The sequence below is a fragment of the Callospermophilus lateralis genome, chromosome 3 (genome assembly GCF_048772815.1).
Source record: "Callospermophilus lateralis isolate mCalLat2 chromosome 3, mCalLat2.hap1, whole genome shotgun sequence".
NCBI lineage: Eukaryota > Metazoa > Chordata > Mammalia > Rodentia > Sciuridae > Callospermophilus > Callospermophilus lateralis.
In genome coordinates, this window is record NC_135307.1 from 115,525,264 (window position 1) to 115,669,442 (window position 144,179).

Here is a 144,179-nt window from a genome sequence, read left to right on the forward strand (position 1 = left end):
TTATTTACATATTTTGTTAACTTATTTTAAATTAAAAATACATGGATGCTAGCAAGTTAAATTTTATAGAATTGTAAATAATGAAAAGCACTCTCTTTCCATCCTAGGTCCCTTAGTTCCTTTACTCCCTCCACAAAGACAGATGTCTTACAGTTTCCTATTATTTATTCTCAGAATTGTATTTGTAAAATGTGTAAATATCTCTCCCCTTTATTTCCTTTAACCAAAATGGAAGCATATTTTCTTCACCTTCTCTGTATAACTATTTTGCCATCTTAAGGACTTTTACAAGCTACGTAATATGTCTTAGTATGGATGTATCTTGTTTTATTTAAACAATTATTGGTAGTGGATATTTGGATGTTTCTAGTATTTCTTTTCTCACAAACAAAATGGTAAATATGTCTTTGCTCATATTCACCATTGGCCATTGTTGAGTATATCATTAGGAACGACATATTTAAAATACTTTGTGAAGGCATACAAATAATATGAATATTTTGTTTTATTTCAAAGTGTTTTTTCCCAAAGTGATGGCTGGGGTCTCAGAAGTTTGTGGTATGAGTTTTGGGAACACTAGACGCTTCAAATGAGGCGTGAGGTGCTAGATACTACCCAGCAGGTTGCATGGAAAAAAATGCTGGCTGTGGACTCTGAGAAAAGTAAAAATGACATTTAAATATTAAAAATGGAGAAATTCATCTGCAGCTCCTTCTTTAACCTTAAATTGCACCTGGGCACCTGTAATTCCAGTGACTTGGGAGGATTCAAAGTTCAAGGCCAGCCTCAGTATCTTAGCAAGACCCTGTCTCAAAAAATAAATAAATAAATAAAAAGAACTGGAGATGTAGCTCAGTTTTATAGCACCCCTGGGTTCAATCTCCGATACCAAAAGTAAATAAAAGATAATCATATTGGAGGTACTACAAATTACTTATGCCTGATTCTTCTGCCTTCTCATTTCCCACTAAAAATTAGATTAATGTCTTGTTTGGAATGCTTTGCACAGCTATATGATTAGAATGATTTTAATAAATAGGGTCACATTTAAGGAGGTTTTCTAAGGGAAATGAAGACTCGTGTGATACACAAACATGCTTTATGTGATATTTAGGATTTTCCTGTAAAGATATTGTGTGTTTTTTTAAAAGAGAGAGAGAGGAGAGAGAGTTTTTTAATATTTAGTTTTTAATTTTCGGTGGACACAACATCTTTGTTTGTATGTGGTGCTGAGGATCGAACCTGGGCCGCACGCATGTCAGGTGAGCGTGCTACCGCTTGAGCCACATCCCCAGCCTGTTGATTTTTTGAGAAGAGTTTTTAAGTTATATAATTGAAGCACATTAAGTTTGGTGATGCAATTTGAGAAATTAATGTACTTTCTTATGAAAAAGGAACCTAGCTAGAAAGTACTCTATTTCTCCTAAGATCTGGAGTCAAAGGAGAGATTTTGAAACATAACAACAAATGGCTTCTATTTATTGAAAGGAATTCTTTTATTTCTTACAGGATCCCTTCCAGGGAGATTTTATATTTTGAGATACAGGCTTTTGACTTTTCTACAAATGTTTTCTCTAGGGCTCCCCTGCTAGTTTTTAGCTGTAGCATTCTTCTAGTAGTACAGTTGTTTTAAGAGTTAGAAACCTGGCAGTATTCCTTTAACATTATCTCCTTGTTGTGCATCCTTCCACATCCCATTCTGTACCTCAGGAGGTTTGTTCCATCCTCTAAGTTTCTTAAGAATTCATTATTTTTCCCCCATTTCTTTTACCCTCTTTCTGGTTCAGGTGAACTGGTTTCATCTCATTTGCAGTCTTTTATTTCCCCTGGATTCTCCCAATTCATTCTCTGCTCATTAGCTAACATGAATTATTTAAATATTCTTTCTGATCATGCTGTTCTTTGCTCAAAACTCTCTAGTGCCTTCCCAATGTCCTTACAATAAAATCCCTCATATGGCCTTTGTGGATCTACACCACTAGACTCCAACTTTTTCACCTATTGAAACAAACCCTTTCCCCCTTTTCTTTTTCCAGCCACACTTCTCTTTCTGTGCTATAAACTGGCCAAGCTTCTTCCATCCTCAGGGCCTTTGCACAAATTCTTCCTTTGCCTTAGAAATTTTCCCTGACCTGCACATCCCTTTTCCAAGCTAATGCCTTATCCTTTAGGTCTCATTTAAAATATCCAGGGAAATCTTCCCTATTCAAACAAGTTAGAGACTGGTCTGTCCTCTGTTATTTATTCTTATTTGCTATTTTGTTTCTTTTTCTTAGCATTTACTACAATTCTAATGGTACAGTTGTGTTTCTTTTTTATTTTTTTCTATTATTGGCATAGGTAATACATATATATAAAGTGAAATTCAAATTGTACAAAAGGTAGAGTGAAAATTCTCCTGTTCCCTGTACCTTTGGTGCCCAGTTCTCCTCCCTAAAAGTAACATTTAGTATTTTGACTCTCCTTCCAGAAATATTTTCCGAGTATACAAGCAATTATGTAGATAATATTTCTTTTTTTTAAAATTACAGATAGTATATGCATTTTTCTGCACTTTGTCTTTGTTAATTATGTATCCAGGCAATTCTTCTATATCAATATGTAAATAGTTGCCTCTTTATTTTTCATGTGCCATATAGTATGGAATTATAATTTATTTAACTTCTATTGTTGCACATTTAGGTTGCTTTCAAGCTTTGGTTTATTGTAAACAATGCTGCATCAAATATCTTTGTATGTAATTTCCCTCATCTATACCTATAGAATAAATTCCTATAATTGAAATAATTGAGTTTAAGGTTATGTGCATTTTTAATTTTGGTTATTGTCAAACCGCTCTAAATGGAAGTTTTATCAATTCACATTCCTGCTAGTGGATGAAGAATGCACGTTTCCTCATATCTATGTCAGTGAAAATTTTTGTTCTTTGCCAACGTAAAAGATGAAAAGTATCACTTGGAAATATTTATTTGCATGTATTTCTTCCTTGCAAAGTCTTTTTTTCACATGTTTAAGAGTCATTTGTATTTACTTGGCGAACTGTTTCTTCATAAATTTTGCTTACTTATTGTCTTGACTCGCTACACCCTGAAGGTCGTTCCTCCGGTGCAGAGATCCCGTATCTTGTTTATTCTAGTTAGTTCCAGGAACTAGAATGAGGCTGTAATAAATGACTGGCTCAGGTCATGCAGTATTTATTTTTGCCTACAAAGCCCACCCGTTTCCTCAGATGACACAAGTATTTAATTCACTCAGGTGAGTAAGGTAAAACACCTGAAGTACGCTGGGATGTTAAGACCGTGGACAAAGTCAACGAAATGTTTTAACTACAGTCGCAGCCGCTATTTACTTTCATGCAGCAGTGCAGGCTCACTGTTGGCTCTTTATCCCGAAGTTAGATTTCTTGTGAAATCTCCTGATTTTCAAGTATTTCCAAATCAAAACAAGAGAGACTCAAATGCCTCCCACCAACAGCGGATTTGCAAACAACCGTAAACAAAAGTGGGAGGTTGATGAGCCGAGTACTTCAGGAAGACAACGAAAGCCAAGAAATGGGCAGTTTTGTTTGGAAAGCAAAAAAGCAATTCTCTGCCTGAGACTTTCAACCAAGACTCCTTCCTGGAAGCAGGATCGAATTAAAGACAGATTGGATCCAGAGCAAGCCGGAAAACAATGCTACCATATCGGAGTGTGCTGTCCAACTAGAACGACAGCAGCGTGCAGCCTCTACACTGCGAGCGAGGTCTCCCACCCAGTCCTTTAGAGCCACGGGGTCTGAAGTGCCAACACCAACACTCCCCTCCGACCCGGAAGTCCTGGGCTCGGAGCCTCAGCTTTCCACTGGGCAATCTACTTCCTTCTCGGCTAAGGCTTCCCGCCTTCCCCAGTTCTTCGACTTCCGTTTGCCTGGTCGTCTGGGAAACGGCTGACTTCCGGCAGCGCAGTAGTGGGCGGAGCCAAGATGGCTGAGGAGACGCTTGAGTCGGTGAGCGCTGAGATTCTTTTTAGTGTCCCAGTAGCGGGGCAGGGCAGCACCCGTCTGTCCCCGAGGCAGGCTGGTGGACTGCCTCTGTCAGGCGCAGCCACTTCTGGGAGAGGCGGAGCCGAGTCCCGAGCGGCGGAACGACAAGTGCGGCCTCGGTTCACCCCGGGAGATGGTTGCCTAGGGCAAGTCTGAGTCCTTTGTGGCCCAGACTCTGTAGTAGTACTGGTCTTTCTTGGGGTCCGCTGTATAGAAAAGAGATTTTCACCGGAAACGGCTCTGTTCCTAGTCCCCCTTTTCTTTCTCTTGACGGTATGGAAAGGAGGCATTATTACCACTTGCGTAAAGACAGTTTGTGTTAATCCTGTGAATTAAGAATATATTGAGATACAGCCTGCAAAGCTTTCACGCCACTGCCTTTTGTTAGTGAAGCAGGACCATGTTTTCTCTGTTGTGATTAAGTTTTGGAAAGTACCGTTTGGTAATTCAGCTGGTCTGAATGTAGCGTCAACTCCACAGAACTGTTAGATGTAAGATTAGTCCAAATGAAATCAGGATGACCCAGTGGTAGTTATTTAAAAATCTTTAATTGACACATAACTGTACATATTAAGGGTTGCAGTGTGATAATTCACTACATGTATACAATGTATAAGGACCAAATCAGGATAATTAGCATTTTCTTAAGTATTTATCATTTCTTGTCATTGAGAACCTTCGAACTCTTCTAGTTTTGTTTTGTTTTTCCTGTTTTTTGGTACTGGGGTTTGAACTCAGGAGCACTTAATCAGTGAGCCACAACCTGAGACCTTTTTATTTGTTTTTTAAATTTTGAGATAGGATCTCGCTAAATTGCTGAGGCTGGCTTTGAACTTGTGATCCTCCTGCTGCAGCCTCCCGAATCAGTGGGGATTACAGTCCTGTGCCACTACGCCTGGTTTCTTCTAGTGCTTTATAAAATACATAATAAATAGTTGTGAACTATAGTGACCCTACTTTGCTGTAGAACGTTAGAATTTATCTCTGTTTTGATACCTGTTATCCAGCCTCCTTTTAATCCCCCTCTTCCCTACTCTTTCCTAATCTCTAGTTCTACTCTTTTCTTTTTTAGAGAGAGAATTTTTCAATATTTATTTTTTTTTTTTTTAGTTTTCAGCGGACACAACATCTTTGTTTGTATGTGGTGCTGAGGATCGAACCAGGGCAGCACGCATGTCAGGCGAGCGCGCTACCGCTTGAGCCACATCCCCAGCCCCTGTTCTACTTTTTACTTCCAATAAATCAATTGTTTTTAGCGTACACTTTTTTTTTTTTAAAGAATTAACTTTAAAAAAAAAAAAAAGAATTAACTTTTTTTTTTTTTTTTTTTTTAATGTGGTGCTGAGGCTCAAGCCCTGTCCCTTCTCAGTCTAGGCAAGCATTCTACCACTGAGCTACAACTCCAGCCCTACTGTCCACTTATGAGCAAGAACACAAGTTGTCTTTCTGTGCCTGCCTTATTTCATTCAGTGTAATGTCCTCCAGTTCCGGTTGTGTTGCTGCAAATGGGAGGATTTTATTCTTTTTATGATTGAATTATTTTACACTGTGTATATGTACCACATTTTCTTTATCCATCTGTTGTTTATTCGTTGTTGGACATCTCCTTTGATTCTATGTCTTGGTAGCATGGATAGTGCTGCAATAAACATGGGAACAGAAGCATGTCTGTAATACTTCATATATTCCTTTTGGTGTATACCCAGTAATTTGATAGCTAGGATCATATTTTATTTCTTTTTTTTTTTAAAGAGAGAATTTCAATATTTATTTTTCAGTTTTTGGCGCACATAACATCTTTGTTTGTATGTGGTGCTGAGGATCCAACCCGGGCAGAACGCACGCCAGGCGAGCGCGCTACCGCTTGAGCCACATCCCCAGCCCCCATATTTTATTTCTGTTTTTACTTTTTTGATAGTAGTTGTAAGGTCAAGCACCAGTAGCCAAAAGGAGGCAGATTAAAAGCTGCTGAGCAAGGCTGATTGAGATTCCCTCCCAGGCGAGACCCTCCAGTCAAACAGCAGGTCTGGGGAAGTCGCACCCAGGCTTGGGTTGGAATTTTATTTGGCTTAGGTCAGGAAGGGAGGTTTTAGGGTCCCTTGTCCTCCTAGGGTTGGTTGGGAGGTCTTGCTGAGATCCCTGTCCTTCCAGGATTAGTCAGGAGACCCTGCTGATTGATAGATGATTATCACTGTCTGTCAGTGCCTGATTGGTTGTTTTTTTGGTGCTTGGTTCCCTTAGCCATCTCAAACCAACCTAATAGTAGTAGTGCATAATTGGGTCTAATTTCTGTAAAGTTCCAAATGTGAAACTTTATCTACCTTGCTTTAGTATTAAGTTTCTGTTGCTTGTTCTGTACTATATTAGAATGATTTTAGTTTTTCAGAATTTATTGTCACATGGGTCAGGCAAGTGCTCTACCACCGAACCACAACCCCAGCCCCATCTCCAACCTTTTTTATGTCTTTTTTTTGAGAGGGAGAGAGAGAGAAATTTTTTAATATTTATTTTTTATTTTTCGGTGGACACAACATCATTTTTTTAAGAGAGAGAGAATTTTAATATTTATTTTTTAGTGTTTCGGCGGACACAACATCTTTATTTATTTTTTTGGAAGAGAGAGAATGTTCAATATTTATTTTTCAGTTTTTGGCGGACATAACATCTTTGTTTGTATGTGGTGCTGAGAATCGAACCCAGTGCTCCACGCATGCCAGGCGAGCACATTACTGCTTGAACCACATCCCCAGCCCTTTATGTCTTATTTTAAGACAGTGTCTCGCCAAGTTGTTTGGGACCTTGCTAAATGGCTGAGGCTGGCTTTGAACTTGCCTCAGCCTTCTGAGTCGCTGAGATTACTGGCATGGGCCACTGCCCCCAGCCAGAAGTTTTTAATTTTAATATAGTTGAATATGGATGAATTTACTTGTTTGTATATATTGTTTTATATAGTAAATAATCCTTCCATACCCTGTTTTTTAAAAGCTTTAAAATTTTTGCCTTTTCTGTTTTAGTCTTTGATCTGTTTGAACCAGTTTCTTTCTCCTGATAAATTTTTTTCCTGAAAGTTTGTTTTGTCTAAGGTTAATATTGGTACTGTGGTTTTCTTTTTGTTTCTGTTTTCTTGATGTATCTTTTCCCATCTTTTACTTTGTCTTTATGTTTTAGATGTGTCTTTATAATAACATGCATCTGGATATTTTAACAAACCCATTCTGGGGCTGGGGTTGTGGCTCAGCGGGGTAGAGCGCTCGCCTAGCACGGGCGGGACCTGGGTTTGACCCTCAGCATCACATAAAAATAAAGGCATTGTGTTGTGTTCATCTACACCTAAAAAATAAATATTTAAAAAAAATGCATTCTGATAGACTCTATCCTGGAGAATTTTATCCCCCTTTTCTTTCTTCCTTCCTTTTTTTTCCCCTTCCCCTCCATTTGTTTATTTATGTTTTTGTGGTGGGGATCCAACCTAAGTTCTCATACATGCCAGGCAAGGGGCTAGAACCCTTATCAGTCCCTCACCTTTTTTTTTTGTTTGTTTTTAGGTGTAGATGGACACAACATAATGCCTTTATTTTTATGTGGTGCTGAGGATCAACCCAGGTCCCGCCCGTGCTAGGCGAGTTCTCTACCGCTGAGCCATAATCCAAGCCGAATTATTTCTCTTTCTGAATTATTTCTCTTTCTGCACCTCTCATTCCATTTGTTGTAAATTGTTTATGTTGCCTTCCTCTAGTGAGTACCAAAAAAATTTTAAATAGGTGTTTAATTTGAAGTTCACACTTAAATCTGAATAATACAGGGGCCATCAAATGCTTTACTACTTATTGTCATCTGACAATTTAAGCCATTTGTTGTTTAGTTAATTGTAGTTCTTGATGTTTTTTTAAATTCAGCACCACAAATTATACTTTGTTTAACAAGATGCTGAAAATAGGGCTGTGGTTGTGGCTCAGTTGTAGTGCACTCATCTGGCATGTGTGGGGCACTGGGTTTGATCCTCAGCATCAAATAATAAATAAACAAATAAATAGAATAGAATAGAAGTGTTGTGTCCATCTACAACTAAAAAAATATTAAAAAACAGATGCTGAAAATACTTATATATTTTAGCAGTTCCTTTGTTTATTCCCTTCTTCATTCTGGAATTATTTTCTTGTTTTCTGGTGTTTATCCCTTACAGTTTAGTGAGAGTCTAAAAACTTCAACATTCTGAAAGCCTTTGATCTTGAAAGTTAGTTTTGATGGGTATAAAACTCTAGATCAGGGATTGGCAAACTTTTTCTGGGTAAAGGGCCAGAAACTTTTTCTGAGCTTTGTGGACTATACAATCTGTTATAAACACTGAAGTATATTGTTGTAGTATAAAATAAACCCTACTCAATATATAAACATAGAAGTATAGCTGTGTTCTGATAAAGTTTCATTTGTAAGCATTGAAATTCGACATATGGAATTTCCAAATATACTTTTTTCAACCATTTAAAATATAAAAACCACTCTTAGCTTGTGGGTCATATAAAAACACACTGGATTTGACTTGAGGGCATGGTTTGCTAATGAATGTGTGATCTAGATTAATAGTCATTTTACTTAGTATCTGACATTTGGAGTAATTATTCTTATGATTTATTAGTGTGGTTTCAATTTCCAGTTTTGATTGTAGAGTAGACAGCTGCCAATCTACTTGTCCTTTCTTTGTAGGTTATCTGGTGATATATTTATTCTTGGGCTGCTTTCAAGGTTTTTTGTTTGTTTGTTTTGTTTTTTTGAGATGCTAGATATTGAACCCAGGGCCCATGCTAGGCAACATCCCCAACCTTAAGAATTTCTTATTGTCTCTTGTGCAGTTTCTTGTAATATACCTAAGTGTGGATTTCTTTTTCATTTTACTTGGTCAGGATTTGTTGCATATCTAGAACTTAAGAATTAAAGTCTCTTATTATATATAGGAAAATTTCTTTCTTTCTTTTTTTTTTTTTGCTTATAACATGGCATTTCATGAATAAAACAAATTGGTATAAGAAAAATCCATTTGAAGATTTTCTACAAAGTTATGGTGTAAATATTATATCTCCCTCTGAGAATTGAGTTCTAGGCAATTTCTGTGCAGATGACCTTATATGCTTCCTTTTATCAAATAGAGATTACCTTTCTGGTTTGATTACTGAGAAGTATATCAGAAGGAGAATATTAATATGAAGTTTTTTAGAACTTAATACATTAAAAATATTGATGCATATATTATATACCATATTTTTGTATATTATAAATATACATTATAAATATATTTTATAAATAGGCATTATTCATTATAGTTTGGATAGAAAAGGTATAACTTGATATTTAATGAATTATTTTTATGATTGATGAGCTTCTGATTATTCTTGTTATTTGAATATATCCTAAGTGCTTTAACATAGATAACTTCTTTCATTTCAGAAAATTCAGTATTCTGCATCTGCTGAATCTCAAAAACCCAGGCAGAAAAAAGGTCTGTATTAAATTTCATTGTATGTGTATATTTGCACAGATTACTCTGTCTTATTGGTTCTTTTTAAAATTTTTTTTTAAGTTGTTGATAGACCTTTATTTTATTTATTTATTTATATGTGGTGCTGAGAATTGATCCCAGTGCCTCACACATGCCAGGCAAGTGTGCTACTACTGAGCTACAGCCCTAGCCCTCTTTTTTATATTCTATTTGCATTAGAACCTTTTAAAATATTAGTGTTAGGAAACGTCAGTAATAGTGCAAATGTTCTGCCATATGTACCTTTTTATTTTATGAGTTCACTAGGTATTGTTCATCTGTGAATGTATTTAAATGGAGTTTGATATTATGTAAGAGTGTGCTCATTTTCTACTTGTGGAAAAAATACTCTGTTAAGTTGTATAGTAATAGTAAAGTAGAGGAAAAAGACAAGGAGGAGGGAGGTAGAGAGGAAAAGGGGAAATACTAGGGAATGATACTGACCAAATCATATTATTATATCATGTACATGAATATGCAACAACAAATCCCACAATTATGAATAATTACAATGCACCAATAAAAATATGGAAAAGAAAGATTATAGCAAAAAACTAAATTAATTGGCTAATTAAAAAACAAATCTGGCTTCAAATAATCTTATGCATATGTTAAGTAAGTGTGGGATTTTATAAAAATTGGATCTGGACCAAATTATGGTATATGTAGGTACATATATTTAAAAAATGAATCCTATTATAATTCACCAATAAAGATGTTTTAAAACATTCTAAAAATGTGGAAAGAGAAAAAAATTTCTAAAAATTGCATCTGTACTGAAAAAAAATTAAGTCTGGAAAACCTAACTAGATGAAGGCCTACATTGAAAAGAGCTACATTTAATAATCTGAGAGAGAGATGATATATATTTTATTGGAGGAATAGAATTACTTCATTTGTTAAGTTTTAACGTTTTAGGAGAGTTTACATCAGGTGTTAGTTGACATTGATGTTTGTTTACCCATGTCTGATAGACTGGTTGCCCTGCTATTTATCAGGCATTAGAGAAACACCTGAACTTGTCTATGGAAAAGGCGCTCATTCGTTCATCTATGTATAGTTAATTAGTTCTAAGTGAGAAAACCAAGGCAGAGTGGAAGGGGTATGACTTGCTTAGGTCTCGTCTGTAGTTCTTATCTGAATACATAAATTATAGCTGCCAGACTATCTATCCTTTTGTAGCATGTGCTAACAGTATAAAAGTTAATTTTGTCAATAAACTGTTTAGTTTATTTGGGTCATTTCTATCATTGTTTCATTTATTTATTTGTTTCTTTTCAATTGGCTTATTAAGGCAGAGGACAGGAGGGGTCTGTGGCAGGCACTAGCGTACCAGAGCCATTTCTGTCACTCTTTGGAATTATAATGGAAGTTGTTGGAAAATATGATTGCCTTTCAGAAATGTATTTTGAGAGAGTTTTTCAGGAATATCACTTTCATTGGAAGAGTTATATATCTGTAATTTAGATTATTTGTGAAATTCAGATGTAGTTCTGCCAAGACTGAATGTAATTGCTAATATTCTTTTTTTATTCCAGTGCCAGGGATAGGCTAATATTCTTTATACCATTTCTGGATATGAGAATCATCTTGTTGTGATATGTGTCACTTCATTTAGTCACCAGGGTAATTTGGCCAGTTACGTGGGGTTAGCATTTATTGTCATTGACTTTTCAGTATTCATTTTTCCTCTGAAGTCAAATCCTATGGTTTGATTGACTCCAGACACAGAAGATACTTGTATACCAGCCAAGAGTTGCCTAGGCTTAATTCAGGTTAATGAGATACTAAGTTTTTTTGCTGCGGGAGGTGGGGGAAAGGGACACATTTGGTATGTAATGCTAAAACCTTTAATAATGCTATGGGGCTCAGTTTTTTTTTTTTAATCAGTTTTTCCTTCCTTCTCCATTGCAGAATAACCATTTTCTGATTTCTGTTATTAAAGTTTAGTTTATTTCTCCTTGAGCCCCTCATACATTTGAGGACTTACAATGTTTTAGGTATTGGGAATACAAAGTTAAAAACAGGGCATGGAATCTTCCCTTAGGAAATTGACAGTCTTCAGGACATATAGAACATAAATAATTATAGTGCAGTATATGTTCCCAATGTCTTTTTTCTAAAGATTAAATATTTCTAGTTGTAACAACTTTTTTAAAAAAAATATGAGATGTTTATAGTTTCTTTGACTTATGGCCTTCATTCTCTGGCAAAATTTGGTGTCCTTGGAAGTATAGAGTTCAGGACAAAATAGAATATTCCAGGTATAGTGTGAATTGGGCCAAGTGGAATAGCTGGAAGATAATATATTTTTACTTGGATTTTTTATTTCTGTTAATCCAGCTCAAAGTTGCATTGCCTTTTGGTCAGTTATTTCACAAATTTGCAATTTTATTTTATTGCATAGTGCCAGTTTGTCATTCATGTAGAATAATAACAATATATAAATGATACCTTTGGAGTTGTACAGGTGATATAACACAAGCACCAAAAATGTCTAGGACGTAACTTCCTTTAATTTCTACCATCTGGAACCCATAATTTTATCTATTGATATGGGTAATTATACTGGTTGAATTTCTGAATATTATACCAATCAACCTTTTATTTACTAAGGTAAACCCCCACAAGGTCATAATGTATTAACCTTTTTAAATATTGATGGATTCAGTTCACTAATATTCTTTTCTTTCTTTCTTTCTTTTTCTTTTCTTTCTTTCTTTTTCTTTTTTTTTTTTTTTTTGAGAAAAAGGAAAAAGAAGGTTTATTGCTTTGCTAGCAGTGGAGAAACACAGGGGGCTCCTGTCCCAGAGCCTGTAATTCTGACCATCATGGGGAACAGGGGTTCTTCAAAGAGGTGATTCAGAGAAATGAGATTAGGAATGAGAGGTCAGGAAGGAGATGATCAGGGAAAAGATTGGGGAGGAGAAGGGTAGGAAAAACAGGATCCGGGAAAAGAAGATCAGGGAGGAGAAATTTAGGGAAAAGGAGGTTGGGAAAAAGAAAAAAAAAGTTTTAAAGCAACAAGGGATATAGTCAAAGCATCAAGTGAACCCCTGTTATATTTCTCCACTGTCAATTTCTAGCTTCCATTTCTATGGAGAGTGGGCAATAACATCTCCAGGCTATTTCCTGCTGAAAAGACGAAATGATAGGGGTCTTTAGAATGAAAGCTTTTTACTTGTTGTTGACATTCTTTCTTTGGGGTTTTAGTTGCATAGTTGAAAAGGGTGGAACAGCAACAGAGCAGTAAATGGAAAGACACATATACAAGGGCAATGATAAGCAGGGTAGTCAGGATTAGGTAGAGAAGACCTAGTAAAATAGACTTAATATCTCTTGGTATCCAAGAGAAGAGGCTAGAGAACCAGTCAGTTAGGTCTATCCCTATCCCATCCAAAACGTATCTGGTGGTCAAGGGTCTGTGTTGTAGCCAAGTTGCTCATTGCCTGATCTTTTCAATCCTTGTCTCCACCTGTGAGGAGGTATTACTATAAATGCAGCAGGCTGTATTTGCTATAGCACAAACTCCTCCTTGCTCGGCTAACAGATAGTAAAATACCATGCTGTTATCTGGAACTATCTTGGCCAAGAAGTCCAGAGAAGTATGTAAATTTGAGATGGACAAGGCTGACACATTGGCTAAGATGACCAAAGTTGTTGACAGATTTCAGAGGACCCAATGGTGTGCCCCAATTCTCCAACAGGGTAATAAGGTATAACTAAAAAAGTATTCATCACCATCAGGACTTCCACCAGAGATGTGCTGGGCCAGTGGAGTAAAAAACTTTAAGGAGCTTGCCCACTGAGCTGATTCCTTTAATGAATTAATTGAAAATGGTATCATTAAATTCCCATAGAAAATATTGGGTGGGAGTTGTGAAGTTTCTGAGTCATTCAATAGCCCAAGGATAGTTATTAATTTTACAGATGAAAACATTTCCTGCACAGGCACAGAAAACCATTGTTTCTTTAAAGAAATCCAGTAGGTCCCCAATGAGGAAATAATCCCCAACTTTAAAGCCTGTGCGTTCCATCAAAGAATGGTCAGGGAAGGATTAATCAGTTACTGCTGTAATCTTCTCTGGGAAATTGAACAATATTTTGTACCATACAAATGTAGTTGTTCCAGAGGAGGTCTCATTTTGAAATTATTCTGGGATTCATATTCCTCTATGGACCAGGAAAGTGGTGTTAGATGCAATAAGAGGAAAGTGAGGTAAGGAAAATTGAAGATGGCATTAGAGCAGATTATGATAAGTAAAGTTAGCCAATCCCAAAAAAACAAATGCCAAATGTCTTCTCTGATATAAGGGGGGTGACTCAAAATTGGGTAGGGAGGAAGAGCATGGGAAGAAGAGTACCTCTAGATAGGGAAGAGGGGTGGGAGGGAAAGGGAGGAAGAAGGGGAATTGCATGAATAGAGACCCTCATTATTATACAAAATACATGTATGAAGATGTGAATTTGGTGTCAACATATCTTGTATACAGAGATATGATAAGTTGTGGTATAAAGGTGTATTAAGAATTGTATGGTAATAATAAAAATAATAATAATAATAGAGCCCATGTAAAAAGACCATCTCAGCTGGGTAATGAATATTTTGAACACTATACATAATAGTGTGGGGTCTGAGGTCCCATGTTGGTGTGCAGTCTCCATCTGAGTAAAGTTTGTAACAATATGTACAAAGGTATCAACATGGTCCTTAGAAGATTGGGCTTTTGGAAGGCAGATCTAGTAATCAACTGCCTGAGTTGAGGTAGCTAGGGTCTGCGCTATTCTAACCAAACTGTTGTTCTCTCAGCCTAGAAAGGGAATGGAGATAAGCAACAACGTTAGTAAAGCAGTAAATCTTTCATTATGTTTTCTTAAACAAGTATTTTAGATCTCCTAAGTGTTCTGATGTCCATGCAGGGGGCAGAGCTTCCTGCAAGTCTCTTGGATACTTTTTCATAATTCACTAATATTCTGTTAAGGATTTTTATATCTGTATGCATGAAGGATGTTGGTCTGAAGTGTTTTTTTCTTTCTTTTTTTTTTGCAATGCCTTTATTAATATTTGATATTGAGATTATTCAGGCTTCATAAAATGAATTGGGAACTTATTGTCTCCTCTGTATCATTGAAGATTTTTTTTATAGAACTGGTGTCGGTTCGCTCTTAAATGTTTTGTAGAATGTTACTGTGAAATAGTCCTAGCCTGGATTTTTCTTTGTTTAAGAATTTGTAAGTACAAATTCAACTTATTTTATTTAAAGATTTTATTTTTAGTTGTAGATAGACAAAATACCTTTATTTTTTTAATGTGATGCTGAGGATAAAACCCAATGCCTCACAAATGCTAGGCAAGCGTTGTACCACTGAGCCATAACCTCAGCCCCAAATTCGGTTTATTTTGTAGATGTAGAACTACATCTTTAATGTCCTTCATGGATGCATGGATAAAAAAATGTGGCGTTTATACACAATGGAATATTACCCAGCCCTAAAAAAGAATAAGATCATGGCATTTTCAGGGAAATGGATGCCATTAGAGAAGATTATGCTAAGTGAAGTTAGCCAATCCCCAAAAAACAAATGCCGAATACTCTGATGTAAGGGGAGGTGACTTAAAATGGGGTAGGGAGGGAGAGCATGGGAGGAAGATTACCTCTAGATAGAGAATAGGGGTGGGAGGGAAAGGGAGGGAGAAGGGGAATAGCATGGATGGTGGAAGGAGACCCTCATCATTATACAAAATACATGTATGAAGATGTGAATTTGGTGTCAAGATACCTTATATACAAACAGAGATATGATAAATTGTGGTATAAAGGTGTATTAAGAATTGTAATGCAAAAAATAATAGGAGAGCTCATGTACAATGGCATAATTTGGCATGAACATACTTTATACACAGAGTTACGAAAAATTGTTCTGTGAATGGATAATTATGATTGTAATACATTCCACTATTGTCATGAATATAAGAAATAAAAATAAATAAATAATAAAAAACCCCAAAATATATCAGAGAGAGTTTTGGTAATGTTTTTCATCTCAGTTATCAAATTTATTGCCATAAATATGAATGTTTATTATACTCATATTTTACTTACTTTATTTTTAGGATCTGTAGTGATGTCATTACAGTTTATGATTTTGGTAATTTATTTCTTCTCTTTTTTTCTCATTTAGTTTCTAGGTTAGGGATTTTTACATTTTATTGATCTTTTCAAAGAACCAACTTTTGATTTTACTGATTTTTCCCAAACATTCCTGTTTCTGTTTCAATTTTATTGATTACTATTCTTCAATATATTCTTGTGTTTAATTTTCTTTTCCTTTTTGTAGCTGCTATTCTTCTTCCTCCTTTGATTTCTTCTCATTCTTCAATCTGAAGCATCCTTTAATGTTCATTAAGGTACTTTGTTCAGGGATAGGTTATAGGTAAGTGGTAGAATTCAGACCTAATGTGTTTGAGGCCCAAAGTACGATCATCAGTACTGACCCCCCCCCCCAAAAAAAAAGAAAAAGAAAGAAAACAAAGGAAGGCACCTATGTTTCCAGAATTCCAGAATTCTAAATTAGATGATGAAATAAATATAATTGTGATTTTTTTTTACTTAACTTTGCTTTAATAAAAACTTTTTTTTTTTTTTAGAGAGAGAGAATTTTTTAAAAATATTTATTTATTTTTTTTTTAGTTTTTGGCGGACACAACATCTTTGTTTGTATGTGGTGCAGAGGATCGAACCTGGGCCACACGCATGCCAGGCGAGTGTGCTACCACTTGAGGCACATCTCCAGCCCCTGTTGTTGTTGTTTTTAAAGCTGAGTATAATGGCACATGCCTATAATCCCAGATACTCAAGATACTCAGGAGATTAAGACAAATTTGAGGCCAGCCTGGGAAACTTAGTGAGACCCTATCTTAAAAAGGGTTGGGGAGGTAGCTCAGTGGTAGAGCTCTTGCCTAGCATGTGCAAAACTGTAGGTTCAATCTCCAGTACTGGGGGAAAAAACTTAAGTAAAATTTTTAAAAATTCAACACAAAATCAGGTATAGATATTTATGGGTATAGTGTGACATTTCAATATATGTGTGTATGTGTAGTGATCAAATCAGAGAAATTATCTTTTTAATTTCATTATCATTTCTTTTTAATTTTTGTACTAGGGATTGAACTGAAGGGTACTTAACCCCTGAGCCATATCTCCAGTCTTTTTTATTTTTTATTTTGAGATGGGGGTCTCACTGAGTTGCCAAGTCCGGCCTAGAACTTGTGATCCTCCTGTCTTAGCCTCCTGAGTTGCTGGGATTACAGGCATGTACCACCAGGTCCAGCTAATTATCATTTCTTTATGTTTGGAGCCTTTGGACTCCTTTCTTATAGTTCTTTGTTAAATGTATAATACATTAGTATAAATAATTGTTACTGTGTGATAGAACAGTAGAACTTATTCCTCCTGATTTTGTTTTTATTTATTTATTTTTGGTACTGGGGGTTAAACCTGGGGTGCTTTACCACTGAGCCAACATCCCCAGCCCTTTATATTTTTATTTTGAGGCAGGGTCTAACTAAGTTGCTTAGGGCCTACCAAAGTTGCTAAGGCTGGCCTTGAACTTTCAATCCTCCTGCCTCAGCCTCCCACATTGCTAGGATTACAGGCATGTGCCACCATGCCCAACCCTAATTTGTTTTTTGGTACTGAGGATTGAACTCAGGGGCACTCAACCACTGAGCCACATCCCCAGCCCTGTTTTATATTTTATTTAGAGACAGGGTCTCACTGAGTTGCTTAGTGCCTTGTTTCCCTGAAGCTGGCTTTGAACTCTCGATCCTCCTGCCTCAGCCACCTGAGCTGCTGGGATTATGGTTGTGTGCCTCCATGCCCAGCCCCAACCCTAACTTTTATTTTGATGTTCGGTTTTGCAATTTCTTATGGCAGAAACTTTGAGATCTTCTTTTCTAAGCAGTTAGTGCTATATATTTCTAAGCATTGCTTAACTGCTTCATGCACATTTCATATGTTGTTTTTAAACTGTTATACAGGTCTGAATATTTAAAATTTTTTCTTTGTGACTTTTCCTTTGGCACATGCACTACTAGCATGTGTGAGGCACTGGGTTCGATCCTCAGCACCACATAAAAAAATAAAATAAAGATATTGTGTCCACCTACAACTAAAATATATATATATATATATATATATATATATATATATATATATTTTTTTTTTTTTTTTAAAAGAGAGCTAGGTGCTGTGGTTTACACCTGTAATCCCATTGGCTTTGGAGGCTGATGCAGGAGGATCTTGAGTTCAAAGCCAGCCTCAGCAACTTAGCAAGGCCCTAAGCAACTCAGCAAGACCCTGTCTTTAAAGGAAATATACAAAAGGGCTGGGGATGTGGCTCACTGGTAAAGTACCCTTCTATCCCTTGTACCAAAAAAAAAAAAAGAAAGAAAGAAAGGTATTATTTAATTTCCTTTTATTTGTAGATTTTCCAGATATGCTTTTATTATTAGCTTATGGTTTAATTCTGTTGTGGGTAGAGAAGATTCTTTTTATGGCTTATAGTATGGCCCACAATATAGCCAGAGTTGACTAAAGTTCACATGACTTTATTTATTTATTTATTTATTTATTTATTTATTTATTTATTATAAGGATAGGATCAGTCTTTTTTTTTTTTTTTTTTGAGAGAGGTAGAGAGAGAGAGAGAGAATTTTAATATTTTTTAGTTATCGGCAGGCACAACATCTTTGTTTGTATGTGGTGCTAAGGATCGAACCCGGGCCGCACGCATGCCAGGCGAGTGCGCTACCACTTGAGCCACATCCCCAGCCCTCCACATGACTTTAAAAGAATGTTTATTTTTGCTGGGTGTGGTGGTGAACGCCTGTAATCTCAGCAGCTCCGGGAGCTGACCCAGGAGGATCGCGAGTTCAAAGCTAGCTTCAGCAATGGCAAGGTGCTTAGTAACTCAGTGAGACCCATCACTTAGCAACTCAGTGAGACCCATCACTAAATAAAATGGGAATGTGTCTCAGAGGCCAAGTGCCCCTGAGTTTAGTCCCCAGTGTCTCCCCCCCCCCCCGAAAAAAGAATGTTTAATGTTTATTTTGCTTCTATTGGATGAAGTATTTTATGTCAGTTGGGTCAAATTGGTTGGTTGTGTTTTATATACTTATAGTTATTAATGTTTTTATATAGATACTACCTTTCACAGATGTAATTATAGATTTGTCTTTTTCTACTTTCAGTCTTATCAGTGTTTGCTTTGTGTATGGTAAATCATTAAAATACATTCAGGACTGTTGGACTTCTTGGTGCATTGACCCTCTTATTATTTAATATCCCTCTCTAATCCCTCTCAATTCTAGCTTGTCTGATAATAAAGCTATGCCACTTTTGTTTTTACTACTGTTTGCACGATGATCAGTGTGTATAGTTTACAAACAATAAAATTCACTTTTTTTTTTTTCCCCTTTTGGGACTTTGGATCAAACCCAGGAAGGGACTCATATTCTAGACAAGCACTCTACCACTGGTCTACATCCTCTGACCCAATTTACCTTTTTTAGTACAAGGTTCTGGAAGTTTGGACAAATGAAAATAGTCATGTAACCATCACACCACCACCACCACAAACAAGATATAAAAGTTTAGCCTGGAACTGTTGCGCATACTTGTAATCCCAGCTATTTGAGAGGTTGAAGCAGGATGATTGGAAGTTTGAGGCCAGCCTAAACAATTTAGTGATGTCCTAAGCATCAAAATAAAAGATTAGAAAAGCCAAGGTATGGCTCAGTGGTAAGTACCTCTGGGTTAAATCACCCCATGCCCTCCAAAAAAGATAAAAGTTTAATCACGTGCCCCAATCCCTGAAATTCACCTTGACTTTGTAGTAAACTATTTCCACTCCCAGTTGCCAGCAATCATTGATCTAATTTTTACTTCCAATGGTTCTGCCTTTTCCAGAATGCCTGATAAACAGAATCATATATAACCTTTTGCATATCTTTTAAAACCTGATATGATGTTTTTGAGATTTATTCATTGGTTGTATGTTTGAGTTTCTTTTTATTAATGAGTAGTATTCACCTGTAAGCATATTTCACAGTTTATTCAGTTGAAATTTGTGGGTACTACAAATAAAGCTCCTATGGGCTGGGGTTGAGACTTAGGGGTAGAGTGCTCGCCTCACATGTGTGAAGCACTGGGTTGCTGCAGTCTGGCTGGGCACAATTCAGGAGCCACTTATCAAAAGAAACAAACTTTATTTTTAGAACCACACACGCCAAACAAAACAGCTCCTCAGGAAAAACCTTCAGAGCCCAACTGCCACCACCGGCTTCCCACAAGCCTCTCAACCTCCCCCACTCCTCCTGCTCTTGAGGCTGATGGGCTGGGTCGCGTGGGCAGAGCCAAAAAAAGTCCCCCAATGAGGAGCTCCCTGGTCTGAAAGGGAGGGGAAACAGCCCAATGAGCATCACCGCAGAGGAGCCAATCAGTTGGCAGCTAGAAGTTTGCTGGGACTGCTGTGAGCCAATCATCAGCTGGCAGCTGGAAGTTTGCTGGGGCCCCTTTCAGCTGTGGCTGTCAACATCTCCCCCTCTCTGTTTAAACAACAAGCATGTGGCTTAGGGACCGGACCATGCCTGCCTTAGGTTGTCCAATAGTATATATGGTCCTTACCCGTTATCGGATGAGCTGACCTCAAGGTGTCAACCTCCTGTCTTAGGTTTGGTACCATTAAAATTGGATCTTACCCATCACTGACTACGGTCCAGTATACAGCCACACCTGTGGATAGGTCTTTGTACCAGCGGAGGGGTGAGGTTCTTTGCCTCACCTCTGTTGGCCCCCAAATTTTAGCTGAACGACCATCACAAGCAGAAGGGAGGAAGATACACCAAGCCAATTTTTTGACGGCTCCTTTTGGAAAAATTGTACCACCGATGACATCATCAGCAAAAATACCCCAACACTACCACAAGTTGCTGCACCAACAGATAGTTCACATTGCATACAAGTGAGTTCACAATGCATACAAGTGATACATAATCCAGGCAAGTTCTGCAAGCAGTTCAGTGATGGCTATTGCAGAAGCTGTAGATTATCTTTGTCTTCTCTGGCACTGGGATGAAGATAGGAATTCTGGCAATAATGGCTAAAGAAAAAATTATATAACATTCCAGAAGGCACTAAAAGAAAACAATTTTCTTAACAATGTACCTTATCTTCAACAGAATTATTAAATATAATGAAAAGGAAAGGTGAAAGTAAACAAACAGATCTGTTAACCTCCTTTTTTGTTCATATATTAAAACAATCCTCAACAGTTGTTTACCCAATTTAAATTAAACCATTTAAATCACGTGAATAAAAAAAAAATATATGGACCCATTTTTTAATGAGCGTTCATCATATATGATATATGGAATACGTACATACAAACATACAACATAAAACACAAGTGTGCACACAACATATAACATAATAGTAAAGGCCTTATAACTTTTTAGAGGTGAAGTCTCCATTGCAATGTTTAAAAACTCTATAGTCAAAAAATAGAACTGATCAGCAAAACATTAACCTAGGTCTGTATGAGCTCAAAAAACAAAATAGAACTTCATGATGTGGGAAAGGGCAATAATAAAATAGATATTGAAAAAAACATCCTGGCTCTGTTGCAGATGTAAGGATAGCCAAACTGGAGTTTTGGATATCAGCTGTTATGGATTTGAGCCAAATCATCATCTTTTTGGTCTGTAGAAATCGCTTTAGTTAATCTCTCTGGAATCCAAATCGGTTGCTGTTCTCCCTGTGGAAACACATAAACAGACCCCTGACTCCAGACAATCACTGGGTCAGGACCTTTCCATTATCCTGTTAGAATATCCTTCAAAAGTACCTTGGGCTTATGTACATTTTTTAGACACATATGCCTTTCCGCAGCACTAAGTCCTGATGAATCCAAATTTTAAAAATTTACAGTAAAAAGGGTTATTTTAAGTTTATCTTTGGGGGATATATACCCCTTCCCAATTCCTTCTTTTTGTTTTAATAAGTACATTTTAATAGTTTGATGAGCTCTTTCAACTATGTATGCCTTGTCCCTGTGGATTGTATGGGATTCCTGTTATATGAGTAATGCCAAATGATGAGCAAAATTGTTTAAAAGAGGTAGAAGTATAACCAGGGGCATTATCTGTTTTTAACTGTTTTGGAACGCCCACAGTGGCAAAATTTTGTAAGCAATGAGCTATAATATCTTGGATTTGAGTCCCAGCACCCATAAATAAATAAACAAACAAACAAATAAATAAATAACTTAAGCACCCATACTCACAGAAGTACTTAAGTATAGTTGCTGGGTTCAGTGGTCCATGCTTATAATCCCAGTGACTCAGGAGGCAGAGGAAGGAAGATTATAAATTTGAGGCCAGCCTGGTCAGAACCAGCATATTTGAAATTTTTTTTGTATAAAACTTGGTTGTAAAGTTTTTTGATTTGCAGTGTCAAATTCAATAAAGTTTTTTGACTTGCAGTGTCAAATTGGGCTTCCAGTTAAGATGGTGCAGTAAACTCCATTTTTGGTCACTCCTGTTCCAGAAATAGAGCAATAATGAATAAGATTAAGTAGGAAAAAATACAGACAGAGCCAACTTGAAGGAAGAGTCTTTAGGTAAATACACTATTATGGAAAATGAAATAATTAATATCCTTTATGTAGAAATATAAGTTTATAGTTTTCTAGTGAGGAATTCAGAATAAATTTATTATTGAAATTTGGAAACTATTAAGAAAACAGGGAAATATTATCCTTAAGGATGTTTTTTTCTTTTAGATAAAGTTTTATTTATTTATTTAATTATTTATTTTTGTGTGCTGGGGATTGAACCCGTGGCCTTGTGCATATGAGCCAAGCACTCTACCAACTGAGCTATATCTCCCAGCCCTCCTTAAGGATTTATGAGCTTTAACTGACAAATTAAAAGTTAAAGTAGTATTTTATTTTTTGTCATTATTTTCATTTGAACAAAATATATACAAATGTACAAAATGCCTACTGTCAGAATCCTCTTATAATTTCATTCAATCCTCTTATAATTTTATTCATTTACAAAAACAGAACAGCAAAATAATTTAAGTCACTAATACTGACCAAAAATAAAACTGATTATACAGTTGTAAAGTTTAGTATCTTACTCAAAATAGTATTTTAAACAAAAAAATGATCTCATTTCGCTGTGACTTCCTTAAATTTCTTTTAAACCTCTATTTCAGGTTTTTTTTTTTAACCTTTAGCATTAATGACATTTGAGCAAGATAATTCTTTGTTGTGGGAGTTATTCTGTGTATTATAGGATGATTTTCAGGACCCAACCCTCTACAAGGTAGATACTAGTAGCACTCAGTTTTGACAATCAAAAATGTCTCCAGATTTGGGGGTGGGCAGGTGGACAAAATTGTTCCCAGTTGATAACCACTGTTCTAATTAAATAGTAACTTCAAAGTGGGAGGCAGGAAGTGGTAGGTCTAACTTGAAGAATTCTCATGTTAGTTGGATTAGCAAGTAGAATTTATTTGAGCAAGCAGCAGTTGAAGATATTTTGACTGAGAATGAATATTGTCCCCTGTCCTCCACACTCCCTCCTCAGTTTTAGAGGTCCATATCCCAGTTTGCCTTTTCAGTCTTAAAGACAGAAAGCTGTGGAAGGGATACACAGCTTTCTATTTGGAATTTTTGTCCAAATATATCAAGACTTTTTCAAGAACTAGCAGCTTCTTTTTTATAATTGTTTATCAGAACTATTCAGTAGTTCTGAGAAAATAGTATCCTTCATGGGACTACTGAGGTCCCCTTCCTTTCTCCCCATGATGTGAATCTCGGGTGACTTTCTTCTGGCTTTCAATTGAGGACCTTAGTCATCACTGAAGTGAGTGAAGTGATTTACTTCATAAGTATATTTCTTTCTTTAAAGGAATCTCCATTGAAGACCTTATCCATTTGGTATGGTTATAGCCAGGGATGAGTTTTATACACAAACTAGGGGAATGTATTTATTATGTGAGAAACTTGATCTCAGTTTGACTTAATGTCTTCTTTTATTATTTTATTTTTGTGATTTAACCCCAGGATGCCTTACCACTCAGCCACATCCCTAGCCCTTTTTATATTTTTTATTTTGAAACAGAGTCTCATTGACTTGGTTAGAGCCTCACTAAGTTGCCTTAGCCTTCTGAATCACTTAAGAAGAATTTTTATATTGTGATAAAATACATAAAATTTGCCATTTTAAACTTGTTTTTCCTTTTATTAGTGCCAAGTATTGAACCTTGGCCTGTTGTACATGTTAGGAAAACTCTCTACCAACTGGATTACATTCCCAGCCCACCATTTTATTTATTTATTTATTTATTTATTTATTGACTGGAGATTGAATCTAGGGGCACTTTACCATTGAACTAGATGCTCAACCCTTTCTATTTTTTGTTTTCAGGCAGGGTCTTGCTAAATTGCTTAGGGCTTCACTAAATTGCTGAGACTGACCTTGAAATTGAGATATTTCTGCTTCAGCCTTCCAAGTTACTGGGATTACAGGTGTGTGGCACCACACCCAGCCCATTTTAAATATACAGGGCAGTGGCATCAAATACATTTACAATGTAAATCACCACTACATCCATTTCCACAAATATTTTATCATCCCTTTTCTATTTCTATGTGGAATGCCATTGAGATTTTGATTAGAATTGCATTAACTTGTGTAATGCTTTTGGTAGTATGGTCATTTTAATAATATTAATTCTGCCTATCCATGAGCAAGGTAGATCTTTCCATCTTCTAAGGTCTTCTTCTATTTCCCTCTTTAGGGTTCTATAGTTTTCATTGTGTAGATTTTTCACCTCTTTTGTTAAGTTGATTCCCAAGTATATTATTTATTTATTTATTTATTTTGAGGATATTGTGAATGGGGTAGTTTTCTTCATTTCCTTTTCAGAGGATTTGTCACAGATATACAGAAATGCCTTTGATTTATGGGTGTTGATTTTATATCCTGCCACTTTGCTGAATTCTAGTTTTAGAAGTTTCTTGGTAGAGTTTTTTGGGTCTTCTAGGTGTAGAATCATATCATCAGCAAATAGTGCTAGTTTAGTTCTTCTTTTCCTATAGTTATTCCTTTAATTTTTTTCGTCTATCTAATTGCTCTGGCCGGTGTTTCAAGAACTATGTTGAATAGAAGTGGTATCGCTACATCAGACCTTAAACTATACCACAGAGCAATAGTAACAAAAACAGCGTGGTACTGGCACCAAAACAGGCTGGTAGACCAATGGTACAGAATAGAGGACACAGAGAATAACCCACAAAATTAGAACTACCTTATATTAGACAAAGGTGCCAAAAGCATACACTGGAGAAAGGATAGCATCTTCAACAAATGGTGCTGGGAAAACTGGAAATCTATATGCAACAAAATGAAATTGAATTCCTATCTCTCACCATGCACAAAAGTTAACTCAAAATGGATCAAGGATCTAGGAATTAAACCAGAGTAAGTCTAATAGAAGAAAAAGTAGATCCTAATCTCCATCACATGGGGCTAGGCCCCATCTTCCTTAATAAGATGCCTATAACACAATAATTTAAACCAAGAATCAACAAATGGGATGGATTCAAATTAAAAAGTTTTTTCTCAGCAAAAGAAATAATATGTGAGGTGAATAGGGAGCCTACATCCTGGGAACAAATTTTTACCCGTTCACACATCAGATAGAGCTCTAATCTCTAGGGTATATAAAGAGCTCAACAAGATAAGCACCAAAATAATAATAATAATAATAATAATAATAATAATAATAATAATCCAATCAATAAATGGGCCAAGGACCTGAACAGACACTTCTCAGAAGAGGATATATGATCAATCAACAAATATACGAAAAAATGCTCATCATTTTTAGCAATCAGAGAAATGCAAATTAAAACTACTCTAAGATACCATCTCACTATCTCATCCAGTACGAATGGCAGCCATTGTGAAGACAAACAACAAGTGCTGGCGAGGATGCGGGGGAAAAAGGAACACTCAGACATTGCTGGTGGGACTGCAAATTGGTGCAGCCAATTTGGAAAGCAGTATGGAGATTCCTTGGAAAACTAGGAATGGAACCACCATTTGACCCAGCTATTCCTCTTCTTGGACTACATCTAAAGGACCTAAAAACAGCATACTACAGGGACACAGCCACATCAATATTTATAATAGCACAATTCACAATAGCTAGACTGTGGAGCCAACCTAGATGTCCTTCAGTGGATGAATGGATAAAAAAATGTGGCATTTATACACAATGGAATATTACTCAGCCCTAAAAAAGAATAAGATCATGGCATTTTCAGGAAAATGGATGCCATTAGAGAAGATTATACTAAGTGAAGTTAGCCAATCCCAAAAAAACAAATGCCGAATTCTCTGATGTAAGGGGAGGTGACTTAAAATGGGGTAGGGAGGGAGAGCATGGGAGGAAGATTACCTCTAGATAGAGAATTGGGGTGGAAGGGAAAGGGAGGGAGAAGGGGAATAGCATGGATGGTGGAAGGAGACCCTCATTATTATACAAAATACTTGTGTGAAGATGTGAATTTGGTGTCAAGATACCTTATATACAAACAGAGATATGATAAATTGTGGTATAAAGGTGTATTAAGAATTATAATGCAAAAAAAATAAAATAATAATAATAATAAAAATAATAATTATTATCAAATTATTCATAATTTGACATGAGCATACTTTATACACAGTTATGAAAAATTGTTCTGTGAATGGATAATTATGATTGTAATACATTCCACTATTGTCATGTGTATAAGAAATAAAAACAAATAAATAATAAAAACCCCCAAAATATTTCATCATTCCAAACAGAAAATCTGTACCCATTAAATAATATCTTCCTATTTTCCCTCTCTCCCCAAATTATGGTCACCTGCATTCTGCATTCTGTATCTATGAATTCACCTAGTCTAGATATTTCATATGAGTGAAATTGTATAATATATGTCCTTTTGTGTCTGACTTATTTTACTCAGTATCCTGTTTTCAAGGTTCATGGCCACATTGTAACATTTCAGAATTTAATGTTTTAAAAATTTGTTCTAATTGTTATACATGACAGTAGAATGTATTTTGACACATCATACATGAATGGAGTATAATTTATCATTTTTCTGTTTGTACATGATATAGAACCACACTGGTTGTGTAATCATATATGAACATAGGGTAATAATGTCCAATTCATTCTACTATCTTTCCTATCCCTCTACCCTCTCCCCTTCCTTCACTCCCCTCTACCTAATCCACAGTACCTCTGTTTTTCCCTATCCTCCCCCCACATTGTGAATTAGCATCTACCAATCAGAGAAAATATTTGGCCTTTAGTTTTTTGGGATGGGTTTATTTCACTTAGTAAGATATTCTCCAGTTCCATCCACTTACCTGCAAATGCCATAATTTCATTCTTTATGGGAGAGTAATATTCTATTGTGTAATATACCACATTTTCTTTATCCATTCATCTGTTGAAGGGCATCTAGGTTGGTTCCATAGTTTGGCTATTGTGAATTGAGCTGCTATAAACACTGATTTGTCTGTATCACTATAATATGTTGATTTTTAAGTTCCTTAGGTATAAAGTGAGGAGTGGGATAGCTGGGTCAAATGGTGGTTCCATTCCAAGTTTTCTGTGGAATCTGCATACTGCTTTCTTTAATGTTTGCACCAATTTGCAGTCCCACCAGCAATGTATGATTGTACCTTTTCCCTCATATCCTTGTCAACATTTATTATTGCTTGTTTTCTTGATAATTGCCATTCTGACTGGAGTGAGATGAAATCTTAGAGTAGTTTTGATTTGCATTTCTCTAATTGCTAGACATGTTGAATATTTTTTCATATATTTGTTGAGCATTCATATTTCTTATTCTGTGAAGTGTCTGTTCAGTTCCTTAGCCCATTTATTGATTTGGATTATTTGAAAGTTGTTTTTTTTTTTTTTTTTGTATTGAGTTTTTGAGTTCTTTATATATCCTGGAGATTAATGCTCTATGGAGTCTCTCCCATTCTGTAGGCTCTCTTTTCATGTTATTGATTGGTTTCCTTTGCTGAAAGGAAAGTTTTTAGTTTGAATCCATCCCATTTATTAATTCTTCATTTTACTTCTTACACTTGAGGAGTCTTGTTAAGGAACTCAATTCCTGAGCTCACATGGTAAAGATTTTCTTCTAGTAGGTGAAGGGTCTCTTGTCTAATGCCTAGGTCCTTGAGTTTTTTTAAAAATTTTTATTGTTGGTTGTTCAAAACATTACAGGTCCTTGAGTTTTGTGCAGGGTGAGAGATAAGGGTTCAATTTCATTCTGCTACATACATATGGATTTCCAGTTTTCCCAGCACCATTTGTAGAAGACGCTGTCTTTTCTCCAGTGAATGTTCTTGGTGCCTTTGTCTAGTAAACTCCATTTATGGGGTTTGTTTCTGTGTCTTCTATTCTGTACCATTGATATACAAGTCTGTTTTGGTGCCAATATCACACTGCTTTTGTTACTGTGGCTCAGTAATATAATTTAAGGTCTCATATTATGATGCCTCCTGCTTCACTTTTCTTGCTATTAGATTGCTTTGGCTATTCTGGGTCTCTTATTTTTCCAACCGAATTTTGTGATTGCCTTTTCTGTTTCTATGAAGAATGTCATTGGGATTTTAATAGGAATTGCATTAAATCTGTATAAAATGCTTTTGGTTGCCGCAGTCTCTGGCTGGGCACAAATCACGAGTCTCCACACAGCTTGTAGATTCAAACAGCAATTCTTTATTCCCGATCTCACACCAGCAGTCTACAAACACGTTCTGGGGGAATCCACGTTCTCTGCTCAAATCCACTTCTGCCCAAATCCACTCCGCATGGGCTTCTGTCTCCCAAAATATACTGTCTGACCCTAAGCACTCAAGAGGAACTCAGCAGCAGGATACGCCCTATTTTAAAGGGGGAACACCCTAATCTCCTATTATGCTAAACTGCCCTATTCTAAAGGGGGAACACCCTAATCTCCTATTATGCTAAACCGCCCTATTCTAAAGGGGGAACACCCTAAACATGGATCCTGCCCTGGTCCTTGAGCAAGGTCACCTTTCAGAAGTCCTTCCACTAGACAGCATGGGAGTAAGCTGGCAAGGAATTTGTCATACCTACTTGGCTGATGGCTCCCAGCATTTGGTGGTATGACCATTTTGCAATATTAATTCAGCCTATCCAAGAGCATGGGAAATCTTTCCCTCTTCTAAGGTCTTATTTCTTTTTTTTTTTTTTTCATATTTATTTTTTAGTTGTAGTTGGACACAATACCTTTATTTTATTTATTTTATATGTGGTGCTGAGGATCAAACCCAGGGCCTTGCATGTGACTAGGCAAGTGCTCTACTGCTGAGCTACAACCCCAGCCCCCTTATTTCTTTCTTTAGTATTCTGTAATTTTCATTGTAGAGGTTTTTCACCTGTTTTGTTAGATTGATTCCCAAGTATTTTATTTTATTTTATTTTGAGAATGTTGTGAGTGGGGTAGTGTTCCTAATTTCTCTGTCAGTGGATTCATCACTGTTGTGTAGGAATGCGTTTGATTTATGGGGGTTGATTGTATATCCTCCTACTTTGCTGAATTATTTATTCTAGACATTTTCTGGTGGAATTTTTGGGATCTTCTAAATATAGAATCATTTTGTTGGCAAATAGTGATAGTTTAGGATCTTCATTTTTTTTTAAGGATAAATAATATTCTATGTATATACCACATTTTGTTTATCAGTTTTTTTGTTGATGGACATTTGGGTTGTTTTCTGTATTTTTATGTGTTAGTAATTTTTAAGGAATTTAAAGGTTGTGGATATTGGGAATATTATAGATATTCTGCAAATATGTCATTTCCTATATCTTATTTAACATTTTTATCAACAGATTATATATGTTTCATTCCTAAATTTATTTTATATAGGCATGCTTTTTTTGTTGGTTCTTTTTAGTTATATATGACAGTAGAATCTGTTTTGACATAATTATACAAGCATGGAAATATCTTGGTTGGTTTCATTACTTTTCCCCCATGATTTGGTTCTTGTATAAACAAAATTATAGAGTTACTTAATTTATTTATTATCTCATTCAATCTGCAGTCCATGTGAAACTGTTCCTACAGTGTCTTCAAAACACACTAATTCAATCAAAACTCACTAATTCTAGTGAGTGACTCTTTCATTTGCTTTTTTTTTTTAAAAAAAAAAGAAGTTTTAAGTTGTAGATGGACAAATACCTTTATTTTGTTTTTTATTTTATTTTTATGTGGTGCTGAGGATCGGACCCAGGGCCCTGCGCGTCTTAGGCTAGGCAAGTGCTCTACCACTGAGCCACAACCTCAGCCCCATTTCATTTGCTTTTTTAAAGAATAGTTTACTTGTTTCTGCATCCTCAATTCTGATTCTCTTTCAACCTGTTGTAATCTGGCTTTTGCCTCATTATTCAACTGATTAAATGCATGAGCCAAGCTTTTTTTTTAATTGATGCATTATAGTTATACCCATTGATGGGATTTGTTGTTATATATTTGTTCATGCATGTGTTAAAACAATATAATTTGGTCAATATCATTCCCCAGTATTTCCTGTTTTCCTCCTGTCCTTCCCCCTGCTTCCTTTCCTCTGCTCTACTAACTCCTTTTCATGAGATCACCCATCCTTTCTTGTCCTTTTTCCTCTCCAGCTTCCATATAAGAGAAAACATATGATGCTTGATCTTCTGATTTTGGCTTGTTTTGCTTAACATAATCTCAAGTTCTATCTATTTCCCTCCAAATGGCATAATTTCATTTTTAAATGACTGAATAAAAAATCCGTTGTATATAAACTACATTTTCTTTTATCTATTTATCCATTGGTGGACACCTAGGCTGCTTGCAAAGTTTGGCTCTTGTGAATTGTACCGTTATAAACATGGTATTTTTGCATCACTGTAGTTGGTAGCTTGAATTCTTTCGAATAAATGCTAAGGAATGGTATAGCTGGTAATATGTAGGTTCCTAGTCTTTTGAGGAACCTCCATACTGATTTCAATAGTGGTTGTGCTAATTTACAATTCCACCAGCAGTGTAAAAGTGTTCCTTTTTCTCCAAATCCTCTCCAGCACTTATTACTTTTGTATTATTTTCTCTTTTTAAAATATTTTTAGCTGTAGATGGTCATGATTCCTTTGCTTTATTTATTTATTTTTATGTAGTGCAGAGGATCGAACCCAGTGCCTCACCCATGTAGGGCAAGCCCCATACCATGGACCCTCTGGCTGCCCTTCTGACTGGAGTGAGATGAAATCTCAGCGTAGTTTTGATTTTCATTTCCCTAATTGCTAATGATATTGAACACTTCATATATTTGATGGTCATTTGTATTTCTTCTTTTGAAAAGTGTCTGTTTAATTCATTTTCCCATTTACTAATTGGATTATTTGAATTTTGGATGTTAAGTTTTTTTGAATTCTTTATATTCTGGATATTAATCCTCTATCAGAAGAGTAGCTATCAAAGATTTTCTCCCATTGTATAGATTGTCTTTTTACATTCTTGTTTCCTTTGCTGTGTAGAAGCTTTTTTAATGTGATACTATTCATTTATTAACTCTTGGCACCATTTCTTGAACTTTAGGGGGTCCTGTTGAGAAAGTTGTTGCTGTACCTGTATGCTGGAGTGTTGACCCTTTGTTTTTATCTGGGAGTTGCATAGTTTCCAATCTAATTCCTAGGTTTTTGATCCATTTTGCGTTGATTTTTGTGGAGGATGAGAGATAAGGATCTAGTCTTTTTCTTTTTTGATGGATAACCAGTTTTCCTAGCATTATTTGTTAAAAAGACCATCTTTTTTTCCAAATATGTTTTTGGCACCTTTGTATTTTTTTTATTGTGTTAAAATACACATAACAGAATTTACCATTTTTAAGTGTATAGTTCTGTGTTGTTGAGTACATTCACATTGTTTTGCAACCAGGAACACTATCCACCTCCAGAACTTTTTTGTTTTTCCCTTGTTGAGATTTTGTAACCATTGAACAATCAATCTCTCCATTTCCCCATCCTCTGGCAACAATTATCTGTATATGAATTTGAGTAGGATAGATACCTTATATAAGTGGTATCATTCAATATTTGCCCTTTGTGTCTTATTATGCTTAAGTGTTATACAATGTATCAGGATTTAATTCCATTTTAAGGTCAAATAATATGCCATTATATACTTATATCATGTTGTTTATCCATTCATCTGTTGCTGCACATTTGGGTTGTTTCCACCTTTTGACTACTGTTAGTAATGCTGCTGTGAAAATTGATGTACAGATATCTGTTTGAGACCCAGCTTTGAATTCACACCTGGAAGTGGAGTTGCTGATATGATAATTCTATATTTAATCTTGAAGAATTGTGTTAACTTGTAATTTACACAAAAAGTAGTATATACATCTGATTTTTTCCCTGTTTTTTTTTTATTTTCAGTGCTAGTAAGAACTGCAAATCAAAACTCTTGAATTTTGATGAATGTGTACATTTGTATTTATATTATATATATATATATTCATCATTCAGAGCAAATTAAACATTTCATTATTCAGAAAGTTTCCTCATATTATTTTCAAGTTCTCCCTTCTCTTACCCAAATGCAACCCTTGTTCTGATTTTTGTATCTATGAATTGACTTTGAATTTCCATATAAGTTATACTTAAAGAGAGTCAGCCATACAGTTTCTGTTATTTAACTTTGGGCAAGTCAACTTTTGCAAAACACAGTGTTTTTAAAATTCATTTATGGTGATGTATGTATTAGTAGTTCTTTTTTGGGAGGGCGGTACCAGGGATTGAACTTGGAGGCACTCGACCACTGAGCTACATCTCTAGCCCTATTTTATATTTTATTAGAGGCAGGGTCTCACTGAGTTGCTTAGCACCTCGCTAAATTGCTGAGACTGGCTTTGAACTCATGATCCTCCTGCCTCCGTCTCCTGAGCCACTGGGATTCTGTGCCACCACACTCGACTATTAGTAGTTCTTTTAAAAAATACTTTCTAGGTGCAGTGGTCTGCACCTGTAATCCCAGTGTCTCCGGAAGCTAAGGCAGGAGGATTGCACGTTCAAACCCAGCCTCAGCAACATAGCGAGGCCCTAAGCAACTTAGTGAGACCTTGTCTCAAAATAATAAATAAAAAACGGGCTAAAGATGTGGCTCAGTGGTTAAGTGCTCCTGGGTTCAATTCCCGGTACCAATAAATAAAGAAATAAAGTCATATGAATATGCCACATTTTTTTCTTCTTTTAATACACATTTGTGTTTCTAGTTTTGACTTCTATAAAAGTTTTTTTAATTTAATTTTATTTTTTTAAATACATGACAGCAGAATGCATTACAATTCTTAATACACATATAGAGCACAATTTTTTATATTTTTGTATATACAGTATGTCCATGCCAATTCATGTCTTTTTTTTTTAATTTTAGTATTTATTTGTTTTTTTTTTTTTTTAATTTTTCGGCGGACACAACATCTTTGTGTTTGTATGTGGTGCTGAGGATCGAACCCGGGCCGCACGCATGCCAGGCGAGCGCGCTACCACTTGAGCCACATCCCCAGCCCCAATTCATGTCTTTATACATCTATTATAAAAGTTTTGTTGAGCATTCATTTATACATTTTATTGTGTATGTGGCATGTGTTTTCACTTGAGGAAGGGTGTAGGGAATGGAATTGCTGGTTAATGTGTGACGTGTATGTTTTATCTTTTTATACAAAACTTCCAAACTAATTTCCAAACTGGTTCTACAATTTACCCTCCCACCAGCAATATTATGAGAGTTTGGTTGTTGCACACTCTTGCGAATGTTTGCCGCTGTCATTCTTTTTTATATTAGACATGCTTGTGAGTGTTGTAATATCTTATCGTGACTTTAATTTGCGTGATCCAATGACTTACAGTGTTGAACAAACACTTCTTCATTTCAATCATTCCTTTGGTGAAGTGCCTGTTCAAGGATTTTTTTTTCTTTTTCTTTCCTTTTTTTTTTTTTTTTTTAAAAAAAACAACCCTATTTTAGGGCTGGGATTGTGGCTCAGTGGTAGAATGTTTGCCTAGCATGGGCAGGACCCGGGTTCAATCCTCAGCACCACATAAAAATGAAATGCATTGTGTTGTGTCCATCTACACCAAAAAATAAATTTAAAAAAATATTTTTAAAAAATCCCTATTTTAAAATTGGGTTGTTTTCTTATACACTGATTTGTGAGAATTATTTAAATTATTTGTCTATTTTGAAGATATGTCCTTTTCCTATTATATGTATTTTTCCCTATCATGTATCTTTTTTTTTTAAAGAAAGAGTGAGAGAGAGTGAAAAAGAGGGAGAGAGAGAATTTTTTTTAATATTTATTTTTTAGTATTTGGCGGACACAACATCTTTGTATGTGGTGCTGAGGATGGAACCCGGGCCGCACGCATGCCAGGCGAGCGCGCTAACGCTTGAGCCACATCTCCAGCCCAGCTATCATGTATCTTTAACATTTCACTTTATTAATGTATTTTGGTGATGAGAGGTTTTCATTTTGATGAAGGATAATTTATTATTATTTTATTTTGTGATTAATGCTTTCTTTGTTTTTTCCTGGAGATCTTAACCCTTAACTAAGACTGAGTTGTGTGTCCCTTTCCTCTTCTGCATTATTATTGCAGAAATTAATTTCTTTGAGGGGGTATTTGATTCTGTCTATAATTTTTATTTTGTTGAAATATAGCATACAGTCTGAAGAGTACATAAATCATAATTGTGCAGCTCAGTGGATTTTTACAAAATGAACATACCCATGTAATCACCATCTAGATTAAGGTCTGACCATCACCAGCATCTCACAGGCATCCATCATGCCCCTACTATCATTAACTGATCTATAAAAGTGGCTACTTGTATCTGACTTCTCTCTTGAAGATCAGTTTTCCCTGCATTTAAACAATATAAATGGACTCATGCAGTATATACTTTCTAATGTCTGGTGGCTTTGTTCAAAATTTTATTTATAACATTCATCTATTTTGTTGCATGTAATAGTGTTTGGTTGTTTTTCATTATTACAGTATTCCATTATGGGTCTACCTCAGTTTATTCTTTTTTAAAAAAATATTTTTAGTTGTAGATGGACACAATACTTTTATTTATTTCTATTTGGTGGTGAGGATCGAATCCATTGCCTCACATGTGCTACAACCCCAGCCTATACCTCAGTCTATTCTTGATGAAGATTTGGGATATTTTCATTTTGAGGTGGTTTCGAATAATGCCACCATGAAGAAACTTATACATGTTTTTTAGTAAATAGACAGTACTGAGGAGTAGGGTTCCAGGGTTACCTGGGAAGGTATATTTAGGCTCAGTAAATATTCAGTTTTCCAGATACTTTTAATATAATCCCCTTTGTATCAAATAAAGGTTTTAAAAACATATACATATGCTCTAGTATACAACATTTATATTTTACCTGAACTAAGAATATTTTTGTCCTTATTTGTGGCCCTGTAAATTTTAGTGTCCTAAAAGGCCTTTTTGTGCACTCTTTTATATTGGCAAGAAATATGTTATTCTTTCCTACACAAGTTCCACTGCTCATATTTATGTATCTGGTATAACATCAGCTTATTAATATTCTTCACTTTTAGAGCTTTATTTATGGCCTCCCTCTGTCAAAGAATAATACCATGGATAATTCCTATCAAAAAGTTTGTAGAATTTATCTACCTAAACAATTTATTAAGAAGAAATAATAAAAGAGAGTGCCATAGTAAATGCTTTTGCCCTTTTGTATGTATGTGTGTGGTATTAAGGATCAAACCAGGGCCATACTCTACCACTGAGCTATATTCCCATTCCCCTATGTATTTTTTTAAAATTCCAACTATGTATTTTTAAGAACTATTTGAAAATTTTGCTATTTTGGTATATTAAAAGTCATATCGTTTATAATAGAAAAACATTAAAACCATTATTTATTTTATATTACTAAGTTACGTCAGTTGACAGCCCAAATACATTTTAAAATGAGACAGGTCTTTAATATTAGGCTGAAACTAACATGTGCTTTAATTAGTACCCTAGGAGCCCTGACTAAGTAGCTGGTGCTTGTGGGCAAATTACTTAACCTCTAGAGCTTTAGTTTCCTTATTTGTAATATGGCACTAGTGCCTGAATTGCTTGACTCACTAGCCTTATTTCACTATCCAGTGAAATAATGTGGGAGAAAACACTTTGAAACACACATACGCACATATACATATAAAAATATAATAAAAAAACTTAACACTAAAAAGGATACAATTAACTAAAAAGGATACAATACAACTAATTATTTTGGGGAAGTAATTTAACAATAATCTAAAATATAGAGAAAAACTGTAATTAATTTGTTTTTTTTATATGACCTTTTTTCCTTCCTCATTCCATTTTAAGGCTCATAAGAAGCAAGCTGGATAGCAACAATTTAATAAAAGAATTAAAAAATAGCTTCTCTTGTGTGTCTTCAATACTGATTCAGCCCAGTCTCTTCTTCTTCCATCATTATTTATGTTCCTGAACAGAGTTTATGTTTTTGCTGATCCTGGGCCAGTTTGTCCTTAGATCATTCCTCAGCTTCTCTTCTTTGCTTGGTTATGAGAAGCTGACTCTCACAGGAGCCTTTTCTTCCTAGAGTCCTGCTTTCGCAGTTTTTGATTGAATTAGCAAGTGGGAGGAACTAGTAGGAGACTAGAGGGCAAGAGGAAGGAGACGCCAGAGCCTGTCCCCACTGTTCCTCTGCTTGGAGAAGTTGGAGGAATAGGGGTCATCTCTGGAAGTTTCTCTTCTCTTGCTCCTGCCAGTCAGACCAACCTCCTTTTTGGTTTCCTCTAGGTAACTCCAGCCCTGGGTACTGGGTAGTAGTACATTAGCTCTACCCTTTCTATTTCTGTCCTAGGGGTGGTAGTGGATTTTTGCTCATGCCTATGCCTGATCAGTCTCACCATTCTCTTTTAGGCCTCTCATTTCTTCCATTACTGTTTATCACATCATTGTCTTTTTGTTTTAAATCCTTGAGTGGTTTCTCTGTTTCTTCATTAGACTCTGACCAATATAGAAGCCCAGAACAGTAAAAATGTCTTGTGTTACATCTTTTGTTGTCCCAGATGCTATAATGTAGAAAAGTGTTAGAATTACTATTTGATATGAAGAAATTAACTTTATTCAATGACCACTTTAAGATCTTTCATATTTTCCAGTGAATATTTATTGGGGGACAGGAAATGAAGGCACAGAGAAGTCAAATAATTTGTTTTAGGTTCCATAGCTAGGCTTGGTGCTTTATTAAGAATGGAATTCTACATATGAAAACTTTAATGTGCTACATGTCTGCTAGTCTTTAACAAAGAAGGCCTTACTTTTAAATTTTCATTACTACATTTTAATTATACAGAACAATGGATTTCATTGTGGCGTATTCATATGTGCATATATAACATACTTTGATTATATTCAAAGTATAATCATTGCCCTACTTACTCTCCCCTCTCCCTCATTTCCTTCTTTTTCTCTAATAGTCTCCCTTCTGCTTTCATTTGTCCTAGGTTTCACATATGAGGGAAAACATGTGAGGGAGTCTGGCTCATTTTACTTAATATTTGATCTCTAGTTCCATCCATTTTCCTAATGACATGATTTTTTCTTCTTCATGGCTGAATAATACTCCATTTTGTATATATATCCATTCATCCATTGACAGGCATTAGGCTGATTCCGTAACTTGGCTGTTGTGCTTTGTGTTGTACAACATGGGTATGCAGATATCTCTATAGTATGCTGATTTTAGTTCCTTTTGGTGTATACCCAGGAGTGGTATCACTGGATCATATAATAGTTCTATTTTTAGTTTTTTGAGGAACCTTCATACTGATTTCTATAATGAATGTATTGATTTACATTCTCACCAACAGTATATCAGGGTTCCTTTTCCCCTGAGTCCTCAAAAGCATGTAGTGTTTGTTTTTTTAATTTCTTGATCTAGCTATTTTGCCTGGGGTAAGATGGAATTGCAGTATAGTTTTTTTTAATATTTATTTTTTAGTTAGGTGGACACGATGTCTTTATTTTATATTTATGTGGTGCTGAGGATCAAACCAGTGCCTCATGCATGTGAGGTGAGTGTTCTACCTCTGAGCCACAATCCCAGCCCTGGAATTGCAATATAGTTTTGATTTGCATTTCTCAGTTGTTGAACATTTTTTTCATGTAATTATTGGCTGTTGATACTTCCTTTGAGAATTAGCCTTTTTAGTTGCTCATTTATTGATGAATTTGGCTTTTTAGTGTTAAGTTTTTTGAGTTTGTTTTTGTTTTTGCAGTACTGGAGATTAAACCCAGGGCCTCATGCATGCCAATAAGCACTCCACCATACCCTGTATCACCAGTCTGTTTTTTTGAGTTCTTTATATAGTATGGATATTAACCCTCTGTGGGAAGAGTAGCAGGCAAAGATTTTCTCTCATCCTGTAGTATGTCTCTTCAATATGTTTATTAATTCTTTTGTTATGCAGAAGTTTTTTAGTTTGACATGATCCCATTTGTTGATTCTGGCTATTATTTCCTTAGCTATTCAGGAAGTCATTGCCTTGTATCTATGTCTTGAAGTTTGTCTCCTGTTTTCTTCTAGCAGTTTCAAAGTTTCAGGCCTTGTATTTTAGGTCTTTTTGAGATGATTTTTATAATCTATTTTGAAATGATTTTTAGACAGGGGGGGAATCTGGTTTCAGTCTTTTACATGTGGACATCCAGTTTTCCCAGCACCATTTGTTGAAAGAGGCTTTTTTCCATGGTATGTTTTTGGCAAGAATCAGCTAGCTGTAAGTACTGGCTTTTGTCTCTGTGTTCCCTGTTCTATTCAATTGATCTGCTTGTCTGTTTTTATTACCAGTACCGTGCTAGTATAAAAACAGTATATTTTGATATTGTTCTAGTATATTTTGAGATCAGGTATTGTGATACCTCCAGAAATATTCTTTTTGCTAAGGGTAGTTTTGGCAACTTGGGTTCATTTTTGCTTCCACGTGAATTTTAGAATTTTTTTTTCTGGTCTGTGATGACTGTTTGTTGTTTGTTTGCTTTTTTGTACTGGGAATTGAATCCAGGGACACTTAACACTGAGCTACATCTCAGCCTTTTTTACTTATTATTTTGAAACAGTTCCTTACTAAGTTGCTGAGGCTGGCCTTGAACTTGAGATCCTCCTGTCTCAGCTTCCCAAGTGGCTATGCCATTGATATTTTGATTTAGATTGCATTGATTTATAGATTGTTTTCAGTAATGTGGCCATTTTAACAATATTAATTCTGCCAATATATGAACATGGGAGGTATTTCCATCTTCTGGTGTCATTTTCGATTTCTTATTTCAGTGTTCTGTAATTTTCATCATAGAAAATTAGCAATTTTTACCTCCTTGGTTACAGTTATTTCTGAATATGGTATTTATATTGTATGTATTTATGTTTTGAAGCTATTGTGAATGAAATCATTTTTTCTGGTTTCTCAGTGAGCTCATTGTTAGCGTAAAGAAAAGCTACTGATTTTTATATGTTGATTTTGTATTCTACTTTGCTGAATTTATTTATCATATCTGAAAGTCTCAAGGCTTTATTTATAGTGCTCTTAGAAAAGTCCTAGTTGTTTTAGGAAAACGTTCAACTAAAAATTTGAACCACCGTAATTTCCTGCTTAGCTTTCATTTACCCAAGATTCCATCACAAATTTTATTTTATTTTATTTTATTTTTTAAAAGAGAGAGTGGGGGAGAGAGAGAGAGAGAGAGAGAGAATTTTTTAATATTTATTTTTTAGTTCTCGGCGGACACAACATCTTTGTTTGTATGTGGTGCTGAGGATCGAACCCGGGCCGCACGCATGCCAGGCAAGCGCGCTACCGCTTGAGCCACATCCCCAGCCCTCCATCACAAATTTTAAACTTGGACATTAACCCAAAATTAATATAAAGATTTGTATTAGGGCCACTTCTAAGAATATTTGGCACCTAGGACATTTGCCATAGAGAATTCTTATGGGGTCATGTTTATTCTGTTATGGAATTGCTTAAATATGTTGGGCTTATAATCTTAAAGGAAGAAAGAGGGGTAAGAAATGTCACAAAAGAGGCAAGAAAAGAGAAGGGGCAAGGGAGTATTTTTGCCAGATTGCCAGCCTTCTGCTCTTACTGCCTTAGTAGGATGCTAGAGGGGCACTGTAGAGTTGGAGATAAGAGCATGGTCATTTTTAAAAATATATATTTATTTTTGAGTTGTAGTTGGACACAATACCTTTATTTTATTTTTATGTGGGGCTGAGGATCGAACCCAGGGCCTTACTGGTGCTAGAGGAACGTTCTACCGTTGAGCCACAATCCCAGCCCTGAGGGTGGTCATTTTTACAACTAGTTGAAAGGCATTACTTTGTCTTCCCTTCATTACCAGGTCACTGACCTCTGTGGTAACATAAACCTCTAGTTTACCTTGTAAATTCATTCAGGAATATAAAACATGACTCTTCTTTTATTGTGACATTTTAATAATAGTGTTGGAGATGACCACTGTGTGTCATAAGGTAGTGAAGGCTCTGTTTTGCATATATGTGGCTGTCTTCTTTGGAGAGTTTTTGAAATAGACAAGTCTCATAATATCTCATAATATCTGTGAAAACATATAAAAACTAGTGTCCCTGATTGTAGGGGGAGTTGGAGTGAACAATGATTTGGAATACAAGAAATGCAACTTACATGTTTACAGGTAAAAAATTCTAACTTTAAATTCAGGATTCATAGACTAGTGATTTCTAAGGTATTTATGATTCCTTCATCTTAGAGAATAATTAAAGAATAATGACGATAAAAATAATAGCAACAATAACAGCTACAGTTTCTTTAGGGTTTACTATTTGAACTTTTTAAAATATTAAGTGATTCAATCCTCTATGAGAATGAGTGTGTTATTCCCTGACACTCTCATTTAAAAGTTTGATCCTTAGACATGTACTCTCTGACCTTCCTTGCTTTTTTCCTTCGTAGAAAAATATTACTTATAAGATTTTAGTATCATCTGTTCCTTCTGCTAGCATCCCTACCCGCTTCTATCTACTCCACCCATTTGTAAGATCCCTGAAATCAGAGAGTCAGTTTTGTTCACTTCTGTATCCCCAGGACCTAGAATGTGTCAATCAGTGAATATTGGTTGAATGAATTAATGAGTCTTGATTTTACAGATGAGATTAAATTTCCTAAGGTCCCCCATTTGGTAGCAGGACAGTTATGGAACAGTGAAATGGTCTATGAGGTCTTTGATGAAGCTAAAGTTCTTTTAGTTTTTAGATGAATTACATCTCTAAATTACTCTTAGCATTAGATTTGGTGGTACCTCCCCTTCTGATTTGTAGAACTCCATTTCATGAGCATCTGGGCCATTGATCTACCTTGTAAATTCATTCAGGAATACAAAACATGACTTTTCTTTTATTGTGACATTTTAATAATAGTCAAGATGTGAAAAATTACATTTTATAAATTTTTAGGCTGTAGAAGCAATGGTATAGAGTAATGTTTAAACTCAGAATGGTTTGGTGGCTCCTCCTTTTTTTTACTTATTTCCTTTAATGCCTAAGTGACAGAGGGATAGGCCATACAATTAAAAGTAGGTCAAGGGACTGGGGATGTAGCTCAGTGGTAGAGTACTTGCCTAGCTTATGCAAGGCTCTGGGTTTGATTCCCACCACAATAAATAAATATGAGAAGTTGGTCCAAGATTACTCAGTAAGCCACTTGTCCAGTACTCTTCATTATGCACTTTACCCATTTTATATATATACACACATCTTCAATCTCAGTGATTTGTTTTTTTTAATAAATATTTTTTAGTTATTGATGTACCTTTATTTTTTATTTATTTATATATGGTGCTGAGGATTGAACCCAGTGACTCACACATGCTAGGCAAGCACTGTGCTACTGAGTCATAAACCCAGCTCTGATTTGTGTGGGTTTTAACAGGAAATTTAATTCAGAAAGTGGTTATACAGAATGTGAACGGCTAAGATCTGGCAGGCAGAGAAGGAAGGAAACAAGTGATAGAAAAATATCAAATAGAACTGGGTGCGGGGGTGCATGCCTGTAATTCTAGTGACTTAGGGAGGCTAAGGCAGGAGGATCACAAGTTCAAAGCCAGCCTCAGCAACTTAGCAAGTGCCCTAAGTAACTTAGTGAGACCTGTCTCAAAAGATGTGGCTAGTGGTTAAGTTCCTCTGGGTCCAATCCCGAATATGGAAGGAAGGAAAAAAGCAAGGGAGGGAGGAAGGAACTCATAAAGGCCCTTTAGAAGTGCAGTTCTACTGAGAGAATTGTACTGTATGTCACCAGCCAGATTTAAAAATAAAAACATTCAGTTATTTTTTTACTTTAAAGCTTTTTATTTTTTTGAGAAGTTAGCATTAGATTCAAGTCTCCTTTTTATCTTTTCCCAATCTTCTCTTCCCTCTTTCTCAAGGTTTTCACTATTCAAAGGCAGATGTTGATCCTTCTCCTTTATACCATAGAAAAATGATTTATTAATGAATTTTTTTACCTGTACTGATTTTATAGTTTCTTAATCATGAGCCATATTTGGTGATTCAAATAGATTTTTTTTTTTCATTGTTGACTTCTTATTCCTTAAGCAACAGTATAATGTTCCCATTTGAGCTATTTCTAAAGATTGTGTTTAACTATTTACAGTGTTTTTGGTACTTTGATCTATCAGGTATGACATTAACTATGTTAAACATATTTTGTTAGAAATATTTCTGAAATCGTCATTAAAAGACTTCCTAGTCACCTTCTATAATCATGGGGGGAGAGAGAGAGAAGAAATTTGTTTTGTAGGCCAAGTTATCATGTGAAAAACTGATGTTATATAAGACACAAAAACTCTAGAGAACAAAAATATATATCCAATGTGTAATAGTACGACAGTATCTTTTAGTTTAATAGTATATATATTTTGATGCACTATAATATATTCTTATAATCAGCAGCATGAATAATTGGGGTATTGCAATATGCTTAAGATTTATTTAGACGTTAGAACAACACTAAAAGGAAAATAATCGAATAATGCTTGTGTCATTTGTTTAGTCATAATATGCTCTCTAGTCCCAGACTTTCCTATTTTGGAGAAGCAGAACTGGTTGATACATCTCCACTATATCCGGAAGGATTATGAAGCATGCAAGGTGAGAGGCTGCAATGATAAGAGGAAATGGGAGGCAGGCTGTGGGGTAGGCAACTAACTGTCTGCAGCACAGATATATGGCAGTTGATATTCCACTAATAAAATGTGAATTCATCCTTCCTTACACATTATATATTAGTTAGCTTTGCTATGATAGTGCTGCCTTAAAGTTTTAGTGGCATTTATTAATTGCTCATGGGCCTCCAGATTGACTGTGGGTTGGCCAGGTTTGACTATAGACTTTTTTGGGTCTGGTTCAGGTATGTTCCATGTATCTTCTCATATCAAGGCAAATCTGAAAGGGCAGTCATTTTTTGGGACTTCTTGATTTCTTGATGGAAACAGTTGTTTATCTCACTGTATTATCTGTTTTTTTTTGATCTTTGGATAGATAAGATAATTCTCTTAATTATGGTGAGGTTGATCATCATTTGTATAAATATAAAAAAGGTTTTAAATAAAAACCATTTATTTTCCATCTTTACTGTATATGTTAAAAATTTGCTGTCAGATGATAGTAGTATTAACATGCAAAGTAAATCTATGGTGTTGTCTTTTTTTTTTAAGCATTCAGAGCTTTGTGATGCTTCTTAAATTTTGACTTTTAAACAGTGCAAAGAAATAATGATCTTTAGTGCCAGTAAAAATGTTGAAAATTTCTCTTTCTGTTTTCCTTCTGTGATTTTACCCTTTTTTTGTTTCCCTTTTCATTTTGACCACTTTTCAGTTTCCTTGTTTGTTTGGCTTCTCTTCCTCTGCTGCTGCTGCTGTTTTTTTTTTTTTTTTTTTTTGTTGTTGTTGTTGTTTTAACAGTACTGGGGATTGAACCTAGAGCCCCTTTACCACTGAGCTACTTCTCCAGTCCTTTTTATTTATTGAGACAGAGTCTTGTTGAATTGCCCAGGCTGACCTCAAACTTGTGATCTCCTGGCTCAGCCTCCCCACTCAATGAGATTACAGGTGTATACCACCCTGCCCAGCCTTCTAATTATTTCTCAAGAGTTGGGGATTTCCTAGTTGCTTGATCCCTTTATTCATTCAACACATTTCTTCCTGATTTCCAAATCAGTTTGAAATGCCCACAGCATTTTAAATTCAACTTGCCTGTGGTTGAATTAATCTGCTCCCTTCTAAACCTATTTCTTATCCCATTTCCCATCTCAGAGATGAATTTCATCCATCATTCACCCAGTTGTGAATGTGTCACAGTTCCCTCATCCATTTCTTGATAATCATCAAGTCTGGAGGGCCTTCTCTTACCACCTTTTGAAATTATCTACCATCAGTTGGCAGTCTGAAAGTTCTCCCCTCTTCCTGCCTTAATCCTCATTATTACAATTTAAACTACCTCAAGAGTTCTACCAACCTTGCCTTTAATATTGTTTCATTTCATTCTGTTTTTAACATGTTTCCAAAGTGATATTTCTGTATAACAAACAGAATTGGGTTTTTTCCTGATTAAAACTTTTCCAGGGCTAGGGATGTGGCTCAAGCGGTAGCGCGGTCGCCTGGCATGCATGCGGCCCGGGTTCGATCCTCAGCACCACATACAAACAAAGATGTTGTGTCCGCCAAAAACTAAAAAATAAATATTAAAAATTCTCTCTGTCTCTCTCTCTTTAAAAACAAAACAAAACAAAACAACTTTTCCCCATTGCACTCAAACTTTTTGATATGGCATTTGAAGTCTTCCTCTCTGAAAGTCTTGGTATCTCAGCTTCTCTTCCAGCTCCTGCTAACACGAAGTTTGAAACAAATCCAGAAAGCCTTCCCTAATTCAAGTTAGAATCAGATGCTTGCCCCCTGAGTATTATAGCATCTTGGGTTTAGTCCATAGTAGTAAAAAGAGCCTATGGTGGGCTGAGGTTGTAGCTTGGTGATAGAGCACTTGACTACCACGTGTGAGGCATTGAGTTCGATCCTCAGCACCACATAATAATAAATAAATAAAATAAAGGTATGTATTTATCTATAACTAAAAAACAAAGAGGCTATGGTTCACTTATCAGGGAATCACTGGCATCTATCATGGTCCTTGAAAATCTCACATTTTAATAGCTTGTCTAGTTAGATTTTAGACAGGGGTTGGCAAACTTTTTCTGTGCTAAACCAGGAGGTAGTAAGATAGTTTAAATTTTTTTTTTTTTTTTTTTTTTTTTTTTTTTTTTGTGTGTGTGTGTGTGTGCATGCGTGCGTGCTGGGGATTGAGCCCAGGGGCACTTAACCACTGAGCCATATCCCCAGCCTTTTGTGGTTTTTTTTTTTTTTTTTGTATTTTATTTAGAAACAGGGTCTTGCTCAGTTATTTATGGCCTCACTAAGTTGCTGAGGCTGGCTTTGAATTTGCCTCAGCCTCCTGAACCCTGGGATTACAGGTGTGAGCCACCCCGCCTGGCTAAATAGTTTAATGTTTTGCAGGCCAGATGCAGTATCTTATTATTTTTTATTATTTTTTTGTAACTCTTTGAAAATGTAAAAACCACTCTTAGCTTGAGAGCTGTACAAAAGTGGCTTGTGAGTCCTGTAATTTGTCAACCCCAATCTAAAAACAGTAATTCCAACAAAGTTGAGATTTTAAAAAAATTCTGGGGTTGGGGCTGTGGCTCAGTGGTGAAGCGCTTGCCTAGCACGTGTGAGGTACTGGGTTTGATCCTCAACACTACATAAAAATAAACAAACAAACAAACAAATAAAGGTATTGTGTTCATCTGCAACTAAAAAAAAATTTTTTTAAATTCTGAGGTATTTTTCTTCCTCTTTCAGGCCATTATCAAAGAACAGCTTCAGGAGACTCAGGGGTTGTGTGAGTATGCTATCTATGTCCAAGGTAAGTCACATATTTCTTCCTAATGGAGAAATATACTTGGCTTAAGTTCTTGGAAAAAGGCCAACTTATGAAATACTTAAATTCAAGTAAATGTTCCACTGAGGTCTTGCTCAGTATTTTTTGAATCTGAACATAATTCTTTGACTTCAGAAGTGATTAGTACTATGCAAAAAATTACTATCATCATTCACCCCTTTGTAAGTTCCTGTCATTCTTTTTCAGAATGGATGCTTAGGATCACTGTCTCACACTGTGGTTTCAGGGCCAGAAAATGCTTTGGAAGAGTTCCTTGTAGTCTAGCTAAAGGATATGAGAAAAGGCTTTGAGGATTTTGTAAAGAAGTCAGGAGGAAGAAGCCTAGAGTTGTACAGGATAAATCAGATGATAAATTGAACTCTTCAGAAACCAAAACAGGAACCATCCACTTAAATTTTACTCTTTAATGCCCAAAGTGGCATTCTTTAGTTTTTCCAGGAATTCTGTTTTGACTTTTAAGTATTAATGAATGGTTTGCTTACCATTCATTGCTTATAATCTTCAAACTAATATAAGCTTTTCTTTTTTTTTTTTTTTTTAACTTTGTTATTTCTTTTTTTTTTTAAAGACAGAGAGAGAAGGCTGGGGATGTGGCTCAAGCGGTAGTGCGCTTGCCTGGCATGCGTGCGGCCCGGGTTCGATTCTCAGCACCATGTACAAACAAAGATGTTGTGTCCGCCGATAACTAAAAAATAAATATCAAAAAATTCTCTCTCTCTCTCTCTCTCTCTCTCTCCTCTCTCACTCACTCTTTAAAAAAAAAAAAGAGAGAGAATTTTTTCATATTTATTTTTCAGTTTTTGGCAGACACAACATCTTTGTTTGTATGTGGTGCTAAGGATCGAACCCGGGCCGCACGCATGTCAGGCGAGCACGCTACCGCTTGAGCCACATCCTCAGCCCTAATATAAGCTTTTCTGATATCATTTGTAAGATACTGAAACATTTAGGATATCATGGCAAAAAAAAATTTGCTCTTTTATTGCCAATATCACAAGTTCTAGACTCCCACTGTCTGATAAATTCTTCCGAAAGCTTAGGTCTAAGAAAAATTAATGGTTTTAATAGGTCACTTTACTGAAAACTAATATAATAAAAAGATTTGACAAAAACTCCTTGTTGGACATGAGGTATTGATTCCACTTGTACCATTCTGGGTTTCTTTCTGTACATTGTGATGTAGAAGTCTGAAGTATAATAAAGTATCTGATGAGGAAGCCCAACATGTTCTTTTTTTTTTTATTTTTATTTTTTTAGTTGTAGATGGACTCAATACCTTTATTTTATTTGTTTATTTATTTATTATGTGGTGCTGAGAATCGAACCCAGTGCTTCACGTGTGCTAGGCAAGCACTCTACCACTGACCCACAGTTCCAGCCCCCTCAACATGTTCTTCTTGTGAAGTTTCTGTGATAATTTGCAAAGATATCTGTGTGTGGTGGATGCTTAGAGGATAGGGAGGTTTGAGTTAACCTTATTTTATAACAAGTTTTAGCTTATGTCAGTTTTGCTTGTTTCAACCATCTGAAGTATTATATGATTATATTTAAGACATAGTTATCCAAAGGATATTTTGCATGTGGTTTCCCATTTTCCCATTTTTCAATTTTTCTGATGCCAGACTCTGTTTCCTAGAACATGATTTTATTTTATCTTTCTTGGCAGCATTGATATTTCGCCTGGAAGGAAACATTCAGGAATCCCTAGAACTCTTTCAGACATGTGCGATTCTTAACCCTCAGTGTGCTGATAACCTCAAGCAGGTGGCCAGATCTTTGTGAGTATTGGCAGCCTGGAGACCCTAAGGAAGTCATGGAATACAATGTAAAATGCATTCTTAGGCTGAGCCTGCTGCTGGCAGACTGATACAGTGGAGGAAAGTAGCTTGATAGGTATAATGGGATTCATTTGAAGAGTGTGGATTAATCTTGAAATCTGAGAAAAAAAGATAAAGTAGTATCAAAGAACTAAGTATTTTGCCAGGTGTGATTGTATGTGCCTGTAATCCCAGCAATTTGGGAGGCTCAGGAGGGAGAATTTCAGGTTTGAGGCCAGACTGAGCAATTTAGTGAGACCCTCTCTGGAAATGGTCAAAATAAAAAAATAAAAAAGCTGGGGATATAGGTTACTGATAGAGTGCTTCTGGATTTAATTCTGAGCACTGGGGGAAAACAAAACCCACCCCAAAACAAATAAACAAAAATACTACCGAAACCAGATATTGTAGTCATTGTACATTCTAATTTGAAGAACAGTCATGCTGCTTATCACATAAATAACACCATCTTGTACCTTAAGTTCTCTAATCATATTGGCAACCCATGGAATTTTCCTGGTCTGCTGTTCAACACTTATTATGATACTTGACACAGAGAAGTATTTTAGTATTTGTTGTATGGATGCCCTAAAGTTTTCTAAGTGAAAGTAATCTCCAAAATATTTATAAGGTGTCAGATTCTCCTTTTCCAGAGTAGTAGAGTGTTCATTAGGGTTCCCTCCTTCATTTTCTTCCCTACATTGTCATTTATGCCTCCACTGTTTTTACATAGAGGCAGGTTTTCCTGTTCATGATCCAGTATCAAGGAAAAATGATGATGTTGATAAATGATGGCAGCTCTTGCTTAATTTTATATCATTTGGCTTGTTTCTTTTTTGGTCTATATTTATAGTACATTATAGAAAAAAAATAATAGAACACTTTCACCAAAATTGGTGTATAATGAGACGAAGGCGCCTTGGAACAGCTGCCAGTGCAGTGCTTACCAAGACAGCTTCTGCTGTTGGTGTGCAGCAGCCTGCCTTGCCTTTCTAGCATGACCAGCCCAAGAAAAATGTCTTCTAGAATTTCCAGAGAGTGTAATATGAACAAAATGTGGCACATGCCTGTAACCCTAGCAGCTTGGGTTGCTGAGGCAGGAGGATCATGAGTTCAAAGCAGCCTCAGTAGCAGCAAGGTGCTAAGCAACTCGGTGAGACCCTGTCTCTAAATACAAAATAAGGCTCCATGGTCAAGTGCCCCCTGAGTTTAATCCCTAGTACCTCCCTTCCCCCCAAAAAGTGGGATTAGTGAAGTTAGACTTCTAAGAATTTTGAGGTAATAATTATGGAAAATGCATCTTTTACAGATTTCTTTTGGGAAAACATAAAGCTGCCACTGAAGTGTATAACGAAGCAGCTAAACTGAACCAGAAAGATTGGGTAAGTAGGGAATTTTCAGTAGTGTCTTTTAGTAAGCATGCTAATGGTTCCATTTATTAAATGACTATCATAAGTTATTATAGAATTCTTATATGCCAGAAATGTATATTCTCAAATTCTATTGATGCTTTTGCTAATTATATGATCAAAAATCATGTTTTCTCATACTTTGCAGATATTGCTACATGGTTTTCTAAGTGTCATTGTTGCTAGTGAGCAGTTACAGTCTGATTCTTGTTAGTAACTCCACTTTTCTCTCTAGAAACTTTGGAGATTTTCTTTTTATCATTAGCATTTCAAACCATTAGCAATAAGTCTAATTGTATTTGATTTATTTATTTCTTCCCCATCTGTTTGACACTCATTTGGCCATTTCATTCTGAAAACCCTTACTTTTCTTTGGGGTGGGAAAGTTTGAGTAGTTCTCCATTACTTTTATATCTTGGTGATTGTGTCTAATTGTAGCAGAAAATTGGACTAAACATTGGCTTTGCAAATTAAGGGGTTATTTTTTTTTTCTTCATGTAACTAAAGTTCAGGTCAATAGTTGCTGGCATTGATTTGGTGGTCCTAGAATGTCCAGGCTGAGACTTTTTTCAAGTATTTGATGATTCTGGGAGAGACATTCATCTCTATGAGAGAAGGAATAGATTGATTAGCTCAGAGAGCTTGCATTGCATGGGTTTCCCTGAAGTTTCGTTGTCACTATTATTTTTTAAGTGTGTTAAATTTGCCAGTCATTTTTCTTCTGTAGGTTTGAAGATTAAGTTGTTTGAGTCTTTTTTATTCTTTTTTTTTTTGTTTTTTTTTAGTTGTTTTGACTCTTTATGCCATAGAATATTTTATAGCTGAGGACAAAAGTGAAGCTACAAGTAAAGGAAAAATCCAGCTAGGGGTGTAGCTTATTTATTGGTGCTGGGTTCAATCCTGAGCATCAACAAATACATTTTTAAAATTCATGTACTTTTTAATTAATATTTTCATCAAATTAATGTCTACTATGTACCAGACAGTAAGCTATACTCTGGAGATGCAAAGATGCTATTTCTGACTCACTTGGATAATCATTCCATTGGTACCAGTTAGAAGTGTTCATTTCCCAAATAGCCAGATACTCTTTACTATGCTTTATAAGTGTCTTAGGAAGACTTCTAGCCCTTCCTTCTTGGATTTACCAGGACATTCCATGTCTGGCTGCAACAGGAGACTAATAATTTTGCCTGACATTATTTTATTTGACTTTTAGAGCAATTCTCTTATGTAGGGAGAATTTTCACCATTGACAAGTGAGAAAGCTGAGGCTTGGAATGACTTGCCAAAGGCCACACAGGTGTGGCTCAAACGGTACTGCGCTCACCTGGCATGCGTGCGGCCCGGGTTCGATCCTCAGCATCACATACAAACAAAGATATTGTGTCCGCCGAAAAATTTAAAAAAAAAAAGCACACAGTGAGTTAGAGACAGAACCAGTGTTAGAACTCAACCTAAAATCTAGGATTGCTCACTTTAATGCTGGAATCTTTCTACCATACCATCTGCATTTGCAGATGTATACAGGATTCCTTCACCTCATAAAAGACAGAATTTGACTCTGATTTATTTTGTTTTCCTTTCCAAATTTCCTTTTCTCTTAGTTTGTTTAAGGCATATAACTGCTTCCCTCTCAAATAATATCTAGAGCAAATGGTTAAAAAAGGTTAGGGTTTAGTTAACCTTCAGGACATGAAAAGGAGAAGAAAGGCTATATTCTCCCCGATTCTGTCTCCATGTGTACATTTCTATAGCATGATAAAGTGAAAAGTACGCAAGTTTTGGAGTCAGGCCAGAGGTCAAGTCCTAGTGTTTTGACATGTGAATGTGATTTCTGAGTTAAGAAAAGTAATTTTTTAAAATGTGAAACATTTATGAGACAATTGGAAAATCTAACTGTAATTGAATGTATGATATAGAGCAGTTAGTAATTTTTGGGGGGTGTTATAGTGGTATTATAAATGGGTTAAAAAAACAGAAACCTCTTTCAGACTTTCAGAAATACATGCTGAAATGTTTTGCTGTTTGTTATTTGATTACAAAAATAGTAAAAGTAGATGGCATATGAATTGGATGAATTCATGGTCATTCCAACTACATTTATATATGATTAGGATATGGAACTAAAAAAGAAGGGAAAAATTCCAGTGCTGATACTTCCTGAATTAATTAAACTTCTTAACCTCTGTGAGCTTCAGTTTTATTTTCTGTAAAATTGGAAAGATTATACATTGCAGATTTGTTGGAAAAATTTAAATAATATATGTAAAAACATCTGACATTGAGCCTATTGTATAATAGGTGCTTAATCAGTGATTGATTCTTGTTGTTATTTTAGGAGTCTTGGAAAATATTAAACTAGTTGTGTCTAGCACTTGTGGTCCATGTTCCTTGGACAGGGACACATCCACACTACTAACCGGGGTTCCTTACAATGTTTCCCAAGAGCATTTTCTTCATTCTTTCTTTCTCTAAAGCTACCCTAAATAGAGGAAAGTTCATTATAAAGTTATTTGAGAGATTCCACAATACTTAAGGTCAAGAGTACAAGTTGACTTATAGTGAACTAGAACTAGAACATTGGCAGCAACCAAGGTAGTTACTCTGCATGTTTGCTTCATCTTTTCTTTCTGTATTCAGAGGTTGGCAAATTTTGTTGTTGTTGTTTTTGTAAAGGGCCGCTTAGCTAGGCATGATAGTGCACACCTGTAATCCCAGCTACTCTGGAGGCTAAGGGAAGAGAATCTCAAGTTCAAGGCTAACCTAGGCAACTTAGCAAAACACCATATCATGATAAAAAATTAAAAAGAGCTGGGATATAGCCCAGTGGTAAGTGCTTTCTTAGCATGTGTAAGGCCCTGTGTTCAATCCTTAGTGTCTGGGGAAATGGGGTAGGGGTAAGGGGACTGCAGCTTAATACAGACTCTATTGTAGCTACTTAGCTCTGCAATTCTAGTGCAAAAGAGCCATACAAAAAAAAGGGACTGTGGCTGTGTTCCAATAAAACCTTATTTATAGAAGAGGGCAGGGAATGATTTGGCCCAAGGGCCATAGTTTTCTGACCTATGCTTTTTTTGAATTTCTGCAGATTGACTGCAATTACATACATTTTATCATAGTGACCTCCAGATGGCGCTGTCTGCCCCCAAGTCCACATCACCTTGTGAATTTAGTGCTTGCAACTAGCTAGATCTGTTCCAATTGTAGATTCCTAGAAAGAGGATTCTGATTGCTTCAGGTGCCCAGAGATGGACAGAGAGGATTTCTTTAAGATGGAGCTATGTGGCTAGCAGTCCTCTCAGCAGGAGCTATGAATAGTTTCTTCTAAGAAAAGGGCACAAAGGATGTGGGTAGTGGACAGCTTTTAAAGAAAAAATGGTAGGAAGATGGGCTGGGTGTGTATCTTCAAGGAGCCATGTAGATCCAGGAAGATTACCTATTTATTCTGCTTTTTTCTCTTATTATTTTAATTTAAAAATATATATAAGGGAACTAATTTTGTAGAATACATATATTGATTATATGAACTCTACTTAGAAAAAATACTGTAGTGCCCATTTCAAAGTTTACACTTTGCTGAACAACACTCTTGATGCCTGTTGTTTCACTCTAATGCTTACTATGAATTATACCTAAGCCATTTTCCTTTCTTTTGTATGTAGGAAATCTGTCATAACCTTGGAGTTTGCTACATTTATCTGAAGCAGTTCAATAAGGTAATTTATAGAAGGGGTGATGGTGGTTGACTGGAATTTCACTTAAGGGTGTGATTGTGTTGCATAGGTGCCATTGCTCATTTTGTATTCTCTCTAGTGTTTACAGAGCTTTAGGAAATGCACCTTATACATTTATCCCTATGTTAATGCTCATTCATCATTACTCATCTTGTTTTCCCTTGCTTTTGACAAGAAAATGGAAATTTTGGAAATACTATGAATGACAGTGTATTCCCCCCCTTCTTCTTTCTCTCCACCCCCAGTGTTTGTAGAAATAAATGTTAGGTAGAAACAAATGTTCAATAATATAGATATCAAAAAGTAAACTTTTAAGTCTTAAAGTTGCTCTCACAGCAACTGATTTTAGTTTTTAATGTCACTGAAAATGAATTTTAAATTTAAATTGAATCCGTTTTCTGGCAATTTTTAGTTTTAACTTTTAGTTTTGCTTTTTTTTTTTTTATGAGAACTTGTATTTCATTGTGATTAAGCTCTAGGCTCAGAAAGAAATGTATACATATTAATTGAGGAATAGAAGAAATTACTGAGAGACCTGAAAGTGATAGTGAGATTGGGTAGAGTGTTCTTCATAAAGTTCCCACTTAGTAGTCATGAAGTTTTATTCTCCAGTGCCACCGAGACTGAGACTCTGAATTGGTTAATACCAATTTGACAATGTTCAATTTGACAATGTTTATAAATTGTGTCAATTTATAGACTGGTATAACCTGATGTATCCCTTGTGGATATGAAAAGAGTCTACACAGGCTGGGATTATGGCTCAGCAGTAGAGTGCTCGCTTAGCATGGGCAGGACCAGGATTCGATCCTCAGCACCACATAAAAATAAAGGCATTGTGTTGTGTCCATCTATTCCTAAAAAATAAATATTAAAAAAAGAGTCTACATATTAACAGTTTTTCTCTTGTGACATATATATATATATATATATATATATATATATATATATATATGAAAAATATATGTTTTGTGGGCCCCTTAGGTTTTCTGAATGGGTTTACAGTTTTATAGCCTTGATTAGATTTTTCTCTGAGAATATTATGAGCAGGTACATTTCAATTCACGGGATTATTTTGAGCCAGAGGAGAGGTGGGATTGGTCTTTAGTTGGAACTGTACTGATGAGAAGGAGAATTATAGTTAGATTTTACTGTAAAGCTAACAGGCTAAGCAAATATAATACCTGGCAATTATATAAACACTTGTTGAAACAGTGAGTCATAGAACTGTTTTGTCTATCTACTAAGATATAAACTTCCCGAGAAAAAGGAGGTCTTAATTGTTACAGCTGTTAACTCTAGTATACCTAGTACCTAAAATAGCCAATAGTCCATGAATACTCATTGAGTGAATAAATGAGAATAAGCCATTTATTCATTTATTTTTATATTTTACACAAATGGAGCACAACTTTTATTTCTCTAGTTGAATGTGAGGTAGAGTCATACCATTTGTGCAATGATACCCATACATAGGGTACCATTTATTCATTTATTTGTCATCACATTGGTGGGGAAAATGAGGCCTACGCTGGGGAAGATTGTATAGTCAGTCAGTGGTGCAGCTAGGATAGAATTTGATGTGGCACTCTACATTGTCCTCTGATGGTCCCCTGCCCTGCCCCGTACAAGGGGTCGAACCCAGGGGCCTTTACGCACTGGGCAACATCCTAGCCCTTTTTATTTTTTATTGGAGATTAGGTCTCACTGAGTTGCTTAGGGCATTGCTAAATTGCTGAGGCTGGCCTTGAACTTGCGATCCTTTTCCTTCAGCCTCCCAAGTTGCTGAGATTACAGGAGTGCGCCACCACGCCCAACTGATGTCTCTTTTGACTTACAAAGTATGAGTCATAGATATGAATGCCAAGCAGAAAACTTTCAGAAAGATTAATCATCTTGGAAGAACTCTACCATGTGACTGCAGAGGCAGACAGCCTGTGTTGCTAGCTGTCCTGTCAACAAGGACAGCTTTAGGACTTTTTGGTCTTTGGGTGGTATGGGCTATTTGCTCTAACATAATATTCCTACATTTGTTCAGCAGGCCATTGTTCTTCCTATGGTGGTGATTTTGTTCTCTTTACTGCATCAAATTTGTTAGGCACAAGATCAGCTGCACAATGCCCTACAGCTTAACAGGCATGATTTGACTTACACAATGCTGGGGAAGATTCACTTGCTGGAGGGAGACTTGGACAAGGCCATAGAAATCTACAAGAAAGCAGTGGAGTAAGTGTGTCTGTTACCTTTAGAGCAATGAGAAACTTAAAAAAAAAAATGATAACATGTGAACTCCCAAGCCTAAGAGAAGATATATGTGATTGATTACTACTTATATAAGTTAGAATGAAAGGTAAGCTAAAGTTTAGATAAGAGCTGCCAGTGAATGGCATCAATAAGGTAGACTGTTTCTTTCTCACCTGTAAAGATGGCTGTTGTAGGCTAGCTGGTAGCTTTGCTCACAAAGCCAACCTGGGATTTAGATTCCTTCCATATTAGTCCAAGATTCCTTTGCCTATATGATTGAAGCTGAGATACTGTAATACAACATCCATGTTTCAGGCTATGGTGAAGGGAAGTGGTACTGGAATCTGAGTATGGAATGAGCATCTGGTAGTGAGTTTAGGTGACCCACAAATTGCACACATAGTTCCTGCTCACATTTCATTGTTCAAAATTGGTCAGGAAGGAACACATAGCTGCAAGGGAAGTAGGCTGACATATACTCAGCAAGATTTGAGGGTCAGCTGCCAATCTGCCATTCTTTTTTTTTTTTTTATACTTTATAATAGATTAATATATCCAGAGATATTATTAGGGACAAAAATCTCTTAGCTCACTAATAAATATCTTCTCTTATTAGCTTGAAATTCATATCTTGTTTTGTTGCTTGGGCTTGAACCCAAGGCCCTACACATGCTAGGTGTGTGCTCTACCCCTGACCTATACACCCTTAGCCCCGCTATCTTGTTTTTCAGGAACATCACTAGGCAGTCTAAACTGTTGATAACTGAACTAAATGGTTTTCCCATGTTAGTGTTCCAGGTTTCTTCTCTAGGGATGCGTTTAAGTATAATAGCTGTAACAAAAATGCTTTAAGTGTCTCATTTGTTTGGTCATTTAAAATGTCTGATCTACAGTTCAAGGCCTATTATTCCTGATAATTAGATTCTGAACTAAACTAAGATATCTATTATTATCAATTGCCATGGTAGTAATTTTGTGGTTATTATCAACCACAACACTGTTTTCTGAATTTTCTTCAACAACGCCTTGTATATAAAAAGACAGAAAAATTCCTTGGTAAGCTATAAAGAGAAAACGCATTTTTCTTTGTTGGTTAGAAGCTAAGATTATGGGACAAGTAGGAAGGAGCCATGTAACTGTGTTCAGTATCCTGTGGTGATGGGGGCAGCCCTGACTCCTGACCCCTGCCTCATAGAAGTTGGCTGTTCAAAAATAGGGCACATAAATCCCAAGAGGGACATTCTTCTGGTGGTTACTCAAGGATTTAAGTCACTAAATTTCCCAAGGAATGAAAGGGAACAGCTGAGCATTTGGAATCTCATCGAGAAGGTAGACACCATTCTTTATGACCCACAGCTTTAGAGTGAATAGTCATGTTGTGTGGCGAAATGGCTGCTACAAGAATCATAGAAGTTACTTGTGTGGCTGGGGAAAGAAATGAAAATGGGTGTTATTATGGCAGAAAGTGAAAGGCAAGTTCTCATCTGAATTGAGAAAGCTTAGTTTAGCCAGCTCAGGCATCCCTTGGCAGGGGTTTTGACTTATCTGGTTCTGGGATCCTTACCAGTAACCAGCATCTTACCTCATTTCCTAAGAGGAGGAAACAGGACCCTTTGGTATTATGACTGTTGAAACTGATGTTTCTGTAGTCAGATAGTCTTAACTCAGTGTTGCTTTGGTTTTTGAACAAAGACATATACTAATGATTGAGATATATTTTACTTGAGCCAATATTTACTTCCAAGGGCCAATTCCAAGTTTCTTTCCTAGGCTGTTATGTGTCTTCCTTCTTTTGTTTAATTTGACTATACTATGGCTTTATGTTTAATTTGGAGAGTACAACATTAGGGGTTTTGGAATCCTAAATTGACACAGAAAATTATGCTGCCTGGCATCCTGAGCACAGTGAAAACAGAAGAAATCCCACAAAAGGGGACTGGCTTTAAACTATGTGTGTTCACGACTGACTTGGTGTTTAAAACTTTGTTCTTTAATTGTATCAGTGTAATCAAGAAGGAAAGTCACACAAAATATACCATAGATTTTTCTTTCTTTCTTTTTTTTTTTTTTTTTTTTTTGGTACCCAGGATCATAGGATGTTGGCCCTAAGAAAAGAGCCTTGATTTTTGTTGTTGTTGTTGTTGAGCAATTTTCCCTATAGCCAGGATTCAGATGACCTACTTTTGAAAAAAATTACCAAATTGCCTTCAGAAATTTCCATGTGGAGAAGGAGGTTCAGCAAAATGTCTCAAGTGTTGCACAAGCATAGGTGGCTATGCTTGTATCGTCTCTTATAACCATTGTTTCCCTCTGAGCATCTCTATGTTGCAGGTTCTCACCAGAAAACACAGAACTTCTTACAACTTTAGGGTTGCTGTATTTACAGGTAATGAAAATTCCACTCATTCATGCACTGATGTTAGAAATGCTTTGGGGTTTGTGCATACAGTGACTTCTCTGCATTTTGATATTTAGCACATTTTACCAATAGTCACATGGAACACATGAATCTTGTTCTCAGTATTTGATATTCTTTGCTAAAGGAATTAACTTTCTTCATTCAAATCAGTCAATTTTAATTCTGCCTTACTGCAATTATAATTCTTATCTAATAAGAAAGAGCATATATGAGAAACACCTGTCTGGTTTGGGGGACTATTATTTTGGCCTCTGGGGACAAACTGTGATCAAGTTAGCATGGCACAGGGCATAGGGTAAAGGCTGTTTCTGTTGCTCCTTCTTCCTGGCCAGGATCTTATAGGAAAGAGAGAAGGCAAGGGCAAAGGACACTGTGTCTAGAATAAAGTCTTCACTCCCTCTTTACATTTCTGAGTGTGAATGGAATTGTTTTAGCTCTATCACTTTTCTATATCAGCCTGAGGACCCCGGGCTCAGGGATCTCTGGGCTGATGAAGCCCTGCTCACACTATCAGTTTCTCTGCTCAGCTGATTCTGCCTCCACCACTGCCTCTCTGGTAGCCTTTATGTTTATTTCATTTTTCTTTAAGAGGAACCAGGAGCTTAACCCTCTGTCTCCATGGGCTTTGACTTGTGAGGCTGGCCCCAAAGGACTGGAGGCTAACTAGCTCATTTCCTGCCCAGAGGCATTATGTAGAACAGCATGAGAGTAGCAGAAATGGTTTCTGGCAAATAGATACTTTGATCTTACCTGGAGACAAATCAGTAAAATTTTAAAAGTCCACAAATATGGGGATTTGGGGTTTTCTTTCTTTCTTTGGTATGTTCAACTCTTTTTTTTTTCTCTTTGTCAAGAAAAGTCATCAATGATTGGGTGTTTTTGTTCAGGGTGTGGTTGGCCAGATTCCTGAACTGCTATGTTCCCTTTGATATCAATTCTCTGATTTGCTTTTTTCAAGCTTGGTGTTTACCAGAAGGCATTTGAACATCTTGGAAATGCACTGACTTATGACCCCACCAACTACAAGGTATTGCAAGCTGTGAAACCCCAGAGCCTTCATAGAGATAGTCCCATGGCTCCTAGAAGTGGTCTGACCCTGGAAGGCAAGGGTTAGCTTCCTCACTGAATACCTGAGAAATTCACTTTTCTTTGGTGGTGCTGGTATCAAACCTAGGGCCTCATGCGTGCTAGGAAGCGCTACCACTGAGCCATACCTCCAACCCAAGAAATAGATGTTTTTAAAGAATTATAAATAAGACTGTATTACGATGGTCACTTGAACCCATGTGATTCAAGAACAGCCTGGGCAACATAGAGGAACTCTGAAATTTAAAAAAAAAAAAGTATACACATATATAAATAAAAGGCAGCTTCTTTATTTAAAATTATTATGAAGTGTGAGTGCTGTGCTTCTAAATTAGCACATTTGTTTTAACAGGCCTGCAACCTCTGCATAAAGCAAAATCAGAGGGTTTTTTAGCTTATGTGTTATTTGGGAAATTGATAAATCTTCCACAGGTATTATCAAAAATAACTATGGTAAAATGACCTTTAGAGAAAGTCAGTGAGATCACAAATTTTGTTAAGATGTGACATTGGGGTTGAGAAAGAAGATCTCAGGTGGATGGATATCCCTGAGGGAGATGCAGCAAGATAGGGTTATTTATTGACACAAACTCAGTCCTGATTTAGAAAGTCATTAGCCAGATACTGTTGGCTCTCCTCCTTGACACTTTTCTTTTGAGAAATGAAAGGGCTGGACTGATGAAGCCTAAAGTTGACTTACCCTTAGTTCTATTGCAGAAGCTATATTTGAGGTGTTTGGAGCACTTGGTGTACCAAATAAGGGTTACAGAGAATAGAATAAAAGCACTATTTACTGAAATACTGACTTTCCTGGATGGAAGTAGGAAACATGAGCTGAGTAAAGCCAGAGACATTTCATTCTTTTCTCTTTGGGTACAGTGCCAAAGAGAGTCATAGTGTGGTGTACCAGAACATTCCTCAGGAGCACTTGTCACTGTAGCTTCGTATTATGTTTCTGGGAGAAGTTTTTCAGTCTTATCTATACTGATGGGCCTGCTGAGTTATCTACATTTAGGAGGCTACTTCATTGCCCTTGCCTTTGGGAATAATAGAATTACTAACTTTCCACATGCCATGTTTTTAGGCCATCTTGGCAGCAGGCAGCATGATGCAGACCCATGGGGATTTTGATGTTGCCCTCACCAAATACAGAGTTGTAGCTTGTGCTGTTCCAGAAAGTCCTCCACTCTGGAATAATATTGGAATGTGTTTCTTTGGCAAGAAGAAATATGTGGCAGTGAGTGTCCCTTCACATTCTTTGTCTTCATTCGTGTGGTTATTGGGTCTGCTGAGCTTGCTCCACCTTTTCATTGAGTGCCCTCTCTCCCCTGCAGGCTATCAGCTGCCTGAAAAGAGCCAACTATTTGGCACCCTTCGATTGGAAGATCCTGTATAATTTGGGCCTTGTCCATTTGACCATGCAGCAGTATGCATCAGCTTTCCATTTCCTCAGTGCAGCCATCAACTTCCAGCCAAAGATGGGGGAGCTCTACATGCTCTTGGCTGGTAGGAGACATTATTTATATGGAAACCTCTTCTTATGGTCTATAATGAGGGAAAAATGAACTAGAATCAGTGGCTAAATATCCCATAGAAGAAAGGAAAGACAGTGGAATGAATCTGACATAACTTTCCTGTGTACATAATACAAGTTGGACTTGAATAGCACAGGGAGAATGAGGAACCACTGTGAACAGAGGCTACAGCCATGAAATCGCAGTGTCCCATGCAGTTAGTGGGCACTATTGTCAGAGAATGTGGTGGAAGATGAGTCAGATAAAATAATCTGGGGTCAGATTTTAGAGGGCCGAGAATAGTCCAAGGGCTGTAGACTTTATCCTATAGGCTGCCTGTCCAGGCATAATCCTAGATCTTATAGGTGTCTATTATAATTGCCTGATGGGGACATGAAATAGGCAGGGCTTTTTAGAAGAACTCTCATTGTTTTGTACATTAGGCTTCCAAGAATTGATTTAAAAGAAGGGAAGTGTTCTATTGCTAAATAACAGTTTAAAGATCATGGAGAACCACTGAGGATTCTTAAGTAGGGCCAGTGATGTGGTTAGATTTATTTGTCAGTGAGTGAGACATCTGATACCACAGGAAAACTAGAATGGAGGCAAGTGGAGACATTTTCGCTGGGGAAAATGGAAAACCTGATTTGGCTTAAACTAGGGCAGTGTCAGAAAAGAAACTACAAAAGTAGAATGCATAGAACTGTTAACTATGAAGAGGTATCTAAGTGGAATGAGAATATACAGCAGTGCCATAGTTGATGGGGCAGAGGAGGAGTTCACTTCGGGGTTGGGTTGGCATGTGTGTGGTGCTGGAGATCAAATCAGAGCCTCTCATATGCTGGGCATGTGCTTTTCCATTGAGCTACACCCCCAGCTCTGGGAGTGGTCTTGAAATACACTATTTTGTTTTCTAAGCTTAGCTCTCCTCACTTTCTTGGTTGCAGTGGCTCTGACCAATCTGGAAGATACAGAGAATGCCAAGAGAGCCTACGCAGAAGCAGTTCGCCTGGATAAGTACGCTACTGGGGGAAGGGTACTGGGGAAGGTGGGACTCATCAAAGCCATAAGGTGGTATTGTACCAGTAGTGCTGTTTGAGTCAGCCAGACACTCCTGCATGGCCATCATACACAGCAGGACCAAATGTAGAAGGATATGGTTCCTGAGGAAGCAGGGCTCAGCAGGAATTAATACTCTGAAGAAATATTTCCTTTCCAAGTTTAGTAATCAGGAAGCCATAGAAAGCCAGAGGCAGCAGTGGCCTTGGATTGCTGATTAATTGTGGGCTAGCTGCAATATCAGATGGAATTCAGGGCACAGCTTAATCTAAGATAAACTTGACTCTTTCAGAATTTATTCCACTAGCATCTACTACAGTAGGGCCCTTTTACAACCTATCCTGAGTGTTCTCTGTTGAGGGCTGAGACCAGACTTGGTCCCAATACCTGCTTTACTTGTTGAGCAATTAGTTCCTTGATTCTTTTCCACAAGTGTACATAGCATATTCCCACATTACTGGGTATTGGAGAAATCTCCACTCAATCAGTTTTGTTTTGTTTCAAATAATGAGAAGGATTTCTAAATGTGCATTTGTTGCAAAGCTCCTGCTCCATAGTATCTGTCTGCCTGCCACAGGTGTAACCCTTTAGTAAACCTGAACTATGCTGTGCTGCTGTACAACCAGGGTGAGAAGAAGGATGCCCTGGCCCAGTATCAGGAGATGGAAAAGAAAGTTAACTTTCTCAAGGATAATAGCTCTCTGGAATTTGATCCTGAGGTATGTCTTTTATTAGCTCTCATGAGTCGTTTTAAGCAAGCTGTCAGCAGACTTTTAGGTCACTCCAAAATAATGTAATTATAAAGGTGTTCTAGGCTCATGACTCTTTTTGGCTTTGATGATCTTTGCAGCATGAGTTTGTCAGTTAGTTACAGTCCAAGGTAAACTTTTCTAGAAGAAAATAACAGTAAAAAGAACTTCAGGCTTACTGATTTGTTATTGCTCATTTGAGTTGAGGTCTGTGTCTCTGCATAGCTTCTTCCCACTTCCCTTCATGTAGGAAAGGCAGAAGTCAGCCCAATGATACATCAGACTTCAGTTGGTGGTTTTGAGATCCTACATGAGCCCTCTTGCTAGCCACTAAAGACAGTCTATATTCTCTGCCCTTTCAGAATGATTCCTTTGCAGTAAATACTTCCTCCTTCAAATGCTAGCCAGCAGACACCATTTCAGCTAACCCTCTTGGTTGGAAGATCCAAAATAGGAGGGTTGACTAGTCTCTGCCAGTCATGCTTATAACTCTTTTTTTTTTTTTTTTCTTTTCTTTTCATGTGGACACAAGATGGTGGAGATGGCTCAGAAGTTGGGAGCTGCTCTCCAGGTTGGGGAGGCACTGGTCTGGACTAAACCAGTTAAAGATCCCAAATCAAAGCACCGAATCAGTTCAACTGGAAAACCTGCTGGTTTCCAGCAGCCTCTGGGCTCCAATCAAGCTCTTGGACAGGCAATGTCTTCAGCAGTTGCATATAGGAAGCTCCCTTCAGGTAGGAGGCTACACAAAGTTCCATAAAAATGTAGTGGGTACAAGCTGCCTGTGCCAACAAAGAGATTACAACTTTGAGTGAGGCTTACATTCTTCAGACTCAGAATATGATCAGTTTAGTATTGGCCAGAAGGAGGAAAAAAAAAAAACTAGTATCTGTTTTCTTACAGTAAGCTATGTAGTAGGTAACAGCATCAGCAGACTTAACTGTAAGGCAATACAGTCTTTACAGTTTTGGAAATACATTAGCAAGGCTGGGCATGATGGCACATACCTGTAATCCCAGCTACCTAGGAGGTTGAGGCGAGAAGATTGTGAGTTCAAGTTCAGTCTACAATTTACCAAGACCCTGTTTCAAGTGTAGGATGGGGGAGGAAATACATTAGTAAATAAATTCTGTTATACAGTCTTGCTTTAATTTTCAGTGCTTTATTATAGAATGGTATGGTACAGGAAATTGAAGATTTTTTTTTCAGTGATTCACTGAAGATAAACTTGACAGTTTATTTATTTAGTTACTGCCTTCCCTCATAGCTGCAGATACACCATCGTCTTGCTAATTTCCCCAAATTTGGGTTTTCTCTTGAAATTTAAGAATTTATGCTAATTGTTTTGTTATTAGGTGTTGGCGGAACATCCCAGCTCACAAAGCCACCATCTCTTCCTCTGGAGCCAGAGCCCATTGTGGAAACATCAGAGCAAACAAGAGAAAAATAGGAGCAGGATGACCCTGGAGTAGGGGTTTCTGGGTGAGGAGGTACTGGACCAAGGGATGTTATATGATCAGGCATCGTGGAGGCCAGCACTATTCCCTGTGAGCACCACTGAATTAGAACACAGGGTATTACCATGCTCACGAGGAGCCTAAGGCCTGTGCAGCCCTTTATTGGCCCGATCCACCAGGACATGAGGAGAAGACAGTCTAGTAGATTAAGATTTGGAGCAAGGCGTCGGCTGTATGTGAAACTTAAGAGCTAGCAAGGCACACGAGCTGTTTGGTTTTAAAAGAACTTTTATCTCCTGGTTGATTCTCCACTTCCTTCATGCAAGGAAAGGCTGAGAGACCTCTTGTAGTAGCCCTGTGATACTGAAGCCATGGCTTAACTGGGATGATCTTCAGACTGTGGGGTAATCCATCTGCAAGGCAAAGATAAATCTTGGATTGATAATATAGTTTTTTCACAGTCTGAAAGAAATGATGAAAAAAAATGCTAAGGTTGAGGCCAGACTGGTAAGTATCCAGCTGCATTTGCCGAAAGGGAATTCAATAAGTCCCTGTATTTGGTTCTTACAAGAGGTCAGAGTCTAGAACCAGATCATGTCAGAACTAGGAGCCATGAGCTGGTTGGGTATCAGCACCAAGGATTTTTTAAAAAGGGAAAAACTTCTTAGCTGAGAAATTTTAGTATAAGACAATCAATGATAATAACCACTAACCATATGCTATCAATATATTATCTATATGTCCTTTATAAGATTATGTATCATTATTCCTTTGGGGAAAGTTGTAACTCAGGTGTAAAAATAAGAGATCACATTAAAATGTTTAAAAAAGTATGATCACTGTCCTCCCTTACCTGTTTCCAAGACTAGTTTCAAACTAGAGGAAGAACTTCTTACTTGGTATCAGCAGCAGCCCTGCCCTGATAGAGGGCAGGCATCAATTTGCTGAGAGCTTGTCCCCACTTTTCACTTAAAATGCCTTTTACTCACCATAAGTGGAAGGTTTTCTGCCTTCTATTACCAAACCAAACTGTGTTTGGAGTTCTTTATGACTGGACATGATTTGACATTGAAGAAGCAGCTGAGCAATTCTCCATATCTCAGAAACAGAGCAAGGTATCAGAAGTAGAAACCCTTATCTTAGTGAGTATGTGACAGAACTGGGCATCCTGATAAGTTGAGAAAACTCAGTTTCTATATTAGTGTGAAGGCTAACATACTAGACTGAACTGGTCTAGTTGAAAAGGTTATTGTAGAGGTCTCAGTGAGATGAGAATATAAACAAAGATGGAGAGGAAGAAGGAGACATGAGAGAGATTCAGGAGCTAAAATCGACAGAAACTAGAGATTGACTGAATGTGGTTTTAGGATGGGGACCCATTTCTGGAATTAGAGTAAAATAATACTGGGGAAATAAAATTGAGGGCTGATTGTGGAGTCTACTTTTAGACATGTTTATCTTCAGGACTTCCAAATAATGATATCACTAAGATAGCTGAATAGCTGGATTGCAGGAGTGAAACTGGTTTGAAGATGAAGATTCAGGAGTAATTTGGATTTGAATGATAGCTGAAAATCATAGATTTGAAGGTTTTCTTTGCGGTAAGGTACTACCATGCATCCAGTGATTGCAGTCAAGCCAGCAATGCTTTCCACATTAACTTGGGCTTAGATTTTCTTAAAACTTAAATACTCTTAGGTTGTTCCTGTTCAGACTTTTGGAATGTGGATTTGCATTCTGGTGGGAAAACTATTCTAATTTCTATTATGGGGGTTGCTTATCACAATTTTAATAAAATTAGGAAACTGAGACTGATTATATAATCAAAGATACAGATGTGGTTTTTGATGATGTGAAGTAGATGCAGGAAAATACAAGTATAAACTAGCATGATATAAACAGTGTCCTTACTGAGTAATATTAGTGCAAAACCCATAGTTCCCAACAGTAAAAGTGAGGTGTACTTTGTCAAGAAAAAAATCTATTATCGTTTGATAATAGCAAAGTAGCTAGTGTTGAACTAGTTCTCCCACAGATAACAAATATAAGCAATATGAAATATTATCTTGATTTAATTTTTTTTAAATATATGCTTATTAAAGGAAAAATTACTACATTGTGAGGCTGAATCTAAATAAATACAATATCTATAAAGGATAAGGGGTTAAAAGAGACTGAGAGATTGCTGTTAGAGTTTATGTGGTAGGGTGAAAAACTAATGCTTAAAAGGGGGTGGAAAAGAAAAACAGAAAGATCAATTCCCACCCCAACAGAACCCAGAAGGAACAAAGAGAAAATAAGTAGCAAAATGGTAAGTGTAAATCCTATCATATTGATAATTAAAATGAAATAAACATTAAATTGAAAAAGCACAGAGAAAAAATAAAAAGCTAAAGCCCAGACTTGTGCCATTGAAGATATACTATGAAAATAATCAAAGAAGAAATTTCTGTTTCAGCAATTGATAGAAATAATAAGTGGAAAAGGACACATCAACCACTTTGACTTGATACTTATTATAGAATCCTACAAGCAATAATTGCAGAATGCACTTTTTTTTTTCTTTTGGTGTTGCAGGGGACTGAACCCAGGGCCTCATACATACTAAGGGAAGTGCTCTACCAACTGAACCACACCCTGAGCCCAGAATATATATTATTTGTGGTGCACACAGTACATTCAGCAAGACAAATCATATACTGGGCTATAAAATAGTTCTCAAAAGCCAGAAGATAAAAACTTGGAATAACTTCTAAGACAAGAAGTCACAAGATAAATTATAAAATATTTTTTAACTGAAAGATAATGAAAATAAAATTTATAGGATTTGGCTTTAATAGTGCTTAGAGGTAAATGTATAGCTATAAATGTTTCTTATACATTTAAGAATGTATAAGCTAAGAAGAGAAAGAATAAATAGAAGGAAAGAGTAGACAAACATTAGACAAATATTAAAAGTTTAGAAAGCCCACATTCTATGGGAGAGGTAATTCCCCAGTTAAATGGATCAAGAAGTAGACATATTACCAGTATCAAGAATAAAAGGGTACAAGATTAGATTCCACAGACATGAAAAAGATAAAGGGATATTATGAACAATTTTAAGATAATAAAACTGACAGCTTAGATGGAACAGAAAAATGATCTTTGAAAAATACTACATACTATCTGGGCTCAGTGGCTCACACTTGTAATTATTCCCAGTGACTGAGGAAGCTAAGGCAGGAGAATCACAAGTTCAAAGCCAGCCTCAGCAACTTAGCAAGGCCCTACATAACTTAGCAAGACCCTATCTTTAAAAAAAGGGGTGGTGGTAGTGCTAGTGCTGGGGATGTGACTCAATGGTTAAGAGCCTCTGGGTCAATATACAGTATCAAGGAAAAAAAAAAAAAGAAAAAGAAAAATACAACATACTAAAACAAGATGAAATGTAAAGTCTTTTTAAGTCTTATATATTGAAGATATTGAATTTATGTCAAAGGTTACCCTTAAACTCTGGCGCAGATGATTTTACAGGCAATTTTTTTTTTGTGGGGGGGGGATGGAACCCAGGAGCGCTTTACCACTGAGCTACATCCCTAGCCCTTTTTAATTTTTTTATTTTGAGATAGAGTCTCATTAAGTTGCTGAGGCTGGCCTTGAACATGCAATCCTGTCTCACCTCCAAGTTATTGGGATTATAAGTGTGCACCACCACACCTGGCTTCACAGGCAAGGTTTTTTGTTCTTCGTTTTTTGTTTTTCTTTTTTCACCCCAGTGCTGGGGATCAAACCCCAGGCCTCATGCATGCCAGGCAAGTGCTATACCACTGAGCCATATCCCCAGCCCATTTTTATGTTTTGAGACAGGATCTCACTAAATTGCTTAGGGCCTAAGTTGCTGAGGCTGGCTTTTGAAATTGTGATCCTCCTGCTTCAGCTTCCTGAGCTGCTGGGATTACAGGCAGACATAACTATGCCCAGATAGGTATACAATTAAAATATACCAAATCAAATCCATATAAAAGTAGATTAATATGTATATTATGATCTTAATCCTCAAAGCTTTATTTAATATTTGAAAACAAAAAGCATTCACACATGCATTAACAAAAGAGAAAAATTAACAAATTAGAAAAAAGATCTTAGAAATGCTTCATGCAAAAGACTTTTCTGGTAAAGGACTGTTATCCAGAATATACTGAGAACTCTTAGAATTCCATAAGAACATAACCTGATTTTTAAAAATGGACTGAAGACTTCATCCCACCAAAGATACATAGACAACAAATTAGCATACAAAAGATGTGCCATTTCCTATGCCATCAAAGAAATGCAAACTAGGTCTGGGGCTGTAGCTCAGTGGCAAAGCACTTGCCTAGCATGTATGAGCCACTAGGTTCAATTCTCAGCACCACATAAAAATAAATAAAGATATTGTGTCCATATTTTAAAAATCTTTAAAAAAAAGATACCATTACATATTTATTAGAATGGTCCAAATCCAGAAAACTGACGACAATACCAAATGCTGACAAGGATGTGGTATGGCCATTTTGGAGTTATTTTAGCAAAATTAAAAAATAATAATAATAAATAACTATACCTTTACCATATAATTTAGGAACCACATTCCTCCTAGTATTTCCCCAAAGGAGTTGCAGACTTATGATCATACAAAAATCTGCACACAGATGTTTATGGCATCTTTCTGCAAACTAATTGTTCTAACTTGGAAGCAACTAATATGTACTTCAGTAGGTAAATGGATGGATAAATTGGGGTACATTTAGGTAAAAGAAGAGAGCTATGAATTCATGAAGACTTTGAAGCTAATTTAAAATTCTACATACTGTATGATTCCAACTTTCTAACTATGGCATTCTGGAAAAAGCAAACATGAAGACAGTAAAGAGATTGGTGGTGGCCAGGAGTATTTAATAGTAATGTTAAGAGTAGACAATTCTTTCCTTGGTTTCCTGAACTTAGGGACAAAGTATGTAATACTTCAACATTGCATTTTTTTTCAACAAATGCCCTTTATCAGGTTAAATATATTCCCTTCCATTTTTGATTTGTTAAGAGTTGCTTTGTGTGTGTGTGTGTGTGTGGCTGTGCTGGGAATTGAACTCGGGAACTCAGGGCCTCTAGGCAAGTGTCCTACCACTGAGCTATATCCCCAGCTCTTGCTGAGAATTTTTAGGATGGCTTTTTTCACTGCCCTAAAACTCATCTGTGCTGTTCATCCTCCTCTCAACACCCCTGACCACTACTGATCTTTTTACTACGATTCCAACTTTGCCTTTTCCAGAATGTCATATTGTTGGAATCACTCAGTATGTAGCCATTTTAAATTTACTTCTTTTCATTTAGAAATATGCACTTAAATTTTCTCCGTCTTTTCATGATTTGCTAGCTCATTTTTAAGTTGAAAATGGACGTTTATTTTATTTATATGTGGTGCTGAGAATTGAACCCAGTGCCTCACACATGCTAGGCAAGTGCTCTACCAAATGCCGCAGTCTGGCTGGGCACAATTCAGGAGCCACTTATCAAGCAGAAACGAACTTTATTTTTAGAACACACATGAAGCACCACAGGAGCTCTTCAGGAATTCCCTCAGAACCCAACTGCCACCACGGGCTTCCCACAAGCCTCTCAACACCCCCCCCCCCCCCCGCTCTTGAGGCCGATTGGCTGGGTCACGTGGATGGAGCCAAAAGAGTCCCCCAATGAGCAGCTCCGTGGTCTGAAAGGGCGGGGAAACAGCCCAATGAGCATCACCGCAATGAGCATCACCGCAGAGGAGCCAATCAGCTGGCAGCTGGAAGTTTGCTGGGGCCCCTTCGGCTGTGGCTCTCAACATCTCCCCCTCTCTGTTTAAACAATAAGCATGTGGCTTAGGGACCGTGCCTGCCTTAGGTTGTCCAATAGTACATATGGTCCTTACCCATCATCCGATGAGCCGACCTCAAGGCGTCAGCCTCCTGTCTTAGGTTGGTACCATTGCAATTGGATCTTACCCGTCATTGACTACTGATCCAGCATACAGCCACACCTGTGGATAACAAGCATGTGGCTTAGGGACCAGTAGTCCTAGCTCATTTCTTTTAGTAGAGTTATAGCCAGTGCAATAATGTCCAAAATATATAGAAAGAAATAAAGCTCTTATAGATGATATGGTTGTTTATCCTGGAGAAATCTGAAGGCATCCTAAAATAAAATAAAACTATAACACTTGATAAGTGAATTTTGTTAAGGTTCTAAGATACAAGGCCAGTGTATAAATATAAATTGTATTTTTATATATTAGCAAGAAACAATTTGAAAATGAAAGTTTGAAAAATACCAATTTAGAGTCAAATATATTTGCATGAAATAGATATGAATTTAACAAAATGTATTTTCTACTCTGAAAACCACAAAAGCATTGCTGTGAAAAAGATGATTAAAATAGAAAGATATACCATGTTCTCTGGAAGATTAAATATTGTTAAGGTAAAAAATTTTCCAAAATTGTTCTATAGATTCCTGTCAATCCCAGCAGGTTTGGGGGTAGAAATTGACAAGCTGTTTCTAAACTCTTAGGGAGGTACACAGGACCTAGAACATCCAAGGCAATCTTGAAAAAGAATAAAATTGAGGTTAGCTAGCCTGGAGGCTGAGGCCACAGGATTGTAAGTTAGGCTAGCATCCTAGGATGGCAGTTTAGCAAGATCCTGGAAGAAGGGGAAGGAGGAATAAAAACAAGATTAAAATCAGAGGATTAATACCACCTTACTTCAAGGCTTTTTTTTTTTTTTTTTAAAGAGTGAGAGAGGGGGAGAGAGAGAGAATTTTTTAATATTTATTTTTTAGTTATCGGCGGACACAACATCTTTGTTTGTATGTGGTGCTGAGGATCAAACCAGGGCCGCACGCATGCCAGGCGAGCACGCTACCGCTTGAGCCACATCCCCAGCCCAAGGCTTTTTTTTTTTTTTTTAAGTTGAAAATGGACTTTTATTTTATTTATATGTGGTACTAGCATAAGTCAAATAAGATTAGTAAAACAACATAATCCTCATAATTAGATTTTATGCTTACAGGCATTTGGTTTTGGGGGTGGGGTACTAGGGATTTAACTAGGGTGCTCTAGCACTGAGCTATATCCCCAGCCCTTTTTATTTTTTGAGACAGGGTCTGGCTGGCCTCAAACTTGTGATCCTGCTGTCTCAGCCTCCTAAGTTGCTGGGATAACAAGCATGTACCACTGTGCCTGGTTGTCTTTTTTAATTTTTTTTTTTAGTTTTAGTTGGACACAATACCTTTATTTTTATGTGGTGCTGAAGATCAAACCTAGGGCCCTGCACGTTCTAGGCAAGCGCACTACTACCGCTGAGCCACAGGCCGTCTGGTTGTCATTTGATTTTTGATAAAGGTACCAACACAGTGCAATGTGAAAAGTCTTTTCAACAAATGATACTGGAACAGCCAGAAAGCAATATAGAGAAGAATGAATCTGGGTGATGGAGGTGGGAAGATGTTGGTCAAAATATACAAAATTTTAGCTAGAAAAGTGGAACAAGTTCAAGAGAACTATCATATAAGGTAGTGACCATAATTAACACTATATTCTTAAAAAGTACTAAAAGATTGGGTTTGCCATGAGTGTTACTGCATACCTGTAATCCCAGTGACTTGGGAGGCTAAGGCAGGAACATCACAAGTTCAGGCCAGCCTCAGCGATTTAGTGAGACCATGTCTCAAAAGGGACTGGGGATGTAGCTTAGTTCCAAATCACCCCTGGATTAAGAGTGGCTTTTAAGTATTTTTACCACAAAAAAAAAAAAAAAAAAAAAGCTAAACTTTTTGGCTAATTACCAAATTAGCCAATTTAGCACAATGCATTCATATTTCAAAACATAATTGTATACAATGTATACCTTTTTTGTCAATTGAAAAGAAATCCAAGCTCAACCTACCACTACAGACATAAAAAAGTAACTCAAAATGGATGATGGACCTAACTGAAAACTGAAGTTAAAAGGTTCCCAGAATTTCTTTTGGGAACATAACCATCAAAATGGCTAAAATGTTGGTAAGGCTGAGGAAGCCTCAACTGTCATACATTATTGGTGGGACTAGAAAATGATTCAGTCACTTTGGAAAAAAGTCCTTCACCAAGTTTATGAATGTTTAGCCAAGAAGAATGACGATATGTCTACACAAATGTAATAATAGCTTTATTCACAAAAGCTTCAAAGTGAAAACTTCTATATTTAGAGTATAATATTATTAAGTAATAAAAAAATGAACTAAGACAAAACAAGGATTATTCTCAAAAATATTATATTGAAAGAGTGAAGCTTGATATCAAGGACCAAACACCAAACAATTCCATTTGTAAATTCCATAAGAAGCAAATTTATCATGGAAAAGAATGGCAAGAGTGGTAGCTTCAGGGGTCAGAGTTAGGGTGGAAAAGAGGCAAAGAGAAGCCATCTGGGGTGACAAACCTTTGTAAAATATAGTTTCAAAACCATTGTAAAATACTCCGACAGGATGGGTTAGAGAGGTGTATGCTTTGTCAAAACTTAACAAATGACACACTTAAAATGTGCATAGTTTGGGGCTGGGATTGTGTGTGGCTCAGCGGTAGAGTGCCTGCCTAGCATGTAGGAGGCGCTAGGTTCGATTCTCAGCACCACATAAAAATAAATAAATAAATGAAGGTACAACTAAAAATATTTTTTTAAGAATTTGCATAGTTTTACTATATACATATTCTTACATAAAATAAAACCAGAAATAAAATGTTATTACAATAGCTTTCAGATAAGTTTAAACAGACCTAAAGGGACCCAGAAATTGCTTGTTCTGCTTAGTAATAACTAAAGAAGTTATGTGCTACATACTACAGTAAATACTAATCAACAGCCACCATGGGGTAGGTACCATGATTAATTCCATTTTACATATGAGAAAAGTGAGGCTAACAAAGGGTAACTCAGCCAATATTATACAACTCACCATCTCAAAACCCTGCACAGATTTGGGTTTCTCATGATGAAGTTACCCCTCATTCCACTCAAACCTGACAGAATCTGCTTGATAAGGATTACTGATTTGGGGCTGCATTCTAAACTCCTAGGGGTGTTGTGTATGCTGCACCTTTTCCCAGGATATTTAGTCAAGTGATTGCGAGGAGTGTACTGAAATTTTTAGGGAGGTGTTCTGAATTTTTAGAGAGACCAGTTCATCAGGCCAGGGTATTTTCTCTTTTAGGCCAGTGTATTTTCAAATTCACATAAAACCATTTGTGGAAACCTTTGTAAAATACAGTTTCTAAGAAAGGGTTGAAAAGACTAAAGCCTACCTGTTCATCTTATTGTGCCTTTAACTCACTTCTGAATTATCTGCCCTAGGTCACACATCAGTCATTCTTGCATAGCTTAGCCTACTTCACAAAAAGGTGGCACAACCTGCAGAGGGATGTATACATATTCTTACACTCATTCGATGTACACTCACTTTTTACAAAATACACTTCTTACCTTATTAATGTATGATGGTTTTTGATGCTAATTACCACCAAATTGATTTAGTAACTTCAAATGGTTCCAAACGAATCACTTGAAAAATAGTACTCTAGGGGACAGGAGTGCAGATCAGTAGCAGAATGCCTAATGTGTGACACCCTGGGTTCAATTCCTAGCACCTGTTACAGGGGGTGGGAAAAAACATTTTTACAGTATAGGCCGATCACACTTCTAATTTTTACTGACATTACCAATTAAAATTGGAGAACTTTTTGAGAATATACATTCAGGGAAGGGTCTGAGTGGACAGCTTACACAGAAAAAAATCATGGAGAACACTTTAGTATTACTAATAGTCTTTTTAGGCTTAAAAGGTTTAGAAATGATGAGTTATTCTAATTCTTGGGAAACAGAGAAATGTCTTCTCATTTAAAAACTGGCCAGAAAGTTGGTGATTGTTTTAACTGAGCCTAGAGGCACAAAAGGATAACATTTCCTTAATGAGCTACTTACTTTCACTTGCAAGCTGTATAATTCTCTAGGTTCAAATTTTCTTTGAAAATGAGTAATCAAGCATTTTCTTCTTACCCAAAGCAGGGAGGGAAGATCATATATGAAAAGCCTGAGGTAGCTTTTGAGATTCAAGAAGCTGCTGCTATGGCCTGGTGAGATCATGACCCTGTACTAGGCAGGCCTGCTGCCATCTTCTGTGTCCCTTACATCCTTCCAACAAATCAAAGTTCACCATGCTTAGCAACTGCTATGCTCCAACTCAACTTTGACTTGGCTACTTCATACTCTAGCTTCTGTCTTTAAACCCCAGAGAACAGGTCTATAGTACAGGCTCAGTGTGAGAGACGGACAAAATACAAACATCATGAGCAGAGTAACATGTAAGCCATAAGACCAGTCCAGAGTAAGGTGGAAATGAAATCAATTACAGACAGGATTCCTGAAATGTAAATTGTTTTTAATATTTTTTAAAGCACACAGAGGTCCTGGTTTATAAAAAAATAAATATATAACATGACAAATTTATTCATGATCCTGGCGCTCTTACGAGGTCAAACTCTTTAATGAATGTGTCAAGGAAAACATAAGACATACATGATCTTTTATACATAAGAGATGGAAGCAAATTCCAGTTGTAAAAGCAAATTCCTTCAAGGCTCAAAAAGAACAAATATTAGTCTTCTGTTGCAGGAAGCATATCCAGAGTTGGGCAATGAGGAGGCAATGCCCAAGCCACAGGAGCCTTTGATCAGCCAGTCTACAATATAGGGAGCCAAGGCAGGAAGGCACAGTCCTTCAGCTCACAATGCCACCAAGGGTTCCAAACAAGAGAATGAATGGCTCAAAGGCTTACCAAGGATCCAAGGTGGGACTGTCTTGTCTTTACCCGTGGCTCTGACCTAAGTTTGAGAACAGGAGACTGAGAAGATATGCTCATTAAATACTGTCACTGTAACATTGAATGGAAGTCTTGATTCTGCTGCAAGTGGTAAGCTGAGAGACCCAAGAATCTCACATCGGGCTTTACCAGAGCCCATGGTGGTGAGTGAGTAATGAAGCAGTCCTCTAGTAAGCAAGGAGAGAAAGACTTTCTGGCTGACATGCTCTTGAGAGTTAACTCTGGCTTAAAAAATACTTGACAACACTGCATAATTTGGGGTTTTAGAATTGAGGTTTTTTTTACCCCTGTAACTCACAACACAAAAAACAAAAATCCACTCTCGTTAGTAGATAGCTAAGTTTTGATTAAAACCTGAAATGTTTTTATGTAATCGCCAACAGGCTGGAATGTATCTGTACAGTTTAATCTGCTGTTGTTTCTTTGGCTATCTTCCCAATTGGACCTAAAAATGGTTCTGACACCCTGAATCTTGTTTCCAAACCACTTTCTTCCTATAATTAGCTACAATCTTCCTAAAAATGAGGATGTACTTCTGAATAGAAAAGTCCTTCGGCTGAAATGGCATCTCCAAGGCCCACAGTTCGAATAGGATCTTTACACACCAACACTGGTGTGAAATAAAAGGATATCCCCTCCCGGTGCCATTCTACTACTGGCTTGTTTGGGTTTAATGTAATTCTGGAGCCTGCCTCTGAATGGGAAGTCATGAACTCTTGGGGTGCCCTCAGAGACACTCGGCTGGTGTCTATGGTTTTGGTGGCACAGGCCTGTATCCCAGCCACACGAGCTCCTGCTGCCACAGCTGCAAGCTGGTTGGCCCAGTGTCCATCCACAGTTGCCAGGATGTGATAGACCAGCGTATGGAAATGGATCCTGGTAAGGTCCGAGGCTCTGCTGTTAGTCCGCCCATGTTCTTTCAAGATCCAGAAGAGGATATCACTGACCATGCCCACATCAGGAACACCATTCCAGGAGGCAAGAGAAGCATGTGGTCCAGATGCTGATTGGCTGAGAAATAACAGCTCTTGTTCATTCAGCCCAAGAGAAGTTACTGCAGAAAAGACCTGCTAACAAAAACAATGACAGGTCTCTTTCTGGTGGGTATAACCGAGCTCCTGAATCTTGGGACACAGCCAATGACTAAATGACAGGGAAGGCAGGCAGGCATCTTTCTTATCAGGCCTTCCTGTGACTGAACTCATCATTTCAACCATTTCATCTCTAACCATCTCCACCTTCAGGATCACTTGGGAAAAACTGCAAAGTTACCAAAATGCTGTTTCAAACCTAGTCTTTTATTATGTACCATTCAGAAAGTGTGGAGGTGTACCTATTTTGTATTTCCTTCCTTGGTGCCTAACTTTTGCCTGTGTACATGCAACAGCCACTCTTATCACTGCCAGGATATGGCTCTTGGCCAAGTCCTGAGTGTCAGCAGACATTATGCCAGGAAAATGGAGAAGACCTGAACAATGTATAGTCAAGATCATAATGGCTCTGTGGACATAACACCAAGAAGCAAGAATATTGTTTCACGTTAGAGCTAAACTACTTAAGCAGGTGTGAGTTAGGAAAATAGTCTTCATTGAATAACAACATGTGGAAAGGGAAACAGGAGCCACTGAGCCCATTTTCTGTCTTGTGGGGAACCACTATGTCTACCTCACTGCCTTCCTTAGCACTTCTTTTGTTAGAAACAGGTAAAGGTTTCTGCAGGAGACATGAGTCCTTGAGTATGTACATGTATGTATGTGCATGCCCATAAAATAATAATGGCCTATACCTTTGTTGTTGAAAGCCAATGGCTTTCATTTCCTGCATGTTCTGTGCTAAGAAGAATGAAAGCCAATGGCTTTTCATTTTATGCATGTTTTGAGCTCTAAAGAGTTCTCTCTCTTCATCTAATTCTTATTGTAACCTTTGGATGGAAGAAGGCACTGCCTTCAATTTACAAACCAAGGCTAGGAAGGGTTAAGGAGACTTTCAGAGGGGGAACAAAAAAAAAAAAAAAAAAAAAAAAAGCTTTTTTTAAAAGTGAAAAAATATTCCACTTCAAAAAGAAATACAAGTAAAAACTATACTGAAAAACACCAAGAGTAAACTCAGTTGTAAATTATGGACTCTGAGTGATGATGATGTATCTATTAGGGTCTGTAAACAAGTCAGGATGGCGCCTGTGGTTTGTGAAGTAACGCCAGCGAGCCATTAAGTGTGGAGATTCCTTATTGGTTGACTGCTGTATCTAGTTTATGTTAATTAAGATAAGCTGTGTGTAATGTATATATACCCCTCCTGTCCTACAATAAACGGCTCCCACTTCAGCTGTATCAATGTACACAAGTTCCTCGTCACCCCCCGGTTATTCTGCTGCAGCCGGACTGCGGCAATATCATTGTAGGTTCACTGATTATAACAAATGTACCCTTTGGTGAAGGGTGCTGATTGTGGGGGATGCTGTGCCAGGGGCTTAAAGAGCATATGGGAGCCCTGTCAATTTTGCTGTGAACCTAAAAACAGTCCAGAAAAATAAAGACTGTTTTGCTGGGTATAGTGGGGCATGCCTATAATCCCAGCAACTCTAGAGGCTGAAGCAGGAGGATTGCAAGTTTGAGGCCAGCCTTGGCAATTTAGTAAGACCCTGTCTCAGAAAATAATAAAATAAACAGGACTGGGGGATGTAGCTCATGATGAAACACCTTTGGATTCAATCTCCAGTACCAAAAATAAGTAAAATTTTAAAAGTTTTTTTTTTTCTAAAGAAGTAATTTTTTAGAAAAGGACTAGAAGTGTAGCTCAATTCTGAGGCCAAGTTTGATCCCCAGCACTGCAAACAACAAAAATAAACCCTACACTGACACTATTTTTCAACTGCTAGACTGATACAAATGCTAGTTTTTAATCCCATTCTAGTGGCAAGAATATAAGGAAAGTATTCACACAGAATATTTGCTGTGTGTGCAAAAGCTAAGTACCACAGAGGCACATATTCTAAACACTGCTAGTGGGACATAAAGTATAATTCCCATGGAAGGCAATCTCAAACCTCTAAATGCTTTCTTAGGCTTCAATCCAGCAATTCCACTTCTGAGAATTTATCAAATGCATATACTTGCTCACAGGCAAAATAAAACAATGTACAAGATTATTTACTGCAGCATCCTATGTAAAAGGGAAGGACAGTCACCAATCAGAATGTCCACAAGAAGGTACAGGTCAAACAAACTGAGAAGCACCCCACACTCACTTTCACCACATCATTGTGAAAAGACTGAGGTGCTCTCCAAGTAACAATACAGTAAAGATCTCCAAGATTTTCCGGCGGGAAAAAAAGCAAAGGGCAGAGCAGTGTGTTCAGTATGTTGTGCTATTTTTTTGAGTAAAATAGGACAAAAAAATTTATATTTTTATGTAAAATATAGAAATAATATATTCCTGTATCATACATTTTAACTCAGGAGATACAGATAAAGCTAATAAGGAAATTACAAAGGGTAGACAGATGGAGGAAGGGGAGAACCAGAATGAGACTTCACCGTGTATCTTTTAATACTTTTCGGTTTTTGAACAACACATAACCAATTAACAGGTTAAATAACAATAAAATGAAGAGTTAAGTAATCTGAACTCACAGAGCTAGTGAATGGCAAAGCTTGTATTCTTATGCCTCACTCACTCGGATTTATGCTAACCACTGCTGCTATCCAGAAGCAGGAGATAAATTCCTACATGTCTGGTGGTGAGGAGGTAAGTTCACCAAAGTTTCCTTTTTTGGTTCTTCTTAAAAGTTTAAGTAAAATCAGCTGAGTTGGGCTTTCAGTTTTTCATGTTTTGAGTTCTGCAAAAACCATTCACTTCCAGAGAAGCAATAGGACTCACAGGCCCATCAATTTACATTGCCATATCTCCCTCCCTCTCAACTAAACTTTATCACTGAGTTAGTCTTTTTTTTAAAATATTGAGACAAGGTCTCACCAGGTTGGTGAGGCTAGCCTTGAACTTGTAATCCTCCTGCCTCAGCCTCAATTTGTTGGGATTACAGATATGCATCACCCCACCGCCATATTTCTAACTTACTAGGAAATCTTGTCCTAAGATAGTCCTGAATCCTTATTTGGGTCTTCTAGTTCTGAATGACACAACACCCACATGTCAGTGAGACAGTCCCTTAGTCCAAACACCTAGTCCCACTGGACAAAGGAGCTTCTCTGCAAGGCCCAATGAGGCCAGAGCTAAAGGAGGACACATGGGTTGCCCACAGGTGGTTGGTTACCTGATGCACAATGCTGTTCATGAGCTCCCTGTTGGTCATACTGGCCAGCTCTAGGTGAACTGGAACACCAGTCGGGATGTCAGAAATGGAAGTTACAACCTGGAAAGAGAAGAGAACAACACTGCCATTAGAAATAAAAGAGAGTCAGGCAAGAGGGAAGAAAAGATGAGGTCCTTAGCAGTCTGGATGCCCCTGGCACCTGCCTTCTTTGTATCCTCTGACAGCTATAAGCAACGTGGACAAAAGATACTTTTTCCAATAGAGAACTGCATTCTGCAGAGAGCCATCAGGCTTATAGAATCACAGGCCAAAGAACTGCCCCTTATTGTTCATGCTGCCAGCCTATTCCTAGGATCTAAACTAGGCAGCTGGCTTCAACTGCCATTCAGATCTACACGAACTGCAGCACAGGTGATATGAAGTGAGATGGCACAGATAACATAAAGGACATAACTACAAACCCTGCAGCTTGTAGCCACGCTCAGTTTAGCACAGGATGCAGAGGCTCAGGCAAGAAGATTATCTGACCTGTCTGTCCTATTCTAGCTGCTTCTAAGGTATGTCCTTGGGAGAGCATGAGCCAAGGCAAGGCAGCACAAGTACAGAGGCAGAGAGAGAAAGGAACCCGAAAGGAAAAAACAAAACAAAACAAAAAACCTAGCTGGGGTCCGTGAGATTCTATAACAATGCTGTTACCTCCAAGAGTCTCTTCCTCTGCAGCTCCTTGCTTTGTCCCTCCATCATGTGCAATCCAGAGAGGACCACCAGGTCAGGCTGGAACTCTTCCAAGCTAGACACAAACACCTCCAGCATATTCATGGCCCCGTTGGAGAGGTCGTGAGAGAAGATGAACCGGTTGGCATGGGGAGCTTTAAAATGGCCCCACTCCTCCCCTAGAAAAGCCCAGTCAATGGAAAGAAAAGGAAGAGGCTTTCAGTCTCCTAGCTGTGGAGGCACTTGCAGGTGTCTCCCTGGAGCCCTGGCTCTGAGCAGGCTAACTGGTGGCTGAGTGGGTCCCAATAATAATGGTCGAAGGTCAGCTTGGTGCCACATTCATGCTGGTAAATTGGTAAAGAAACAAACCAAAAACCTAAATCCAAATACAGCAAAAAAACAGAAACAGTGTGAGTCTCTTATGCCTTTTTCAAGAGGTTGCCTTTCTCAAGGTCATTAGCTCCCCTGGAATTCCAGGAAAGCTCTGCTGTCTACTGAGCTCCCAAACACTGGACACAGTTATACTGTGTATGACTTCCAAATGTCATCACACTAGGCATACTCCTGCAGATAGGACTGGTTGCCATTCCCAAAGTACATTCTACCTCACAGCAATGCTCTAGGACCTTCCACTTAGTTGGAATCTAAGAGCCAAGCTGATTGTACCTCCTACTCTCTGCTGCTCTCTTGTGGTTTCTGGGCACTTGATCCAAAGAGTGAGAATATCTGGCTGCTCCGCCACTTGGGCTGGAGTTGCTTTGGAGTAATGACTGCTCAAGGCCACATTCAAGTGCTACTTTCTCCCTAAATGTGAGTCAGGAAAGACTTGCCCCTACCTAAGCAGATTCAATAACCTCTTTACCAGAGGCAACACTATTGTATTATAGGACTTGGCACATGATTTTGAACTAATTGTTCAAGTGTCCATCTCCTAAGGTAAACTGTGAGCTGAGGGTAGGGCCTGTGTAGTCTTCTACCATCATATTCCCACTATCTCACATTGAACCTGGTACGTAGCCATATGAATGAATTAGCAAAAAAAAAAAAAAAAAAAGTGAATTAAGAAAACAGATTGATGACCTAACGGACCACAGCAGCAAAAAATACAGATATCAACTCCAAATCCAAGATTTCCCAAATTAACAAGACTCTGTACAATGGGAAAAATACATTACACTGATACTTTCCATATAGCAAGACACTACCCTGCCCTTGAACAGTGACACTGCTGGGAACACAGCCTAACCTAGCCTAGGACAAAAGAGCCACACAGCATTCAAAAGAAAGTGATTTCTTCAGGGAATGACAGAAGCAAAAATAAACAGGTATGGACAAAGAGAAATATGAAGAGCTGCTTATTGTTTCCATAGGACATAGGACTGATGAAGTGGCCCAAGAAGAAGACAGATTGGAACAGTCAGTAATAATACTTAGTGCCCTTCTTTTCTCACAGAGCTTTGTATTCATTTCTATAAGCAATCTCCTCTCTCAATTTACCATCCTGCCCTTTGACCACTCCGGTTCACCGAATTCCCAGCCCTGAAAATGAGCTGCTGTGGAGCTGTCTAGTAGGACAGAAAAAGGAAAAAAAAAAAAAAAAAAAAAAGTTTGCAAATCCTCTCAGAATTTACCTGTCCAGGTTAGAGAGAAGCTGGGGATGGAGTTAAGAAAGCTGACCCAAGGGCTGCAACCACCAGATTATGTTCCCTCTTGGGGCCTATGAAAATGTAACTCAGCACAAAATTTCACAGAAGTGCACTACTTTGTACAAAGAAAAATAAGACATAGGAAGAAAAACTGAAATGTAAGGCTTACAAAACCCAAGAATAGAACCAATCTCGTTTTGAGACAAGCTATCTCCTTGTCATTATTTGACAAGAGGCAGAGCTATCAAACATAACAGCAAAGTCCACTTTGAAGATCCTAGTCTCTCCATTATGTAGTCACCACAGGAATCAATCGAAACCAGGAACTGCAAAGGTGCCTAGTTCATGCTGTGGGCACCAACAGAAATGGAAGAGAGACTAATCTGGACTGGTGGTAGCAGCACCTTCCAGTCAATAGTCATTGTCACTGAAGAGTGGAAAATGCCACTTTTGTTTAGGGGCGGGGGAAACCAGGGATTGAACTTGCAGTCCTCCTGCCTCAGCCTCCTGAGTCACTGAGATTACAGGCGTGTGCCACTGCGCCCAGCAAAATTGTCACTCTTATTTGGGAAAACTAAAACGGAGAAAAACTCCTTGGGCATCATTAGGTATGAAGTACCTCCTGCAACATTCTGCCCTGATTTTCAGATCCTGCCATTGCTAAATTTCAACTGATTGTAATAAGCATCCAAAAGGGAACCAGAAGCAAACAACAGTTCTTTTTCATACTTGGAGAAAGGTATAATTGTCAACAAGCACTATTTTTTCCTATCTTACATTATAGATCATTACTCCAGTAGGTGAGGTTCTCTTAATTGTGTGATTTGGAAGCAGTTCACTGAAGAGTGTTAACTACTCCTCTAAGGAGCCAATTAGCTGTTTGCATATTTGAATCTTTAATGTGAATTAATAATGGGTTTATCAGAACTTGAGTGAGTTCTGAGTACAGGAAAAGATACAGCAAAGAACACACAGACTCAAAATATGTCCAGGTATTTAAGGTTCTCGTAGAAAATAAATCTCTAGTCTTTATAACACAAAAAAATCTACTTGTGGGGTGGATTTGGCTTTATAAACACTGAAATATCTTTTTTTAAAAAAAAATATTTATTTTTTAGTTGTAGTTGGACACAATACCTTTATTTATTTATTTTTATGTGGTGCTGAGGATGGAACCCGGGGCCTTGCACCTCCTAGGTGAGCGCTCTACCACTAAGCCACAATCCCAGTCCCTTGAAATATCTTATAATAAGAAATAATGTGAGGTTAAATACAAAACACTCCCACTCACCTCAGGGAAAAAATAAATTACTCCAAAGGAAGCTTTCCAGAGGCCTGGAACTAATCTAAGCAGTTTGGGTAAGTCAGGCCAGAAGGGTCCTGGACAGGATTCAGCAGAGCTGAGGAAATATTACCTGCCCTTCTCTTTTCTTAGTAATAAAGGGAAGCTTCACAAATGTGTGTTTAACACATTTTCACTTTTACTTAAGATGCCTGCTTTCCTACAGCCTGATTTCCACTGGGTTCACACCAATTTGGTTTGTAGACTTGAGAATTTTTCTCATGTTGTAATATTCTATCAGTCTCTGAGATAACAAATGATAACAGCTCTGCAGATCAATGGACTTGAGAAACTTGGTATGGGGACACAAATAGGATCCTACTAATTTACAAAGATGAATTTCTGGCACAAAGCCAAGTCTGAAGATGCACAGCTGTACCATTAATACCCTTCCCTTACCTGCTTGATACTCCAAAATGAGGTGGAATTCGTCTACTTCCTGCAATGACTCTGGTGGAACAAATACATTGTCATCAAGAAGTTCATGTAGCTTTGGACCAACTGGACCGCAAAGAAGAACCTGGAGATAAGCAATGTGAAGTCAGTCTACCAGATCTGTTTCCAACAGTCTGAACAATAACCACTAGGTACATTCAGGCCAATTCTATTCATTTCAACAAAATACTGAATCTAATTCAATTCCAAAAGTCCTTGGTTTGGAGGTTTGTAGCACAGGAGGCTCTTAACAGGGGATAAGCCTCTGGAAGTTAATGCCACAATGTACCCAGAAACAAGAAAATGACCAAAGACCAAAGTTATAGTTGTCAGGTGTCTATGCAACTACTACAGCCCCAAGTCCCTGTTACGAACTGAATGAGTGCTCCCTGAATTCAGATGTTGAAGCTCTAACCCTAATGGAATGGTACTTGGAGATAGAACTTTTAGGAGTTATTAAGATTAAATGAGATCATAAGAGTGAGGTCCTAATCAGATAGGACTGGTGACCTTATTAGAAAAGGAAGAGAGATCTGTGTGAACCAAGAAAAGGTCATGTGAAAAACAAAACAAAACAAAAAACAGTGACAAGGCAGCCTCTGCAAGCCAGGAATCTTAGAGTCCTTACCAGAAACAAAACTTTGCTGCAACTTTGATCTTAGACTTTCCAGTATCCAGAACTGTTCAAAAATAATTAAAAAAAAAAAACACCTAGTTTATGGTATTTTGTTATTATGACAGCCCAGGCAGACCAAGATACACCCTATTCCCCTACATTATCTTTTTAATTCACATTCATACCTGTGTAGGCAAATAGACATGGGATAATGTCCTGGGTTTAATTTCCAGCGACGACGACGATGACGAAGACGAAGAAGAGGAAGAAGAAGAAGAAGAAGAAGAAGAAAGGAAGGTGGGAAAAGATTGCTAGATGAAAACAATCATTTGAATTTTACACAGTACAGAAAAAGAACTTCTGAAACTGGGCACAGTGGTGGTGCATGCCTGTAATCCCAGCTACTCGGGAGGCCAGGGCAGGAGGATCACAAGTTGGAGGCCAGCTTAGCAATTTAGTAAGACCCTGTCTAAAAATAAAAAAGGACTAGGCACGTAGCTCATTGGTAGAGTGCCCTAGGTTCAATCCTTAGTATCCCCCTCCCCCCAAAAAAGCACTCTACCATACTTAACCTTTTAAATATGAGAAATAATGAGCAACTCAATTTAGAAAATTTAGGGGGAGGTACTCTGCAACTTCTCAATACCATTTTCTTCAACTCCAAGATGGGCCTCCCCCTGGCTATTCCTTCTAGAAACCACTTCACATCTGCTGCTACCTCTCAGTTCCAATAAGTTGCTGTTTCTGCCATGCCCTCAAGGACAGGATAACAGGCTCAAAACCACTGAATTCTGAGAGTGGAAGGGGCAAATTAAAATCCCCAGGAACCATCTACATTGTTTCAAATTATGCCCCATCCAGAAATTTCAAAAGGCATTTTAACTTGCTAAGTAGCTGCCTGTTTGTATACTGCTTTGTGCAGATGTACTTTCATGTATGTAATTAGAAATCCCAGCTTCTGGTGAAAATACACCTCCCTTGCCTTTCTGCCTTGACATGGGCACATTACATGCCAAATCTGACAATTCTTGCCTCTGCCACTATTTTCTTTCTGATTCTTGGCTAGATTTACCCACCTACCTAGAACACTAAAACACAGACAAAACATAAGAAACAATGGTTTTCAAAATGCTTGGACATTAGGCAAAGCACAATGATCCCTAAGAAATGAAAAAGCCAAATAATCCAAGTAAACCCCACTAATTCCTCAGCATGTTACCATGAAAGAGTTCCTGGATATACAAAAGCCGAAAGAATTCATTACTGGCAGACCTGCACCACAAGAAATGTTAAAGGAAGTTCTGCAGGCAGAACACAAATGATACCAGATGAAAATGTGGATCTAACTAAAGGAATGAAGAGCACCAGAAATGCTAACTCTGGATAAGCACATAAGATTATTTCCTTATGATTTTTTAAAAGATCTGTTTAAAGAATACTAATAATGTAGAGTGAAGTTTGTAACATATGTAGAAGCAAAATACACTGAGAATAGTACACAGACTGGAGTAGAGAAATGGAAGTATGATATTCTGAAGTTCTTATAGTGTAATGGAGCAGTAATATCACTTGAAAGTATACTGTGATAAACTATAGATGTACACCATAAACCCCAATGCAGCCACTAAAAAAGATGTATAGCTAATAAGTCAGAAGAGATAAAATTAAATATAGAAAATAATTCAAAAAGACTATGGAGAAAGAGGAAAGAGAGAAGATAAAAGAACGGAACAAACAGAAATAAATAATAATGACACACTAAATGTAAATGGTCTAGGGCTGGGGATATAGGTCACTGGTGGAATGCTTGCCCAGCATGCATAAGGCCCTAGGTTCAATTCCCAACACCAAACAAAAATGTAAACAGTTTAAGCATCCCAATTAAATGGCAGAGATTGCCAAAGTGAATTAAAAAGCAAGCCCTAACTATATGCTTATCCACAAGGAGTATACTTTAAAAACACAAATAGGTTAAAAGCCCATGGATGAAAAAGATGCTAATATTAATCCAAAAAAAAAAAAAAAAAAGCTGTGATGGCTATTTTATCAAATAGAATTCAGAGCAAAGATTATGAAATCATTTTCTTTATCCCTGGTAAGGAAAAGGGATGAATTCATGAAAAGAATGTTAACAATCCTAAACGTTTATGCACTGAATAACAGAGCTCTGAAATACACGAACCAAAAAAATTATAAAACTTCCAATAGAAATACGTATCTGCTATTGTAGCTGGATACGTCAATACCCTTCTCTGAATAACTGATACATCAAATAGACAGAAAAATCAGTAATGATATACACAAGACACACAAGGCTTGAACAACATCACCAATAACCAACTTGACCTAGTTGTTACATTTACAGAACCCTCTACTAAACAATAGAAAGACCCCTACATACTCTTGAAAAACTTTCAAAGACACATGTAATTTCACCAAGAGAGATCATATTCTGGGCCATTAAAAAGTTTCAGTAAATTTAACAGGTCATGGAAAACATTTTCAGACTAGACCAGAATTAAAATAGAAATCAGTAACAACATCAGGAAAATCTTTATAATTTAGAAACTACACCGCTAGTCCAAGAATAGTACATCTTAAGAAATCAAAGGATTACTGAAAATATCTTGAAATAAAAACAAAAACAATGTATAAAATCTGTGGGACACATTTAAAGCAGTACTAAAGAGGAAATTTATAGCACTAAATGGCCTGTATCAGAAAACAAGAAAGGTCTCAAATCAATGACCTTAGCTTCTTACCTTAAGAAACTAGAAAAAGAAGCTAGTTAAACCCAAAGTAAACAAAACCCAATGAAACAGAAAAGAATGCATAAAAATCCAAAAGTTCATTATTCATTGAAAAAGAACAATAAAAATCAATAAACTTCTAGCCAAATCACTTAGGAAAATATGAAGACATAAATGAACAATATTAGAAAGAGCATCATTATAGACTCTACAGATCTTCAAGGGATAAGGGAATATTATGATTAACCATGCCAATAAATTCAACAACACGGACAAAATGAACAATTCCTTGAAAGGCACAAACTACCAAAGGTTGCTCAAGAAACAGAAAATCTGAATTTCTCTATACTTGCCAACTCATTCTTTAAGCCTAATATTACCTCAACAGTAAAACCAGACAGACATAAGAAAAATACAGACAGCATCCCTCAAGAAAACAGATATGGGCTGGAGTTGTGGCTCAGTGGCAGAGTGCTTGCTTCACGCATGTGAGGCACTGGGTTTGATCCTCAGCACCACATAAAAATAAGTAAACAAATAAAGATATTGTGTCCATCAATAACTAAAAAATAAAAAAAAAAACTGATGCAAAATGTTAAATAAAATTTTAGTAAATTGAATTCAACAAAACACAAAAAGGATAATTAATACATCAGAAATAAGTAAGGTTTATCCCAGGGATGCCAGGTTGGTTTAACATTGGAAAACCAATGTGATTACCACATAGCAAACAACCAAAAACCAAAAATCATACAATCATTTTACTAGATGCTAAAGCAGCATTTGACAAAAATCCAACATCTACTCAGATCAAATCCGGAGCCATGCACATGCTAGACAAGTGCTCTACCACTGAGCTACAGCCCTAGCTCTCACAAATATATTTTTGAAGGCACTGCCTCACTCCTGCATCTGGCCATTCTTCTAAATTTGCCTTTACTATATTTGCCAGGGTCTATTTCTGAGATACACTATTGCATGGCTATTCAGAGTATGGACTCTGCAACTAGATTACTTGAGTTTGAATTCCCACTCTACCCATTACTAGGTACATGACCTTGAGCAGTTTTAACTTCTCAAGGCCATGCTTCATTTTCCCTCTCAAGTGGAGTATAATAAATGGGCTTTCTTTATAGGGTATTGAGAGGATTAAATTAGTTCATATCTATGTACATGGAATATACTGAGAATTATATAAGCATTAGCTATTATCATCAGCATTGGAAAATACCTCTTAATCTCTGATGGTTCTCAGATGATCACCTGGTCCATGCTGGGAAGCATTTCACCAAATTAAGCTGAATCTCTTTGAGAGAGCAGTGGTAATTATCTTTGAAGACTGTACTATTACCCTAATAGTAATTAGAGTGGTAATGTCATGCAGAATGTGGCATTTGAATCCTAACTAGCTGAATTTGGACAGGTTACTTAGTCTCTCTGGACCTCCCTCTTATCTTTAAAATTATAACACTGTTGTGAGGACTGAGTAAGAGATCTTTTCTCGTACCAAGGCCAGACTTGTTTTTTGGAATGCCTTCCACTAAGACCAGCCCCAGGTCCAACTTCTCCAGAGACTAAGAACAAATGATGGTTTCAGAAGAGGTCAATACTGAAAGGTCAATCTTGTACTTGCCCACAACAGTCCAGTGTGTTAGCTTTCCAAAAGATAGAATTATTTCTCAGGACCAGGAAGGTGCCTTGTGGGGAACCATGAAAACTCCCAAGATTCTGATGAGAAGGGCCTGGGCTCGCTAAAGAGCTTATGACTGAATTTTTCTTTTTCTGTTAACAGATAATGTTTCCAAGAGTTTATCCTGGAATTTCTAATCATCTCTGTTTAGAAGTTTATTACGATCATAAGGATAATGACTATAAAAATCTATATTTTCCACTGTAAAATTTCATAAGAACTTCAATCCTTTTTTTAAAATATATTTTTAGTTGTTGATGAACCTTTATTTATTTATATATGGTGCTGAGAATGGAACCCAGTGCCTCACACATGCTAGGCAAGCGCTCTACCACTGAGCCATAACCCTAGTCCAGAATTTTAATTCTTATTAAAATATAAATGTTAACACTTTAATATACTCTCTCAATCTAAAGTATATTTGTCTCCTGGTGTACAGTGTGGCTCCATAGGAATTTTTTTCCCTAACACTGCTGATTATTTAGCCATATTTAACTAACTTTCTCTCTGGCTTTTCATTTCATCCCTGATCCAAATTATATTTTTATGTTGGTTCCCCAAGTCCAGAGCACTGTTCATTGTTTCCTTCTCTGTCAGTAGCCACAATCACCCTGTACCTGTCCATTTATTTACTCTCTTCCTTGTTACCACTTATGGTCTAATACCATGATTCCAGTGATAAATAAGTCTCTCCTCTTTTGGGTGCTCTAATCCAAACCTTATGGTTTTGTAGTATGACAGCAACAATCTCCAAGTTGGCTTCCCCTCCTCAAAACTATTCCACTCATAGCACAGTAAACTTCTTACTCAGATGTTATTTTGAAATAGCAATTATTTTTAATTCTACTTATAGCAAATGGTTCAAAACTTGAAGACACTTTTCTACCTACCCTCATCTAGTGGCATGAATTTTCAACACTCTGGATTCAGGCTCATCAACATAGCCAAGTACATTCTCTCTCATAACTTCCATAATCTCCACATGCTCATAACCATTACTTGATGGCCTCGCAGGGTCAGATTGCCTTGGTTTGGATACTAGTTCCATTATTTACCCTCTGTGAATGTCTTTGTGCCTCAAGCTTCCTTATGTTGAAAGCAAGGATGACAGTACCAATTAGCTTTATAAGGGGTGTTGCAAGGATTAGTCAAATCTATGTAAAACATTGAAGACAATGCCAGGCACGTAGTAAACACTTAGAAAGTATTAGTTACTACTACACTCCACCTAATACTGTATGCATCCTAACAAGAGGTCCACAGTCTAGTGTAGAAGCAGGTGATCCTTAAATTGAATCAAGGAACAAATATCCATGCTTGCTCCTAAAATTACTGAAACAACAGAAGGGTACAAATTTTAATCTGGAAATCTGACCTACCTTTAAATCTGAATTGGCTGCAAATTTCTGTCCAATTAAAGCTGCATTTCCTCCTACATAGTGCTGAAATATAATTCAAGGTGATTAGGCAGTATTTTAGTACAACTAGTTACCCAAGCTTAATAATTTTAATGTTAATAATCATAGTACATCTTTCCCCAAATATTTTGAGGTGACTTTACAACAAATACACAAACAAGTTAATAAAACACAGAAATAGACAATGAGTAAAATGTGAAGAAAATAAATATGGTAACCTGAAAATTAAAGTGAGACTGCTGTAACTATAGATCAAATTTGACTGAACCTCTGGGCCATCAGAACAGATAAAGAAAAAACACAGTGTGGCTAGGTCTTGTAAACCTTTAAAATGAGTATACATCACTTTCCTCCTGAATCATTCAACTTTTTTTTTTTTTTTAAATGGTGCTGGATATGGAAACTTGTGCTACCACTATACCCCCACCTAAAATTTAACTTAATCTCATGCTTTCTTTTCTGTCTCCATCTCATGCCTGCCCCTTCCACAATCTGCTTGCAACTCTCCAAGTCAGCCTTCCTCTTGGCCTCTGGCCTTTAGCAGGTTCCTCCCCTTCTCAGCTGCTGCCTCTTCTGTGATGCCTTTTCTGTACCCCTTCCTCAGTGACATCTCAGCTTCCATAACTATCTTCCCCAGACAAGATTACAGACCATTTCCTGCCCCTCTAATATGAACCCATATTACAGCCCTTGCCTACTTTAGTTATCATCATCTGGACACATGAAGAGCATCTTCAGGGCAGGGACCATCTTTTCATAAGTGCTCAGTAAATGTCTGTTGCTAAATTTTGAGAAAGAAAAAAACACATTGATGTCTTGGGGAATATATGGCTCCCTGGGAGTAAATTCTAAAAGGCAACAGCTCTAACACAGGAAAATATTTTCCTCTAATACATCTTTCAGCTTGAGAGAGCAGATCCTTCAAGGCTGGTGTTCCACGTTGCTAAGGATGGATCCATGTACCTTAGAAACCTGATGAATAGGCAATAAGGCTGCTGTTCAATTCTGAAATCAAGAAACCTAATCAGTAGTTCTGTCTGGGCTAACAACCTTTAGCCCATGCAGAGGCATAGACTATATAACTCCAGCTGCTAGCCATCACTCTCATCCCACACTTTGGGCTGACTGATCTCTGGATTTAAGTAGGATGTTAACAGTTCTTCATAGATTAATTTTGTGATATGCATGCTTAAGTTTGACCTTTTAACAAATCTGATTTCACATTTTATTTAATAATGATGGCTAGCAGAATTTACTAAAAGTTCTTGGGGGATGGGCTGAGGCTGCGGCTCAGTGGTAGAGCACCTGCCTTGCACGTGTGAGGCACTGGGTTTGATCCTCAACACCACATAAAAATAAACAAAGCTATTTAATTTAAAAAAACAAATTCTTGAGGGAAATTATTGAGATATCTGCAAAATGGATACCAGATTTTTATTTTTCTTTTTGGTACCTGGGATTGAATCCTAGGGTACTTAACCACTGAGACCCCTCCCCAGCCCTTTTTTAATTTTAAGACAGGGCCTCACTAAATTGCTGCCTCAGCCTCCCAAGCTGCTGGAATTATAGGTGTGTATAACCATGCCCAACTCAGATTTTTCATATAATTGTCCACTGTTGTTCATTAGGCAACATACCTTACAGTTTAAAGGATTTTCAAATGACACCAAATTGGTGTTAGAAGTAACACATTTTAGGTTTTAAAATGTTAAGAAATAATAGACCACCAAAAAAGTAAGATATGAGTTTCTGTAGATTTTTTTTTCATTGTGAAACAAATGGTAAGGTCAAAGCAGAAGTGGTTTAAATACCATGATCACAGAGATTTCTGAGCAGTATACTTATCAGATTGGAACTATCAAGATTCTCTAAAAGACCAGACACTACTAAACTAAGCTGTCAAAATGACCATAGAAATTTTAACAACTTGCTGTTTCCTTTAGAAACTCAGCTGGCTAACACCCCTGACAATTTTTAATGTTCAAATGGGCAGCTTCAAAGGACAAAAATCTTTAAAATCTCAAGTCATCAGTGATCACAAAGGTTTGCCTGAGAGGTACCAATTAAAAACAGCATTTAAGAGCTTCCCTGGCTAGAATTCAGGCCTGGTCTGGGATGCCCAGGTGAAGTAAGGTCTCAGATGAGGAGAATTAGCTGGGGTGGAAAATGTTCAAACAACCAGAATTCAGCCTCAAGAGGCATGAGGACACAGCAGCAGGCACACTGGGTGAGATGGAAAGAGCCACACTTGGGTCTCCAGCCCCAGTACTCTTACTCTATGTGATCCTTACCCCCACCCCAGCCTGGACCATATAGACTCCAGGGCTTTATGATCACCAGGTGAGCTTGAAGACCACTGAAGTTCCATCCATCTGACTTGTTCCAACCCAAAGACTACTTGTTCTCAAACGAGGTCATCATACCAATAGCATCAACCAGGAAACTTGCTGGAAAGGTAAATTCTTCATTCCCATACCATATCTACTCAATCAGAACTCTGGGAGTAGGCTAGGAATCTGTTTCAATAGCTCCTCCAAGTGATTCTGATGCACACTCAAATTTGAAAGCCACCAATCTAGACCAGTGGTTTTCAATCAGGGATCATTTTGCTTCACTCCCCTTCCTGAGTATCTAACCAAGGAAATGCATGTTTTTTAGCCCTGGGGAAAAGAGCTGGAAAGGATGCTAAACATTCCACTACAATCGCAGGACAGTCTTCCCCACAAAATAGTATCCATGTTCTGTTGATAAACTCCTTTTTGGGACAGGGTTGTGGCTTAGTGGCGTATTATGCATGAGGCCCTGGGTTTGATCCCCAGCAACACACACACACATAGAAACCCCACTGCATGAGCAGAACAAAGGTATGGCCCCATCTCTCCTTTTCCCAGTTAAAAGCTAGTCTACTTTTCTACGGGTTTGGCCTTGTTCTCCTGCTTAGGACTCAGACACAGTAAGATTACTACAAGTTATCAAAAATAAGCATTATAACTAAAACAAATTAATAGACAATGTTTCCTTCTTTTAAACATAGATAACATGAAAAAGGCAACTTTATGATGAACAAGAACCAAAATTATAGTAAACATGCATCACTAATGTTGGCTCAATTAAACTGACTAGAAACAGAATTAATAATAAAACATGAGATACAGTTTTACAAAAAGGGAAAACACTGCAGAATTGGATTTCCAATGGTCACTGTCATGATGCAAACTGGAGGAAAAGTTGCCATATTAAAAAGGCTTCTTTTCAGGGCTGGGGATGTGGCTCAAGCGGTAGTGCGCTCGCCTGGCATGTGTGTGGCGCTGGGTTCGACCGTCAGCACCACATACAAATAAAGATGTTGTGTCCACCGAAAACTAAAAACTAAATATTAAAAAATTCTCTCTCTCTCTCCCTCCCTCCCTCTCTCTCCCTCTCTCTCTAAAAAAAAAAAAAAAAAAAAAAAAAAAAAAAAAAAAAGGCTTCTTTTCCCACCCTGACTTAATTTACTCTTAGTGAACTAACAGACCTGGGCTCCTGGGAACTCTGATGCTATTTGGGCAACATCATGAAAGGTTTCCTTGTCACTGAAGAAGCGCTCAGCAGCAGCTCCCTTCCCCATGAAGTGGACGAAGGCTTCTTCCAGATCATTCCTTGAATGCAGAACTGCATGATCTCTCCCATTCCCAGGACTCAGGCCAAGCGCCTGCAAGAGCTTCACGCCTGAGAGCACGACATCGACACATGCATTGACTCTGAAAGGAGGAGGAGAGACATGTGAAAAGAAGCAGCCATAGCACAGGAAAAGCACCTTGGCTTTTAGCTGCAGAGAAAGGTTTCAGAGAACTGTATTCAAACAGGGAGCAGCTGAAGTGGATCTGCTACCTTAACTGGAAAGCAAACAACATGTGGCAGAAGGAAAATTACTTTATCTGGGTATATGTAATGGGATCAGATCAGAACCTTTTTTGAAAGTTTGGCAAAAATTTATACTAGTTAAAAAAGTGAGAAAACAGTGCTTAGCATTTCAGAACAAAGCTATCATGACAATAAAAATGTAGCATTTCTAGGGAAATACTAGCAGAGCCAAACAGGATTCACACTGTGTCTTGGGCAAGTCACTTTAATTTCTGTGAGTCTTAGTTTTCTCATCTGAAAAAATGGCAATGATATGAATAGTTAACTCAGAGAGCTACTGTGAAGATTAAATAACCAATGTTTAGGAACACTGCTTGGTGCAAAGTAAGCAAAATATATTTTGGTCAAAAGCTAAATACCAGTCAGGTATGGTGGCACACACCTATAATCAATCCCAGCAGCTTGGGAGGCTGAGACAGGAGGATTTCGAGTTCAAAGTCAGCCTCAGCAATGGTGAGGCTCTGAGCAACTCAGTGATACCCTGTCTCTAAATAAAATACAAAATAGGACTGAGGATGGGGCTCAGAGGTTGTGTGCCCCTGGGTTCAATCCCTGGTACAAAAAAAAAAAATTCTAAGTTCCAGACAACTTTCCTCCAGACAGATTCAATACCTAAATGCCCAAATACTCCCAGCTGAAAGCCTGCATTTGAAGAGCTGAGTGGGGCTTTAAAAAGACGCATACTTGTGGCCTTGTAACAACTAATCACTTGGTGTTTGCAAGACTTACCCATGAATAATTTTGTGTGTGTGTGTGTGTGTGTGTGGTACTGGTTATTGAATCCAGGGGCAATCCACCACTGAGCTATATCCCCAGCCTTTTTTATTTTGAGACAGGGTCTTATTAAGTTGCTCATGCTGCCCTTGAACTTAGGATCCTCCTGCCTCAGCTTCCGAAGTAACTGGGATTACAAGCGTGCACCACCAAGCCCAGCCTATCCATGAACTTTAAAGGACTGGCAAGACACTTGTGCATCATCTGGTAGGTTGTATGGAAATTATAAAATACTAAGGTTGTCTGGCATGGCATCTTTTATGTGTACATGAAAAAATCCTGGCTTACATATTTTCAGTGTTTCTTTGCTAAAGGTCATCCCTCTTTTAAAGAGAAAGGCTAAATAACTAAGGTGTCTAGATGAGGTCTTCCAGGCCCCCAACTGTCACTTCCATTTACGGCTATCCTTCCTTCTGCCTATTGGGAATGTCCCTTTTGCTAGTGTGGTTGGTGGCCACAAGCAGCTCCTAGATTCTAAGAGCAAGCTCATAGCAGACCAAGATACCTCCTAGTGATAAGGGTGGCTGATATTCAGTTAATGCTGAGCAGCTTTGAAACCTAAAGTTAAACTCATTCATGAAGAAGGCCCAAAGAACTGGATTTTCAGCATGGAACACATAGCTATGTTCTCTTCTAGTCCACTTCAAAAATCTCTGAGTCTGTAAACTAACACACCAAATCATTAATGGTAGCAAACTGAAATTGGGCAATTACGATAAAGGAGAATAATTTTACTTTTAATTAGATAACATTTCTCATTTTTACAACTATGTATTACTTTTGTAAGTTTTAGATCAATGTAACTTTAAAAGGCTTGTATGTGGGCTAGATATTGTTTACATCACTTTTGAAGATTTACAAGGGCAGGAAGAGACATTCCTCCTCCTGACACAAAATGACTTGAATCCTCATCTTAAGGGTCCTTTTAGTAATTCTTTATCTATGGATCCATGTTTTGAAAAGATTTTTGCCCATCAAACAGCATTTAAATACTCAAATTTTCTTTTAAAAATCAAAAATATAGATGACTTAACTGGAAGAGTATAATAATGGGTTACTATGCCTTTCAGTGCATAAAACACACGGACAAGCATGCAGCAGGTGCTTAAGGATATTTTAACACACGTCTTTCATAGCCTATGAAATAAACCAAACACACCCCGCAAACTGGTCTCATTCCCATCCCACAAAGGGTGCCCTTTACTTCCACTAAATGAACATTAGATGTTTAAAAGTGAGCCTATGAATAGAACTGCAGGTATCTCTTGGCTCTCCAACTTCAGTATAGTCCTGAGCTTCAGAAAGTGTTTGGATAGCCAGGGATACTAGTTCCTCCAAACTGGACTATCTTAAAAGTATCCAAAAGGATTTAGGTCCTGAATCTGAACAGCAGAAGTTCAAAAACAACAAGGAAGTTTTACATTTAGAAATATAACTACTTCAAAAACTATAAACACATCACCTTCTTATCTAGTTCCACTGAGATCTTAAACACAGTTTGATAAGCATGCTAGGCAAGTGCCTTACCACTGAGCTATGTCCTCAGCCCCAGAATTTGATTTTTTAGAGATAAGAGTGGAGAAAGTCAAGTTTACAAAAGTAATGCAAAATGAAAGGAAAAGTTCAGTGCATTTTGCAAAACAAGACAAACCAACAAAATTGATTTTGAGTTACAAAAAAAAAACATAACTACTGAGGAGCATTTTTTATCCCCTACTTATAATCATCATTTGATAACTTTTATAAAAAGCTTGTATTAATTTTTAAAAATTACTAAATATCTCCTATGGGCCAGATACCAAACTAAGTATTTTTACATATGCTTGTTATATAATACTTTGACCAGAGCAAGGATCTTCCTCAACAGCATCCCCAATGTAAACAAATCTCCTAAGCTGCTTTATTATCAAGGGGGAAATAGAGGGATAGTATAAAAAAAGATAATAGTGTGGTTTTGGAGAAAACAGATGAAATAACTGGAAAAAAAAAAAAAAAAAAAAAACAAGGCAAAGATGCCGAATGCTGAAACAAGAGGCTGCAGGGCCAGGCAGGGCACACTGGAAGCCTTGGCTTCCAGGCGACTAGTACAAACTTTTGGCTGGCAGGGTGAGGGGGACACAGTTCTTCCTCTGAGGCTATGAATTCCTCAAAGAATGATGTTTCCTATCACCTCCATCCTGTTTCATCCTCTGTAAAATGTTTTCTAAGGCTCCTTCTAGTTTTAACATGTGTCTCAGATATTATAAGAATTATAATTCCTATAAGATACAGAACTGTAGAGAAATCATAAAGGTCTGGGCAATTGTGCCTCGGCTGAATTCTGGATGGTACATCTGCAAAGAGAAAGGAGCCAATCTTTATGAAGTACCAAGGGCTAGACAAGCATTTTTAAATAGAATATACCCATTTGCAATGTTCTGTGAGACAGGTGGCCATTACTGCTTTCAGCTAAGAAAAGTGAGGTTGGAGTTAACCAAGATCCCAGCAAAGTAGGCAAGTTCTACCACTAAACCATATCCCCAGCACACACTTTGTTCTTACCACTCAAATTCAACAAAGCACTTTTCACAATTGTTATGGACAATGGTATCCTCTACCCCACCACAAATTTATAAGTTGAAGCCCTAACTAGTGTGACTGTATTTGGACACAGGACCTTCAAAGAAGTAATTAAGGTTAAATGAAGTCACACAGGCGAGTCCTAATCCAATAACACCGATGTCCACATAAAAGAAAGAGTACCAGCAATGCAGACATAGAGGAAAGGCCATGCATGTGAAGACTCAGGGAGAAGCTAGCCAACTGCAAGCTGCAAAGAAAAGACTTGCCCCAAACCCACCACACCCGCACCTTTTAGACTATAAGGCTCCACAGCTTCTAGAAAATGAATTTCTGCTGCTTAAGCCATCCAGCCTGTGGTATTTTGTCCTAGCAGCCCAAGCAGATCAATACAATAATGAATGTATCAGTTTTCAACAAATGAGGAAGGGACCTTGTTATACTCATATCCTCAGAACCCAGCAGACTTGAAATCCTTGATAAGTATCTGTTGACAGAACATGCATGAAGGGAGGACAGTTAAGAGGCTGATACTTGTGGATGAAAAGAGCCTGAACTCATTAGAGGTAAAAGGAAACACACCTTAAGAACCAGTAAATGTGCTGATATGAAAAAATACAAGTTAACAATTGAGTACTTTCAAAAGCTGACACCACTCTACATAAGCTACATAAATTATTTCATTTTCAGGATAACTTTGCTCTACCTTACTCCTTCTGGCCCCAGCACTCACATAAACTAGTAGGGTACTTGACCGAAGACCTGCTTTTGTATGGTATCTTTGAGTTGATGGCAAAAGTCAAGTGGCACTGAGACAGGGACTAAAGTTAGCATAAGGGAAATAATTATATTCCTGAAAGGAGTACAAAAAAAGGAGGAGTTGTGATTTGGGAGAACCTTAAATATGCAATGTCACTGAAGTCTGGGGAAGAATTTCTAGAAGGGTGTGTTAAACGAGTGGAAGGCTGCAGCAAGCTGACCATATAGACTAAAAGAAGTTGAATTTGAAAATCGGGAATCTCAGTGAAGTGGTGGTCTCCAAACTGGATAGCGTTAATTAACAGAAAACAGGGCAAAAGAATGTCGATAAAGGCAGAGAACATTCTTCTTTCGAAGCAAGAGGAAGAATGCCGTCAAAACTGGTAAGACATTTTTGGCTGCCAAAGAACAGTCGCTCATAAAGCAAGGGAGCTGGAAGTTGGAACGATGAATGAACACCTGAATATGAAGGTGACAAGCTGAGTGAGATGTGCAAAAAGGCTATTAGGGTTGGTCCTACCCGGACTAAAGAAGGGCTCTGGGGCCAGCAGAGTGAAAACCAGTCTGAATCCCTGCAGCGGTGACGAAATTGGCGAGACCCACACATCCGACACCTTTTGCCAAGAGGGCAACGCGGACACCGGCGCCTCCAGGGGACTTCTGAAAACCCGTTTCCACGCGGGCTCTATCTTACAGCTCGGTAGCCTCCCGACCTCCAAAGTGAACCTCAGAGGACTGAGCGCCCGCACTTCCTAGAGAGGCCCAGAGACCCAGGCCCTGCGGGCACTCACCCTACAGCCACGCGGCGCCAGCGCCGGGCTGGCTGCACGATGAGAGCGTCCCAGGCGGCCGCCAACCGGCCCTCGGGGGAAAGAGCTCCCGGGGGCAAGGGCGAGGGCCCCAGCCGCAACGAGCTCCAGAGCGAGCGCAACGCCGAGCCGGGCAGCTCCGGCTCCAGCAGGAAGACGCAGCCCACGGCCAGCGCCAGGAAGCCCGCACACGCAGAGCCCCGCCACAGAGCCATGGGAATCCTGGCGCTGCAGCAGGAGCGGTAGGCTCAGTTCCTGGCCCGCGCCTCTTCCGGGCTCAGCGCGTGCTGACGTCCACACGCGCTTACATCACACCTGCGCGCCACGGCCCCTCCTGAGGGGCGGGACGATGGGCGGGCCGCTGGTGTCGCGAGGGCGGGGAGCTCTTAGTCCAAATCCTGACGCTTGGCGGCGCGGAAGGTGATTGAACAAAGTGTTCGCTCTAGTTCAGGCCTTGTATCTCTCCCCAGAACTCCATCCGTATCCCCAAAATACTGGGGCGGGAATATGTTGCTTCCCCAGTAAAACGAAACGGACAGATTATAAAGAAGCAGGCAAGCTTCACGTTATTATTTGAGCCTGCAAAAATTTCACACACCCCTTCAATCTGTCCCTCCGCCCCTGTGTCCGTCCTACACGGTTTTTTAAACTCCCCCAGTGCTCAGCCTCCCCAAGTGGATTCTGACGGCAGCTGTATTTCATAGAAGTGCTGGGGGCGCTCAAGGCAGGGGGATTCTGTCCCTTTGGGGGATGGCTCAGGCCCTCAACTACTTGGGGCTTTGGTTGAGACTGAGGAGACCCCACAGAGATCGTCCCTGTCTGGATGAAATTTGGCGGGGGTGGGGGTGGGGGTTTACAGGGGATTGAACCCCGTGGTGCTTGATCACTGAGCCGCATCCTCAGCTCTTTTTAATATTTTGTTTGGAGACAGATTCTTTCTGAGTTGCTTAGGGCCTGGCTGATTTACTGAGCCTGGCTTTGAACTTGCGATCCTCCTGCCTCAGCCTCCTGAGGCATTGGGATTATATAGGCATGCACCCTGTGCCTGGCATCAAATCTTAAAATGATTCCTTTAGGGTGCTGTTCCTTTTAATAATCTCGGGAACATGCACAAATTTTGCAGTCTTAAGCACAACACAGAGAGGATATTGGACCTGAATTGAAAAACCCTGGTTTCCCTTGTTCCCCCTTAGTGATATTACTTAAACTCGGCCCTGTCTTCCTTGGTATGACCCCTCTGTGCGGGAGTCTAGATTAAGAACCAGTGAAGCTAGGCCTAATGCCAACTCATTCTTAGCAACAATTATGCCCTGCCTGGTCTTGTTCCTTGGCTTGTTTCCATTTTTCCAGTTCTGCTGCTTTCTGACCTTGGCTCTGTGTCCAGTTTTCTGCTCTGTCCCTGACCTTTGGACTTGACAGTGAAATTTTATTTCCCTAGCTTTGATCTTGGACATTAATCTTCATTCTCCCCAATGCACCTCACCAGCACTTCCATCATCCTCACCTATCCTTCCCTATTTAGCCCCATCCAACCTATCTGATGGTACTATCCCCTTTCAAGGAGAGATTCACACAGGAAGGGATTTGGGCTACTTTGGGAAAGAAAAATCAAGAAGCCCATGAATCTGTAAAGCCACCAAAGCTGTCTTCTCTCTAGTTGCCTGTTTTCTCTCTCTTAGGGAAACATGTCAGTCAAAGAAAGTGGTCCCTCCATGGCCCTCAATTGGCAGGTTTCCCTACCACCAGAGCTGACTGAGCCAGCACTCAACTCCAAAACAGCAGATCCATGGACTGGTCAGAAACTGTTTCTTTCTACTGAGATCTGAACAGAGAGTCAGATGTCAGTAGTTAGTTGGTTTGGGTGTTGACCCACAAAGTCTTGTGGGGTTGAAGGTCAGGGCATGTTAAATATGTTCCCAAGGTCAAGTTTTGGGGGAGTAGAAGAAACTGAACTGTGGGAAAGCTACAGGCCTAAAAGACCAGGAGAAGGCTCCATACCAGTGTGATGTGGAGAGAAAGTTGTCTATCACCTTCTTGCACCCATGAAATGCCACTGAGCTTCTTGTACTTTGCACCTAATTCATCTGCTTCTTTCTTTCTTTTCTTTTTTTTTCATATCTTTATCTCATTTTTATGTGGTGCTGAGGATGGTACCCTCATATGTGCCAAGTGAGCGCTCTACCACTGAGCAACAACCCCAGCCCCATTCATCTGCTTCTTTCTTTGCTTCTCATAACTTTTCAAATTAGTCACAGCTTGGACAAAATGGACATTAACTTCTCATGTGAAAGTCCAAATGGTGTACATTCACAATGTGGGCTGCAGTACAAGCTAGCCCCATATGGTTTTATGGGGGCTGCTCTAGGTCTCCTGTGTTTTGGCTAGTCAATTTAGGTTTCATTGTGTGTGTGGGGTAGGGAAGTGGCATACAAGGAGCTGAGAGTTGACCTTGATGCAACTGCAGACTGACGAGTCAGGAGCCACAGGAGGTGAAGAACAGAACACTAGCAACAGTAGTGGAGACTGATGTGGCTTCTGGCTATGTACACAATCACAGTGACCTTAATTCCCTCTTTGTCTTCATTAGGAGCTAAGGGGAAGGCATTCAACTCTCCTGGTGCTACAATTCCCCTTGAAATATTCCCTTAAAGAAAAAAATAGTAGTTTCAGATTCTGATCATCTATCCATTTTGAGTCTGGAATGCTTTGCAAGCCAGTTGTTTTTCTAGAAGTTAGATTTCTGGGCAAATTATGCAAAAGAGAATAGGTTTGGGTGGGCCTTGAGACAATCCTTTCCCCACCCAAATTGCTTCCAGACATGGCCATTGCTGTTGGTTCTCTCTCCTAGGATATTAAAGTGAGAGCGAGAAAAAAAAATTGGTTCTAGAAAATTTAGAGATCAAAGGAGGCTCCAGGTGTCCCACCCAAGTCCCTGATTTGGAAGGGCAGAAAGTAGATCTCACATTTATACAAGGAATTAGCAGAGTCCCATCAATTCCCAAATTAGCTTAAGGTTTTGGGTGTACCATGAATACCAGTCAATACTACTCCCTTGAAACAAAAGATTTCAAGGGTAAAACTTGTTGCCACATTGCTGTAGAAACTAAAGTGGAACCAATTAGTCCTTGTGAAAGCTGGGCTAACTAACTTTTCCCACAGCTCTAGGCCTCTGGAGTGTCATATCAAAGCCTTTGTGGATCCAGAGGCACAGCCAATCATAGACTATCCAAAGGCCCAAGTCAGAGCACAGCTTTGAAGATTACAGAAAACTCTAAGGAGATTTAAAACAAAACAAAACAAAACAAAAAAAAACTAGAGGATTCCAAGACCAGAATAGAGAAAGCTGGGCAATCAGACACCCTCCTCCCTAGCCTGTCTTAAGACTGCTAAATGGTGAGAGGCAGAGGTGTGAAGGAACAGAAGCCAGGTGACAAGATCAACAGCAAAGCAGTGAGAAAGGCATCAGGGAGGAGAGTTCCCTGATAGTAATCGGATTTCTGACACAGACTGAGAGCAGAGATCTTCTTAGCTTGTGGGATGTGACAATGCACAGGCCCTGGATTTCCACTTGGGGATTAAGTGCTTTGGACTATGGGGAAATACTGACCCTGGGCAAGCAGTGAAGCACAGAGCTGTCTGGGCTTCTGTCTTTAAGAAGCCACAAGCTTGCTCTCTTGATGTGTCAGGCTTCCTGGAATTCAGCCACCAGACTGCTGGCTGAAGTCCTTCAGACTCACAGGCTCTTCTGCTCAAGCTGTCCTCCACTGGCTGTGTAAGCCATCCCTACCATAACCACATAATGCCTGTTGTAGGGATCTGGTTTGAGTTTCTATAATACTTGCAATGGTTTGGAAGGAAAGGAAAGTTTGCCTTCCAACTATCTTTCCTTTTTGATTCAAGAACCCCAGCAGTTCTAGAACCACTTAGCTTAAGAGTTATTTTCCAGACTAAAATAAAGGGGAAAAAATAAATGAAAGGAAGCAAAATCATCCAACTGGAATGGCATGGCAGTACTGAGAGTCCTCAGGGACCCAGGCTTCTTTTGCTCTGCAATTACTGGGGTGACAGCACAAAGGAGAGGGGAAATCCTAACAAAACCAGGATTCTGAAAGAAAGGAGAGGTGACAAATAGGTGCTGCAGGGTACCAACAGCTTGTACTTTAATGGAAATAGTTGGGGTTTAATGCCTGGTTTTGCTTCTGCCACCCACTATGTGCATGGCCTCAGTTAAGTCATTGAACGTATTTATTCCTCAGTCTCCTTATCTGAAAAATAATTTCTACTTTAAAATGGCTGAAGTAGAGGTATCTTAAAATAGCCTAGCACAGCATCTGTGTAATATGGTGTATATTTTTTGGTTTTCACCCACTGTTCCTGGTTCATTACTCTCATAGTTGTTATTTCCTAAGCTATCGGAATAATATTGGGACACTGCAGAAAAAGGCTTCAGAAAACAAAATCTTCCCTCTCACTCTCTCTCTCTCTCTCTCTCCCCCCACCCCCTTCACTGCTCCTTTTTATATGGAATTTCTCATCACTCAGGCAAGTCATAGAAACTCCAGTATTCCCTTACCTTGCAGCCACTAGCCATAAAGAAACCTCTGATCTACCTTGTCTGGTACAGATGACTAGATCTCCATTTCAGAAGGGGTCTTTTTCTATATTTTCAAGGAATGCTAAAGAATCTGATCAGAGGGGCTGGGGCTGCAACTCAAAGGCAGAGTGCTTGCCTAGCGTGTGTGAGGCACTGGGTTCAATCCTTAGCACCACATAAAAATAAATAAAATAAAGGCATTCTGTCCATCTACAACTACAAAAAAAATAATTAAATAAAAAGAATCTGAACAGAGAGACCTTGCTGTGTTTCCCCATCTACTCTATTGCTCTATTGGCCTTAGATCACACCTGTTTTGTCCAATCACATTTTTATATGGTTGTCCAATTTTCAGTCATGCCTATGCAATGAATTCTTCATAAAACCCAAAAGAATAGTGTTCAGAGAGTTTCTGGACAGCTGAACATATGGAGTCTTACAGGAAAATGGACAAGAATGCATGTACCTGCCAGGAGGATGGCCAACCACAACTCCATGGAGATGGATGCTTCTAAGCTTGGGACCCTTCCAGACTTTACCCTATGTGTCTCTTCATCTGGCTTCTTATTCTTATCCTTTAAAATATTCCTTATAAGAAATCAGTAAATCTAAGTATAATGTTTCCCTGAGTTCCATGAGCTTCTCTAACAAATTATTCAAATCTGAGGGAAATATGGGAACTCTAATTTGCAGCCAGTTGGTCAAAAGTCCCAGAGGCCCTGAGTTGTAACTGAGTCTGAAGTGGTGGCAATCTTGTGAAACTGAGCCTTCATCTCCAGGTAGATGGTGTCAGATTGAATTAGAGGAGACCCAGCTGGAGTGTGCTGCAGAATTGATGACTAGCTTATTCCATGTCAGCATCTTGCTGTCTTGATGGATATATGATAATGTAAATTATTTTATCTTATTTTTTATAAACATTTTGGCACTTTTCTTCATTTCCATATTCAATTTTGAATAAGCCTATCTTTTAAAAAAACAGGATTTTGATCAATTTGATGAGGATGGGCATTTTTGCAATCTGAAGTTGTTCCATCTAAAGCTATGGTAGATCCTTCCATGTATATAGGTCTGCTTAAATGTTTCCAAATAATATATTAAACATTCATGGGTAAAGTCTCTGCACATCTTTTGGCACTAAATAAATCGATATTATAATATATAATATTTAAAATATACAAATTGACATGTTTGACATATATATCTTGAAATCATCACTACAATCAAGATAAACAAAACCCATCATCCACCAATAGTTTCCTCATGGCTCTTGGTAATTCTTCTCTCCCACTCCTCGATGCCCAAATGGTGCCCTGTTCCCCATACCCAGACAACCAGTGATCTGCTTTCTGTCCTATTATTGTTTGTATATGATGTGTATCCCAAAAGCTCACCTGTGAAACAATGCAAGAAGGTTCAGAGGAGAAATGATTGGGTTGTGAGAGTCTTAACCCAATCACTGAATTAATCCTCTGATAGGGTTTAACTGAGAGGTAGCTGGAGGGAGATGGGGTGTGGCTATGGGATATACATTTTTTATCTCGAGAGTGGACTTTCTCTCTGCTTCCTGATTACTATGTGAGCTGCTTCCCTCTGCCACACTCTTCCACCATGATGTTCTTGCTGCACCTGGAGCCCTGAGGAATGGTGCCAGCCTTCTAGGAACTAACACCTCTGAAACTTTGAGCCCTCAACTATTCCTCCTTTAAAATTGTTCCGGTCAGATCTTTTAGTCATAGCAGTGAGAAAAGTGACTAAAGCAGTCACTGTAGATCAATTTGCTCTTTCTAGAATTTTATATAAATGGGATCATATAGTTTATACTCTTTTATTCGGCTTCTTTCAGTTAGCTTAATTACTTTAAAATTTATCTAGATTGCAGTGTATCAATCACTAATTGCTTTTTCAAAAAAAAATTTACTCTTTTGCAAAATAGGTATAGATTGACAGGAAGTTGCAAACATAGTACAGAGAATTCCTGTGTACCCTTACCCCAGTTTCTCCCAGTAGATATATCTTATATATATCAAAACATCAAATTGCAACATCAAAATCAGTAAATTGACATTGTAATGTGTCTATTTCTATGTCATTTTTTCATGTCTGGAGGTTTGAATAACCACCAGTCAATGAAGGTACAGAGCTGTTCTGCCACCACAAAGATTCCCTCCTACTACCCCTTTATAGACACAACCACCTCCATTCTCCACCATCCCTAACCCCTGGCAACCACTAATCTGTTTTCCATCTCTATAATTTTGTTAGAATTCTGAGAATGTTATAAGTGGAATCATATAGTATATGATCTTTTGAGACTGGCATTTTGCTATGGTTTAGATATAGTTTGAGTGTGGCCTCCAAGGGTTCACATGTTGACATTTAATTCCCCTTGTTAGGTATTGAGAGGGCAGAAACATAGCCAGGTGTGGGTGACATGGGAGGCTGAGGCAGGAGGATCACAAGTTAGAGGCTAGCCTCAGCAACTTAGAGATCCTGACTCAAGATAAAAAATTTAAAAAGAGGATTGGGAATAATCCAACCACAGTATTTAGAGGTGGGAGGTGGGGCCTTTGGGAAGTGATTATGATTAGATAAAGTCAGCAGAGTGGAGCCCCCAAGATTGAATATTACCTGCTTTATAAGAAGAGGCAGAGACACACACACATATTTGCCCCCTTGTCTGACCATGTGATGCCTGCACTCTGCCAAGAAAAAAGCCATCAATAGGTACAACCCCCTAACTTTGGACCTCCAGAACCATGAGCCAAAATTAACTTCTTTTTGTTGAAACTTACCCAGTCCATGATACCATGTATTGGCCACAGAAAAATGAACAAATACACTTTTTTTTTCACTCATCACAATGTCTTTGAGATCCATCTAAGTTGTTGCCCATCTTTATTTATGTGTGTTGAGTAGTGTTCCATGGTATGAATGGATCACAGTTAGTTTAGCCATTCACTCATTGAAGGACATTTGGTTGTTTCCTGGTTTGGGGCTAGTACAAATAAAGCTGAGAGAAATAATTATGTACAGTGTTTTGTGTGTACATAAGATTTCATATTTCTGGTATAAATGCCTAGGAGTACAATTTCTAGGTCATATGTCAAGTATATGTTTAGTTTTTTCACATCCCAAAAGCAATGTATAAGAGATCTAGTTTCTCCACATCCTTCCAGCATTTGATAGTGTCACTATTTTTTGTTTTTTTCCTAGTGGATATATAGTGACAACTGTTTACACTGCCCTAATGACTAATAATGCTGAGCCTCTTTTCAAGTGCTTATTTGCTATTCATATTTCTTCAGTGAAATGTCTCTTCATGTCTTTTGTCCATTATCTAACTGGATTGTTTGGTTTCTATTGTTGAATTTTAAGAAAATATATTCATATATCCTAGACACAAGTCCTTTGTCAGACATAAGGTTTGTAAATGTTTCCTAATAATCTTTTCATTCTCTTAACAGTCTTACATGGAACAGAAATTTCTTATTTTCATGAGGTCCAATGTATTATTTTTTCTTCTATAAGTTCTTCTCTAAGTTGTACTAGTTACTTAGTTTGTTTGCTTATTATTTATTTATTTTTGCTAAGCAGTATTCCATTGTATGGAAATGTCATGATTTATCTGTTCACCTGTTGATGGCATTAGGTTGTTTCTAGTTTTTTACTATCACAAATAAGGTTGCTATGAACATTTGTGTGCAAGTCTTTGTATGAGAGTGTGTGTGTTCTATTCTCTTGAGAAATACCTTGGAATAGAATAGCTGAATCATGTTCAACTTTTTAAAAAAAATATTTATTTTTTAGCTTTAGGTGGACATGATATCTTTATTTTATTTTTATGTGGTGCTGAGGATCGAACCCAGTGCCTCATTCATGACAGGTGAGCATGCTACCACTTGAGCCACATCCCCAGCCCCCATGTTCAACTTTTTAACAAACTTCCAAGTTGTTTTCTGAAGTAGTTAAACTATTTTATATTCAGCAGTGTATTGGCATTCCAGCTCTTTACATGTTTGCCAATGTATGGTCAATCTTTAAATTTAGGGATTCTAAATAGTATGGAGTTTATCTCATTGTCATCTTTATTTTCATTTTCTTAATGACTAATATTGAGCATTTTTTCATATCTTCTTTGGTGAAGTATCTATTCATATCTCTTGCCCACTCTTTTTTTTTTTTTTTTAAAGAGAGAGTGGAGCAAGAGAGTGAGAGAGAGAGTGAGAGAGAATTTTTTAATATTTATTTTTTTAGTTTTTCGGCAGGCACAACATCTTTGTTTGTATGTGGTGCTGAGGATAGAACCCGGGCCGCACGCATGCCGGGCGAGCGTGCTACCGCTTGAGCCACATCCCCAGCCCCGTCTTGCCCACTCTTATTGGATCATTTACTTTCTTATTGTATTCTAGATACAAATCTTTTATTAGATATATAGTTCACAAATATTTCCTCCTGGTCTATTCATTTTGTCTTTTCATTCTCCTATTAGTCATATTGGATTAAGAGTCCATCCTGGGGCTGGGGTTGTGGCTCAGTGGTAGAGTGCTCACCTATCATGTGTGAGGCACTGGGTTCAATCCTCAGCACCACATAAAAATAAATAAAATAAAGGTATTGTGTCCACCTACAACTAAAATATTTTTTTAAAAAGTACATCCTAACAACCTTGTTTATTCTTAATTACCTTTTTAAAGACCCTGTATCAAACTGCAGACACATTCTAAGGTAGTTTATTTTTGAATTTAGAGAATGTGTATTCATATATTGTAGATACAAGCTATTTGTCAGACATATGGCTTGTGAATATGTACCAGATGTCACTATCCACCCATTAGAACAAAAATAAGAAACAGCAACCATATCAAATGGGTTAGGATTTCAACATTTGGGTTTTATTTGGGGAGGGGACATAATTCAGCCCATAACACTCCTCAACAATTGCAGAGGCCACACTGGCGTTTTTTTTGTTTTGTTTTGTTTTGTTTTTCTGTTCCTTTTTGCCCAATTATAAAAATCATAATTCTCCTTTTCCCTGGTGCTCATGTCTCTTAGAATCCTTTGATCATCCTTTTTCCCACTCCTTGAATCTGGGCTGGCCTTGCCAATAGAAGGCAGTTGTAACATGGTTCTAGATCTGAAGGAAAGCCTTAGGAGGCCTTGCAGGCTTCCACTAGGATGAAAGACACATGGCCCAGTTGCTCCCATTGCCCCAGCAGTCAGCCAGCCAGTTCTAAGAAGCAAAGCCACCCAGCTGATTGGTTACTGACCACTGCCAAGAGTAAGATCATCTGAGATCAGAAGAATAGCCTACCTGAGCCCAGTCTGAATTGCTGACCCACAAAAGCATAAGCTAAATAAATGGTTATTATTTTTATACCACTAACTTTAGAAGAAGTTTATTATGAAGCAAAAGCTGCCTAGTACCTTTCCTAAGGGCCTTTGCTGTAGTTCTTACTGACATCTGGAAGGTTCTGTGCCTTGATCTTTGCATATCTGGTTGTGCTGTGACATTTATAGCTCTTCTCAAATACAATCTGCTCAGACAGGCCTTCCCTGACCAACCAACATAATTCAATCAGTCTGTGTTTTTTTCTATCACTCCCCCTATTTATTTTCTACTGATTATAAACATGATCCTTTTCATTTGTTTCTTAATTTACTTGTTTGTTGTGATCTTACTCTATTAGAATATGAATTTTATGAGACCAGAGACCTTGTCTGTTCTCATTAGTGACTGACTAGTGCTTGCCACTCAATAAGCAATTTTTGAATAATAAAATAATGAATCCTTTGACAATCACATGATATGGATATTATTCTTCTTTATTTTACAGATAAGAAATTGGACAGGGAGAGATAAGTGACTTGCCCCAAACTACAGTTTGTGGTAGTGGTGGTGGGGATATAGGGTGCTGGGACTTGAATCTTGTATTTCCAAAGGTATACTACACTTTGTTTTTAAATTCTGACAAAGGAAACAGGGCAGACTATCACCTTCTATGGTAATGGTCCTTTTTCATACCACAGACACAGACCTCAGTGCATGTGCCAGGAGCAGTTAACATCCCAAGTGGTCAGCCCCAGGGGTCACTGGCTTTTAGCAGCAGTAGCAGAGTATGAAGGTTCCCCTTTGATATTTCCCCCGGTCTTCCAGAAAGAGGAGGCAATCCATTCCCCTATCCCCATTTACGATTATGACTTTTTCCCCTAATGAATTAGTGATGCTAATAATTTATTTCTAAATATTCCTTTGAAGGGTAATTACAGTTCATTTTAGTCTATTGCAAACAGATTTCTCTAAGCAAGTCAGTCCTGATGTTGAAACTATAATACATAATACATGTTTTTGTTAGTTTGTGGCTCTCCTTACTGTTTAGAACAATAGAGAATAACTTCAAAAATGAAAAATGAACAGAAATTCACTGGGAAAATAGTTCAAAAAATAGATTATATTTTCCTACCCAAACTACATATGTTCAATTAAATTTATATTAAAAAGTCAATTTCCCAAAAGATATAAGAGTAAAAAGTCAAAATGAAAGTTAACTGTTTTTTTGTCTGTTTGTTTTGAGAAATGAAATTTAAAACAGACAGAAATGCTTGCTTTTCAGCAAATTCCACTTTGCCAACTTTCAGAAGGCAGAAGACTAACATGGCAGTTTTCACTGTTGTTTCCATGCCTGGGAGAATCTGGGGTACCTGCTGCTTTGTGACAGCTGGCTTTGTCATCACAGAATCCATTAGCACAATGGTTTCACATCCATGAGCAGCCTAGAGCTTAGAGCACCAACCTGGTGTAGAGTATCTCCTGCTGCCTCTTACAGTGGAGTTGTGGGTTTCAAGCTCAATCTATGTGCCTCAATCAATTTGCATGGAACTAGTACAACCACTTACTGCATATTTACCACCTTTTTATTGTTGTTGTTGCTATAACCAAAAGAACTGATGGGAACAATTAGAAGATTAAAAGTTTATTTTGGCTTGCAGTTTCAGAAGTCTCAGTCCACAGAGGCCAACTCCATAGCTTTGGGCCTAAGGTGAGGCAGAACAGACCAACTCTAGAGAGGGCAGCAAGGTGGCAGGGGAAAGCAGCTGAAGACTTGGCAAAACCAAAGACAAAATAGAAACCCTAAAGTCACACCCCCAGTGACCTACCTCCTCTATCCCCACCCTACCTGCCTACCCATACAAGTTAATCCACATTAGTGGATTAATCCACTGATTAGGTTAAAGCTCTCTCTCTCTCTCTCTCTCTCTCTCTCTCTGTCTCTCATTATTTATTTATTTTTAAAGTATATTAAATTTTTATTTTTAAATTTTTTTTAAAGAGAGAGAGAGAGAAAATTTTAATATTTATTTTTTAGTTTTCAGCAGACACAACAGCTTTGTTTGTATGTGGTGCTGAGGATCGAACCCGGGCCACACGCATGCCAGGCGATCGCGCTATGGTTTGAGCCACATCCCCAGCCCTATTTAAAAAAATTTTTTTAAATTGATTTTTTAAAAAAATAAATGACAGCGGAATGCATCACAATTCTTTCTACACATATACAGCACAATTTTTCATATCTTTGGTTGTATATAAATTATGTTGACACCAATTTGTATCACAAAGTACATATGTGTACTTTGGATAATGATGTCCACCACATTTCACCATCCTTGCTAACCCCCCCTGCCCTCTCCCTTTCCCTCCCACCCGGCTGCCCTATCTAGAGTTCTGTCTATTCCTCCCATGCTCCCGCTCCCTACCCCACTATGAATCAGCCTCCTTATACCAGCGGGGTTAAGGCTCTCTTAATCCAATCGTTTAATCTTCTGAAAATTCTTGCATTATCTAGCACATAAGCTGTTGGGAGACACCTTATGTCCAAAGGATAACGGATTTTCTCTATCCTGGGAGTGGAGGAAAGAAAATGCCCCAGTAATCCTTTTCCTTGGGAGGGAGGGAGGGAGGGAGAGAGAGAGAGAGAGAGAGAGAGAGAGATTTTTAATATTTATTTTTCAGTTTTCGGTGGGCACAATATTTTATTGTATGTGGTGCTGAGGATGGAACCCAGCACCCTGCGCATGCCAGACGAGCACATTACCGCTTGAGCCACACCCCCAGCCCATTTTTCCTTACTTCTTGATTCAACTCTTTTGGTCTCTTTGTGCTTCCTGGGGTGAGTAAGAGAACACTGGGGCTTTTCTGCTTAAAAAGCCCTACCTGCAGGGGCAACTCCTGTGGCTGCAGAGGATGGAGCTCAGGACTGACCTGAAACCCTGGGCACCCTTCCCTGATCCGCCTCTCCCGGAGGTGGCGGGCTCTGGGAGAGCTGCTCGCAGCCCGCAGGGGGCGCCGGGAGCCCATGGCAAAGAGCTGCCGCCATGCGGCTAAGGTTAGGAGCCCAGCTGCTCCCAGCCAGCCGCCAGTCCTCGCATTCTGAAGGCAAACAGAAACGCTATTGATACCGCTGTTGACCGGTGTGGAGTCCTTGCTTCCCCAATGTTGAAGAATAACACCAAAGAAGCACACCGAGGCAAAGTCAGAGTAGAAATTAGAACTTTATTAAAGGACAGCAGAACAGACTTCTCCCGGAGGAAGAAGGGGACCCAAGAGGTGGAATCCGTGGAAGTGCGGTTGTCTCCCCTTCTTATAGTTTTGGTGATAGAATGTAGGTTGGAAGGCCTGAGGGGTGGGACACAGGTGGGACAAACAAGTAATCTGGGCAGGAAGGACTTCATTATCACTTCTTGGGATGGGCTATCTTCAAATCTGCTGGGGGCTGTTTCCTGGGTTCCATTAACATTCCTTTGGGGTGGACTTTGGCCTAGGGCCTTTCCATTCCATGAGTTGTTCCCGGAATCATTATCAGCATGGCCTCCATCTTAGATTTCACTCGGTATTAGACCTAACTACACTGAATACCTAATTTTAAATCTGGCTTCATTATCACCCTAACAGAGCAGGAATGGGAGACCTTGGCTTTTTTCCTTCCTTACTCAGTCCATTTATCCGCTGCTGCGCAGCATCTGAGCTAGTAGCCTTTTGCTCCAGGGTTGTTTTATTCGGGAACTGAACTCAGGCGGGGCTTAGCCACTGAGCCACATCCCCAGCCCTTTTTTATATTTAATTACAAGAGTTGCTTAGGGCCTTGCTAAATTGCTGAGGCTGGCTTTGAACTTGCCATCCTCCTGCCTCAATTTCTGAGTCGCTGGGATGATGGGCATGCATCACCACCCCACGCTTTCTCCAGGGTATTCAAACCGCAGCGTTGAGGTCACCTCAGCACCTCCAGAAGCCTTCTTGAAGGCCCCCGAGATTTGGGCGTGAAACCCCAGCGGGTCTAGTTCCTGCTTGTGTGGGGGCCACTTGCACTTTGAGCTGGCTCTGAGGATGGATCTTTGCCTCCCTACCTGGCCTGAAGCCCCTCAGCGCCTCATCCGATCTCCATTCTGTTCCCTGGTTTAGAATTATAGGTGAGGGAGCCACCGCTTCTCCCTCAGCGCTCACAGATGAGGCCAGTCAGGGAGAGCCACTGCTCCATCTCCAACCTTTAGCTCCCCGGGATGAGAGGAGCTGCAAGAGCGCCTGTGTCCGTTTGGCTGGGGCAGGGGAGGGGCGGCCAGGGGAGGTCTGTGTGAGATTGTGCACCAGGTCAGCAGGGGCCTGTAGATGGGTGTGAGCCTGCGTGTGTATTTATTTGTGGGAAAGCATCTAAATTAACCATATATTTGTATGGGATAAGTATGCAGTTTAAATTAAGACCGATATCAATCTTGTTACTTGATGATGTAAGTAACACACCCAGTTCGGAGTCCAGCTCACGTCGGAGGTCTGGCGACTAGTACTATATTTGCAACAGTAGACACCCAACAGCGAAAATTTCTCCATCAAGTGGCCTTTGTTGTTCTACTTTATTAAAAGATAATTTTTTGGGGGGGGGGGCGGGCTGGGGATGTGGCTCAGGCGGTGGCGCGCTCGCCTGGCATGAGTGCAGCCCGGGTTCGATCCTCAGCACCACATACAAACAAGGATGCTGTGCCCGCCGAAAACTAAAAAATAAATATTAAAAAAAATAAAAGATAATTTTTTAAAGAGAAAAATCATGCCTCATACAAGTAAAGTATGAACACATATGTCAATGATTTTATTTAATTCATTAATTAATGAAACCAGTAATGTGTTAATGGTTTCAATACAAAGACTAGAAACACATATTGGCAAACAAATAATTATGAAAGGAATCTGCTAATTGCTACAAATCTGGCTTCTTCCACAGCTGAGAAGGGGAATCACTCCTACCTCCACTAGACAAAATTCACTTGCATTACCCTTGTCAAGAATGATCTGTATTATTTTTGGACAATGAAAAATGGAAACTACTGTAGAATCAGATGACCTTGAAGGGTACACTAGCCCAGCATGGCATAGACTGCTTTTTCTCCCCATATCAGAAATCTGGCCCAGTTTTTGCTGGCTGTTTGTACAATGGGCTTGGGGCACATAAAGTTTTCTCAAATTTACTAACAATGAGACTCTTTTTCTAAGTGAAATCTTACAGAACCTTAATACGTTTTTTAAATCTCAGAGTTAAAATGATTTATTACAGTTAATACATGCTCATTGTAAATAGGGAAATACTACAAAAGACTGTTAAAAACTAGTCTCCCTTCACTTCTTTCCTCCCTGTTTCCTTCCCATTCTCCAGAGCTACATACTGTAACAAGTTTCTTATGAATCTTATAGATACTCTGTGTGCATATACAAACATATTCCTAAAAACAGGAGTAGGGTAAAAACAACTGGTTCATCTGTACTTTTTTTTTTTTTAATAAGAAATGTATTGTGGACATTTCCCCAGAACATAGAGCTCTACCTCAGCATTTTAAATGGCAAATAATAGTCAATGGCGTAGGTATCTTTTCACTTATTTGATTGGAATTCTATAAATAGACATTTTTAGTTATTTCACATTTTATGGTATAAGCAAATGCTGCAATGAACTTCTTTAATCTTTTTTTTTTTTTTTTTTTTTTGGTGTGTGCAAGTATATATATATATGTGTGTTTGTGTGTTTAAACTTTTTAGCAATGGAATCACTGGTTTCAAAGGTAGCTGCATTTAACATTTTCACAAATACTGGTAAATAGCTTTCCCCACACATTGGAATACTTTATTTTTTCTGCCAGATGGCATCTCTTGACATCCCCACCTGCACTAGGTATTATCAAACTTTTAGATCTTTCCCAATCTGATAGAGGGAAAATGGCACCTCATAATTTCAGCATACTTTTCTACAATTATCTCTAGCAGTTAAAATTTCTCTTTGGTGGGAAGCTGCTTCATTATTTGTGTGACTTCTTCTGCAGAAGAACACACACTGTACGTTTTGGAAGCTCTGGGCTCTCATATTCCAGGAGCCAGGCTCTTTCTGAGAGTGCATTTGTTTCTGTTGCTATGGGTTGGTGTGGGGCTGTGTGCCACTTCTGCATGTCTGAGTGTGTCTGTGTGCCAGTGTGTTCATGGCAGTGAGTGTTCACATCTCCCTGCTGGGAGGAACAGACCTGCCCACAAGGGTGCAGGGGATCAGGAGGTTTATTGTAGGCTACAGAGATTGTTTCTCATGGGGGGAAGGAGCAGCTGGACTTTCTGTAACTAAGAAAGCAAGGAGGACACAGTCCTCCTCGATATCCCTCTCACCTAATCCTGTTTCTCCCAGGGTATTCCTCTCTCTCTCTTTTTTTTTTTTCTGCAGACCCATGGGCCCAAAGCAGCCACTGCAGGCTTACCCTTCATGCCTTTCAGCTAAGGAGGCCATTGCTGCCTGGAACGGTAGCCCAATTTCCCAAGAAATCAACCCATCAGTGTATCTGGAAAAGAGAAAACAGAAACCAACAGGGTTTGTTGGCAGGGGCTGATGTAATAATGATTGTAAATCTCTGCTTCTTCCCATGTATCACTCTGCGGAGTGGTTGCCAGTTCAATTCATCTGTCCACCAGCAGTGCATCTGGGGGCTGCAGCTTGGCAGGAAGATAGACCTGTGTTCCAGCTTCTTCTCTGCCACTTACTGGCTGTATGTATGAGGGCAAACCATGTGATTTGTTTGAGCTTCACGTTCTCCATCTGTAAATCAAGATTAACAGGGTCTACCTCATGGAGTCATTATGAGAATGAAATGAAATAAATAGTATATATAATGGATCTTAATAAGTGAGGTCTCAGTCAACACAGAAGCTCTTTCCCCTAAGAGTGACATTTTAATAATCACACTTTTCAAAATGAAGATCAAAGAATATCAAGAAGTTTTAAACATCAGAAGCAGAGAGGATCCTTTTTCCACTGGCACATCCATTCGATGGTAGCCTGGGTAGGAGTGTGGGAATGGCAAGATCTGGCCCTGCCCACCCTCCTGTGCCACTTGCTACTGCTCCCTGGTAATTGTAGCCACACCCGTGGAAGCTCCTGCATACAGCAGACTGGTTCATGCCTCCACACCTTTGCTCATGCAATTCCTGCAGCCTGGAGCATTCTCCCCCATTCCATTTACCTGGCAAAGGCCTATTTATACCTTAAGACACATTAGGACAAAAGATACTTTATTTAGTCTAGCACATCTGGTTATTTGCCTGAAAGAAAGTCACAAGTGGACTTTACAATTCCAGATGGATTAAAGGCTTAAAAATGTAAAATGTAAAGTATTAAGATCTGGTGGTAAGACAAACCACAATGCAACAGGAGCACATCCCCACCAGAATGGCTAAAATGAAAAGGTCAGATGATATTAAGTGTTGAGGTAGCTGCAGAGTGATGAGAAGTCTCTTACGTTGCTGGGGGTGGAATTGGAACAACTCTCTGGATGACTGACTGCTTGGCGGTATCTATGAAAGCTAAATGTGCACATTCCCCGTGACCCAGAAATTATATTCTTGGATAAATACCCAGCAGAAATGCAGATCTCCATTTGCTAAAGAACATGTACAAGAATGTTCATAGCAGTCCTATTTGGAGTAGCTCCAAAATGAAAGCAACCCAAACGTCCATCGACAGTAAAACAGATAGTGTATATATAAAATTTATATATAGGAATAGTGCAGAGCAACAAGACTGAGTGAACTACATGAAGGAATCTCACAAACATGATACTGAATTAAAGCTAGATACAAGTAAGCCACATGGGAAAGATTCATTTAGATAAAGTTCAAACCCTAAACTCTGTTGCAAGAAGTAGGGTGGAGGTTAATCTTTTGGGAGGGAAGTGGCTGGAAGGGGACGTGAAGGAGAGTCAGGTGCTGGTCAGGATTGCTCAGGTTTTGTTTCCTTATTTCTTTTTTTCTTTTCTGGAGATTGAACCCAGGGGGCCTTTACTGTTGAGCTACATCTCTGGCCTACTCTTTTTTTTTTTTTTTAATATTTAGTTTTAGTTGTAGTTGGACACAATACCTTTATTTTTTTTATGTGGTGCAAAGGATTGAACCCAGTGCCCAACATGTGCTGGGCAAGCGCTCTACTGCTGAACCACAACTCCAGCCCCCCATCCCACTCTTTTATTTTAAAACAGGATCTCACTAAATTGCTGAGGTTCTTATTAAATTGCTGAGGCTGACCTTGAACTTGAGATCTTCCTGCCTTAGCCTGCCAAGTCACTGGGATTACAGGTGTGCACCACTGCACCCTACAAAGATTTTGTTTCTTGATCTAGGTCCTGGTTACATTGAGTGTACTCACTTTGCAAAAATTTATCAATCCATAAAAATATATGCACTTTTTAATGCATATTGTACTGTAATAACAGTTTTGGCAAATATAACTGGGCTTTATATAATCTAACAATTAGAAGACATTCTCAACCAAGGTTGGAAACCTAGATGTAAAAAATGGATGTTTTTGCCTATATATTTTTCACACATTTTTATTGGTGCTCTATAATTGTACATAATGATGGGATTTGTTGTTATATATTTGTACCTACATACAACATAACAATATAATTTGATCAATATCACTTCCCATATATGTATATTTCTAAACACACATTTTGTGGCAAAATATTCCATTAGTAATGTCAAAAGACAAAAAGTAAATTTGGAAAATGTGTTTGTATTGCAGATGATAGATAAAAGGCCAACCCCATAATATGCAAAGAATTCTTACAAATTGTTAAGAAAAAGACAGAGCTGGAAATGGTAGATATGAGCACTTGCCTAGAATGTGCCAGGCCTAAAACAAGAAGAAGAAGAAAAGATAAACAACCCGATAGAGAAATAGGCAATTTAGAGAAGAAAAATATCCAGCACTATGGAAAGATGCTCAAATTCATTAGAATTCAGGGAAATTCAAATTAAAGTAATAATAACATATCATTTACACCCTCTAGCCTGGCAAAATTAAAGTCTCTATACCAATCGCATATGGGAGGAAAAGTGCACTCTCAATCATTGCTAGTGGAGATGTAAATTACTATAGCCTTTTTGGAAATCAATCTGGAAAAATCCATTAAAATTAAAAATACATATGCTCTTTGACCCAGTGATCCCACTCTTGGGAATTTATTCCAGAGAAATAAAAGCATCCACCTATGGGCCCCTGTACAGGGATGTTTATTGCAGCATTGACTGTAAAGGTACATTTGTATGCATGCACGTTCACACAGAGGAACAAAGCAAGGGCCCCTTAGCAGGGAAATGGTACTGATGATGACAGGAGGAAACATTCATCTTTTTGTTGCCCACATGATCTTGACCTTGGGCAGAGATGAACAGTTGTAGATGACCAGAAGCCTTTTTCATCCTGGCTTTAGCCAATAACATTGGTTCCAAAGCAGGATTTGGAGAGACCATCTGGGATGAAGTCATCACACACAGTCCTTTGCAGTGGGACTCAGATCCTAACCCTCCAGGATCAAAGAAGGAACAGCAACAAAAAGAGGATCACAAAGGTGGCCATTGGAGACATCCACTTCTAATTCCACTGCGGGTGGCTTTCTTAGGCCAAAGCCAGACAAACATTTCTACTAACTGAAGCCTGAAAGAGACATGGAATTAATTATAAATAATGATTTCTAAAAATCATGTCTCCCTTTTGAGGTTTGTGTTCAGTTCATGTCTCCATCCACTGACACTCTTTTCTGAGTAACTTAAAGTGCTCTTTGACCTCTCAAACCTCCATTCAGCTATTGGGAAGCCCTGGCCCAGCTTAGGAAGGTAACCCTAAGCAATTCTCCAAGCAGACCATAGCATATGTATAAATGTTTAAAATTATAAACTGAACCAGTAAACTATTAGATAAAAATGCTTTATCCTTCTACCGTGGAAAATAAACCCCCATAAGATTTTAAAAAATTAAAAAGTACAGTGGAACAATATATGATTTTTAAAGTATTTATTTCTTATTTGGTTATTTATTTTGGTGCAGGGAATTAAACCCAGGGCCTTGGGCATGCTAGACATGTGGTGGACCACTGGGTTATATCTCCAACCCTGTCATTTTAGTTTTTATATGAATGAAAGTTGGCAAAATAGTAAAGATGACAGAATTCAATTATTTTTGCACATATTTGGATATTCTGTTATGGGCCAATGGTGTTTTGATAAATAATAAAATCAAGATGTACATAAATAGGATTGGGGAAAGTACCTCAGTGGTAGAATACTTGCCTCAGCACTGCAAAAGAAAAGATAAACATAATCCATAACTTGTATAATACATCTTTTCATTAAATTTAATTTTTATTGCAAATGACTTAATTATGTTGTTAAAAATCAAGATTTTTGCACAATTTTTTTCTACTGTCAGTGATGCCAAATTATCTTTTTTTTTTAGTCATTAGTAATTCTTAGATAATTAAAAAAAATAATTTCAATCTGGAAAAAGTTTCACTAATATAAATAATGTTATAAAAAATCTTAAAAGAATATTTGAACTTTGAAAATGAATCATGAGTTTTACATATTTTGTTCAGATATTTTTATGGCATTATGTAAAAGAAAAAATCATGACTGTGGAAAATACTGCAAAATATTTTAATTTTGCCATCGAAAATCTGCCTCTCATATTGCAATTTCACAATCTCTTAGAGTAATGTCTAGATTTATGGAGTAATGTGAAGAATTCATACATGTGACATCTATACCTACATTGATATAGATTTAAAGGTAAAATAAAGTGTTACTATGGCAAAAATATTCCTCAGCCACCATAAGCAGTTGTCAATACCACATTAATTTGTGAGTCCCTCTTGAACTAAGAGCCAGAGCACAAAGAGAAGCATGAAATGGACGTGTCGTCCTACTGGGAAATGGTATTTCACTGTGCAAGAGATGATTGCATTCTCTCCATCTGAGAAAAAGGATTTGACAAGTTAATTAATTTGTCTTTTTTCTTACCTAAGTGCTTCCGCCACTCAAATCCTCCCTGTACTCTGAAGTGGTTTCTGTCTCTGATGTTGGCAGAAGCACAACCCAGAAACCTCAGAGACATTCACACACAGTTGTTTTCAGTCTTGAGGACTCAGGGCAAAAGGTAAGCAGCAGTGATCCTCTGGGCCCTGAATCTTATGGACCAGTAATGGAGTAATGCGATATTACATTAGATATTACTCTAAGAGATTGTGAAGATTGTCCAGTGTTGACACTGGAACTGACGTTTTGGTCCCAGGCTGTGCCATGCTAGCACAAAGCACCAGTTCCCATGTGCTCCCCGGTCAGTTTATTTTGTGTGTGTTTGTGATATGGGAGACCCTCTGAAGTAGGGCTTCTCAAACTTTCTATGGTACAGGACCCAGTTTTAATTTTCTAATCACACCCAGAACAATTCTTTTGTAAAAATCCACAAGAAATAAAACACTAGAAAAATGAATGTTAAAAACCCATACAAAATGACCCTTTTTAAAATTTCTTTTCCACATCACCTCAAATCCCGGCCCCTGCATCCTAATCCTGATATAGTAGTCACAGGATCAGGTCTTACAACTACAAGGTCTTGAAGCAGGGACTATTACTAAACAAGAAACTGTAACTGTGTTTCTAAACACCCTCTCAGAATTTCCAAGGGCTTGAGGAAGGTGGGTGATGCTCCACTCCCTCTGGCACAATTGAGGTTAACAGTGAATGAATCTACATTGCCTGTGGTGAAAATAGTCTACTAGGGCCAGGTGGGTGGTACACACCTGTAATCCCAGTGGCTGGGGAGGCTGAGGCAAGAGGATCATGAGTTCAAAGGCAGCCTCAGCAACTGTAAAGTGCTAAGCAACTCAGTGAGACCTGTCTGTAAATAAAATGCAAAATAGGGCTGGGGATGTGGCTCAGTGGCCAAGTGCCCCTGAGTTCAATCCCGGGTACCCCACCCCCAAAACAAACAAACAAACAAAAACCCCAAAACAGTCCACTAATTGTGCACCTGTGTCAACTCGCCCTATCTGAATGCCTGTGGACCAGTGGACCAAGGGGAGGCACTGGTAGATTAGTATTGTTGCCTGCTGTTTAGACAAACACAGTGACCAAACCTGATGTCCATTCCACAGGGAGGAAATGTTTAGGTGTAAATAAAGAGAAGGAAGAATGGTAGCTGAGTGCAAAGGCATGAATAAATGGGTTATGAATTGACAGAAATTCAATATTACATTAACCTAGGAAGAGGCTCAAGCAAGAGACACCATTGTCTCTTAGCTCAATTTTACTGGGTGCCTAAAAGGGGGAAGACAGGTTTGCAGAGGCTGCTCCTGCTTTGGGAACATGACAAGATTGAAGGCTAGCCTACAAACCTGAGTGACTTCTCCTGGGAAATGTATTCATGCAATATGATGGACTACACTAATTTTTAATTCCAAATGGGATTCTGAAAATGTTCCAGTATCTTTTAGGTTGTAAAGGTTCTCCGAAATAGTGCAAACTATTTACTTGGTCTTTGCCCTGTTGACTGGTGTATAACTCCTCAAATCCTCAGAGTCTCCAGAGTGCGCTAATGAGTTGAGGATGGCTAGTAGCTACTAGGTAGCTCCAGGGTGGGGGCTGGTCACTGGAAAGACCAAGGGAGGATTAAAGGGATGGCACTTTCCCCAGGCGCAGAGGGACTGAAGATTAAATTGATCACCAGTGGCCAATGGTGTAATCAATCATGTCTGTGTAATGAAGCCTCTATTAAAACCCCAAAGGATAGTGTTGGAGAGCTTCTGGACTCTGGGAGGTCCCTGAAGGGTTGCATATTGGGACAGAGCATAGAAGCTTCACATCCCTCCAGCACACATTGCTCTATGCATCTTTTCAACTGACTTAGTACTTTTTTTTTCTTTCTTTGTTGGTTTTAGATATTGTTTTAGTCAGCTTTTTCACTGCTGTGACTAAAAAAATCTGACCAGAATGATTGTAGAGGAGAAAAAATTTGAGGGCTCTCCTGGTTTCAGAGGTCTTAGTCAATAGAAGGCTAGCTCCATTCCTCAAGGCTTGAGGTGAGGCGGAACATCATGGTGGAGGAGTGTGGCAGAGGGAAACAGTTCATATGGTGATCAGGAAGCAGAGAGGTCTCCACTTGCCAGATACAAATAGATACCCAAAGCCAAGCCTCAATTTCTACCTCCTCCAGCCATACCCTACCACTTCAGTTACCCCTCAATTAATCCCTATCAGGGGATTAATTCACTGATTAGGTTCAGGCTCTCACAATCCAATCATCTCCTCTGAATCTTCTTGCATTGTCTCACACATGAGCTTTTGGGGGATACTTCATTCCAAACCATAACATATATACATGACTGTAGCATGTATTTTGACATATTATATATACATATATACATGGGGTGCAACCCATTATAATTTTGATCCCATTCTTGTAGTTGAACATGATGTGGAGTTACACTGGTTGTGTATTCATATATGGGCATAGGAAAGTTATGTCTGCTTAATTCTAATATGTTTTCTATTCCATTCCCCCTCCTTTCCCTTCATTCCTCTTTGTCAAATCCAATGAACTTCTATACTTTCCCTCTCTACCCTCCCTTGTTATGGGTTAGCATCTACATATCAGAACATTTGACCTTTGGTATTTTGGGGACTGGCTTATTTCACTTAGCTTGATATTCTCTAGTTTCATCCATTTACCGGCAAATGCCATAATTTCAATCTTCTTAATAGCTGAATAAAATTCCATTGTGTGTGTGTGTGTGTGTGTGTGTGTGTGTGTGTGACATTTTCTTTATCCACTTTTCTGTTTAAGTACACCTAGGTTGGTTCCATAGCTTGGCTATTGTGAATTGAGCTACTATAAACATTCATGTGGCTGCGTCACTGTAGTATGCTGATTTTAAGTCCTTTGGATATAAGATGAGAAGTGAGATAATTGGGTCAAATGGTGCTTTCATTCAAAGTTTTCTAAGGAATCTCCATACTGCTTTCCAGAGTGGTTACACCAATTTGCAGTCCCACCAGCAATGTGTGAGTGAAACTTCCCTCCACATCCTCAATAACATTTATTGTTACTTGTATTCTTTTTAAAAACATATCAAAAACATTCACTTATATTTATTAAAATATTGCATACATAATGTAAATATAGGCAAAAATGCACTATAAACTGGGCATGATGGTCCATACCTATGATCTAAGCAAACTGGAAAGGAGAGAAAAGAGTTTCACAAGTTCAGAGTCAGCCTTAGCAATTTTTTAAGGCTTTAAGTAACTTAGCAAAATCCTGTCTCAAAAATTTTAAAAAGGAGGGAATGTGGCTCAGTGGTTAAATATCCCTAAATTCAATACACAGTACAAAAAATAAAGTTTAAAATATTACAATTTAGGGCTGGGGTTGTGACTCAGAGGTAGAGCACTTGCCTACCAGGCTTGAGGCACTGGGTTCGATCTTCAGCACCACATGAAAATAAAATAAAGATTTTGTGTAAAAAAAATTATAATTTAGTGTAAAACCTCAAAAATAGATGTCTTGTAATTGTTTTCTCCAATATCCAAAAGTGAGAGTATTTAGTAGTCTTTGATTTTTAAAAAAGTAATCTCCTTTCAAAGATGAGCTATCTGTACTATGCATGTATGTATTTATGATGATTTTGTTATTTCTACCACATCACCTAATAATGCTCAATAAATTTTTAGCAAAAGTTAAAGGCAATTACTCAGTTCTATAATTTAAATGAGTTTTCTCTTTACTTATCCTCATGTACATCAAGGTATGGTAGTATATATATAAGGACTTTATTTATTTTATATTTGTCCCAGTTTTTATTGTAAATATTTTTGTTGTTATAAAAGGCACATATTTTGGACAAATGCTGTTCAACTTTCACTACAGGTATGAGGTTTTAGATGTTTAATAAATTTAAAATTTGAATAAAGTGTTGGATACATTATTTACCTTTTTAGGGTTTCTGGGCACTATGAATTCTCCAATGTTCAGTAATATTTGAGCAATGGCCAAGAGCTTTGAGACAATCTTTCCACTTGTACTCTCAGTCACCAGTATGAATTCTCAGGTGTTGAGTAAGGGGTAAACAGCTGTTGGAGACATTGTCACACTGTCACAGTTGTTACTTGTATTCTTGTTAATTGCCATTCTGACTGGAGTGAGATGAAATCTCAGTGTAGTCTTAATTTGCATTTCTCTAGTTGCTAGAGATGTTGAATATTTTTTCATATATTTGTTCACCATTTGTATTTCTTCTTCTGTGAAGTGTTTTGTTGGGTTCTTTTGCCAATTTATTTACTGAGTTATTTATTTATTTGGTCTCAGGTTTTTGAGTTCTTTGTATATCCTGGAGATTAATGCTCTATCTGAGGGCTGGGGATGTGGCTCAAGCGGTAGCGCGCTCGCCTGGCATGCGTGCGGCCCGGGTTCGATCCTCAGCACCACATACAAACAAAGATTTGTGTCTGCCGAATACTAAAAAAAAAAAAAAAAAATGCTCTATCTGAGGTGCAGGAGGTAAAGATTTTCTCCCATTCTGTAGGCTCTCTCTTTATGTTCTTGATTGTCCCCCCTCACCCCCAGTCTCTCTCTTTTTCCGGTGCTGGGGATCGTACCTAGGGCTCCACACATGCTAGGCAAGCACTCCACCACTGAGACACATTCTCAGCCCTTGCCTCTTTTCATCTGTGTACACTGTCATATCCATTAGGATAAATTGGCAAACTTTAAAAAGTCCACATAAAATACAAGACCCACATTATAAAGCTCAAATAGATACACGATGATCTCAGTGTCTATGTGTAACTCCTCAAGAACCAGCAAAAGTCTGTGTGGAGGCTGGCACCAGGCCAAGACCACACTAAACAGAGCACTGCTTGGAGAGGCTAGTCCAAGGTTAAAGCCCCTCTTATCTTTGGCCAAGAGTGACACTGTAACCCCAGGGGGACTCTTGCTGTCCAGGCTTTTTCAGGGTCTGTGCACTTCTCCACATCATGGGCTTTTGTTTCAGACAGGTCCTCTGCTCTCTCACTGTCCTCTTGCAGCGGCAGACCTCAAGTTTCCATAGCCTGCTTCTCCCCAAGCAGCCCCACAGCAGTGTAGCACAGGTGCTAAGAGTGTGACCTTGCCTTGGCCCCATCCAGGACCTCTCTTGGGCCTGGCGATCAGCACCAGAGACTGTTGGTAGAGAGGACAGGCTTAAGAAGCTTCTGTTGCCCCTTGAGCTGGGAGAATGAGCTACTGTTAGCACAGGTAGGTAGTTAGAGATAAACAGGAATAAGAGAATGGGAGACAAAATGGGGGGATGACTGTAAAAGGATCCTTAACCAGCAATTGACCCAGAAGACTCAATATCCATTACATTCTTATAAATTCCCCCTCTCCTTGTGTGGGTGGGACTATGGAAGAGATTCATCTTAGGAAGGTAGGCAGACGACTCAGAGCCAGTAAATGACACCCCAGCCCCTTATTCCACCAAAGGTTCCCATTACACTGCTGCATAGATTTATGGGGCACACACAATGTTCCCAAGGTCATGCATGTGCCCATAAAGCTGCCTTGGGGGTCAGTTGACTGATACGTGGCCTTCCACCAGTGGTAGTAGGCCAGAGAGGGCACAGTGACCAAAGTGCGCAGGTGCAAGCTCTCAGTTTTCACAAGGCACACACAGTCATGTGACTTCCCCCAAACAGAGAACAGCTGCACAAGCACTCAGGTCCAAAGAGGTAGGTTACTGCTACTCCCAGGTTTGTGCCATTGCAAATTCTCACCCCTTATTCTTAAAAAAACCCCAAACCTAATCATTTAAGTGCATTTCAGCCCCTAGCTGATCTGCTGGTCCCCCTCTCCAGGGTATATCTCACTTTCTCTTGTCTTCCCTTACTCTGCAATAAACCTGCTCTAATTACCATCTCAGCTGGGTTTACTTCTGTTTCTGCACCAAGGTGATCACCCTAATCTTAGACATCACACCCAAGGACCAAGGGTCACACCACAGGTGACTTTCAGCCTCTGATAAAACTACTCCTGGGTTACCTGCAGAGGGCAGCCGCATTCCTGGAGCTAAGACTAAGCTACTTAACCTGCTCTTTACTCTTAGGGCTGATGATGGAATCTGGGCTTGAATTGTTGCAGTGTTGTCTCTGCTGGAGGAGTGAGGACCTTTACTCAGTTAAGAGGTTTTTGCATGCTGTAGGAAGTGGGGAATGTTTGAATTTGTGGTGTTCATGAGGATCAGACCAGAAAGCCAATAGTCAGACCCTGGAGAGGCAGCTGGTGAGAGAAAGTCACATAGAGCTGATTGGTGCTAATGCCCCTCAGTGGGCAGAGGGGAACAGACAGGACGGCAAAGCCTTGGGCTTTCTTAGCAGAGGTGGGGAACCCCACCCTCCCCCTCCCAGGGGTCAGCAGCAATTTAGAGCTCACCACATGCTCCCAAGAAATCTTGCATGGACACATAAATACTTCTAAAATTGTCCACATTTTTTTTTCTGTCACAACATTTTTATGACCCAATTTAAATTCTCTGCTCTTATCATTTCTCAGAGATATTTTTGCAGTGGACCTGACTTTATTCATTATCAATTATTGCCAATTCATTTAAGCTTTCATCTTTAACATTTTAAAATTACAAAAGGGATTCAGAAGCCTGTGGCAAGGAAGTCTGCTTTCATCATGCTCTCAGTCCTGTGCTCCTCAACCCATTCCCAGGAGCCAAGGACTTTTACACCTATTCACAGAACGTTCTTCCCAGTTCTTGCCTGCGCACTTACAAACACTTGTCTCTCTCATCACTTCTCCTGGGGAAGCAATGTCATGAACAGCCCTGTAGGGAGGCCCAAGGGGAGAGGAACTGGAGCCTTCAGCCAGCAGCCACATGAATAGGTTTGGAGGTAGCTCCTCCTGCCCAAGCCTGAGACTGCAGTGCTGCAGTGCTGACTAACCATCTTGACTACAACCCTCTCAAGAAACCCTGACCCAGGACCACCTTGACCCTCAGACACTGTATGAGGTCATAAATAAGTAAGGGGAGGCTGTTCCGTTTGGGGGTAATGTACCACACAGCAATATAATTAATATAATTTTAATTTTCTCCAATGTCCGCATTGTTTTTTAGATCCCTCTATAGAAACATTCCTCAAAAGAGCCATCTATGCTTACTGTCTCCCTTCCTTCCCACTCTCCCATCCTGTCTGTTCTAATCCTCAACATCTGTTAACTTTGCCAGGAGATTATGACAAGACAATGGGAAGTTCTGATTAGTTGAGGTTTTTTTGTTTCTCATCTTAGATACGAGTGTGTTCCCCGAGATGAGGACTCCCCATGTAAGTGACTTGTTAAAGAAGCACTCCCAAACCTGTATTCCCAGTGGCTTGGGAGGCTGAGGCAGAGGATCACAAGTTCAAAACCAGGCTCAATAACTTATCCAGACCCTGAGCAACTCAGCAAGACTCTGTCTCTAAATAAAATATAAAAAATGGGATGGGGATGTGGCTCACTGATAAGCACCCATGAGTTCAATCCCTGGTACCTTTCCCCCAAGAGAGAGGGTGGGGGGGGAAAGAGAGAGAGAGAGAGAGAGAGAGAAACAGACAGACAGACAGACAGGCAGACACATTGGGGAAGGGAGGAAGTCCAGCAAAGGTGAAATTTCAGGTGAAGCCCAAGTCACAGATCAGATCCTGATGGTTCTGGAGCAAATGACATTTTAAGGTTTGTTCCATCACAAGGCAAAGAGCTGGGTTTTCATACTCCTGTACTAAATAGTCATTTTGCTGGCACTACTGGGAGATATCAGCTCGCAGACACTTCAGCTGATCTTCCAGTACAAGCAAGGCAGCTCCATAAACAACAGGCACGCTGTACAAACTCTTAGAATCAAAGTGCATAGGTAAAAGCTGAGGGATGATCCCAGTGACCAATACAGGAGCCAGGGGGATCTGGGCAGGGTGTCTTTAATGGTTGCTACACTAGAGTCTCTTACATTTTTATGTACACATAATTCTTTGGGGTTTTTTGCTAAAATACAGACTTTGAATGAGTAAAATTGAGATGGGGCTGGAATCTGCATTTCTAATGAGCTCCCAGGCGCTACTTTAAGTAGCCCATGCTACAGCACTATTCATGGAACCTAACATAGTAGGAAAGCAGCCTACAGTGAAATACCACACATGCTCTGGTCATCCCCTGCTGTGTAACCAGCCATTCCCAAACATAATGGTTTAACACATTAATTATTTGGTGGTCAGCTGACTCACTTGAGCTCTCTCATGCAGTTGTAGTCAAAAGTTGTCTGGGGCTATGGATGTCCATATTGGACCTTCAAGAAGGCTCACTTGTGTGTTTGGCAACTGACACAAGCTGTTGTCAGGAAACTTAGGTGGGACTGTTTGTCAAGCCTTCACCTGGTCCCTCTGTGTAGCTTGAGCTCACAGCATAGTGGCTATTCTAAAATATCTGGGATTTGCATTGGAGATGTAGCTCAGGGGGAGAGTGACTGCATAGCATGCGTGAAGTCTTGGGTTCAATCTCTGGTACCACACACCAAAATAATAATCAGTCATGGTAAAACACACAGACATGGAAATGGTTGTCATGGAGGAAGAAATTTACACTCAAGATCCCTAGAAACAGGAAGCAGAACACACCATGCAGGGCTACATGGAGAAGCACAAGACTGGTCAAGAGGCAGAAGGGGGAAAGAGGAGGACATGGCTCTTTCTTGGGATGGAATCGGCAAGGCAGGGTAGACACACTAAGTTTAGGGTTGAATAATTTTGGAGAATTTGAATAATTTTGGTGGACTCTGGGCTATGGGGGTGATCTCTATTTGTCTAATCCTTGTGTGATTAAGGTGGGGAGAACATTAGCTAGGTGTGTGCTAGTTTGATAAAAAGAGGTGATTGGGGTATAGGTCCTGGATCAGCTGGTTTATCTATCAAAGGTATGCTCACAGTGGAGTCATTTGCTACCTCTAGGAAATTAGTTAGCCCTGAGAGGAGCAGTATCTCCAGGTGAATCAATGTTCCCAATGCTAGAGCATCAAGAATACAGAAAATATAGTCAATACAGGGCTGCATGCTGAAAGGGAGAATCCCAAGAGCAAACATTCCAGTGGGTAAGAAGTTGAGGTTGGCAGGGCAGTTAAGGGCTCTGCCTGGAACTGGCACAGGGTGGTGACTTCTGTGGTTATCTATTGATTGAAGCAGACATTGGACTATTCAGATACCAAGGAGGAAATCAACTCCACCTCCTGAAAACGGAGTGGATAGGTTGCAATGCAGCAAGGCAGGTTGGATGGATTGATATTGCTGTGACCACCTTTGGAGAGTAAAATCTGTCATATGAATGCTGTGTATCTTAACATAAGCCATACAAACACGTGACAATGTCCAACTTGGTAGATTCTGCAGGTAAAATGTTTCCAAACAAAAAGATTTCAGTGTATGATGGTTCTGTGCCCTTACCAACTTGAATAGCAGAAAGACCAGTCCTTCCAGGGGTTTTCCTCCTTAGTATTTCCAAAGTTATGCAGACAGAGGTCAGCCTGACCAAAAAAACCTAAAAAAACAACAAAACAAAACCAAACAAAACTATCCAGTCTTGGTTCTTGCTCCTTTCTGCCCCCTACTGGAAGACCTGAAGCTTAGCTTCTCCCTCCAGTTTGACTCCAAACTACTGTTTGTCACCCTCATCCCTGCCCCAGGTGGTTCTAACTCTTGGGCATAGATTCAAATGCCATTAAGGGTAAGCCTGTTGTACAGGTCCTTTCCTGAGACATAGTCTCTGTCTGGGCTCCATTCCATTAGGCATGTTTTCCATCCTCCATGGCATGAGAGGGCCAATTTTGTTTGTTCAGGATAGTGTATGGTGCAAACCAGTACTAATGTCTCAGCTTAGTTCTCTGGCCAGCAGCATTCAGGCCCACTCCCATGGAAACAGACACATTGGGGCAGCGGGCTCCCAGGCTGGGCACAGCATGGGGACATCAGCTTATATACATGGGTAGGTGAGTCTTGCAGAGGTAGTGAGGGGTGTGGCTGGCCCCTTTTCCCAAAGCATGTGGGAACCCAGCTGCCATCCAGCCAGAAAGTCTTGTAACTTTTAGATTTGATGAATTATAGAACTGCCCTTAGGTGTTTGAAACATGAACATCTTTTCAGGTAATGATCAATTTTTCAGATTTCTTGCTCTTATCTGGGAATGTCTCTCTCTTGGTCTGGTGAAGCCTTTGCATATGTGGGGACTTTGCATATGTGGGGCCTGAGCCCACTTCTGAGTGGAGCTGCCTCTGCCAGGATCTTCCAAGGAAACTCAGGGCAACTTCCTGTCTACCCAGACAGGAAAGCCCAGGTGGTTTCAGGAAGGCCCTGTGGCCAGAGTTGTACATTCCCTCATCCTTGGCCAGGCCTTCCCACAGAGCTCTGGCACTTGTTCACAAGGGAAAAAGTGTGACAGCAAAGGACACTATCTGTTATTTACAACGTTCTAATAAAGAAGGAGGCCAAAGACTGTTGAGTGGGGTCATGGGAGGGAGACTGGAAGCAAGATTGGGAAGGGCTGAATTGTATTGAAGAAGGAGTGGGAAATATATGTGGGTGAGGAGGGAATGGAGACTAAAGCTTTGTGGAGAGGGGTCCTGTGGGAGAGGAATGTGTGTGACTGGAGAGACACTTGGCCAGGAGGGTGGATGACTAATGGGAATTTCTCTTGATTTTTCTGTGTGCTGTGCAATGTGACCTTCCTCTGTGTCTCCCCTGTTGCAACTTCAGAACAATATCAGTTTCTTACTCTACTATATTGTGGAGTAAATTTTGAAGGAACAAAGAGTAGTGCTAAGTCTTGCTTCAGGGTTGGTGAGGGGGTGGATCAGAGGCTTCCATGGGTTCAGGGCTACAGATTGAGGTACCTAGTACAGTCTGGCTATTTCCATCTTTAAAGAAAAGAACATTTAAGGTAGAGGGGACAACCAGAGTGGAAGGTGAGTTTGGAGAGGGAGGAAGAGCCCATGGGTGGGGAATGTATGTGAGTCTATTGGGAGGTGGGACAAGAGGGGGAAGCAGAAGATGGTGCTAGTGGGTGTCGGTCCATTTAGGCTGGTGTAACAAAGGATCATAGATTGGGGAATTATAAACAACAGTTCTCGGGGACTGGAAGTCTGAGATCTGAATGCCAGCATGGTTGATGGCCCATTTCAGATTAGTGTGCACTTCCAGGTTGCAGACTGCTGACTTCTCATTGTATTCTCACATGGTAAAGAGCAGAGAGAAGCAAGCTGTTTGGGACTTTAAAAACGGGCACAAATCTCATTCTTGGTTTAAAACCTGAAGACATTTTTCTACCACCCCCCACCTAGTGGCATGAATTTTCAACACTCATAACCTCATCCTAATTACTTATTACATGGGGGTGGAAAGGGTTTCAAAATATGAATTTTGGGAGGAATATAGGCATTCACCCTATAAAAGTAGGCTAGAGTTTCAGGTAGGGTCTTGCCTTTTCTTCCATATCAAAGGTTCTCCTAGATATCCTACCACTCAAAATGTTAGGGTAGTCCAAATAACCTCCATGAAGCCCAGGCTTGATTCAGTATCACATTCAAAGCAACATAATCCATCTTCATTGCACAGTCTGCATCAGCTCTTCTAATCCATCAGCTTCCTTCAAGTAGAACCCTTAGTCCTTTAGCTAAGAAGGCTCCCACTTGCACTTTAAGTACTGGTCAAGGCATTGGACAATCTTAGATGCTCAGGATGATTTGCAGGGAATGTTCTGGGGGGAGAAAAACCAGCAGTGGAGAAAGTGACATCCTGTTGGCTGTAGGGTGGCATTTCAGACACCTCACTGTCTTTCTCTGTGTTCTTGCTGAGGTCCCCAAAGAGCTTCCTGGCAAAGACATTTCACACTTTTTAACTACTTGGCAAGTGGTTTATGAATCCTTCTAAATACAGCAGATTAGTTAGTAGAAATCCAAAATTTTAGAAAAAAAATTAATTGAAAGAGCTATTGAATCGAGGAGGTTTTGCCTGAGTAAATATCTTCTCTATGGAATTCTGATCTATTCATTTAGTAATCCTAATTATGGTTTTGCTAATTTGGGGGTCGTTTCAGAGAAAGTGCTTTATTCCATCAGGAGCTGTTACTTGGTTAAGAGGATTTTGTTTATTGTTTGTGATGTTTTAAAGGAAATTCATTCTTACAATGGCTTTAGCTATTCTTTGCTTATGTCTGTTATCTTGTTGCTCAAGGTTGACAGGAAAATACCTCCTCTTTTATTAGTTTCCATGACTGGTCCCTTGTATACAGGCCAGAGTCTACCAACCCTCCTGGGGACTTACAACATATCCTTTTCCCTTTTCTCTTTTGTCTTCAAAAGAGTGGCAGGACTGTTGGAGCAGAAGCTAAGGCTTCCTGGGCCCTCCTTGTACCCAGTGCTCTTAACCGGAAAGACTTTCCTTTCTTCCTCATGGCAGGCTCTCTCCAAGTCATTCTTGGGTTCTTAACTCAGCCATTACTTCCTCTGGGAAGTTTTCTCCGACCTCATGTCTACATCCATAGCCTCGGGGATTGTCTTCTGAGCTCCAAAACTGTGCATTTATTATGGAAGTCCTACAGATACCTAAAATTCAACATGTCCCAAATTTAATTCCCGCCTCCATCTCTTTCCTCTATTTCCCTCTAAAACTGCCATGTCTCCAAGTAGGGCACTGTGGCACATCAAGTCACTAGTACAAGAAACCCAAGAGTTATACTCCAGAATTTTCCCTCCACCTTATATCTACATCTTCCTCAATTCCATTTCATTCTGAAGTCCAATGGATCTCACCTCTTAAATCTCTTTCAGACCCATTCTTTCCTCTCCTTTGCTTGGGACACCATTCTGCTTTGCTTGTATTATGGCATTGGTGTCCTAACTGGGCCTCTGCCTCTGGTCTTATCTCTCACCCTGGCCATCTTGGTGATCTCTGATGTGAACCATGCAAACCATGTAATTTTACTCCTTGCTCTGATGTCCAGAGCCATTCATTGGCTGTGTGTGGACTGTTGTGGACTGTAGCCTAATTGAATAGGGAAATCTGGTGTCTGGGAACTTCCAGTGGACATTTCCTCTGTGTAAGACTGCCCAGACACATTGTGAGCCCTATTCAAGCTCTGCCAGGTCCCACACAGCAACAGAGATGGGGTGACCTGGTGCAACTGCGTAGCCCCTCTGAGATGGGTGTGAACTGCTAAGATGCCAATCAACCTGCTGACTACAAGAATCACAAAGCAAGACTTCACCCTTGAAATCTTACCCCTGCCTTTGATGTACTTCCTTAAATAAACCATGGGAGCCATTTTCTTTTCTTTTTTTTTTTTTTTAAATATTTTTATTAGTTGCTGATGGACCTTTATTTATTTATATGCTGTGCTGAGAACTGAACCCAGTACCTCACACATGCTAGGAAAGCACTCTTCCACTGAGCCCCAGCCCCAGCCCCTGGGAGCAATTTTATAACTGTCTAGCTCCAGCTCCTGTGTGGACTAAATCTATCAGGGGCTCCATCTTTAAAACTATCCTTCCTGACTCTTTGTCTTCACTAATTATTCTAGACTTTAATTTCTCAGGAGGCTTATCCCTCAGAGCAAGCAAGAATCCCCTGGCAAGGTGCTGGACACCCTGTGATACTCTGGATTTTCCACTTTCTGTAATACCTATCTTTTTGGATATAATCTAAATTCCCATAAGGCCCCTGATGACTTATCTAACTACATCTTCTGTCACTTTGGACCAGTCAGGACTCTTTACATTGCCTGAAACACAGAAAAACCATCTTAAATTGACTTAAGCAAAAAGGAAAGTTATTGGTTCATGTAATTGAATATCCAGGGATAGAGCTGGCTCAGTTTCAGGCATGTCTAGGTCCAAGGCTCCAGCAACACCATCAGGAAGTCCCCTCTCAATTCTGCTTTTTCTTTGTTGATTCCAATCTCTGGCAGGGCTTTCTTTGTGTTGTGGCAAGATAGCTGTCAACAGATCTAGATGGCTATGTTCTCACAGGAAAAAATCCAGCACCTCTGTCCCAAGGTTCTTCAGCCAAGTACCAGGATGGGCTCTGATTAGACCTAATTGGCTTGCCTGGAGCCAGGGGCCCACCCCTTAATCAATCACAGCAGACAGGAGAAGGCAATGCTCTGGTGGTCCAGATGTGAGTCATTCTCTTCCCAAAGGACCTGGAGTAAGAGGAGGGTGGGGCAGCTTTCCAGAGGAGCATAGAGAAGTGACTCTGGGAGAAGCTGGAATGGAGAATCCACAGATCAATACAGACATGCTCAGCACACCCGGTTCCTGCTCTGCCCCTGGCTGCTTCCTTTTCAGTCAATTTGTAGCCTAAGCGTTACCTCTGGAACACCTTCCCTCACTCCAGGGAGGCCTGGATACCCCTCCCAGGCTCTCTTGCATGTTAGCAATGAAGGTGCTACATTGTAACCCTGGCTCTCCATCTCTCTCCCTTTTGGATAGTGAGCTCCTTGAAAACAGGGACCTTCTCTTTACATTATGGTATTGCCTATACCTGGTACAGATTCTGGGCTAGAGCATGTTCCTATTACGTGTTGAATGAGAAGAGGTAAAAAGAGAATGTTGATGTCACAAGGGTCTTAATCCTGCATGTTATCAAGGTTGGAAGAAGAGCCAGGATTATGGATAACAGAATCATAATTTAGCTCAATAGCCTTAAAAAATGGACCAAATCTGCTAAGGTGAAGTGAAAGAGAACTAAATGTGGAATCCTATATTTAGGTCTAGAAAACCATTTGATTGGGTACAGGTGGGGGTGCTAGGGAAATCAGATTTTCAGTCTGCTGCTTTAGTGCCATCTTTCCAAGTTCATGTCTATCAAATTTGAGGAATGAAATCCCCAGGTGAGGAAGAGTGAGTGTAAAATAGTAGGATTTGTACAAGTGAGAAGAAAAGAGACAGAGCTCCTGCAGGGTGAGAGGGGACCTGACATGGCTTGCCACTTAAATGTACTAGTTTAAGGGGCTGATATAGCTACTGGGTAGGGGCATTAATCAATATCTATGTTCATCAAGTATTGGAAAAGTACCAACGCTATTGGTCAAAATCTATATTAACCAGGTGTTGGAAAAGTATCAAGATTTACCCCCCTTGAGTCTTGGCCTTCACTCAGGTTTTCCTACCTCCTTATTATTCCTATCATCTGGAACAAAGGAGTTGGCTGGAATGCTTTGAAGATTTTTCTTCTTTCTTTCTCTCTTTCTTTTTCTCTTTTCCTCCCTCCCTCCCTCCCTCCCTCCCTCCCCCCTCTCTCTTTCTTTCTTTTTTTCTTTCCTAGGGATCACACCCAGGGCCTTGTGCATGAGAGGCAAGCACCCTACCAACTGAGTTATATCCCTAGACTGTTTGGAATATTTCTATAGGTCAACCTCATGGAGTGGCTTTTACATTAAGAAAAAATCTTAATTGGGGCCCATTACCTATCCTATCTTATTCAGTAGGACTATTTGGAAAGGTGTCTGGTGGTCTTTGTGTGGCTACTTAACAATACCAGTAAGATCTTAGGCCACATTAATAGAAATATACCGTGTCCCCTTATTTCTTTCAACATCTGATTCTTCTCATATCACCATCATCAGTTGGTCCCTTTCTTGTTTTATCTTCACTTATTCTATACTGATAAAACATATTCATCTTTTTGTATGTCTTCTTATAAAGTATGTGTTGCTGTTGTTTTCAATGTACATAAATGTGTAGTGTCAGAGTTCATTTTATTTCTTATTTTTCTCACTTATAATTTTATTAAATTTCCATCCATGCTGCCGTGATACACTGAGTTCACTGCTTCAAAATGCTTCTCTATGCCTGATTCCTGCACTTTACCTATCCATGTCCCTGGTGATGGATACACAGACTGCATTCAGCTTCCTGGAACCATAAACAATTGTGATGAACTTCTTTGTACATGTCACTTATGGATATGTATGAGCAGGAATAGATACCTAACTAAGATCTATTGGATCAGAGGCTAGTGTATCTGTATTTTAAGGAGGCAGGGCCAGAAGACCGTCCCACATGGTTACCCCATTCAACACTCTCACCAGGGGTGAAAGTTTCCTTGTACCACATCCTTGTGAATTCTTGGTATTACTCAGTTTCCACCTTTTATCAATTCAATACCTATGGAGTCATCTGTCATTGTTGTTACAATTTGCCTTTCTTAGATTACTGATGCAGTGTAAGTATCTTTTCAAATGCCCCTAAGCCTTTTTTAAAATACTTTTTTAGCTGTAGATGGACACAATATCTTTATTGATTGATTGATTGATTTTATGTGATGCTGAGGATCAAACCAAGGGCCTCACATGTGTGAGGCAAGTGCTCTACCACTGAGCCACAACCCTAGCCCTGCCCCTAAGCCTTTTGAGTTCTCTACTTCTTAAATTATCTGGTTGTTATTCTTTGTCCCTTGTTCTGTTGAGGTGCCTGCCTTTGTTTATATTGATTTTTAGAAGTCTTAGAATTTTCTAGACATCAATCTCTATGTCTACCTGGTTTTGAACAAGGAAAACAGTTCTCAACTACCCTGCTCACTCTGATCAAAGCCTGAGAATTGTGTTTGGTTGTGAGGGTTATAGTTCAAGAGACCATGAGATGCAGGACTCTTCTCTGGCTCAGAGAAGAGGCACTTGGTTTGTGAAACCCATCAAGTAGGAGCTATATCAATGCGCACAATCCACAGGGATCCTGACAGGTCCAGGGCAATGCTGGAGAGGCCCCTGTTGACGACAGGGGAAAGAAAGAAGGGACAAGGCTTTGGACATTTCAGCTGGATGAGGCTATCCCAAAAATGTGATGGGAAACTGAGGCTAGAAGTGCTGCCAGGAGCCTGGTCCCAAGTGGTCTCCCACTAATCCTCCATTGGACCAGGTGGATCTGTTTAAGATCCCTCTAGCTCTCAGTCCCATGAGCCCTGCATCAGGTAGTCGTGTACTCAACAGGCTATGTAAACAGTGTGAATGCAGAGGTCCAGGTGACACCTTGAGAAACACAGGGTAGATATGGGAAGAGCTTCATCTGGGTGTGACCAGAGAAGAGGAGAAGACCTGGGAATAAGCAGAGTTAGAAACCTACACTATGTATGATAAGGGTGAGAAAAGGCCACCGCGTTTTGTGACAAAGATAGATAGAATAAAGGTGTCATGAAAGGGATTCCCCCACCATGGTGTGCAATAAAAACTGAAAATTTGAGGGGATGAAAAAACTTCAATACTGTGAACTGAGCATCAAACTGATGAGAAACTGTGCTGAGAAACTGATGTGACTCCATTTTTGAGAAACCAGCTTCTACCTCAAGGTCTGTCCTAAGGAAGGGGGTGTGATCCTTGTCCTGGAAAAAACACACAGAGCCTTTCTAGGCACATACTTACCCTGCTGAGTTGTTTGTCTGCAAATAACAGGAGAGATCTGTGTTGCCAGGTGTCTCTGACTCAGTTAGGCTAGGTGAGGACCCATAGCAACCCCCCTAGCAACCTCCAAACAGCATGAGACAGGGAAAATACCTGGGATGCCAGATGACCCCCCAGTAGTTCATGGTGGTTGATAACATGTTGGGAAAGCATGTAGTTTAGCACGTACACCCCTTGTGGCCTAAACCAATCAATTTAAAGGAATCCCCCTCTTGTACTATCCAATCACTCCTACCCAACTTGTTCCAGTGAATGTGCTAATCAATGTTAAGAGTTGTTGTTTGATTTTCCCGTGGTGTGAAATGATTTGCTGTGTGATGTTGTGACACATAGAGTATCCCCCCAAAACCTATAAAATCTCACTGAACAAAGGACTGGGACTCACTCCCTGGGACTGCTGCGTCAGAAATGGTTGTGAGTCCAGGCTCGAGATTGCAATAAAGACTCTTGTGTGATTGCATCGGATTAGGCTCCTGTTGGTCTATTGGGGTCTCACGAATCTGGCATTACAGTGCATCCAAATCTGATGTTTATTTGTGGGGGGAGATAAGAAGTTTTCCCAAGAATGTAAAGTGTTCATAAAAATCTTCATTTGTTTCTTGTCAGAGCTGGTTTTAGGGATTGAGAGTTTGGGCTGGTTTTCCTGATGTCACAGTAAAGATACATACATTGATGCAAAGCAGCAAAACGGTTTATGAAAAAAGAGCCACTTCCTTTGGAAGGTGTCAGTGTATTTCTGATCACAGAGGCTTTCAGGAGTGTGGCTTAATTTCAAATTTTGTGATTTTGAGGAACTGTTTTAAAAAAAATTTTTTTTTTTAAAGGGAGCTAATATTAGGTTGAAAATTTTAATCTGTGCCGATTAAGGATATGAGAAAAGCATAATTTCATAAAAAAAAGAAGGGCATAATCTAAGTTAACGAATGGCCCTTGGAGAGGAACCCATGTACTTTTAAATGGAACATAGGTGAGACTGAGTCTGTTCTTTCTGGTGCTCCCATGGGAGCAGGGCTTGGAATTTGATCAGATCTCCCAAAAGTCAAATAGCAGTCCCCAAGATATGAGTAAGTCATGCGCCTGAACTGATGGTTTGTGAAGCCATGGGAGAGCGAGTGGCCTTGCAAACCACAGGACAGAATGAAAGTGTAACACCCCTTGGTCACCAGCCTCTTTGGTGACCAGTTGCCTCATCTCCACCTTGTCATTCCCCAAGCTGCCTCCCAGAAGGGTTGCAGAGATAGCAGAATGCCGGTTGATTGCCTTGTTATAAAAATAGGCAGCCGTAGGGGGGAAAGAGTTGAAAACTATGTGGCCCAGATGTCTTAGTGTCCAGCCTCCTAGGGTGCCCTTTCCCTTAATATCTAGGTGAAGCACCTCCAGGGTGCTATGGGAAAACCAGTGCTGTTTCCAGTGATGTCCGTGGCACAGGAAGGGGGTGGCAGTGGGGGAGGCTGTGCTCCCCATGACTGTCATTTTCCTTAGGCCCCTGACTTTTCCTTTTGGAGGGGGCCCCTTTCTTAAGGCTGTTACCTCCTGGGATAATTCCCCCAAATTCCTGAGTTTATCATGCAGTGCGATTTAGCTTCCTCTCTGTTTCATCCTCTTTGGTCCACAGCAGCCCTGGGGCCTCTCTTTGCATAATTAAAAGATCCATTAAGGTGTTTTCCCAAACAAAAGAGCAGTTCTCTCCCTCAGAGGAATTCTATCATCCTCTTAGGACAATCATCTCTGACTGCAGTCAGATTTTAAAATCACACACACACACACACACTCACATTCACTATGTCTCTATCAGATCTCTCTAGGTAGCTATGTGAGAGAGGCATTAGGGCATTTCTTTCCTGTGGTGGATATACAGCATGTATTATCCCAGGAGGGGACAGCTGGCCAGTACCTTCTCTGGGTCTGCAGGCACAGGAACATGGAGGTAGGTGAACGGAATGTAGGGTGTCTCTGACTCCAGATTAGAGATGGTTTCCCTCCAGGTCCGGAAGAAATCCTGGTTTGCTGCTCCCAACCTGCACTCATCTTCACACACAAATCTTAAGCTGACAATCAAGAGATTTCCTGCTGTGTTTGCATGGGCCCTGCCACTAGTCTCTAAGGCTCTCCCAATTTCTGTTTCTTTGGTTTCTCTTTTGGAATTGCTAACCAGAAATTATGGGAAGCCATTATTTTCGATTGAGCTTCTGCTCTAGGCCCCAACAGACCAGACTAAACCAAAATGGAGTCCCTCTTGCTAAATGTCATACATCAGAATGAATGTTTTTTTTTTTTTTTTTTGTCTTTTCTTTTTCTTTTTTTAACTAATAAGCCAAGAGCTTTATTGATGCAGCAGGCACTTTACAAGGAAGCCAAGAGAGTCCTCCTTCTCTGGGAAGACAGGATGTCTGTACAAACTCTCAGGTTTTTCCACTTCAAAAACACAAGCTCTCCCTTTCACTGGGGCCCTTGGATATGCACCTGCCCAAATCAGCCCTCCTCCATTTTAAACAGGCAGTGCGCATACTGACCAACACCGGCCAGCTGCATCACTGCATCACTTTGTAGACAAAGGCAGACTCTCAGATCCTGCAAAGGGTTTAGGAAACAGTAAGATGATTTCTCCTTCCATCTTAAAAATAAAATATATTTCAGCAGATATGTGCCCTGAAATACTTAGTTGGGAGTTCCTAGGAAGATGGTCCATTGTTAATCCCTTCTTCACCAGCCTGGGCATCCACAATTCTTCTCAAGGTAATAGGAGTCTTTTTTTATTTTTTATTTTTTTAGTTGTAGCTGGACACAATATCTTTATTTATTTATTTTTATGTGGTGCTGAGGATCGAATTCAGTGCCTCACACGTGTGAGGCGGGCGCTCTACCACTGAGCCACAACCCCAGCCTCTAAACAGTCTTTCTTGCTGTAAGAACTCTTATAAATGGAGTCTAGACTTCCTATAGCTAAAGGCTTTCGTGCCATTGGAGTAATACTGTGGTGCTATTTTCTGTGGGCTCCTCAAACCCTTTATAAATGTACTTCATTAACAAGTCAATGTCATGTCTGTCCAGTGGCTGCACAGCCTGCTCAATTTTGCTGCTTTTAAAGTTTGTGAGCACTTTCAGCACCACACCCTCGGCTGGCTCCTTCACAGCTTGATTCTTGGTGTTGACTGGAGAGTTCCGCAAAGAGGTAATGGAATGCCTAAAGCATGTCCCCCTTGCCGCAGCAGCCAGTTCACCTTGCTAGGATCCGGGCCTGGCTCTCCTGCCACTACTGCTGTCCCCTCTCGAATTTGTTCTGGTCAAATTCATCTGTTCCCCCCCCCTCCCCCATAGAAGTGTGAGGACAGGGAGGGGCCATGGCCAGAGCTGGGAGCCTGGCTCAGCAGTCTCTGCTCTCAAAATGAATCTTTAAGGAAGCTGCTAGATCCCAAAGCAGACCATGTCCCCCACTGAAAACAGGAGATTCTAGTTTACTTGACTCAGTGTAATTAGGAAGTCCCTCCTCCTCCTCCTCCTCCTCCTCCTCTTCTTCTTTTTCATATTCATAGATGGACAGAATGCTTTTATTTTATTTGTTTATTTTATATGATGCTAAAGCTCGAATCCAGTGCCTCACACGTACTAGGCGAGTGCTCTGCCCCTGAGCCACAACCCCAGCCAGTCCCTTCCTCTTTTACCCTAACAAAAAAGTAACCTGAGGTAACCTGATGGTAACCAGTTTGTTCCCTCTGTTTCTGTTCCCTTGTTCCCACTGCCATTGCCCACAGGGAGCCTCATTCCCAGTTCCCCTTCTGCACTCATCTAGGGCAGGTTAGTTCTGCCTTAGGCTGCAGTGAAGGGCCCTGTCCTGAATGTTGCATCTTATATCTGGGGCACCTTCCATGCTCCTTGCAGGGCTGGTCATGAAACTTAACTAGGAGAAGCTCAAAATGGTCCCAGGGTTCCCCGGGCTGGCTCTGGGAATTGTGGGCCTTCCTCTCGCTTGGTGTTGGCTGAAACCTCAGCCTACTCTAGAGACCTCTTCTCTCTGGAAAGCCCCTTCAGGCTGTCTGAGCATGGAAGGGACACAGTGGGGACAGTTGTTAACACTGTCTCTGAGGAGAACATGGGGTTTGGGGTGATGTCAAGCCAGAGGCTGACTCTACACCCTGACTTCTCGGCAAATGCAGAAACCAAAGGTAGCAAGCAGGGCTGAAGCCTTTCAGAATAGCATCCCTCAGGGCCAGACTGAAGGAAAAAGTCAGTGTCACTGGGTCAGAGGGTCATTGTTCCTCAGGGCCTGGTTTTGAGTAGCAGGGTTGGGATTGGGGAGATGGCAAGAGTCCTAAAGCCTGGAGCTAGAAACTTTTGGGAGCAGGTTCTTGAAGCAACATTGATTTCTAGTGTGGATCAATATCTTAATCCTTTTGGGATGTTATATAGGACACCATAAACGGAGTGTCTCAGAAACACCAGACATTTGTTCTTTAGAGTTCCAAAGGCTGGGAAATCCAACATCAAAGTGCTGGCAGATTTGGTACTTGGGAAGGACTGCTTCCTCGTAGATGGCAACTTATTTTATGTGTGTGTGTGTGTGTGTGTGTGCGCGCGTGCATGCAGATAGACACAACACCTTTATTTAATTTATTTATTTGTGAGTGTGCTGAGGATGGAATTCCCAGCTTCACACGTGCGAGGCAAACGCTCTACCTCTGAGCCACAGCCCCAGCCCAGATGGCAACTTCTTGCTCTGTCCCCATATGATGAGAGATACAAGTCTCCCTGCAGTCTCTATTCCTAGGACACTAATCCCACTCAGGAGGGCAGAGCCATACCTTCTCATCTCCTCCCCATACCTTCTTCCTAATGTCATCTGGTTGGGGGTTAGGATTTTACAATATGAATTTGGGGGCAGGGAGAGAATGGACACAAATATTGAGACCACAGTAGTCAGTAGTCCCTCTTTCTTCTTTAGCTATAGCGTTAAAAATAATTTTTTTTTTAGTTGTAGATGGACACAACACTTTTATTTATTTTTATGTGGTGCTCTAATATAAAATAAGCATCATAAAATAAATATCAATCCCAGAGCCTCACACATGGTAGGCAAGCACTCTACCACTGAGCCACAACCCCTGACCGTAGCTACAGTCTTTGCATGGAAAAAAACCAAGGAGAGTGGGGGGCACCAGGTCTCTAATCTTCACTCTTCCCTCACTATTCTAGAAGAGAGGTCATGGCCAGGTTTCAGCCCTCTGCAGCACACAAGGATCTGCTCATGAGATGTGATGTTCTTGTCCCCTGGGCCATTGCAGGAGGAGTTGGTGACAAGTAGTGCCAAGCCAGGCCCTCACTCCTGACATTACTATTACTTCTGCAGGCCAAACCCACGTGCATGACAGGGATGCTTGAGCCAAACTAGTGTCTATCTCCAGAATTCAGGGGAGGCTAGATATTTCTGGCAGCCAGTGAGACCATATCTTTGTTCTGGCGAACTATGGTCCTTTAGGAAGAGTCCTCAGCTAGGTAAGAGGTGGCCAGGCCAGTGGGTTTGCCTCATGGAGATCATTAGGGCACAGGAAAGTTCTAGGCCCAAACTTTGCCTTAGTTTCCATTGCTGACCCTTATGGACTCATGGGACAGGCATAGTGGATGATACTGTGGTTTGAGTGTTGTTTCCTCCAAGGGCTCATGTGTTTGTTAGAAACTTGGCCTTTACTGTGGCAATGGAAAAAGGTGGTGGGACCTTTAAGAGGTGAGGCCTTAGTGGGAAGTGGGGTGCTACCCTCAGAAGGAATTGATGGAGTTCTCACAGGACTCTAGTTAGTTCTTGCAAGAGAGTTGTTATAAAGAGTGGGTGTGACTCCTGAGTGATTGTTCCCGCTCACATGCACTCCTGCATGATACCATCTGCTATGAAGTGCTTATCAGAGCTGAGCCAATATTAGAGCCATGCCCTTAACTCTGCCCCCCAAATGTGAGCTAAATAAACCTCTTTTCTTTATAAGTACTCAACCCCAGGTATATTGTTATAGTAACATTAAGTAACTAATATATATAGTAACTAATACATTGAGTGGGATTCAAGCAATCTTGCTCCAGACACCTCTGACAACAGGGCACAGAAGGAAGGTTCTGCCCACTTTGCATGGCTGTGGGGGCAGCTCTGCACTTGGGAGAATGGCCTCACAGTGGTGCTTGGTGGACCTAATGGTATCCAGCAGAAGTGGCAGAGTCAAGGAAACTCAGACCCAGCAGAAGAGTAACTTATCTGCTGCTATCATAGAGCAACAGACCACCCTTGCCCACAAGCACATGTGGAACACCTCCTGGGACTCCCAGAAACACCTGGGAGGATCTGTAGGCAATAAGGTCCTGTCTGAGCCAGGAAACCAGTGCCCATTATTTTCTTCTTTTCCAGAGTATGTCAGCAGACTTGGGGGACACGAGAAGAAAAAGAAACAAGATTTTCCATGAAAGAAAACAAACCTCACTTTTGTCCACCAACAGCTCTTTCCAAGCTGTTTTCTAAAGTATCTAGATTTCTAGGTCCCTGCCCCACGTGTGCCCCAGTGACAAGAGGCTGCAGCAGAGCTGTTGGTGGCTGCCGCTTGGGCTGTCAGGTCTTGGGGCTTGGATCTGACCCTGTGTGCTGCACAGACAGCGTCTGCCGCCAGCGCCTGCCATCCCTCAAGGTGAAAGCACTCTCCAGCGGGTCATTCTGGCTGCGTCTGAGTGGTTTTCTGTTGGAGGAATCATTTATTTCGAATGTCAGGGAGGCCTAGGGCGGCTTTTCCCACTGGTTGTAAATGCTCTGAGCATCATCGATTCTTCTACTCCCATCCCAGGCAATCTGCTGGAGCAGCAAGTCTGTGTCTGGGATTCCTAGTGGGGTGAGGGTGGAGAAGGACAAAGGCCAGGGCGGCTTTGATTCCCTCCCCTGCAGCAGAGGCAGTGGGATGCAAGGGCTCCTCGGCTCCCCAGGGACCAGCCTTGTGGTTTGGATGCTGTTGGAGATTCCTGGCCCATAGCTGGGGGAGTGTGGCTGGCTGTACGCCCCCAGGCTTGGGATGCCACCCGACACTCCTCTTGGAGCTTTCCCTGTCCCTGGGCCGCTGGGTGAGACTGTGCTTGAGTGAGGACTCCCTCCCAGTACATTTTCCTCCCCTCAGCTGTCCCCAGATACCAATTAATTCTCATCCTGTCATAGGCTGAAGCCCACTCAGGTAGGGGCTGCAGTAAAATCCCAGGTTGTGGGGCAGGACACCTCCTGGTCCCAGCAGGAGCAAATGGGCTTGAGCCAACGTGATTGGTTCAACAGGGAGCCTCCTGTATTCATGAGACTCTGGGGACTTGCTGAACACTTGCCTGCAGTGAGTGCCTGTGTGTGTGTGTGTCTGCGTGCTGGGGCTGTGTCTCCATGCTGTCTTTGCCTGTGCACGTGGTCCTGTGGGATGTGAGTGCCTGGGGTCTTTATGTAGCTGTGTGGGTAGGTGTGTTTATGGGTACATGTTTCCTCGGGTGTGACTTTGTGTAGGCAATTGTGCACCTAAGTTTTCATGTGTGCCCATATGTCTGTGTCTGTGGTTGTGCGTGTCTGGCACGTGCATCTCTGTGAGTGTATGTGTATCCATCTGCGTGAGCCTGCAGGCTCATGGCAGGTGCACACATGCTCATGTGTGTGTGTTGCTATGTGTGCATGCTCATGGGGGGTGTGCCACGTCTCTCTATGCCTACGTGTTCACGGCATGTGTGTGACAGTGTCCTTGCATATGCACCTGTCATGGAGGGTGGTGGCCATGTCTGAGTGGAGAGTGTGAGATCTGTGTGTGGGGACATGGGGATGCCCGCGTGGGAG

At 39.2% G+C, this 144,179-nt stretch overlaps 2 protein-coding genes across 7 annotated transcripts; one reads left to right on the plus strand and one right to left on the minus strand.

The window, feature by feature from the left end:
- The first annotated feature begins 3,942 nt into the window (after nucleotides 1-3,942).
- Nucleotides 3,943-64,721, plus strand: Bbs4 (Bardet-Biedl syndrome 4). 4 transcript variants are annotated; one of them, XM_076851056.1, is made up of 17 exons: nucleotides 3,943-3,985; nucleotides 9,464-9,515; nucleotides 40,424-40,481; nucleotides 42,872-42,951; nucleotides 45,714-45,777; nucleotides 47,480-47,591; nucleotides 48,940-49,012; nucleotides 52,705-52,758; nucleotides 54,875-55,002; nucleotides 57,352-57,406; nucleotides 58,398-58,466; nucleotides 59,610-59,762; nucleotides 59,860-60,031; nucleotides 60,987-61,056; nucleotides 61,676-61,817; nucleotides 62,380-62,581; nucleotides 63,203-64,721. In XM_076851056.1, the coding sequence occupies exons 3-17, from the start codon at nucleotides 40,442-40,444 to the stop codon at nucleotides 63,295-63,297; spliced, it is 1,509 nt and encodes a 502-aa protein (XP_076707171.1). In that variant the 5' UTR covers nucleotides 3,943-3,985; nucleotides 9,464-9,515; nucleotides 40,424-40,441; the 3' UTR covers nucleotides 63,298-64,721. The 4 variants fall into 4 exon arrangements, with proteins under 4 accessions (XP_076707171.1, XP_076707170.1, XP_076707169.1 ...); XM_076851055.1 differs by lacking the exon at nucleotides 40,424-40,481 and having other exon boundaries at nucleotides 3,947-3,985; XM_076851054.1 differs by lacking the exon at nucleotides 40,424-40,481 and having other exon boundaries at nucleotides 3,955-3,985; nucleotides 42,854-42,951.
- A 9,040-nt stretch (nucleotides 64,722-73,761) lies between these two features.
- On the minus strand, nucleotides 73,762-98,170 carry Adpgk (ADP dependent glucokinase). 3 transcript variants are annotated; one of them, XM_076851059.2, is made up of 7 exons: nucleotides 97,886-98,170; nucleotides 92,614-92,839; nucleotides 89,061-89,123; nucleotides 82,590-82,710; nucleotides 79,185-79,381; nucleotides 78,489-78,587; nucleotides 73,762-75,282 (listed from the first exon to the last, which is right to left on the minus strand). In XM_076851059.2, the coding sequence occupies exons 1-7, from the start codon at nucleotides 98,116-98,118 to the stop codon at nucleotides 74,731-74,733; spliced, it is 1,491 nt and encodes a 496-aa protein (XP_076707174.1). In that variant the 5' UTR covers nucleotides 98,119-98,170; the 3' UTR covers nucleotides 73,762-74,730. The 3 variants fall into 3 exon arrangements, with proteins under 3 accessions (XP_076707174.1, XP_076707173.1, XP_076707175.1); XM_076851058.2 differs by having other exon boundaries at nucleotides 73,762-75,285; XM_076851060.2 differs by lacking the exon at nucleotides 89,061-89,123 and having other exon boundaries at nucleotides 73,762-75,285.
- Nucleotides 98,171-144,179: the final 46,009 nt, after the last annotated feature.

Coding starts and splice junctions, on each gene's coding strand:
- Adpgk (XM_076851058.2), bottom strand. CDS start 98,118: ATGGCTCTGTGGCGGGGCTCTGCGTGTGCGGGCTTCCTGGCGCTGGCC. Junction 82,711..89,060: donor CAGCCAATTCAGATTTAAAG/GTAGGTCAGATT, acceptor GCTTATCTCCAG/GTTCTTCTTTGCGGTCCAGT. Junction 78,588..79,184: donor AGAGGAAGAGACTCTTGGAG/GTAACAGCATTG, acceptor TTCTCTTTCCAG/GTTGTAACTTCCATTTCTGA.
- Bbs4 (XM_076851054.1), top strand. CDS start 3,962: ATGGCTGAGGAGACGCTTGAGTCG. Junction 58,467..59,609: donor ATGACCCCACCAACTACAAG/GTATTGCAAGCT, acceptor CCATGTTTTTAG/GCCATCTTGGCAGCAGGCAG. Junction 61,057..61,675: donor GAAGCAGTTCGCCTGGATAA/GTACGCTACTGG, acceptor TGCCTGCCACAG/GTGTAACCCTTTAGTAAACC.